At 38.3% G+C, this 144179-nt stretch overlaps 1 protein-coding gene across 3 annotated transcripts; it reads right to left on the bottom strand.

Annotated features, from left to right (window-relative positions):
* Positions 1 to 38539: 38539 nt before the first annotated feature.
* GNAI1 (G protein subunit alpha i1) lies at positions 38540 to 119150 on the bottom strand. Of its 3 annotated transcripts, XM_036327678.1 has the most exons (9): positions 118751 to 119149; positions 117984 to 118085; positions 66184 to 66226; positions 65881 to 66022; positions 55597 to 55754; positions 52509 to 52637; positions 48200 to 48329; positions 46960 to 47113; positions 38540 to 40589 (listed from the first exon to the last, which is right to left on the bottom strand). In XM_036327678.1, exons 3-9 carry the CDS (start codon positions 66186 to 66188, stop codon positions 40399 to 40401), a joined length of 909 nt encoding a protein of 302 aa, XP_036183571.1. In that variant the 5' UTR covers positions 66189 to 66226; positions 117984 to 118085; positions 118751 to 119149; the 3' UTR covers positions 38540 to 40398. The 3 variants fall into 3 exon arrangements, with proteins under 3 accessions (XP_036183571.1, XP_036183570.1, XP_036183572.1); XM_036327677.1 differs by lacking the exon at positions 117984 to 118085 and having other exon boundaries at positions 118751 to 119150; XM_036327679.1 differs by lacking the exons at positions 66184 to 66226; positions 117984 to 118085.
* Positions 119151 to 144179: the final 25029 nt, after the last annotated feature.

Here is a 144179-nt window from a genome sequence, read left to right as displayed (position 1 = left end):
TATATCACTAGAAGTGGAATTGTTAGATCATGTAGTTAACTCTATGTATAATTATTTGAGGAACTGCCAGACTGTTTTTCCAAAGTGGCTGCATCATTTCAGATACCCACAAGCAGTTTTGGAGGGTTATAACTTCTCTACAGCCTTGTTGACACTTACTGTCTTTTTTGTTATAGCTATCCTAATGGGTGTGACCTAGCATCTTTTTGTAATTTTGAATTCGATTTCTCTGATAACTAATGATGTCAAAATTTTTGTGGGTGTTTATTGGCCAATTCTATATCTTCTTTGGAGACATGTCTATTCAGATCCTTTGCCCATTTTTAATTTGTGTAAATTTTTTAGTGTTATTATTTATTTGTAAGAGTTCTTTATATGTTCTAGATAAAAGTTCCTTATCAAATAGATGATTTGCAAAACTTTTCTCCCATTCTGTGGGATGTCTCTTTACTCTCTTGATAGTGTACTTTGAAGCAATTATTTTTTTAAATTTTGGTGAAGTTAATTTTTTGGTTTTTGTTGTTTTTTTTGTGTGTGTGTGTGTTGCTTGTGTCTTTGATGTCATATATAAGAATCCATGACAAACCCAAAGACACAAAGACTTACCCCTACTTTTTTTTTCTAAGAATATTATGCTTTTTCTTTTACATTTAGGTCTTTGATTAAATTTTAATTAATTTTTTGTAATATGAGGTAAGGGTTCAATTTCATTCTTTTGCATGTGGCTAAGTACTTGTCTCAGCACTATATGTTGAAAAGACCATTCATTCTCTCACTGAATGATCTTGGCACTCTTGTTGAGAATCAGTTGACCATAAAGACCTGGGTTTATTTCTGAACTCTCAATTCTATTCCATTGATCTGTATATCTACCTTATACCTGTTCCATACTGTATTACTATTGTTTTGCAATACGTTTTGAACTCAGTGTGAGTCTTCCAACTTTGTTTTGCTTTTTCAAGATTGTTTTGGCTACTTGGGATTCTTTGCCATTCCATATGAATTTTAGAATCAGATTTTCAGTTTTAACAAAGAATCCAGCTGTGTTTCTTACAAGAATTGAGTTGAATTTGTAGATCAATTTAGGGAGTATTGCCATCTTAAAATTTTTAAGTTTTCCACATCTGTCCTCTTTCCAAGCATTATTTTATTGAATTTGAAAGCAGAATTTTATTTTACTCTAAATGTTACATGAAAAGAACAAAATTGGGAGTATTAGTAACATTGGATCAGTAATTTGGACAATGCAAAATAACAAATAAAAGGAAATAGCAACAAGGCAAGTGAATAAATGAAGATTTAGAAAGAAAAATGGGCTTCAATGCCTCAGTTCTCACCCATAAGAAGGGCTTTCTTACTCAATATGTTTCTTAATCTGCATATTAATGAGGAACAAGGGTTAACCCAACTTTTTGTTTATCAACATTGGAAATATAAGAATGGAGTTACCCAGAGTTTAGGCCCTTAACTTTCCATTGAGTGGGATAAAATATGAATTACAAGATCCTTTTTCAAAAGAGTACATTAGAGGAAATTATGTTAAAAACTTGGAGAAAAAAAGTTCTCAGAGGAATAAAGGAGAGATAAGAGAGCAACCTGAGGAAGATGAAAAAAGAAAAATGCATTATGTTTTATCCTTTAATAATTTGTAAATTCTAGACTATAAGCTAAATAGAGAAACAATTCTTAAAAGCTAGCTTGACACTTCACTAAAGCAAAGTGGAGAATAGAGACTAATCCACATTGAATTATTTCAAGGATATAGGCGCTCCCATGAAAACAGTTCACTGAATCATACATAATGTCTGAAATGTTTCTAACAGGGAAAAAAAAGCACTCTTCATTTCATAATCTCTCAGAGGCGAATATTATAATGCACATACCGCTTAGAAAAAGTACATACTGAATAAAATTCATACAACTTATAATCAAGTAATATCAGATCCTTTACTACTTATGGGGGGGACTGTGGTGAAGGACGGACAGGGGATCGCAGCAGAGTATAAGGCCAGAGGAGGAAATGGAGGAAGCACACACCTCATGCGTTTGCTCAGGGCAGGCCCCATATAAATCCTCAAGTTCCACAACATGCCACTCAGGAAGTAAGTCAACAGCTTCTTTCTCTTTTAAGCTCTTATATTTGCAGTGTTTGAAAATAATAGAACAAATGTAAAGCTCAGTCATGGGGATAATGTACGGACGGTCTCACTATGCATCTTTGTATCTTTTCTCTGACTCAGAACACACACCTTGGCCTCTCGTCATGGAACACATCCAACTACCTTAATAGGAAGCTGAAAAGTGAAAAGAATGTAGGAAAGGGAACAGGGTTGGGTTCCTTATTGCCAATAATTTTGTGTCCGGTTTCTTCCTAGAGCCTAGCAGCAGGTGCTGCATTTTATCACTGGCTTCAGGAGGGATACTGCTGAGAAAGGGCCATAATCTATGCTCTTCACCTGGTGACAGCAGTATGTGAGGGGCTGCTGGCTGAGGTACAGGAGGCACGCTTTAAGAGCAATGTTTCCCAACCTTTGTTGTTATTATTACCTTTTTAGATATTTTTCTATAACTACTTCCCCTGAAATGTAAACATCACAGATGTGCTGTGTTTGTTGATGTACTGTATGCATATCTGTGATTTATGCGCAAAAGGTTAGATTATTTTTCTCCCCCCCAAAACAATGTTTGCTCCCATTGAGAACTGTTGTCTCAAAGATGTATCATTGGGTGTGATTATTGCACAATACAACTTACATCCCCTTTCTCCTAATTTGTGCAACTAGAATAGGCCATTAAAATTTGTTTTCATCCTTAAGAAAAAGACTCAACACCATATTTTTGAAACTGCTGTGGAGAAATCGTTCAGATTAAGCAATTAAGGAGAATGAGTCAATTGAAGCTTTTCCGGCACAAAGTCAATTGCCAGTATGCTTTCACATTCTTCCCACTGCTAAAACTTGAAAGAAAATGTCTCATGCCTTTAGGAATACTTGCATATAATTAGTAAGTCATTTGTATTGCAAAAATTCCATACTCGTCATATATCTTGCTTAGAATCAAGAGTTGGAATTTCACAGAACCATAGTAAACCAAAAAGACTACCTCAAGACTGGGGTCATGTGACATTTTTATTTTTAAATGTTCTTCGGAGTTATATTTATTGTACTACACATTTTGAAAGTAATATTAATAAAATACTTTATACAACATTTCATATTGTATTTGCATGCACACACACACACACACACACACACACACAACATACACAGAGAGAAATGTTTCCTCCCCTCACAGTAAATCATTTTATTCTTCTTTGAAATAAGAACCCTTGCTTTCAGTATCATATATGGACTATGCCCCTTACAAGGTAGAGGGACAAGTTGTTACCCACGGTTTTGCTTTAAAACGGAAGAAGTAGGAAGCCGGCAACTTCTTTCCAACACTGCTCGCCCTATTCATTTATGATCTGCCTCTCCCATGTTTCAAGGAGAAAGTGCACAGCTTTATGCCTTCATGGTGTATTTCCTCACATTTTTGAAAAAAACTAGAAGTAAGCTGGGTCTGAAGCATCTATAAAACGTTCAAGTTCCATATCTAAAACTTCAAAGAGAAGAAACCTGGAATGCAAACAAATGATTTCATCAATTTGTCAAACTGCCATCTACTGATAGAATCAAAGCAGGTACTCAACTATGTGTGAGAGCAAGGGATTCAGGCAAGCATGCTTGGAACTTCAGCCCCACTACTCACTAGCTGTGGGACCTTGGAGCAGTTTGCTTAATTTTCCTTGCCTTGATGCTAATTCTATACAACTGGGTTAATAATAACAACAACCTCAAACAGTGTCTTTGAGGATTGCAGGGGAGAAGTGGCCCGGAAAATGTCCAGCACATTGCAAGCATTCAGAAAGGAATTGCCATTGATAACAGTACTATTATCCTATTTCTCCTGGTAAGTCTTTGTTTTCCCCCAACAGCACCTAGCACAGAGCCTTGTACGTTAATACAATGCTAAATTTTAAATACAGCTGTTAATGAATTAATGAATATAATTATGATAAAATGATATAAAGCTCCTTAGAAAGTGTATACCTAAATTAAATATTTTCTTCCCTCTCTCTAATATTCTTTACTGACTGCTCTATATGGTGTTGAAAATCTCAAAGTTTAATAGTAATTATCAAAATGAAAGTGGCCCTAGCTGATTTGGCTCAGTGCCTAGAGCGTCAGCCTGCAGACTGAAGGGTCCCGGGTTTAATTCTGGTCCAGGGCACATGCCTGGGTTGCAAGCTTGATCCCCAATAAGGGGTGTGCAGGAGGCAGCCAAACAATGATTCTCTCATATCATTGATGTTTCTATCTCTCTCTCCCTGTCCCTTCCTCTCTGAAATTATTAAAAATATGTTTTTAAAAAATAAAAATGATTCTGAGCTTAGATGCCAATTCATCTGATCAACTACTTAAAATTTTAGGATGGGACTGGAGAAAATTAGCAAATAACATAGATTTCTCTTATGACATTCTATAATTTAAAATTTTATAAATCTCATAATACAGGAAACTGAAAAAATTAATTGGTTAGTTTTAAATCTTCCTGAAAATAGAGCACAGGATCTAAAATGATGCTTCTCAAACAATAATGGACAGATGCATTACTAGGGGGCCTTTATCTGGATCCTAAAAGGAGCTAAAAGGTAGATCTTAATTTAGCATGTCCGGTATGGGGCCGGAAATTCCTCAGGCCTTCATGCAATGCTGATGCTGTTGTCTGCAAACCACAGTTTGAAAAATGAAAACCTATGATATTGAGATACTCCATATGACTTGAGTTGAGAGATAAATAAAATGGTTTGAGCCACTAAAAAGAGATAAGGGATAATAAAAAGAATGTAATTGTACCATTCATTTGCTCCTTAGGGCAAATTTTTAGTGCTTTGCATATCCATCATTAACTGTAAAAATAAAAAAAGATGCTACACAAATGAAGATTATAACAGATAAGTAGAGACAAGTGACAACTAACTGTAACTGTGGACTTTTTTTAGCTCTCAATAACAAGCCTAGCAAAACCCAAAAAGGTGTATTTGAAAGATTACTCAAATGTCAGTTTTCAGTAAAAGAGCAGGAAAAAAGAGGGAAGAGTTGAATATTTAAAAACATGGCTAAAAGTACAAGGTGAATGAAAAAGTGGGAAATTATTTGCAATGTATATGATGGGCAATAGGTTAGTTTACTTAATATACAAAGAGGTCTTAGATATTGCAAGTTCTTAGATATAAAAAAAATCCAATTTTAGAATGGGTGAATAAATGTACATACATTTTCAAAATATAACCATGCTAGTAATCAAGGGATTACAAATTTAAAATATGATACTATTGACCAACTGTTAAATTGTGAGACTAAAAATGTTCATTTCCAATGTTATCAAAGATACAGTGAAATGAATACTCCTACACAATGTACTTTGATAATGTTTTAAAAACAATCAATAATCTATATCAAAGTCTTTAAAATACTTTTACATTAGGTGTCCACTTATGAGTATAAAATATTTTCCATTCAAAAGTAGCAGCTTTCTCTTCTTACTTCTGCCAAGATAGAGACAAATGCCTAGCCTTAATATTTGATATATTCTTCTACACTCATGTTCTCTTTGATTTTACTGAAAGCAAAATAACATCCCCAAAGACTAGTTCCTTGAACAGGGTCCTGGGGTCAGGTGATTTGCATGCTCTGATTCATGTCCTCTCAGCCCAACTTTTCACGCTGGCCATTGCTACAGCAGCCAGCTGCACGCAGATGTTAACTGACAACACTTTGCTTCCTTGCCACTCTATATGTCTTCTTTTCTGACCTGGAGCTGTAGGATGAATCCATTCAGTCTTTCTGAAAATGAGGAAATTAACATCTCATGCAAATATCCTAGGTCAAGGGGTAACAAAAGTACAAAATTTCCACCAAAACTTCTGCTCTGTCCACTCCAAGTGTGAAATTCCCAATCTGCCAGCGGCAGAAACCAATGCCAAGCCTTGCACATAGCCATGCCCCTAATGGAACCCAGTAATGCACTTTATGGCAGGTTGCTTAAACTGGATCTTTACCCTGGATGATGCAGCAATTTTCTCTTGCCAGAAATGAAATTATTTCTGAATAGGAGTTTTCTTTTTCTATAATCATGTTGCCTCTAGAGGGTGAAAGGTTAACATCGGTAGTGCACAGGATGGCTAAATAGCCATCTCAGATGGGGAATAAGGAAAAATTACATTTATTTAAGGAAAAGGGGATGGGAGATGGGGATATTCAAAGGAAAGGGCTACATAGAACTGAGCCAAAGAGTATTGGGTCCATGATGGCAACAAAATATACTTAGGGCAGTGAAACAAGGAAGGGCATAGAAGAAGCAAGCATAGAAGGGCATAGAAGGGCATAGGTTAGGCTGCTTTGGCTCACTGAGAAGTCAGAGAAAAGGACACCTTGGAGACAGGTTCAGGGGCTCAGCCCTGGAAGAACTGTTGCTGCCCATTGCTTCCTGCCTGTGAGGGAGAGGCGCAGGCGTGCTCCTTGGAGGGAGAGCGAGCACTGGGTCCTTTGTCCTGAGCATATTTGTCTGTTTCTTGCAGGTGGAAATCTTAGGGGATGTCTCCAGGAGGGTCTCAATAGAATATTCAGCAGCTTTCCAGATGTGCTTGTTCAGGGTCATGGTCTCCATTGATTGGTTGGTGCCACGTCAAGGGGTCATAAGTCGATGACCTGAGGCAGCATGGTGCCGTTTGTTTGGTTTTGCTGCTTTACTGGGCCTGGAGCTGAAATACAACTAAAGACTAGATCAGCCGTGGGCAAGGCCCGTTTGAAATGAATAAAACGGAAAAAAAAAAAAAAAAAGACCGTGCCCTTTAATGTAATGATGTTTACTTTGAATTTATATTAGTTCACACAAACACTCCATACATGCTTTTGTTCCGGCCCTCCGGTCCAGTTTAAGAACCCATTGTGGCCCTCGAGTCAAAAAGTTTGCCCACCCCTGGACTAGATGTTATGTCTAGGGAGGAAAAGGTCAGGGGTCCAAACCACATATGGAAGGGGAGGATATGTTACCCTGGAGGTGAGGTTCTTGTTTTCCCAGTTTTGCCCCTTGCTACATATATTCGGAGCTTGTTGCCCTGGTGAGTTTCTACACTTGGCCCATTTGATGCCGGAGTCCAACCCCAGCAGGTCCAGGGGTCCCCAAAGGTGTGGATGGAGTCGGCGAAGAAGGAATGACACAGAGACAGCGTTCAGTTGATCAGCAGCCTAGCCAGGATCTCCAGCCAAGTTCTGGTCTGGATCTCCAGCGAAGTTCTGCTGTTTATTGTCTTGTTACATCCGTATTTATCCCAGTTGATTTTAATCCTGCCAATTTCTATTACAAAGGTTAGGGCGTTTCTTATCTCCATTCCAGGGAGTAAAGATTATGTAGCTTAAGCATGATTGTTTGTAGTGATTAACTGCCCGCCTGGCACTTAGTTAAGGAGTTTCATCCCCTCCCTGACTTCAGGGAAAAATTCCTACCTGGGGAAACAACCTTTCTCGGAGAGGTGACCTTGGTTAAAACACACAGCGCTAAGGGGAGCAAACATATTAAGAACAGTATGCTATATACGCCAGGTCCCTTGAAACATATGCTGTGCAGATGTTTCTTTCCTGCAGCGACTGTGTCAAGCAGCAAGGATGGACCGGCTTCCGGCAATTTTCCTTGCTCCGCTTATGTCTAACAGAGAGCAAAATGGGTACTAAGTGGAAATTATTACTTTTTACTACAAATCCTTTCATATTTTCTGGATCATTTTCCTGGCCTTTATACCATATACATTTCTATCGGCTAATTCCTCATTGCCTACAATATTCATTTCAAATCTTATATTCTCAAGAGTCCTACCTTGACCCCTATATTCAATACAAAACTGGGAACTCCCACTTAAGCACTTTTCACCTGTTTTTATTATACTGTCTGTCTTTGTTTTATCACTCTGATTCTCTCCTACTTTTCTGTTGTTTATTATTTACTGTCAACCTTGTTATAATGCAAACTACATTAAGGCAGAGATTTTTTTTTTCTGTTTCACTGATATCTTCTAAGCATCCAGATTCTAGAACAATGCCTTGCACTTGGGAAATACTCAATAGAACATATTTTTATGAATAAATGCTTACTAAAATATTTTCATAGTAGTAAAATTTACAAACCATTAATATTCATATATGGAATGATAAAATTCAGCATATTCACAAAATATAATATTAAAAAGCAATTAATATGAGTGAACCATATTTATATATATCAATATTGAGAGAACTCAAAAACAAAACATTGTTTTACATTCTACAGTCCTCTATTTCTCAGTACCAAACAAAACATTGAGTGAAAAAAATGAAGTTGAAAACTTATTTGCATTGTCAGATTTCATTTATGTAAAATCATATGCACGAGGCAAACCAATATGATATATGTTTTATGAATGTGAATGTTCATATGTAACCTGGCACATATAAAATTCCTTTCAGATATCAAACTTTGAGATAGCAAACTCAAAATGATATAAGTAATGGGCATTAAAGTTATTGATCAAATGGCGCTTCAGCTTTACCTGTAAAGTTCTTGGTTTTATTTTTAAAGAATGCATGTGCCATTGACCACATAATGTAATTATAAATTAAAATGTATCTAGAAGACAAAAAGACACCTCTGGCTTATGTATGGAAAATAGAATTGAGTGAGACAATGAGATGGGACAAAAGTTAAAGTGATTTCATGAATTTCTCTCTTTTCTGCAGCCTGGAAAATGAGTTGGGGCTACTAAATTCGAGAGGGAGGAGACAGAGAGAGCACTGCCCTTAAAGTGAAAGGTGCCTGTGAGTCACAGCAGGCATGTGGTCAGTCACACATTCATGGATTCTCCAACTTCTCCAACTTCTGCCCACACTCATCACTTCCTCCTCCAAATTACTGAACCTACTGTAGATTTCTTTTCATGTATCCCTACAGTATCTAGTATCTTGTTGAACACATACTAATTTAAAATTCTGTAAAATAAATGCTTATTAAAAAGAGAGACAGAGGGGATGGAAGATGGAATGTGTGGAAGAAAAAGAAGGAAAGAAGAGAAGAAAAAATAAAGAAAGCAATTCAGGCCAACCCATCAGCTATTTTAGTCTTTCTACAATTGTGAAGACCTACTTGTTTTTCTTTAATTAATGAAATACAATCATTTATGTTAAGAGAAAATGTATTTCTTCTGGCAAAGGAGCTCAAACAACTATTGCAATTTAGATTTATCAAAGTAAAGGCATTAGCTTCTTGGCAGGTCTGGGAACATTATTTGTACATCTTAAGTATCCTTCTAACGTCTCTTTCCTCCCATTTGGAATTTGCTTAATATATAACTGACAGGTTGCTCTTCAGAAATATTTCTATCTTTGGGCCACTGCCACTTCCCTGTATAAGGACTTAATTTGTTCCCAAGTGTTTATAGCATTAAGTCTATACTCCTATTCCTGGATTTATGATCTACTCTTTAGTCTAACCACAGCTTAACAATACTCCCAAATAATTTTTTTTTTTATAGCTCCCTTAAACAATATCCACTATGGTCAAAGAGTCTTAACTTTGTCCCTCATTCTGTTTATGTGTAAAGGCTCAGGATAATGCTGCTTTATCTTCACAGAATGCCCACCCCCTCCACTGCTTAAATCTATTACTAGTATACTAGTAACTTTCCCTTCTTAGTGACTACAGGCCCTTGGAGTGGTGGGGGAAAAAAGAGGAGGCAGAGGTAGGTTGGTTTTCAGAATTTCAGTAATTTAATTGATCTCATGATGACTGTCACTATCAAACTTTGTTGCAACGTGTTTGGTCCTATAGCTCAAATACACCCTTATAAGATATATAAGGTTTGTTTTTTTTTCACATTGCATCACAAGTAAGCCCTCTATAATTGCCTCTACCATGTCTCAACTATTACAGAGTCAGCATTAGTCATTCAAAGCAATTTATTCATCAACATATTTTGTGATCTTCAAGTCACAAGGGATTCATTGGTGATCAAGATACACTCCATTCCTGCCCTTTTAGAGCATATATTTAGTGGATAAAAACAGAGAATTAATGCATAAGTAACATAATTTCAAGGGTATTAGTGCTATCGCATAGACAGGGTGATGTGACAGTAAATTGTACAAAAAAAGAGACAATTATAAATTGAGTCATTAGGACAGGTTTTCTGACGGTGCACAATGTGAGCTAAGCCCCGATGAAAACACAACATTTCAAGTGCATTCCAATTAGTGGGATCAACAAGAACATAAATCCTGAGGTTGGAAGGACATTGGTATCTGGGTAACCTGAGGGTTCAGTGTGGTTGCAGTGTAGTGAGGAAGGGAGAAAATGGTGTAAGTTGATGTAGAAAAGAGACAAGGACAAATCATCTAGGACCTTGTAGACCAAGGTATGGATTTTTCATTTTATTGAAAGTAAAATGGGAGGTCACTGGAGGATTTTAATTTTCATGTCAATATTGATCTTTTTCTTCAATGGAGAAGAGAGACTGGCACACCAAATCCACTTGTGCTCTTACTTCAGAGACAGGTTCTGGAAAAACAGTATGCATTTTGGAATAAAGTGGCTTTTAGTATCTGCTAATGATCACTGGCATGCTTCTCAGTAGACCCTTATTCCCTTGACATATTAGCACTAAAGGTATTGCCTGCAGAGTATCCCGCATCCAACATCAGTAGATCAAATGACCATCAAACCTTCCAAAGTTCTGCATAAAAGAAGATAAAGCTGAAGGGAAAATCTTTTAAGACAAGAGTAAGTTCCAGTTACTCCTGGGTGAACCAGCTTATTAGACAAGGAAGTAAAAAGGTTTTAAAAAAAGTAAAAAGCCTAATTGTAAAGGTACTAACCACGGCAACTCTGTCTTTAAGTAGAGAGCACAGCAGAGCTCCCCCAGTTCTGATTTACCCTCTTCCAACTGCATAAATCCCCTTGTGCTTCAAGGTTGAAGTTAGGTCTCACATTCCATAAAAATATTTATCTTATGTTTACAAACACTATCATAGTGGAATATTGTATTATTCTTAAAATGTGTTGCACTACTGCTGATAACTATAGCTATTGCAATAACCCAGGAAGTAAATTGAGAATTTCAGCAATTTATTTTTGGATACTATCTGCTCTTATAATGTACTTCTTCCAAAAATTGATAGTATTCAATAAAATAAGTGAGCAAGATTGCATTCAATCCGTTCAAATATTTTCAGAAAATCACTTAATCCTAAGTACGTCATAAATTGGAACTAATGAATGGCTGTCTTTGGCAAGCTCTGAGCACAAGGAAGGAGAAAGTTCTGATAAGAAAAGGATGTCAGAGATATGTAAATCCTAATGCAAATGGAAGCAGGGGTCAATTAAAAAGAGCTGGGGAAAATATGCTCTACTATCTATTTTTACTAACAGCTGAATGGGATATAGGTCAACCCAATTACCACCCTTGATAGACCTCAGAGTAGATATTTCACATTGTTTTTGTTGTTGCTAGTGTCCAAGTTCCTACTTCCACTACCACCTTATCTCCCTGTTGGCAAAAGCTTCTTTTTTTGCATTTTTTATGGAAGGTAGTGATCAGCCCCATAGATACCAAAGGGGAGGACGTTTCTCACTCCATACCAGCATAGTCAAGAGCACATTTTTTGGGAGTGGCTAGTTAGACTTTGTGGCTCCTTGATGATATCATTCCCTAGTTAGAGTTTATATAGTCTTTGAAGTGGCGGTCTGTACCAGCCTCTAATTGCTGCATGAAATTTTTCAGACATTAACAAGCCTTCTAGAGCTCCCTTTGTCTTTGCTGATTTTCCAAATCAAATCCTCTAGAACAGCGGTTCTCAACCTGTGGTCGCGACCCCTTTGGGGGTCGAACGACCCTTTCACAGGGGTCGCCTAAGACCATTGGGAAACACATAAATAATTACATATTGTTTTTGTGATTAATCACTATGCTTTAATTATGTTCAATTTGTAACACTGAAAATACATCCTACATATCAGATATTTACATTATGATTCATAACAGTAGCAAAATTACAGTTATGAAGTAGCAACGAAAATAATTTTGGTTGGGGGTCACCACAACATGAGGAACTGTATTAAAGGGTTGCGGCATTAGGAAGGTTGAGAACCACTGCTCTAGGCTATCATGAATTTTGTAAGCTTCCAATAATTTTGTGTGTGTGTGTTTGTGTGTGTGTGTGTGTGTGTGTGTGTGTGTGTGTGTGTGTGTTTAGGATGGCCAAAGCTTAGTTCTAATGCTTGAAAGCAATAAATGTGGTTAGTACTGACCCAGGCATTATTTAATCTTTTTTTCCCTCAGTGTCCAAACTCCCTCCAAGCCAACCATGCCCAATCCTATTTTCCCCTTTAGGGGAAGTCTCTTCCATGGTTCCCAGTGTGCACTGCTCCCCCAACCACAGCTCCAAGCACTAAGATGCCTTATGCCTCTTTTTGTTACAATTCAGAACCTACCCTTAGGACACAAAAATTATTAGGAGAAGATTGAAGCCAAAGCTAGAGCAGCTATTCTTAAACTTAGTATCCTTAGAATACAATATGATATATGTTTAGAAGGCCACACTTACTCAAAAGCAAACCATGGGAGAAGCCCAGGAATTTTCATTTTTTTACAAGCCAAGCAGAGTCCTGCTAAACAGGCTCAAGCCACCATTGGCTATGAAGGGAAAGAGCCACATATAGATGGTCCTCTGTCTCATCGTGTATTTCCTATTTCGTTCATATTTGCCTAACAAACTGATTTCTTTATCATTATGTGATTTCTTTGGCAAATCAGCTTACTCTTATATGTCTGTGCTTTCTTGTGAATTTCTTGTTACTATTTATGGCTGATTTATTTATTCTGTGGAAGTGTCTAGCTTCTTATAACCGACTTTAGAGCATTTTTGGAAAGGTCAGTTTCTCTACTGAGACAAATTAAATTCTGCTCCTCAAAGGAATCCTTCCTGTGAGCATGGGGACGGGTAAACACTCAGCATTAGCAAGCACTTGCCAAGGAGTCCTGGAATAAGCTGAAAAATAAATGTTTACTGTTTCAGCATCTCAGAGAACACAGATATTCATGTTTTCTCTTACTCTATAAAAATATTGACTACTGAAAATGAAGCATTTTCACAGCCAATTGAAATTAAATTAAAATTTTTCCTTTTTGAAAATAATAATATATTTACTATTCTGAGTATAATTTCTGTGTAGAAGTTGAAAAAGTCAAAACATTTTTTCTTGAATTCATATAGTTCTCATTATAGCTATATGATAAAAAATAATCCTGGCTTGGGATTGAAAATACAATTTTTAATTCCAAATCTGACTGTTTTTAAATTTTATAACTTTTAGTTTTATATTTTTTATGTATTAAATGGATATAAATTTACCTCACTTGATTATATTATTACAAGACAGTATTAAGTTTGTAAACTATAAAAGTACTCCACAAACAGAAAGTACTTGCAAATAATATTGTCACAGAATAAGGCATTTAATTTAAATAATATTAAGAAATAACAAAATTACAATAGCCAAGTGCCCATCAGTAGATGAGTGAATAAAAGAGCTATAGAACTTTTACACAAAGGAATACTACTTGGCTATAAAAAAGTAGGAACTCTTACCCTTTGAAACGGCATGAATGGACCTGGAGAGTATTATGATAAGCAAAATAAGCCAGTCAGAGAAAGACAAATACCACATGATCTCACTTATATGTGGAATCTAATGAACAAAATAAACTGATGAACAAAATAGAAACAGAGGCATAGATACATAAAACAGACTGAGAGAAGCCAGAGAGGAGGGAGTGGGGGGAACTGGATGAATGAAGGTGAAGAGACTAGGTAAATAACATATATGCATAATCCATGGTCACAGACAATGATGTGGGGAGAGGGAGGAGGAGGACAGAGGTGGGCAAAGGGAAGGAAAATGAGGGACATCTGTAATAATGTCAATAATAAAAATAAATAAATAAATAAATTGCTGGGGGGAAAAGAAATAATAATACTTTATATAGTTTTATGTGTTTAGCACTATTCTAAGTTGTGTGTGTGTGTGTTTGACAGAGAGAGAAAAGGGGGAGGACCTCGTTTAATACACAGAAAACCCTATAGCATTGATATTGTGAGCCATTTCTCAGACGAGAAAGCTGAGGTGACAGAGACGTTAAGTAACATGTCGAAGATCCCATAGATTTTTCACAGGTATTTTACACACATGCATCAAGAATAAACTATTTCTTTTAAATAAAAATACCAATATCCACCAGTATTTTGAAATACTGGCACCCTCATAGGTCCATAGCATACATACACATTTTTCTCCTTATGAAGCTCAACAAAATAAATGCATTTATTTAATTAAGAGGAGCTTGTGCTATTCTCGCTTCCCTTCCAAATCCTGTGACTCAGATGATTGCCTGCCTTTACGCAGATAGCAAAAATAGCCAGCTGGAATGCCATGTAATTGCTGGAATTTTAATTGCCTGGGAAAGAGGAGCATAAAATAGTATTGCAGTCGGAGCCAGGCTAGATTTAAAGTTAGTGACTATTTAAGTTTGTGATTTATGAGGCTCCTCGGCAATGTATGCACCTTCCTCAGAACCCCCAGCAGAGAACCGTAGCCCTACATCTTCGCTTACATAATCTAAAACTCCCACCTCTAGTATCGCTTCTATGTTGTCGTTTTTATCCAATCTACTCTGGTAAGAGACATAAAAGTCATTATGCTCCTTGTGTAGCACCATGAATTATTGATGAATATTAACCAGGAAAGTACAATGCCAATGATTTTGTGCCAAATTAGATATTGCTCGCTAGATGATGACACATGCTTAGCAAAGTTTTCAGAAAAATAGTTAAAAGTATAAAGTTTGATTTATCAGTTTCATTTGCTTCTCAAAATTAGAAGAAAAAAAAGGCTGCCACTATTGGATTAATTCCAAGGATACTCAAGTTCAGTGGGAGAGCTTTTGAGTTCCAAGTACAGATATAGGATATCTGGAATGGGGAAAGAAAAGAGTCCCATTATGTCTCTCTTTATTGAAAAGACACCTACAGTGACCGCTTTACCTATTTTATAAGTTTGTACTCGCAGAAGCATGGAGAATCTGGCCCCAAGATCATGAGATTTAGCAGGCTGGTACAAAAGGGCAACCGACCAGGGAATGAAGGGAGCTGGGCAGTAACTGAAGGGTCAGCTGGGCACCAAAATGAGGATGGGCTGAGGGAAACTGGAAAGGATGAAGATGTACAAATTGGTGGTTGTAAAACAGCCACAGGATGTCAAATACAGCATAGGGAATACAGTCAGTAATATGTAGTATGTCAGATGGGCACGAGTTATCAGGGTGATCACATTAAATTATATAAATGTCTAATCTCTAGGCTGTACACTTAAAAACTAATATTGTATGTCAACTGTAATTGGCTAATTACAGTTGACATACAATATTAAAGTAAACAATCAAAAGTAGTGATTGCCTTAAAAAAAAAAAAAGGCTTCATGTGAGTACATTAAACCTACCTAGATAATTTAGAATAATCTTCCAATCTTAAACTCAACCTATTAGTAACCATAATTACACCTGCAAAGTCCCTTTTGCCATGTAAAGTAACCTATTCATGGGTCTAACACCAGAGAGCAAAAATCATGGGGTCTAATTTCCGCGTGCCACAGTTAGATAATAACATTTCCATTTTTTAAATAAGAAAGTGGCGATTTGGAAAAGATAAATTTGTCATCGGTCACACACAGTAAATGGCAAAGACAGAATGAAAGGCCAAGTGTGTTTGAGTTCAGGCTCAGTGTTTCCGTTGACCCTGAAATTCCTCTGTATCTGCTCACTGTTCACCTTAGTCAAGTGATGCAATTTGTTTCTCATCAAACACAGCTTGTGGGGCACATTTTTCTAGATAACAGGGAAGAGAAAGACACACTCATTGTACTTCACTTCTCTTCCTATCATCTTGATTTTTCTGTTTTAGCTCTGATCTCATAAACTTTCCCCCTTCCTCACAAATGAAAAAAATGGTTAGAAAGAAAATAAGAGAGTGGATTAAAAAAAAAAAAAGGCAAGGAAATACGAGGGACTGAGGTATAACAGAAACGAGAGAGGTAATGTTAGGGTTTCAGGGGAGGGAGAAAGGGAAAAGGCAAAAGAAAATTTTCAGAAAAAGAAAGGGAACAGGCAGAAATGACACTGGCATACTCAAAATTAAATATACTCATTGTAATCAAGAATAAAAGTTTATACACTGAGTGATTAGTTAGAAATTTTACCCATTGATCTGTTTGTATTCCTAACCAACACCTACATATTGCTGACCAGGCCCCAAACAAAACATACAATCTAGCTTTAATATGAAAAACACTTGAAGCCAGAATTGCAGCTTGAGGTCATTTCATCCCTTTTTGTCTCTCATCCTTGTCCTACTTAACAACAGTCCTTAATGCAAATTCCTCTGTCCCTCTCTCTTAGGCTACATTCTTATTGCAGCTGTCCTTGCTCTGTCCTTCTTCCTCCCCTCCCCTCCCCCACAACTTCATTTTCTTATTACATCTTTTCTATTTTGTCTCCTGAAACCAGATTTCACTGGAAATATAACCTCAAACTTAAAAAAAAAAAAAATAGAACATTCTCTTTACGGGCAGATCTCCTGAAATGTTAGTTCCTTTCAATGATTCTATATGGAAGACACTGTTCTAGTGTTGGGAACACAAAAATATGAAAGGTCATGTCACTGTCTTTGCAGATTTTATACCCTGGCCATTCAGTAGGCTAGTAAATGAGTAGATAATATTAGTGTAATACGGTTCAAGGCAATAAGAGATGACGCCCTGATTTTCTTGCCTTCCATTCTTATTTCAGACCATCATGCTTTCACTCTCCAATAAAATATCTTTCTTTAAGATGTTGGCTATACCAGTATATTATTTCTACCCTCAACTCCACCTTGATATAATTTTAAATGCCCTCAATTGACTCATTTCTCTTTTCCTTTCAGAGGATTTTCCATGTTTCACATGTACCTTCATTCTGCACTGTCCACCTCAGTTTTCCAGGTACTTAAACTTCTCCTTCCACATATAAAAATAACTTTAATTTGTATCCTTCCTTCTTTGTTTCCTTCTTTTAGAATGTAAGAAGTGTTTTCCCTTCGGTTCCAGGCTAACTCCTCCTCCTGTTCTTAGATCTGAGTGCTCTTTTGCTCCTCAAAATTCGTGATTCATCTTCCATCTCTGTTTTCCTCTTTGACTACATCAAACACCGGCAAGTCCCACCCACCTTACACACAAAGCTTGCCCTTGACCCAGGTTACTCCTTAGTTAACCTCTTAACTCTTTCCTATATTTTATCAGACACCTTGAAGAAGTAGCATAACTACTATCGTCACTACCTCAGTTCAAATTTCATCTAAAACCCAAGACAATGTAGCCAATACTTCACTGAAAATCTGTAGGTGTGACTCCACACCTAGAGCTACATGGGAAAAAACAACAACAAAACATAACTTATTTTCTTTCAGTTAAATCAAATATACTTCTAAATCTCTAGCCAGCCAGGATGTTGGGAAACCCATTTTTTGCTGTCCAAAGAACCCTCTACTATTCAGGTTCACAGTGGTTTGTGGAGGTTAGTGGGTGCCTTGGAAAACAAGGGTTTACTTGTGAAATCACCTGTTCCCTACCAGCCCCTGGCCTGTCTTCCACCACCTCCCTGTCTGCAGCAGCCTCATCAACTCCTGGTTATAAAACCGTTTACTGCGTCCAAGTCTTCACGCATCCGTCTTCTGCATTGGTATCGCCCTTTGCTCTCTTCCTTGCTTGGATTCCTCCTGTTTATTTTTCAGAATGCAGCTCAAGTTTTTATTCCTTCCTTTCCTGAACACTCCCTAACCCTTCGGAATGATTTAGACATCCTCATATCCTCATCATTGCATTCTGTGTAATCTTGTATAATTATTACTAGATTCTGTGATTAGAACAGAGAGTATATTAGTCTCCCAGGGAATTTGTGATCTAAGGGAGAACGTAAGGGGGAAAAATTGGCGACTGCAAAACTGGATGTGAAGTTTAGTAGGAGTGATTATAGAACTTAATATACAATGTCTGTTACGTAGTTTATGTTTATTAAACCAAAAGGCTTATTATAATATTTGAGTGGAACTAAAGTATATAAAGTAAAAAACTAAGTTCCCCTTTCTCCTTTCCCTGACTCAAACCCAGTTTACCGGTCTAATGTTTATCAAATGTGCCCATTCTACCAGTTTAGCGTATATCTCTCTGTATTTATTTTTACATTTTACAAGACGTGTTTATAAGCATACTTACCATGCTGCATTTTGCTTTATTCATTCAATTATCTATCATAGATACTTTTTCCTTCCAAGAAACATTTTCTATTTACATGAAGAAGATTTTAATTTTAATTATGTTTAGTATCTTTGTGATTTCTTCTTTCTAAACAATTCTAAATGTTTCAATGGAACCTAAAGTGTTTAGATATTGCAGCAATGTGAGACATTTAATTTATTCAAAGCAAATAATATTACTTTTTAATCTCCCCCAAATATAATTTACAGTAAGGATTCACAAGAAAATTAAAAACAACATGGTGTTTGAAAGTCTGGTTCTGTGTTGATGTGATTATCTGATTATCTTGAGCTACCCAAGTCAGTGATAGCTTGAACATCCTTGTTTAGTGTCATTTTGTAAAACTGGATCTTTTCTTTACCAGGGATATTCTGTTTCAGTGCCTGATTTTTAAACGGTGTCTATACATGCAGACCTGGCAGAAGTCAGTCGAGCTAACTACAATCTTAATAACTTGCTTTTTTCTACTCGATGAACTCTAATTTTTAACACGGTGCTTCTTGCCTTAACTCTGCTTTCCCCTGTGGTTATACCTGTAACATTATTTACCTGTCTGAATTGTTTTTCTCATTTTAACTTTCATCATTGGATATTAGTGCATCCCTTTGCCTGGCGATAAGCATGCGACTTATCTCTGGATATTTAGAACAGATTTCAGTCTTCTTGGCTCTCTTGTCTTTTCATATGAAAACACTCTCTATCCAGTGCGAGCCTCTATTTTCCCAGCACAGAGCCGTGGCCCTTCTGGTGATCTGCGCTTTTGCTTTCCAAGCCTGGTCTTTCTATAGGTCGTTTGCACGTGTGAGAATAGTTTTCAGGTGCCCGTGTGGATTCCACGTTTGGGTGCACGGACGTCCTCCGTGGATCGCATTACTTGGGCCTTGCTAAGCCTCTTGCTGCATCTATGTCAGTCACAGTGAGCAGTGTGATCGCAACCGGGTCACCCCAACCTCCAAATTCTTGTCTCTCCTTAACTCTCTTATTTTTTCCTTTCCTAGACCCTCAGATCCTACTAACCCACTCGGATTTTGAATATGGTCAGCGATGAACTGACTTTCACAGTTTGTGACAAATCACTACTAAAACATATGGGCACCCTTGTGCTACCGTTTGTTGGCAATTGGAAAACAACATTGCCTCTTCTAGCTTCCCAGCCTCAGGATCCATCCATCCTCATCCCACCCCACACTGCACCCGCCCATGGTAACAGCAAGAGACCTGGGACTACGTTTGCCAGAATCTCTGCCAGCAGTTTCCAGTTTAGAGTCCACTAATCGGACACACTTGTGTCGGGTTTGGAGGGAATGAAAGCCGAGAAGCCATTTTGCGGTTCTTCAGGCAACAGCGGGCAGACGTGCGGGTTTCTGCGGAGACTTTGCAGCAGCCTCTGAGCATTTTACTGTGAACCAACTGCCTCAGTTTGCACAGCATCATCCAGCCCGTGTGACGGAAACTGGGAACTTGCAACAATGGAAATTCTTGGCCTTGCTCCAGACCTGCGCATTCAGGCGGTAACTGTTTTACTGATTCCCCTCGTTGATTCTATCTACCAAAGCTGAGAAATCCTGATATGTATTTTAATACCGTAAGTCAGGGCCGAGTTTTTAAACTGGGTCGGTTATCAAAATGATCAGGAGTGATTGTGAAAACGGCAGATTCCTGGACCCCAACTCATAGCTCTCCATAAATAAGACTGCCCAGGGAAAGGGCCTGTGAGTCTGGACTCTTACAAGTATCCCCAAGTGATTCTGATTGTTTGTCGAGTGTAGGGAATTACTCAAGTATTGCTCTGTGGTCTCCTTATAGTTGCATAGCAAGGGAAAAACAATGTCATATATTATTAATGAAAAAGCTGCAACTTATTTGGAAAACTGTGCTCACTCAGCATAAAATCCCTTTCTAAAACGTTTACATTCTACAGTCCTCTATTTCTCAGTACTAAACAAGGATGGCTTGCATACCAATCACGATGATTTCATCACAATCACTACTGAAGTTGCATATACCTGGGCCTCATTCAGAGCTACCGAATTGGACCTCTGGGCATGGACTTGTTTAATAAACACACTAGCACACAGAAATTTGAGAGCTACCAAACAGTTTTTCCCTAGTTTATACTATACCTTACTTATCAGAATGTATCACCAGATGTGCTATCTACACTACAAGGACAAATATGATAAAGAGACACCTACAAAGAGTACTCTAGTGTCTTCATGGGAAAATGAGGGTGTAGAAATAGATTATCTCTAATTTCTCTTCCTGTTCTAAAGGGCTATGATTAAATGGTGCATTTATCAACCTGTACACATTGCCACTTCCAAAACCCATAAATAATGTTCTATGCTTTTCCTTGGGCCTCCTGCTTAATATTTATTACATTGGCCAGAGGCAAATATTTCAATTTTATCACCCATGTTGGTACCAAAAAAAAGGGGGGGGGGGGAGAGACAGAAAAGACTACTGTAAATATTTTGTTCATATTTTATTTCTTAGAAAATTATTTTTTCCTTGGAATATTCAAAATGATGATCATATTCTTAGTCAATCTTACAAGACAACTGAATTATATTTTACTTCTGCATGGTTGAGTCTACTGCTGTAACTTTCTAGTGAGGTCTTTACTTCAGATATTGTATTTTCAACTCTAAGATTTCTGTTGCAGTTTTGTTTTTTTGTTTTTTTGATGGTTGCTATTTCCTTATTGAACTTCTCATTGTGTTTATGCGTTGTTTTCTTAATTTTGTTTAGTTGTCTATCTGTACATTATTGTACAGTCATTGCCACATAACAGCATTTTGGTCAACAAAAGACCACATATACAACTGGTATGCCATATAGTCTAGATGGGCAGTAGCTATGCCATCTAGATTTGCGTATGATGTTTACACCAATGATGCATTTCTCAGGATGCATCGCCATTATTACATGGTGCATGACTGTCATTCATTACACATTCTTAAGAGAATTATTCTGAATTTTTTGTCTGACAGTTCACAGATATATATTTTTTTTTTTTAGGGTCATATGGGAGCTTTATCAGTCCCCTTTGTTGGTGTTATAGTTACCTGATTTTTCATGATCCTTAATTCCTTATATTGGTATCTGCATATTTGAGTAATCAGGTTCCAGACTTAACAAGTTCATTTGGCCATGATAGTCTTCACCAGTCAAAACAGTTTGGGTGTCTGGGTGTGTTTGCTGATAATGATGTGGGTCTTGTTATTATTGTCAGTTTGGGGGTAAAGTGACTAAGCTCTGAGGATGGAGGTGGGGAGCAGGTGTGCCGCTGGCTGAGAACCACTGGATAGGACTGCTGGCTTGGTTCCCTACCCAAGTGAGGCTGTAGAGTGGACTCTGCAGTTTCCTGGTTTCTCTGTTCAAGCTCACGAGATGGTTGGCACTGAGTACACTTCAATGGTAGATGGAGCTTCTCTACCCTGGCAGTGTGGCAGAACAGAACCCAGTGTCCTGTACAGCTTATTATTTGGGACACAAACCAGCCCAGAGTGTGTACTGAATTCCCATTGGTTTTGCTCTGCAAATGAGGGAAGTCATGGGCTGTGCTCTGTTCAAGTGCCACTGTACTTAAGCTGTGGAATGGCTGTGCAGCTTCCTGTGTGCCCTGGTTAGGTGCCCTGTCAGATATGCTGTGTTAAGCATTGATGGTTCTACAGATTATATTTACTCCCTGGCCACAGTAAGAGAAGCTGCTCTAAAGCCAGTAAAGTCCTTTGTTGTCATAACTCAAGTCAATATGTACCCCAAAGTCCCTGAACAATCATGGTCATGGCTTTGCTCTGCAAACTATAGGCTCACCCAGCCCACCTCTCAGCTTGAGAGCTTCTGGGATGCACAACTTCCAGAAATTGTCTCCACTCATCCTGGTTAGATCAGGCCTAAAGACGGTCTTCACAGTGGGTGGAGTTATGTCTCAGCACCTAGCCTGGACAGGAAGGGGAGAGGTTGCTCCAGGCTGCTCTCAATTTCCCAAACAGGCTCTCCAATCAAGAGGGTATGGGCCCTGGCCAGCGTGGCTTGGTGGTTTTGTGCACTGAAGCATCTCAGATTTGACTCCTGGTAAAGGTCACATTCCTGGATTGTAGGTTCAATGTATCGGGCTCATGCGGGAGGCCACTAATGGAAGTGTCTTTTTCACATCGATGTCTCTCTCTCTCTCGCCCTCCCTCCCCCTCCCTCCTCTCTCCTCTCTCTCTCCACCCTCCCTCTTTTCCACTCTCTCTAAAAAAATCAATGGAAAAATATTCTCAGGTGAGGATTAACAACAACAACAAAATAATGGTCTGGAAACAACTACTCTCAGCCTTGGCTATGAAATAATTCCCATCTATGACTAACAGAGGAATGCTCCTCGCCCTTAATGGCTTTGCTCTGGGGGTAATCGGTTCTGCCTGTCCATCTCTGGCTCCAGTGCCACTGGGTTGGACCGCTTCCAAGAGTAGTTGCCAGCCTTTCTGTTCAGATAGGGCCTGCAGACACTCTCCACAATGAGCAGAGCTATGATTCATCTCCTTGCTTGGTTGTGGACAAACCTGGCTCTTCTAGGGCCAGCAAAACTCATTTGAGATTTGAATTAGGCAGCTCTGCACCCCACTGAATTCCCTGGTCAGAGTCTCCCCCCAACTATGTTCACAGATGAGCAAAGACACTGGTTGGGATTGCTGCTTGGACATTGCAGGTATGGCCTTCATGTTCCAGGGTCTGGTGTTTGTTGCACACCCCTCCCTTTTCTCTCTTACAGTAGATTCCCAGAGGTGGAGCATACCCTTGGTATGGAATCCTAAGAGTAGGGGGCTCCTTCAAAGCAACCCACAGTGCTGGGAGGAGGTGCTGGTTGTCTCCTCTGGGTTTTTTCTCACTGAAGAAACTGAAGACTCTAGGGAGAACTCTTCCCATGCTGCTATGCTGGCCTGAGTGAGAGCAGTGCAGTCGGCGTGTAGCCCCTTCTAAAGCAATCTGTCTTGGTCTCTGAGGTGGAATGAGTGCTTTGGCCACACCCCCATGTTCTAGGATTCTCTGTGCTGTCTTGTTCTTGAATAGTTGTTAGCTGTGTTTAAAAACCAACAAAAAACAAAAAACTTCAACTAAGTAAATCTGGAGGTTTAATTGGTTTCCTTAAGTGATTCATGAGTCAGAAAGCATCTCACCTAGCAATTGAAGGGTACTCCAGGGGTTGTACAAAATGGGAGATTTTGATAGGAAGAAGGGTGGGGTAAGGGAGCTATAAACAAAAGAAAAAAAACAAAGGATTATTTGGGGGCCAGAACACATTTTCTTTGAAGGAAGAGAGGGGAAGGATTATTCCATCTGTGTTTGGGATAGAGAGGTCCCCTGTGATAAATTTACTTTACTGGTGCTTGAACAGGAAATTCCAGGCTGGTTGATTAGCATTATGTTTCTGGGAGAGGTAGAAACTGCTATTAGACCAGGTATTAAATTTAGGTTTTTGCCTCATGGGTTTTTAGCATGAGTGGTGCTATTTTGTGTCTGTGGTTTTCTGTTTAGCACTTGCTCTTCTTGTGAGGAGGAATGAAGTTAGGAACAATGTATGCTGCCATCTTAGTGGTGTCATCCTTCCAATCTACTGCCTTAAAGTGAAACTATTATTATTGTTGAAAAGCATCTAGCACCATGCTTTGCATTGTATTTAGTAAATGTTTCTTGAGTGGTGATTAAGTATTCCAAAAATTGTTCCTGACACAAATAATTATTTTTAAAATACCTTTTATATGATTTAAATAATGAAAAGTAATTCTTTCTATGGGCTTACAAAGACTTCAAGGGATTTTTGTCTCTAATTTTAATGTATCATTAAAATATTTTCATTGCCCTAAAATGCTGAAATTGCTTTAGATAAAGTTCTTAAGGACGAGGAAGTGAGGACTGTAAGGTTGGAGACACCATATTATTTCTTTGTAATGGAATTTTGGTGCATGCAGGGACCATCTTATTGAAAAAGAGTGTATCAGGAAAATTTGGGGTAAAGTTAAAACCTAGCAACTACCTAAAATTAATTGAGAGTTCTCAAGTTGTTTGGTGAGTTAATCTGGAATGATAAGTAAATTAAAAGTATTAGTTTGGCTCCTCCTGTCAGTTTTTAAGATGCTCCCAAAAGCTAATTTAATAGTCACCTCATTTCTGGACATTCCAGCCAGGTAAAGTATTGTTAGTAAAAGACAAGAAAGGGGCAAAGCTGTGGCTAGTGGTCATGATCCAATAAAGCTAACCTTATTCACCTTCCAGGTTCAGTTCAGGATCCATCCGTTAAGCCAGATTTTTCCTAATTGAGGAGAAGTCAGCCAGTTCCTTAATTTCAAAATAGCATAATTTCATTTTATTTTGATGGTTCTACTTTTATATTTATAATCCTAGTGATGTTCCATCTTGGTATATTTTTAGAAATAAAAGTATAGAGTGATTATTATGTTTTTGGCCTTTGAGTAGATTTCATTTTGTTACTGCTAAAAATAATGCCAGTGAAAACATGCCAAGGTGTGTGTGTTTGTGTGTGTGTGTGTGTGTAAATTATTCAATATAAAAATTGTTTGCTATCTCTATAGGACTTTATTCGCCAGTTGGCATAAGAAGTGTTAATGTGATAAGCAGAAAGAGTAATATTAAAACCTTTGACATTGTGCAACTATTTTTTTAAGAATGAAAATTGTTCTATATTGAAAAACATAAAGAACACAAAGTATCTCTCTGAAGTTATATTTGGTGTGACTGAACCATGCACAGTAAAAATATATTTCATTTTAACAAGAGCTTTGAAAAGATTTGTGTGCATTTGAGAAACACATCAGGCTTGACTATAAAATCAAATTTTCTTGGTAATATTTTGCTTGAAGAAAAAGGGGTCTTGTGTAAACTAATCAAGGTTCCTAGAGAACTAAACGAAGAATAATGCCACATAAAGAATAACGAATTAGCATGGTCAGAGTAAGATGTACTTGATTCTGACTCAGATATGAGATAGCCAGGCAGCCCAGGTCCTGGGGTTTGTCATGGTTGTGGACTTATTTCAGACAGACACATGGGTTGGACAAACCACTGTGATGGTTATGGTGGACAACATTGTCTAAATCTTGAACAGTAGTAAACCTTCAGGTTATTATATGCTCTCCCATTGTATATCCCTTGTTCTAAAAACATGGGTGTCCTTTCTTATTTGAATCAGAATAATATTTCTAAAAAGCAGAAGAATCAGCATAGAAAGCATTTTGAGAATATGCTTCAAGTCTGTATTTACTTCTCACATCTATAATTTTAAAGCATACTGTAGTTTCTTAGTCATTGTTTTCATTTTGGTGGTTTTTCAGTACACAAGATGTAAAACTAAAAGGACTTCATATAGCTAAATTAATAAAAGAATAAAGTCAGAGAAGTTAGTTCCTCCAGAAAAAAGATGTTTTTATTCTCATTTCCAAAATGATTGCCTTAGACATTGATTCTTAAAGTCTGGTCTCTGGACCAGCAGCAGCATCACCTTGGTACTTGTTCTAAATGAAAATTCTCAGGTTTCACTCAGACCTACTGAATCAGAAACTCTGGGAGTGGAGCCTGTCAATCCTAGTTTGACAAGCTCCCCATGCAATTCTAATGCCTAGTAAAGTTTGAGAACTGTCTTAGACTATGGAACATAAATTAACCAAACTAAGGTAGATGGGTCAAGTTGTCACCCATCATGTTATGACTAGTTGTTCTATTAGTCAACCACTTGCTCCATCTTCTGTTGTCTTTGGTCCTGCCTTTCCTGGTGACCCCATTAGCTGAAGCTGCAGAGAGCCAAAGAGAGCACAGATCAGCTGCCAGAGTATCTTATATGAGTTGCTCTAATTTGGGAAACTTTTACATTTAATTTTTAAAAACATCCCTTGGGTTATTACACAGACTCCACTACTGATCTCCTTGCTCTGTCTTATCCCCTTTTAATCCATTCTCTACATTGTAGTCAGCGTTATCTTTCTAAAGTGTATACCTGATCATATCCAAACTCTTAAAAATGGCTTGCAAGGCTCCTAATACCTCCTGCTTCATCTATCCACTTTTTATCTCCCCAAACTCCTTCTATGCCAGTGATTTTCAACCTTTTTCACCTAAAGGCACACATAAACTAATTACTAAAATGCTTCATTAAATGCATATAATATGCAACATGTAAGTATAAGATGTTGATTGTTCTTAACCACATACTCCTGTTGAACTGCGTTGCATAGATATTCTGAATTGTAGACCACAAATGAATAACAGTTCAGAGAAAGAGTGTATCAATGTTGGCTGACATAGGACAAAGAAAAGATAAAATACAGGAGGGACCTGAATGGGTCCTGAGGGACAATGATATGGGACCTTTTTGGAATCTTAGAACTTGGGGTTCAGAATACATTGAATGAGGCACCATTTCCAAAGTTAGACTTTGGGTGTCAGCAGTGGGGTTAGTGGGCACCTCTGCTCCATGTACACATTTGCATTAGGAACCTACTAAGAGAAAAGGAACCAACACCTTAATCACTGTGACTTAAAGCCATAAAAGCCCATCTGATTGGTTTATGAATTATGGAGAGATTGACCTGAGGTTGACAGCAGTCACCTTTTCTACCATTTGGGAAAGCTTGCATGAGAATGAAGCCATCACATAGAGGGAAGCAGAGCCCAGAGGTAGAAAAACTGATCCTGACAACTTTGTTAGAGACCCATTGATCAACATTTGCTCAAAGTCTTCGTCGTACTTAGACTTCACAGTTGGTATGAGTCAATATTGATTTACTTATTTGCTTAATTACTTAAGCCAGCCTCAATTTGTCTTTGACTTCTTTTAGAGAGAGCCTTTACTAATGAATAGACAATCCTTGTTTCACAGAAGAAGACAGGAATGGATGAGGCCGCTGTCAGAAGTTTTCATTAGGATCTTGAGGAACAGGGCCCTGGGGATTCAGGAAGAGGTGATGGATGTTGAGGCGAGCCACACACTTGAAGAGGTGTTAGTGCTTCCAGCAGAGTTGGTAGTGACATTTTATGGCCAGTTGCACCACTGGGAAGAACAGCAATAAATCACTGGCAATGCCACATGGAACATGGCCAGCCGGTGGAAGAAAGGGGTTTGGAAATGGAGTTTGACTTGTACGAGCATTATCTAAGGTATTGCTTCCTTGGAGTCTGACAAATATTTTATAATTCTCTACAAACAAATGTTGGGAATTTCTAGAAAAGGGAAGTCCTTGCAGAACCTGGAATTCCTTCTTGCAAGGTTGGTATAGGTTGTAGCTAATGTGATTTAAAGTGCAGTTTTAAGTGTAATCTCAGATTACATATATTGAGAAAGAAGTGAAGAGAGGTCATTCCGGAGAAAGAGAAATAATTACAATGAAGCCCTCTCATATTCATAAGGCTTTGAGAACACCAGACTGACAAGATAGGATAAAATTTTGGAGAAGATTATAAAAAAAAATAAGATTGGCTAGTTACAACAAACCTGGGTTAGGATGCAGATTGTCAGAGAAGTTTAAGTTAGGTTTAATATGAAATAGGAATCAGGAGGAGGGCTTTTATGGCACCAAATAACATGAATTTGGCATCACTTGTTTAACTTCTAATATAAATACTATCACAGTTCTTATTTTCAGTTACTTGTTTGAGTTTTCAAGTTTTCTTACAGTGCAGTGCATAAGGCCCTCAATTTCCTTTTTAAGATATGCTGCTATCCTCTTGCCCCAATGCCACACTGAATTGTCCCATAACCAAGGGGCTTACTCAAGGAGTACAAGGACGTTAGCTCTGCCTCCAAACACCAGGCAGAAAGAGAGGATTGTAAAGTCAGATTAACCCACGTCCTCCACTGGTTTGGTCAGGGCATCTCACACAGTCAGAGGATGCCTGTCCCTCCTGCAGGACTAGGATGGAGTGGTGAGTATGAGATCTTAGGTAAATATTTATTTTCTAAGACATTATGTCCTGAAATAGGACACTCTACCACAGTGGCTGGGTCTGAACTCAGGCTGACTCACAAGGAAGCAAGAACACAGAGAAGTTCTTAGAGGGTAAACTCAAAATTCCACATGCTCTGCCTCCCAGCAGCTGATCATGGAGTAAACTTTGCTGCCCTGCTGCAAATTGCCTACAAGCTTAACAAAACCAAGTGTTCTTGAGGAAGTGAATAAACTGCAAGCTTTATAAAATGCTGGAGGAGTACAAACAGTTATACCTAGCCTGAGAAACTATTTCACATCAAGATGTGAATATGCTCGTACTCAGTGCTTCTGCTCCCTAAGTATATGCTCAAGATGAGAGTATGCATGGCAGCAATGGCAAAAGAAAGGGAAATGATTGACATGCTCATCAATAGAGAATGACTACATAAATTATGTCATACAATGGATTAAAATTCATCAGTGAAAATAAATGAACAAGAACTACACATGTCAACATGAATAAATCTCATAATATTGAATAACAACAAAGGAAAGTCATAGATAAACACAGTTGAAGCTGTGACAGTAGGTAGGTATATATAAAAAAAGGGAACAAGTGGAATCAGATATTAAGCCTGATTAAGTCAGGAAGCTTCCAGATCCTCCAGGGGATAGCCCCATTGCCCTGCTGAGGGGATTAACATTCCTCCCTCCCCAGAGTAGAGAGCAAGGACTGGCTTTCCAATCTCCCCAGGAAACAACTGGCTCCTTCCCACAGATTACCAGGGGGAGGGGGAACCAATAAAGGGGAAATTCCTTTGCTAGGCACAAGCACAGTAGAAGTCAAGATGGTGCAGGGGGTGGTCCTTCTACTTTTAGGCATAAGCAGTAGGAGCCAAAATGGCAACATAAAGGGGAGGAGTCTAGCCTGGGAAAATGTGGGAAAGAATCAGATAGGATAAGGCACAAAACCCCAGAAGATCTAGGAAATGGATTGGTTTGGGGGAGGGCCCAGCACAAGCCCTTGAAGAATTAGAAGATTGGTTAGTTTAAGAAAGTTTAGCCCTTCCCAAACCTAAGGAGATAAAATCAAAATCTTAAAGGCCTGGGGCTTGTTTGTTTACATGCTTACTCTCCATATCAGCCATGCAGGCCCAAGCACCATTGGGCCTTCAGTAGACATACAAATGGGGAATTGAGATACAGAGAAGTTCTGTATCTCTGGGCGTTGGCCCTCCTGAACCTGACAGGCACAGGTGTGAGTCTAAGGCCCCAGTTGCAGCAAGATGGAGCTGAGCCACCTGCTTGTGGATGAGACATCAGCATGTGGGGGCAGTCTTTTGTTTTTGCTCCAATAAATCTTGCCAGTGTTACATCCTCCTATGTAAATTAACGAAGGATCCTGGTTAGCTCTGGAGGGGAGGAGAGCTATGTGATCAGAGACAGTCAGATGGGGCGAGGGGGATGCCAAATATCTATATATATAAAAACCTAAGCGACTGTTCACCCATTTGCCTGGTAGCGCGCTGATCACCAGAGGGCAGATGTTCAATGCACAGGCATGGAAACATGGAGCAGACTGATGAATCTCAGAGGGAAGGAGGGAGGGTGGGAGGAGATTAACCAAAGATCTTATATACATACTAGAGGCCTGGTGCACAGATTCATGCACCAATGGGGGGGGTCCCTCGGCCTGGCCTGTGAGGATCGGGCCAAAACCTGAGGGGTACCAGATTGCGAAAGGGTGCAAGCCAGGCCAAAGGACCCCATCGGTGCACAAATCTGTGCACTGGGCCTCTAGTATATCAAAGATATATATTATAGAGAAATGTGTTTGTTTTATTCTTTAAACCAGACATGTTTTGTGCATACCCATCTACATTCTCACACACATATATTTTCATGATTAAATTATTAAAGAATCTTTAAGTGGGCTCTGTAGTTATATAAGAGCAAGTCTAGTGAGTAGATCTCAGATGAGGTTGCTCTTATTTACAGGGACCATAGGTCAGTTCTGAAGATGCAATGGGATGACGTTAATAACTAAGCTAGGAAAACAGGTAAACAGCATCTGTGCTAGGATAGGTGGCCACCCTACTTATGTTCCCTCTGCAGTACTAATTTTGTTTTTCTTTTGAATTATAATTAATTCTTCTTCTTTGTCTCCCATAAACTCTTCCTCCTTCTGCCAGAGGTAAGAGAAATTTTTCTCTTTGTCTCTATTCTCCATAATATATTCATCATCATTACCATCAGTCTCATGATTGTTACAATAGTTAAAACTTCCATCTTCCTATGTATTGGGTACGTCGTGCATATTATGTGTAATAACTGATTTAATCCTTGCAACACCTAGAGAGAAATGGCACTAATGTTATAATTTTATAGAGAAATCATTGAAGCATGGAGGCTAAATAACCTGCTCTGGTCCACACAATGGGAGTTGGCAGGACCAGAATGCAGCTTTAGTCAGTCCTGCTTCATTGTCACTGTTGCCTCCCCAAATAGGACTTTGCACAGAGAAGGTGTAATTGGTCATTGGAAAAGTTAAGGACACCTAGGTTCACACACTTGTACCCCTAATTCTAAATACTAATGGGGAAAAAAGCCTTTAGGAAACAAACAATAATCTCAACATAGTAATTTGCATTCTACTTAGACCTTTGTCTATAAGTGGGTTTGGCAGCTCTATTTTCCTTAAGAGGTCAAGTGCTTGCCTTTTATAACTTTATTGTCTTTTATAATAACTAAACAGAAAGGGCATTTTTGTCATAGGCTAAAGGAAAAGAGGGATAACATTTAATTAGAAAAATATGGAACATTCATGTGGCTTATACGATAAACTCTTTTGCCAAATTTGAGATAAGTCTTGTTGAGAAGTAGCCCCGGGTTCGGGCTGCCAGCCAAGTGTCTAAAGTCTTCTGCTGCTTAGTAAACAGAATAACTATTGATTTTGATTATTGGCACACTTATGCCAAGAAAAACCACAGGCCTAAGAGATAAAGTTGGAGTTTAAGAAATTAGGTAGCAAGACTGCTGCTTCTTTATGGAAAATTACTGCTCCACCATGACCCATGATGTAGTTAAGTAAAGGTAAGTGCATTCTACTGATCTAGTGACATGAGGGTTTCAAACAGGTAGAATCACCAGAGTGAAGATGGAACTTGTATTACTATAAGCATGATGATTTCATTTTTTTAAAATTGATCCCTTCAAACATTAGATTAGGTGATATAAAAAATATGGATATAAACTTATGTCAATCTTAATGCCTTTATTGGACACATAGTCATTAAATCAAGTGATAATTAAGTTGGTATAAAACCTAGTCTTTTCTTCTTCATAATTGTCAGAGCAACTAATAATTTAGGCTCTTCCAAACTTAAAAAAAAAATAAATTAGACATATTTCTAAAATGTGTCTTGATAATTTCAACTAATTGTAAATGAAATTATAAACATTTCAATATAGTAAACTTTTATTTGGTGCATATTGTGCCAAGTAGAAAATTGTCATATTTCTCATGGAAAAAAAATATATGTATACTCTCATGAGAAAATAGCTAAAATATGTAGATATAATCCCTTTCTCAGATTGATAATGTTAAACAAATGAACTCAAATCCTAAGGGAAGTTTGAGAATCTAGAAAGTTTAAATTATACAGATAAACAGATGTGATTTTATTGAACCTTAAAGAACAGATGTGATTATATTACTGCTTTCTTTATTGAAAACCAGAACATGAATCTGAGGCTTTGGAATATTTGATACCCTGTGCTGAATTCAGCCCCACAGAATGTGAAATTCCTGCCCTCCTCCACAGTTCCAGGGAGCTGCTCTTCCTGAAAAACTTTGGAAGCTTTTCAATGCCTGACTGTGCTCAGCCAGTCCTGTGGGAGGTATGGAGGAAGAAAGGAATCTGGCTGGGGGAATTATAACATATTAAAAACACAACACAACACAATAACAACATAAAACAGACAAACGACTTTGGCTAAAGAACACTAAAGTGATGGGTTAGTAATTTTGTAGTACCCTCATAGATCTACTCTTACTCTATGCATTGGAACTAAAAATAATGATATAGCTCATTTAAACCTCATTTTTAGAGTATGCATTTTAAAAAGTATATGGTTCTCTTTCATTACAGCTGACATATTTGAAGTGTGAATGAAATCCTTATCCCCACAGTAAAGACTATATTATATCAAATCACAGTACAGCATTTTAGAACTGGGTAGTTTTCAACTATTAACTTTTTATCCATGGTATCTCCTCTAAAACTTGGGAACTTTTCCATTAAATACAAATAGAGTTATGGAAGACAAAAAAAAGGTATTTGATTTTCAAATCGAAAATATCATGCAAGTCATTTGAGTGTTTTATATATTCTAGTATCCAAAATGTAAGAAGACACAGGTGGAATTTAATTTATTCTATTATTTTTCTATCTCCTCACCCGAGGTTATGTTTATTGATTTTAGAGAGAAGAGGGAAGAGAGGGGATGGGGGGGGGGAGAGAGAGAGAGAGAGAGAGAGAGAGAGAGAGAGAGAGAGAGAGAGAGAGAGAGAGAGAGAGACACTGATGTGAGAAACACAATCAGTTGCATCCCATACGCACCCTTTGTTGTTTCATGGGAAAGTAACTGAGGATGGAACCTGCAACCTAGGTATGTGCCCTGACTAGAATTGAACCCACAACCTTTGTTGTACCAGACAATGCTCCAACCTACTGAGCAGCCCGGCCAGGGTGACACAGGTAGAATTTTAAAGTTATATTTAGTGTAACCCAATATATCCAAAATAGTAGTGTACCATGTACCTTCCTTGTTTGTATGTCTTTGAAATCCTGTGTGCATTTCACACTAGCAGTTAATCCTATTTGGACTGACTACATTTCAAGAGCTCCATAGTCACATGTAGGCAGTGGCTGCTGTGTTAGAGCAGTTCTAGTGTGTGTGAGGCTGCAGATGAACACATACAGGCTTCCTGACTACCGGGCTTTTCATAGCCATTGACATGCCACTATACACCAGGCACACTTATCAACACGGGCTTAGGCAATGCCATTCGGGACCTGCTGAGCTACATACACCATGTGGCACTTGGGCAAAACTTGTGTAGCCACTGGATTGTGAAGACAGAGCTAACAAATGACTTACAGCCCTCGATTTCCCTCCCATCTCTGCCACTAGTTGGTAGTAAACATTATTCTAGATCAGGGGTGGGCAAACTTTTTGACTCGAGGGCCATAATGGGTTCTTAAACTGGACCGGAGGGATGGAACAAAAGCATGGATGGAGTGTTTGTGTGAACTAATATAAATTCAAAGTAAACATCATTACATAAAAGGGTACGGTCTTTTTTTTTTTTTAGTTTTATTCAAATGGGCCGGATCTGGCCTGCGGGCCGTAGTTTGCCCACGGCTGTTCTAGATATTTAGTTTCTTAATTTGTCACCTCCTCTGAAAAATAAAACTTCTACTGATGCCTAAATGAGAGCATTATTAAAACACCATGAGGAGGGCCTGCGCACAGTAGGCACTTAATAAGTGTATTACACAGGCATTTTCTCTACATATTTATGATATTAGAAGGGACATTATCTGTAATATATTTGAAAATATATGTGAGTTTATGGTTTTGAATGAAAAATTTTAGTAGAATTTTTCAAAGGTCATATTTCTAAAATGATTCAAGAGCACGTAACTGGGTTGCAGGCTAGATCCCCAGCCCTAGTTGGAACTCATGCAGGAGGTTAACTGATCGATGTGTCTCAGATGTAGGTCTTAAAAGTTGGGGTGTCTGATGTGGGGCTCAAATCTTTTGTTCCTCAGCAGATGCTCAGGGTTTGAGTTCTCTTGGGATTGTAGGTCCCTGGGCTGGGGGTGTGTTACGGTAAGATTGTGTCTCCGTTTCTCCTACCCATGTCTATGTGGGTGCTGTCGTTTTTTTCCCTCATTCACTTGATGCATAGAAGGCACTAAGCTAGTTTTGGGAGTTTTTACAGAAGAAATTGTTCCATATGCACGTGTACATGGGGTGCATGGGAGGAGGTGAGGTCAGGATCTTCCTACATTGCCATCTTGAACTGGAACCCAGCACTATTTACAAAAATAAAGCCAGTGTTGTGGAAGTAACTTTGACTTCACTTGTTTTTTATCTTCAAAAGTAAGAAAAGGGTCAAAGCTGAAATTACTGTTACAGAACAGAAACAATTTATTTCCCTGGCACTTGTGGAGTCAAACGCTAACCACAGGGAATGGCAGTGGAGAAATATTGGCTATGTTCCTATGAATGGCACTGTTCAGGAGAATGGGGAGCGAATGCTCAAAAGCCTGAACTCCCCGGCCAGAATCACAGGGCACTGGGTTAGGGGGCTTGGGGTTGTGCTGGGAGCTGATTGGTCTGAGGTGAGGTCAGACCTTGAGGACAGTTCAGATGTCGGTTCCAGGTCGCTCTGTCATTTCATGGGAAAGTAGCCAGGGGATCATTTATCATAGAACTCAGGAGCTTGAACGTAACTTAGGTGAAGATGTTGTGTTTAGCCTGCTGGAAGTCCAGACCTTGTGATCCTTAGTCAGGTCTGGGCTACTGTCTTCTGTTGGCTCGAGGCTTTCTACTGGATTATCAGTGAGAAAGACTAGGTCTCTGAGGGGTTCAGACAGAGAGAGAGATGATCTCTAGAGGTAGGATTTAAAGCCAAATTTCATTGAAAGCATAAGGACCTTTGGTTTCATTACTGTAAAGTTTTCACAGAAAATAATCAAAATTCAAGTATGCATAACAGAAAATTCCAGGTAATAGCCAATCTTCACAATGGCTTATGTTTCAAGACTAGCTTTACACTGACGTTGTAAAAACATCTGTCAATTTGGTAACAATAAACTGCAAAATTGTAGATCTAAATTAGTTTTTAAAATCCTGGTAAGGTAGAGAATACATATATACAGTGTTTGTGCAGGAATAAAAAGAATTTTAAGAATCCTTTCATGAATGCTGCAGTGCAAAGGAATTTCTTTGGTCTTGATTTTTAAGGTTCTCAAGAGTCCTCCTTCAAGTACTTCCTTTAGATGAATCACTCTGCAATTCAGGAGGAAACAGCACCTTCTTTTACTAAAAGTGGCACTCTATCACCTGCTAAAATAGTAGTGAAAACCTGCTTTGACCTTCTATGCATGCTTTGCCCATCATATTTTTATATCTATTATAATGCACTATTTGTTTAAAGAACTACTTTGCAATGGCAGTGTCCAGTTCACTTTGTTGGTATGGAGACCCAGGAAGACGGCCAGGAAACAAAGAAGCTGGAGACATTTGAACTATTTATGTTGTTTGAGAAGGTTTATCAGATGGTAGGACTGTCCCAAGCCAGACCTCCTCAGCCCTCGTCTGCATGACTGCAGCACATTCATACTTGTGCATATTTGGATGTTTCTGGACTTGTTGAAATGTGTTTCATATCTGTTAAAGTAACTAAAAAATTGAAGTAAATAATGGAAATAACAATAGACACCAAAGCAAGGGGTTATGGGTTAAGAGAAAATCCCTGGGAAATAGGCCAATGGAGTTGTGAAATATAAAACTCTTCATATAAAGGCATTTTTAACTAGGAAGAGAGGGTTTTAAAAAGAAACTACCAGAGAACTTCCAAAACTAACTTGAAAATGACACAAACCTCCCATTCTCAGGTTCTTTATCCATATCCTCAGCACTTATTTCTTTTCGTTTTTATAATAGTCATTCTAACAAGTACGAGGTGATAGTTCATTGTGGTTTCCATTTACATTCCCCTGATGATTAGTGATGTTGAGTGTTGAGTACCTTCTCATGAACCTGTTGGCCTTTAGTATGACTTTGAAAAAAGGTCTATTCAGATCCTCTAACCATTTTAAAAATCTATTGCTATTAAGTTTTATGAGTTCTTTACATATCTTGGATGCTAACCTCTTAGCAGATATATGGTTTGCAAATATTTTTTTCCATTCTGTACGTTGCCTTTTCATTTAGTTGAAGATTGTTTTTTCTGTGCAGCAATCTTTGATGTAGTCCTACTGTTTATTTCTGCTTTTGTTGCCTTTTGGTGTCATTCTAAAAAATCACCACCAAAATTGATGTCAAGGAGCTTATCACCTGTTTTCTTCTAGTTTTATGGTTTCAGGTCTCGTTTAAATCTTTAATTCATCTAAGTAAATTTTAAATCCTTTGAGTTAATTTTTGTGTATGACATAAGATAGTGGTCCAGTTTTTCCAACATTTATTGAAGAGGAATTCCTTTCCCTATTTTACATTGTTGGCTCCTTTGTCATAAATTAATTGACCAAATATGTGTTGGTTTATTTCTGGGTTATCTATTCTGTTCCATTGATATATATGGCTGATTTTATGCCACTATCAGACTGTTTTGATTACTATAGCCTTGCAGTATAGTTTGAAATTAGGGAGTTTGATGCCTCCAGCCTCATTCTATCTTATTTTTACAGTTGACACTAAATAACAAAATGTGGGGGTAGGTGTATTGATCCCCCCACAGTCTGTTCAGTCAAATGTCCACATATACATTTTGATCTCCAAAAAACTTTACTAAAATCCTACTGATGGCCAGAAGTCTTTCTGGTAACATAAACAGGCAACCCATATTTTGTAGGTTATATGTATTTTACTATATTCTTATAAGAAAGTGAATAAAATGTTATTAAGGAAATTATAAAGGAGAGAAAATACAGTTACAGTATTTATTGAACAAAAAATCCATGTATTTAATAGACACATGTAGCTCAAACCCATTGCTTAAAGGTTAACTGTAATCTGAAAAAGTAGTATGGTTCAGGTAAGTTGGGAAGGTGGGAATGGGGATAAACTTATATTTTCTGGGATTAAGGTAGCATTCTTTGGAGTTCTCTGACAGACGTGAAGTCACAAGTCATAGGTTTGAGACTGGATCTGATCCTGCTCCAGTTAATTATCCCCTCTGAGCCTTTTTTGATGTATCTCACAGTTACTGTTGGTTTTCAGGGAGAACATATGCATTTTAGTCAGGACTTTTCAGCAAGAGATTGGACCTAAATAATGACATCAAGCATAAAAGGAGTTTTATAGACCTGTACTGAAATTAAGGCAATTTTTAGAAGCCAGAATAGCTTTAGGAGCCTTAGGAATGGGAATGTGGACTAATATTGGTTCTGTGTGAGTCATTTGCCCAGTGGCAATGGTGTAGAACTGGTGAGGCCTGAGCCAATGGCTAGGAAGATGAGAACTGTGATTGGCAACCTTACCAAAACCATGCAGTTCCCCAAAGGGCAGACGGAAGGACAGATACCAGTGGAATCTAAAGAAGGTATCACAAGCAAAAGTGCTAATAAACGCAAACAATAACATTAATAGCCATGAATGGACACTTCCCCATGTTCTGGGCATTGTGTTAAGCCTATCTCAGGTAGTACTATGTAGGGCGTCTGAAGAAAAGCCCAGGCTATGCACAAAGCACTACTAGGATATAGTGTGGGAGAGGGGTGGGGGTGTAGGCTCCGACGATGAAGAGCCTTGAATGGAGGCTAAGTTAGATTTGATTTTGACAAGTTAGGGCCAGTGCAGAAGATACACAGCCACAGTTCCGTAATAGGATAACTTGGATTAGAGAAGGGAGAAATGAGAGATGAGGAATTTCATTAAGAAGCCATTTCAAGTGAAAGCTAAGCATGGATCTGAACTCAGTAGGTGGTCATGTGGATGGAAAGAAAAAACAAAACAAAAAACCCACTTGTGAGGCAGTGGAAAAGAACTGTAAGAAGTGATGGCTGAATAGATGTGGATTTGAGAGCTAATAAGAGCTCCTAAAGCTAAAATGAATGATGGTACCGAGTAGTTACAATGGCAAAGTAAGGGGGTGAGAACTGGTTTAAAGGGAGAATTTGATTTTGTGCATACTGAGTTGGAGTAGGCAATAAATTCCCAGAAGGAGGTATCAGGCAGTCAATTCCAAATGTGATACCATGTCTTATGAGAAAACTTGGGGCGGGGAAAAGTCAATCTTCTGGGATAGATGAGATGATAAAAAGCTGGCAAAGATGAAGAAGAAATGAACATACTATCAACTGATACTTAAATCCTAATGCAAAAACATGTGTTTGGTCAACAGATTTATAAAATTTTAAAAATTTAAATTTATTAGGATTTATTAATAACAGTTACACAGAATAAAATTCAGAAATTCATCAACTATGATCACCAATATGTGCTTCTTTGTAGCTTTTTAAACTATTTGTCATGATTCAAATTTATTCATTATAGTTGAGATTCATACAGAGCTTCACAATATGGATACTACAGGTCTCCCATCAGTAAAATAAATGAAAACATATCTTTCATGAAAGGCACATAAAGAATCTAAACTAACACACTTAAGGAATTTTGATAATTTTGAATTTCTTTACGTTACAAAGAAGAAAAACAAATCCCCAAGATGAAACAGATATAAATGCAATTTGTGGTTACCCACCCTCACACACACATATTTCAACAAATATACTTCAACAAAATGACAGCACATAACTAAACTTAGAAACTACTTACCCACAAAGCTTACTGAAAGGGTAACTCTTTCAAGATGAGTGAAAAAGACAACTAGGGTGGGGAATGCTGTTCATTTTGCTGAAGCAAGGTCACAAGATACATCATGAGTTAGCCAAAGAAAAACGACTATTGACATTCAACACCTAGCTGATATGTAACACTTATCTGAACAGACATACAATCACTGACTTTATTAAATACTGTTACTCATTTTCTAAGTGTAATTGCCTGTTTCATTCTCAGAAATAATAGTACAATTTAAAAAATAATATAGACTCAAGCAAGTAGAGGAAATTTGAATAATCTAAGGGAAAAAAGTAATTTTAGTAAATTTTGATAATTAAACGTGAAACTAGTTACATATATGAATTAAAAGCTTGCATTATACCAGCAGCAGAATAAAGATCTTTCTTGTTATCTTCCAAACAAGGAGCTATCAATATATGCTAGGTACAAGGGATTTCCCAAAGGAAATACTAGTACACAAATGAATGTCGCAAAATTCATTATGCTGATATATTTTTAACCCAAAAATGCTCTCACCATCCACCTAAACTTAGTTATAAATAAAAAGGTAATTATTTAAAGTGTATAAAAATTAATTTGGCATCATCTTTAAGGCAATGCCTGAATGTCATCCAAATATTAAAATTCAAAGTGAAAACCAACTGAATAAAAATCAAGTACTTATAAGTCTAAGATAGTAAAATATGCAATTTTAGTTCTTCAAACCAAATCTAATGTAGAATAAGATCAGCATGCAATCTTAAAAGAAAAAAATAAAATGCGTACAATGTTTAAATAATTAATCCAAAGGAAGGTATATTCATCCTCTTTAAGAACATTTCAATAAAGCATTAAATTTAAAGAACAAATCATGTTATTAAAATAGTTTGTGCAATGTTTATACACATGACATTTTTAGGATTACAAGATAATGAAGATAAGGGCTGCAATGTTTCCTAATATTAATTGATATACTTAAAATTTACAGGGCATGAACATAAATAAAGCTGTTTAAAACTGGTGAATGTAGCAATAGTCTGGCACTGAGTACAAAGTACTTAATATTTCTGTTAGTTCCAAAGCGATCACACTAGAATTGTAAGTGGCGACTCTTAAACCTAAAAGTAATGTGGAAAACTGAAATTATAAATACATGTATACATACATTTGCATATTTACACTTACACAGAAATCATCAATACACTAGAGCCCAGCTTTAACACCGCCCTTAGGTTCACAATGCGGGACCACCTTTCACATTTTTACTTAGGTTAAAAAACAAAACGGAACAACTTTGGTCAGGTCCGGATGTGTTTGCCGTATACTACATTCTGTGTTGCTGCAAGACTCTAGTCTAGAGAGATCCACATATAAGTACTCATTTGGTTTGAGAATGCATTTTAACCATTCACGGCCAAACTTAGAAGAGACCACAATCTTTTAAATTATTTTTTATGATGACATCTGTTACGGCATCAAAAACAAACTGCACATTCTTAGTATCTGTGGCACATGTGAAGTGGGTGTATATTTCCTTTGTGTCCTTTCTCTTATTGAGGTCTTCAAACTGACATTGAATGTATGCAGCTGCCTCTTCGTATGTGTTCGAGCCTGAGGTGGGAAAGGACAAAACATAGGGGAAAAGTTAAAATGTGTACACAGCTAAGAAAAATGGACCTTAAATACTGAAATCAGTTTCGTACATTTAAAACAGTTCGGCTCCATAACTGTATTTTTTCCTTATAGAATAAGAGAAACTATTTCTGCTAAATGAAAAATACCCCATGTTAACTACCTTTTAATGGCTATGTTACCCTTTAAGAAAAACCCCGAAACAAAAAGCATTCCACATGATTCTCGTTCCTCTGTCAATCTCCAAATACCAGATCCCTCCTTTTTCTTATACTCTATAAATCCCAACACAGAACCACTTAGTTTCATGACGGTGGCATGTATGTCAGTTAAAGCCTAGTGGCTGATCAAGAAATGCTGGCTGAATGCTGATCAATATTTTTATTCCCTTTCCTTATTAAAAAATTGTACAAGGGTCTACAATGTGGTTTACAACTATCAGGTTAAAAAAAGGGAATGACACACTCCACCTTTCAGTAACTGACTGACTAAAGGCTTGTGAGTACAAACACGCCAGAAATTGTTTGGCAGTATCTAAAGATAGTCACATGCATACTTTATTGTGACCCAATAATTCAGTTTCTAGATGTGCCCTTGACATAATTATATACATATGTTCACAAGAAAACATATAAAGACTCTTAATAGCAGAACTTCTAGTTTAAGAAACAACCCAGCTAATTCTGGTATATTCATAAAACAAGTTGCCATACAGTAATGAGAAATGAGAATGAAAGTACTATTGCTACCCACAATAACATGGATGCATTTCATAAACATACTATTGATCAAGTAAGCCAGATACAAAAAGACTATATACTATATGATTCAACTGATGTTTAGAAAACAAAGAAGGTTGATACTTATCAAAATTAATCAATGAGGGTAAGTCATAATAATGGTTACTCTGTGTGTGAGGGGGATGGGGGGGTTGGGAGGAGCATGATGGGGCTTCTGGGACCTGGAAATATTCTACCCCTTGACCTGAGTGGTAAAACATCAGTATTTCCACTTTTAAAAATTCAATGCAGAGAGGACCCAAGATGGCGGCATAAGGTAAACACCTTAGGTGCTGCCTCTCACAACCACATCAAAACTACAACTAAAAGACAAAATGGCTATCATCCAGAATCACGAGAAAGCTGGCTGAGTGGAAGTTCTACAACTAGAAGGAACAAAAAAAGGGCATTGGGTAGGAGGTGTGGAGGCATGGAAGAGTGGAGGTACAGAGGCACACGAAACGGGCTGGCAACTAGGTGTGCTGTTTTGTTTTTTTTCAATGGGAAGGGAGATACAAGCTCCCGACTGCTCTGAACTCTGGTTTCTGACGAGACTCTGGGGACCCAGACTCCTCCGGGGAGAAACTGGACTGTCTGGCATTGGGTCGGAAAGCGAGGGTGGCTTTCTCAAAGAGGTGCTCGCAGGGATCATTGTTACTGTGTGCGGGCACGGGACTTGGAGACAGCTGACTGGCAGCAATGACTGTTTGCTATGCCCTGGTGATTCCCTGGGACCCCGCCCCACCCAATTTACAACCCCACCCAAGCTGTGCGCAGCGGCTTTTGCATATGAATGGCCTGTCCTTTTGCAGCCTAACCTAACAAACTGCAACTGGGTCAGAGAGCTCCAAAACTTCCAAACCCCAAACAAAGAGGAGAAATCTGCTGATCTCGCTGTACCTCCTGCTGGGTGGCCTCAGGCAGTGGCTGACTTTGCAACTCCTTGGAGATCCAGGAGCCAGTGTACCCAGTGGTCAGTGTGAGACGATATCAGATTTCAGTTCCTCACATCCATAAGTGTCATGCTCAAGAGGCAGACTCAGTGAGCACCAAAGCCCCACTGAAGCAAGTCCTACCCCATAAGAGGTCTCCAGCACAGCAGTTCTTCCATTATAGACACAGCAGGCCCTCACAGCCAATTGGCCTGGAGGTCAACTCCTCCCAGTGATACCAACAACTAGCAAGGCTTAACTACAAGACTGTGCACAAAGCCCACAAAGGGGTGCACCAAGAGTGTCCACCTGAGGTGACTGGGGAGGCTGAGCCACTGGGCCCTAAAGGACACCTAGCACACAAGGCCAATCTATCAACACAGGGAAGCAGCCAAAATGCGGAGACAAAGAAACAGGTCACAAATGACAGAAATGGAGGAAAGTAAACTATTGGATATAGAGTTCAAAACCACAGTTATAAGGTTACTCAAGAATCTTCTAGAAACCTCTGAGGAACTTAGTGAGACCTCCGAGGAACTTAGTGAGACCTTCAAGGATCTTAATGAGAATGCCAAAATAATGGAAAAGGACCAGTCAAAAATTAAGCATACACTGTCTGAAATAAAGAATAATATACAGAAATTCAACAGTACACTAGAGGATCCCAAGAATCAAATCAAAGATTTGAAATACAAGGAAGCAAAAAATACCCAACCGGAAAAGCAAAAAGAAAAAAGAATCCAAAAATATGAAGATAGTGTAAGGAGCCTCTGGGACAACTTCAAATGTACCAACATCCGAATTATGGGGGTGCCAGAAGAAGAGAGAGAGCAAAATCTTGAAAACCTATTTGAAGAAATAATGACAGAAAACTTCCCCTACCTGGTGAAAGAAATAGACTTACAAGTCCAGAAAGCACAGAGAACCCCAAACAAGAGGAATCCAAAGAGGACCACACCAAGACACATCATAATTAAAATGCCAAGGGCAAAAGACAAAGAGAGAATCTTAAAAGCAGCAAGAGAAAAACAGTTACCTACAAGGGAGTACCCATATGACTGTCAGCTGATTTCTCAACAGAAACTATGCAGGCCAGAAGAAAGTGGCAAGAAATATTCAAAGTGATGACAAGCAAGAACCTACAACCAAGATTACCCAGCAAAGCTATCATTTAGAATTGAAGGTCAGATAAAGAGCTTCACAGACAAGAAAAAGCTAAAGGAGTTCATCACCGCCAAACCAGTATTATATGAAATGCTTAAGGGTATTCTTTAAGAAGAGGAAGAAGAAGAAAAAGGTAAAAATAAAAATTATGAACAACAAAGTGACAACAAATATATATCTATCAACAAGTGAATCTAAAAATCAAGTCAATAAAAAATCTGATGAACAGAATAAACTGATGAATATAATAGAATCAGGGGCACAGAAAGGGAGTGGACTGACAATTCTTGGGGGGAGGGGTGTGGGAAGAGACTGGACAAAAATCGAACACCTATGGACGACGACAATGAGGGAAGGGGTAAGGGCATGGGGTGGGGTGGGAACCGGGTGGAGGGGGGCTATGGGGGAAAAAAAGAGTAACATCTGTAATAATCTGAATAAAGGTTTATTTATTTATTTATTTTTTTAAATATATTTTATTGATTTTTTACAGAGAGGAAAGGAAGAGAGATAGAGAGCCAGAAACATCGATGAGAGAGAAACATCGATCAGCTGCTTCCCGCACATCTCCCACTGGGGATGTGCCTGCAACCCAGGTACATGCCCTTGACTGGAATCGAACCCGGGACCCTTCAGTCCGCAGGGCGACGCTCTATCCACTGAGCCAAACCGGTTTTGGCAATAAAGGTTTATTTTAAAAAAATACCATGCACTTCACATTAAGTGTTGAGTATTTGTCTATGTATATGTTTTTACATGTACGTAGTTAATACTTCAATCAAATACTCATTTGAAAATAATTATTAAATTCTCTCTCTTGCAGTAATAACATTATCTGCCTGGCTTTCAAGGTCCTTAGTTACCCAGCCTGCCCTCTCCCACATTTAAGGTTCACGTCATGGCATGAGAACGCAATATACAAACACCACCTGTGTTACTGCAGCTTTCACTGAGTGCCTAGCTCAATTTCCTGTATATATTCTGGGTAGCTAGTTATATTACTCAATCTGATATTAGGTCTTAAGAAAAGAATGCAAGTATGGGGGTAGGGGAGAATGTGTTAGTTATTTTCTAACATGTGATAGAAGTGTCCTAAACGAAGCTAAGTATAGATGATAACCTGGTTCAAGAATGGAGAATTAGACCCTAGCTGGTTTGGCGCAGTGGATAGAGTGTTGGCCTGCAGGTGGAAGAGTTCCAGGTTCAATTCCAGTCACAGGCATGTACCTCAGTTGCAGGCTCCTCCCCAGCCTGGGTCCTGGTTGGGATGAGTGCAGGAGGCAACCAATTGATGCTCCTCTCACATCGATATTTCTCTCTGTCTTTCCCTCTCTCTTAAAATCAATGGAAGAAAATATCCTCAGGTGAGGATTAAAAAAAAAAAGAATGAAGAATTGGGAGGTTTATAATTCAAAGGGAGATAGAAATTTGAGAAAAACAAAATACACCGAGTTAAGTTTGAGTTTCAGGTGCGAAAAAACAAGAACGTGCTCAACAAGTAGTTGGAAATGCAAGCCCAAGGCTCTAAAGAGAAATTACAGTTGACAACAGAATTTCACCTGAGAATAAATATGACCATGAAAGGATGGAGTACTAAAGGATTATAGGATGGTAGCTAGAATGTGATGAATTGCCAACATATAGATAAAAAGCAGAGGGGAAGATAGAAGCAGATGGAGATAGACATGAACTGAACAGTTGGAGGCTACATAGGGTTCTTCTATAAAAAGCAATAGCCACAGGAAGTAAGAGTTGAGGCTGAAGCATGAGGCACCCGAGTCAATAATTAGGGCATGCTGTGAAGACTAAATTATATTAACCCTAGGAATGTTCAGAAATTCTGAGATTAGGGATTCTTATTAATTTGACAACCTAAGGGAAATTCTTGTACACACTGTATACCTGGCAAAGAAAGAGCTAACAAGTGTATTTCTTGTTTCTCTGAAATCCCTGTAGGCATGTGATTTCTATCTATGCATTTGGCTACTCTGGTAATAATAGTACAACATGGCTACTTCACAATAGAAAATGACAAAAAATAATCTAAAAAACAGATGAAAGTAAGGGCAAAACTAAGCCACCTTGATTCTGGATAACTTCAATCTTAGAATTAGTACTATAAATAATTTTATTCCTAATAAACACTAAAAGTGTTTTTGTTATAAGGTGACTTAGGATACTATGACTTTCAAAAAGAAAACGAAAGTTTTAAAATAATGAAATGTGTGAAATTATTTTGAATTGAAGTATAACTTTGCAGTATACAAAAAAGAGCTATAATAATTAGTGTGCTTATATGTATTGAAACACCCCCTGTCCCCGACCCCTGGTTCCAATGAGAATTTAATTAATGTTAGTCTGGTGGTTAATGATGCTATAGACTTAGGTCTAGATTTGGACTCGGTTACTTTATTTAAGTCCTGGAAAGTAAGAGTACTGATACCACGGGGTTGTTTTAACATCACCTGTGAAAAGGCAGTGAGTACTTACCATACGATTTCGTCACTACAAGACCAACTAAAGTTTTGTTTATAATCAAACAAATTCTTGAGCCTTATTTTTAAACAGAAAGAATAAAGTGAAGGTAACTTGTATAAATTAGCTAACTTAACCAAACTCTTCAGAAAATTTAGATTTAGAGATCCTATAAACCAGTGATAGTCAAACTGTTTTTAAGGCACAGAATTCTCTTTATTAAAATAAAATACTATTCAGATGAAAGGTAAGTTATTCTGCTTTAATGAGAAATAGTGTGTGTGTGTGGGGGGATCTGTATTGTATTTCCCTTCCTTGCACCCACCTTCAATAGCAGGAATCCAGTTCCCAAAATCAAACTAAACCATAACCAATGCTTTAGCCCACTTCTGATTGTAAAGACGGGGACTGAGACCCAGCTACGTTAACTGCTTTGTTCAAGATCAAAGAGCTAATTAAGGAAAAGCCAGGACTGTCTCTCAGTCGCCTTTTCTCACTGCAGATCATTTTCTTTCATAGTAAAAGCAAAATGCCATTAATTACCTCATTACCAAAGTCTGGGACTGCGTATGAAACCTTCCCTGACTCCTGTGTGTTAACTCACAAATTCCTCCTTCATTTTTACCCCTCACATTTTTTGCTAATGTTCGTGGTAGCATGCTGCACCGCTATTGTTTGTCTATCATATATCTATCTTTGAGATGAGACAGGAAGCAAGACATGTCAACTAGATGAAGAAATCATACTATAAATTTATGAAGAATTGAAGTCATCACAAAAAATTATTTAATAGCTTTTCCATAAAATTAATATGTTAGTTTCAATAATCTAATCCACATCCCAAAAAACTACTTGTGCTTGAATGTAGTATGATAAGTAATTTCTTTTAAAGGCAAGCATTACTAAGCCAAGGGATTAAATCAACAACTGAAATCTTGTCGTAGGGGAACTTTCACTTGGATATATGACTTGACAAGTTATTCACAGAAAGTAAAATACCTGCATATTCTGGGTAGCATATGGTGAGAGGGCTCTTTTTGATTTTTTCTTCAAAGAGATCCTTCTTGTTTAGAAAAAGTATGATGGATGTTTCTGTAAACCATTTGTTGTTACATATGGAATCGAACAACTTCATGCTTTCATGCATTCGATTCTATAGTAAAAGGATGCAATCAGTTTGTCATAATGGCAAGAATTCTGAGAAATACTACTTTTAAAAAATAACAGATATTGTAACAAAATAGAACTTAGCTGTAAAATAGATAACATACTCCAAAAATATATTTCTGGCATTTAAGGACCAGCACCCTTTGATGTGGGGCGAGATGAGTATCTACATCAGTCATTAATTACTTCTGCATTCAACAATACTCGCTGCATACCTACTATCTGTGCCTGGGAACGCCCTGCCGCGGGACCTTGCTATCTAGGAATGGCAAGTGCAAACATTTGAAAAGATCTCATAATTACACAGTTAACTGAAGTTTCCATTAAGAGATAAGTAAAGTCTTTTAAAGATTAGTAAATTAAACTGAATAAGCTGAACCACAATTAGCCCAACACCCTGACTATAAGGTATGCCAGGGGAAGGAAACCTCATTCCTGCAGTTTCAAAAAGGGCACGGATGTGTTTTACAGTGCGGTGGAAAAGAGGGAAAGGCACGTATGAGGTGCAGTGCGCCTACTGCACTATAACTGCATACACCAGATTTTAAAAAATAGAAACCTGACATTTCTATCTTCTTTTTTCCAGTTTGTACTAAACTTAGAACTCTTTCGTTTAAAATTAAGTTTCTACTTGAGTTGATACTTAAAAATATTTTCCCTAGATTAACAATATACTGAAATCCACCTGAAAATTACACGGTAGTGCAAAATATAACATGGATCAAAGATGACTGAGCTAGAACTGGCAGAAGTAATAAGTTAAGGAAAATAAGCCTTGACTATTATGAAACAAAGTTGATTTTCATTCAGTGTGTAAATACTGCCAGAGAGAGGAAATGCAGTTAAGCACGGAGGGTTCAGGCAAGATGAACTCTGTCTTTTCCTTTTTCTCATGGCCCATCTGTGCTTCTTTATTATAGTTCTCATTTAGGATGGAAACAGAAAAGTTAGAGAAAATAACCCAAACTCTCAAATAATTCAGACATTCACAAGAATTTTTCTTAGAAAAATTCCTGCCAACATCTTCAGCTTTTCCTGTTTCATGCTCCATCTTTACAGTGGTTGTACTTGCCATTTCTTCGTCTTCAGCTAGAACCAGGTCGTAGTCGCTCAGCGCCACGCAGAAAATGATGGCGGTCACTCCTTCGAAGCAGTGAATCCATTTCTTCCGCTCAGACCTCTGTCCTCCCACATCAAACATTCTGGAAGAGGAAAGCAATAAGTGAGACATCACATTAAGTACCCAAAAGCTCCGAGTTCTACGGTATCAACAAAAGCTGCAGGGAGAACGTGGGATTGGAAGAAAGGAGGAAAGGACTGTATGGGAGGAAAAGAATGTCAGAAATGAGAAAAAGTCTGATTTTTTAAAATTTTTGAGTAAAGAGAAACGAAACAACTCAAAATAACTTCAAAAACAACACATTTAACATACAAGAACACGTAGAACAGAACATTAAAACAAATGCATATGAATGGGCTGCACTATTTGTAAACACTAAAAATTCACATGAAGCAACGAGGAAATGCAGAGAGAACAGAATATATTCAATTTGCCAAAGTCACAAAAGATTAGAGGCAGGGGACACCGTCCCCTCCTCCCACCACAAAATGCTGTTTTCTCTCAGAGGCAATAAGCAGAACTTTGACGTGGAGAAACCATTCCAGGTAAGAAAAAGCTGAGCAAGCAAGTCATATTTAGAGCGGGGCCAACAGGTTGCCTCAATTAAAAAGTAAAAAATGGGATAAAAGAAAAGGTGAGGCCGAAACCGGTTTGGCTCAGTGGATAGAGCGTCGGCCTGCGGACTGAAAGGTCCCAGGTTTGATTCTGGTCAAGGGCATGTACCTGGGTTGCGGGCACATCCCCAGTAGGAGGTGTGCAGGAGGCAGCTGATCGATGTTTCTCTCTCATCGATGTTTCTAATTCTCTATCTCTCTCCCTTCCTCTCTGTAAAAAAATCAATAAAATATATTTAAAAAAAGAAAAAAAGAAAAAAGAAAAGGTGAGATGCAATCTGTGATAAACGGTGGCCCTAATGAATAGTCCTAAAACTTAGAGTGAAAAAAAATACACAATTTTTACATATTATATGGCAGTACAGGGTAGCAACATAATTAAATAGTATAAAGACAATGATTCTTTCCTCTTTTCCTTGTAAGAGTTTATTAAGCAAAAGTTGAAATGCACATAGGGTATGTTATGCAACATAGCAATGACCACTTATATAATGGAAACACTATGCAAAATGGTACATTTCTAAAGCCTCCATTTATCTAGATGGTGAACTAATTAAAATAGTCCCTATTTAAATCTCAGGCAGCAAAAAGGATTTTCCCTGCAGAGCAGTATTGGCCTATAAACCAAATCTGAGTACATCAACCAGTCTTGTTTCTTTTATCATCATTTAAGGGGCCTGCATTCTATTGGTTTAGCTAATAAATTGTTGAGTTCAAGAATACTATATAAAAATTATTCTATGATAAATGAAAATGAGTAAGATACAAAAAGGACAGCTGGTAATAAAGATCAAACAAGAACAAAATAAAATTAATTAAAATGATTATACATTTGTTAAATTTCCAAGAAACACAATCTGAAAAGAACTTTACCAAAAAGTTAATATATTTTTAAAAACTTCTCTGATCAAATGTCACATATTTCCTGACCACTCAGTACATAATAACAACCACTTATGTAATGGAAACACTATGCAAAATGGTACATTTTCACTATAGTAATTATCATCCCCTGAATATTAAATATTTATATCACCTCCCCTAACAATGTAATTTTGTTTCTTTTAATCACTTTATATCCCCTACATTGAACACAGATAAGTACTTACTTGTTGAATAAATAAGTGAACTGTGTCTACAGAATATTTTTAAACACTTTCAAATAATAATAGACTAGCTTTACCATGTTAAAGATCCAGATCTTCCAGTTATGCTCTGGGGATGTTCAATAAAAAAAAGCTGTAACCTGATAATTAGGACATCTGACAAGAAATATCTTCAGTTTTTTTAAAGTCGAAGTGAATGAGGGTCACTCAGATGCTGGTCATAAACAAAGATCCTTTACTCTAAGCCAGTGCTTCGCAAACTTGAGTGCCCAGAATCGCCAGGTGGATGAAGTCACTGCTGCTGACCCCAGGACCCTGCTTTGAAAGCCACTTGCCTAATTCTCAAGCCAAGGAGAAAAATGACTAAGAACTGATACCGTAAACAACAGGATTGTGCAGGGAGCATTAGTCATTGTTTCACACATACATTAGAATTACCTTCAAATTCTAAACTTCTATTTTTAAAAAATGTATAAAGATGTATAATATGGTCTTCATGTGAAAAGATGAGGCCTCTGACAAGCATCAAATAGGGATGGAATCTGAGTTTTCTTCGGGGTGATTTTAGGAGATGGGGGGAGGGAAGGATCCTGGAGATCCTGAGATGTGCCCGCTGGCCTCCCCTCAGACTCATCTGATAGCATTATGGCCGAGACTGACGGTGCAGAGCTAGTGGACCATACATGGACAGCAACCCTATAAATATGACTGCACTCCAAAACCTATTACACATTCGTATTACTATAAAAAATAAATAGAAATTTGTCATATTATGATGATTTTATAATAGAAGGGATGCTTTAATTCTATATTTAGCAAAAATATAGTAAAATAAACCTGTTGATTCTTTAAAGCAAGCAATCCATGTGTGCCTGCCTAATCACAGAGGTGTGGTAAGATAAATTCTTAAAGAATAATGTCTTATTGCTTCATTTTGAATATAATTCCAATTGTACCACAACATAAGTGAAATTTAAATTTTACAACAGCAGTTAACATCAGACAATGGATTACAACACAAACACACTCAAGAGTTCCCCACACATACCCAGGGCCAGGTATCGAGCCTGCAACCGAGGTATGTGCCGTTGACTGGAATGAAACTTGAGACCCTTCAATCTGTAGGCTGACACTCTATTCACTGAGCCAAACTGGCCAGGGCAGATGCCCTAGATTTTATAAAAACAAACCTTAAAGCCTCATTCTAACAGTGAACTTCCTTATAATTAAAATTACTTCATAATTTTAAGGTAACTATGATAATAGTTCTCAGATATATTAGATTATTTAAAATAATATTTTAATATTCTTGAGTTTGGCCATTTAATATTCTAGAAGTAGTAAGAAGACCAAAAGAAGGCAAATGATTTCAATAAAAGATAATGAGAGCAACAATCTCCACTGACAGCTTAAAAATATGGAAACAGAAAAAAGAAGTTAAAAGCAGATGTCAAACCGTACCATGTGTTAAAGCACCAAGTTACATGATCAGATAAACTAATTAGGATCTGTATCTCTGTTTAGGAAGCAGGGTAATGTTTGTTTTTTTGGAGGGAAGTTGCTATGGAGAGTTGAAATTAAATTTCAGTTTTCTGGAAAACTCAGTTATGTGAACCACCGAATGTGGGATAAATCAGTGACAAATGACAATAACAAATGTATTTAAAACACTGAAGGAGGGACTCAAAGGTATAGCTGCACATATTTAACTGCTTCCACAGCTGCCAACTGTCAGCTTCTTCTGGAGGTGAGCTTATGTTTGTCTGTTTATTTATCTTTGACTTGGAACCCTTTAATAAGATGCTTTCAGAAATTCTGCTTTATCGTCATTACTGTTTCAGATTATTACAGTCACCTGAGGCAAAGTGCAGCAGTTTTTGGCATATTTTGAAAACTGTTACTGGGAAAAGAAAAACATAATTCTGTAAATCTGAATGCAATGTTTACCTGAACTTCCCTGAGCCTGTTTCATTATAAAATGAGAAAACTGGACAAAAAGAATTCCAAAATCCCTCCATTTCTAAAAGCCACTGCAATTCAGTGCTTCCCTGCTCAGACCTCAGTAAGTTAATCATCAGGACACTCTAAATTAAAAACATTTTTCATCATTTCCGTTTGCATGAATAAAAATGTTCATGAAAAACTGTAAAAAGGTACTCTTCTTTTGTAGTATTTCCACAAACATATATCCTACCAATAAAACTCTGCCTCTTCCTACCTAAAACTGGATGGCAGAACTTTCTCAAAATATACAGTATTAGAGAGTATCTTCTATTCAGAAATAAGCACCAAAACTATTTTTATTTAAATCCCCGTGGAAAATATAGGCAAAAGGACAGCTAGTTGTTCTCAAACATATAAATATTCCTAAGAATGTTTCTTGCCCTCTTTCACCCAAATGTTCTTTTGTCCATTAACTGAGAAAATTTTTTATAATTTCCGACTCTAAATTTTTAAAAACTTTTATAATTATACCTTTTTTTCCCTGAACAATGGGTTTTATCTCTTAATTTATAAAGTAGATGCTTTGAAGCTACTCACTTAAAGTGAAGATCTTTGAAAGTAAAATGGGTTTCAACAATTCCTGTAGTTTTCACTCGAGTTCTGAGGACATCTTGTTGAGTTGGAATGTAATTTGGCTGTGCTATTCTGTCCAAGTCATTCAAGTAGCTGAAAACAAACAATAAAACAACATGCGAATAGTTAATATGGCCAATAAAGATGTTTAAGTTTCTATCGCACACAACTCCCACTAAAATCAAGGTGTTTATATTTTCCAGCCACAAAACTCTTCTACCATTTTTTAAATGTTATATACCTTGTTTCTGAAGGACAGTATTTAGTAATTCTTGTTGAGAAAGAAACAGACTAATAATAACTTCTTAAAAATCACCCAGAATAACTGCACACCGTGTGTTTGTTTCTTAAAATTCTTTATTTCACTTTTTTTTTTTTTTTTTGAGGCAGCACTGTTTATGTTCCAGACATTATCCTTTTGTTGAGATTTAGAAAGTTAGTTTTTGAGAAGACAGTGAGGAAACCCTTTGGCCAAAGGCTGAATTCAATGTTGTTCCTTTTCAACCTGCCTTCAGTTACACACAGGAAAACACTACACGTGACACTTTCTCTGAATTTTATTGGCTTTCTAAATCAACTTTCAAATTTTACTTCTTGCTGATTTTAACCACTCATTCAACACTCTGGGTCAATAATGCCAAATACATTGTGATATCAAAATGTGGTGGTGTCACAAAATGCAATTACTTTGTATAATTTGTGTCAAATTATATGGTATAGTCCATGATGTTACAGAAAGTCCATGTGTGCAGAGATTAATGTGAACCTGAGTAGTTAAAGAAGGATTCGAGGATAGTGAGGTGTGTAGCTAGACATCTGGATGATGGGACAGAAAAAAGGAAACGTCGTTCCCATCAGGACAAGCAGTATAACAGCATGGAGGCAGGATCTGGTTTCTCAGACAGTAAGGTTGCTAACGGGCCACGCACAACCTAAATTGAGAATCTGGAATCAATCCTACGGTCAGCTGAATGTGAAGAGTGTCCCTGCAGTGCTTGGCAATAATTAGGGCAGAATGTAAAAGACAATTTAGAAAATAAGTTCAAGTACAGGAGGCACCAACTATTTCAACTTTAATTGATGTTAATCTCTGAAACTGTTCCTTAGCTATTGAGACTGGGTCTTGCAAACAAAAGAACTCAATAAATACTGGACTCATTGCAGAAGAAGCTGGACAACTATCCAAACACCGAATTAGTGACCAAAAATGTTTTAGACATTTAGGTACATGTATCTGGTATTGCCATACAAAAATACACAGAGATACAATAGCTTGAGTTATCTGTATTGTACATACTTAATTTAAAAGAATCTTATTATTTTTTATTGTATTGGTAATAATCCCCGTGTACTTTATCTGTTTTTAATTCCACATATATAATGTTATACCTTATTATTGTAAATAATAATTTGATTTAATAAACAAACCAAACAGGCCATGGCAAGATTTTACTAACTGTCCCTATAAAATACAAAGCTACTTTTATTTAAAATGTGCTCTCATTACTCATAAATACATTTCTTTGCTTAAAACTGCTATAATTCTAATAGTCTAAAAACAATGCACATTTATATTTCAACAAGATAATGATGACAGACTTTGCTGCATTGCCAGTGTAGTGGCAGAGAGAGAAAATAATCAAATACTCTCAATACAAGTAGAAATTAAGTGAATTCAAAATAAATGTAAATCTGTGAGTTCTAGGAAAGAAAATATATCATAATATGAGTACATAAAACAGGGAGGCAAGCACCTACTCAGTGAGTCAAGGAATATTTATTTCCTAGTAGAAGTGACACCAGTGGGAGAGGTGGGATACCTATTCAGTAAGAAATGTCGTGTGTGTGTGTGTGTGTGTGTATACATATATACACATATATACGCTACATATGTGATAATATATATGGTTTACATACTTGTAAAATATTTAAAATATAGTGTTATAAAAATGTTAAGGGTTACACAGTAACATATATCATTTATTCATTCACACTAAATCATTCATGTAACACACACTGAATACTCTGAAGTGCCATAAATGACATGCTATACAGTAAGCCTAGCCATGCTTTTCACTGTGGCAAAATGTATTTACTTAGACCAGCGGTCAGCAACCGGTGGTCTGCAGACCACAGGTGGTCTGTGAGGTCCAAAAGGTTGGCGACCGCTGATCTAGACTCTGGTTAGATTGCCAGTCACCTTCAATCTAACCTCACTTGTGTCCCTCTGATCCCATAGCTCTGTCAAGAAAATGGAACAAACTTGGAAAGTAAAGCGAGTGCACAGCACAGCTTTAAGGCCAATGAATGCTACTTGTATCATATCTGACATTGCTGAGTATGAGTGCCAATTATGGAAACCAATACTTGACTTTTAATTCTCTGTAGATCACCAAGCAGAATGCTCTCCGATTAGTTCCTATCAAAACTTACTTTACAAACTTTCTGGGCCACTATCTGGAAAATCAGGGCAGGCTTTTCTTCAAAAAACTGACTTAGATATCTGTAAACAATGTCTAACGCAACAGGGCACACACAAGGACAATTTTCAAGCTTAGTGCTATTTTACTCAGTGAGAACCTATCTTGGAATCACCACGCGCCCCTTCAAAGGGGTGCATGTCATCCAGCTGCCTGACACTGGACAAGTCACTGTTCTCAGGCACTATGAGTATAAGGGAAAGAACCCAAACAAGTTACCCTTCCCTTTGGCTAGTCTCAGGCAAACTAGAGGTACACCCACATTGAGAGTAAGCTTCGGGAAGTTCCAACTACTTTCTTGGAAATATACTGGAAACCGTCCCATTCTACATTTTCAGTTTGAGTTACATAAGCATGAGTCTCGTGAGATACTTTTAAATACAAAGGAACTAACAACATTGCTATCAACAAACACACACAAAAGACAGAAAGTTTTCAAACATTGTCATTCTGAGAATCCTGAGTTTTACAAGAATGTGTTAGCCAGTTCTGCAGTAAAACTGACTTGGAGGTAGACTTAATTTGCGAGTAATTACTCATGACCGTTTACTTCTGACGTTAGGATTACTTACTATGCTGCAGAGTCATTAAGTTGGTACTCTCGGGATCTGTTGAAACAGGCTTGCACACCACTATCTTTCCACAATCTCTTTATAACTCCGGCAAGTTCTGCAGTCATGAAACCTTCTTCAGCGGCTCCAGCAAGCACAAAGAGTTGGCGTGCATCATCCTGAACATTCAAAGACCATATTTTTTTTTAAAAGTAAAAACACTTTACAGATAAAAAGTACAAAGGAAGCATCATAGATGACTAAAAGTGCAACAGTGAATTTCCTTTCTGTTTTTTTTGTAGGTATCATAACTTTTATTTCTCTAAAGCGCCACTTCAAAAAGTTGGTTCACCCAAAAGAGCATAATCTTGACTCATGTGTCTATGTTTTGTGGGTTTTTGTGTGATAGCTATCAAGGCACGAGGAAGCTGGAAGAAAGACTACACTTACAGCTCCTGAGGGGACATAGTAATCAACCTTCCACTGACAGTCTGTTGTACACTGAAGATTATCCCTTTTGAGAAAACAAAAGAATGTATGCCTTGCCACTCCTTCCCCAAAATGTGTCTAATCTAAGAAACACATGAACACTGGTAGAGATTATTTTAAAATAGAATTTAATTAAATGTTAGCTTTCTGATGTTCTTTATAGAAGCAAATTAAGTTCAAAGAAGAGAGAAATCAATGTGGACGTAAGCAAGACTAATTTCACAGAATGATCTGAGGTTTTCAGAAGATTTTGAAGGTGTATACAGTAGCCCCCTTATCTGCAGTTTTTTCTCTGCAGTTTCATCTACCCATGGTCAACTTCTCCATACACTGACATGGTCATTACTCCATGACCCAGGATCACCTGAAGCAGATGATCCTCATTCTGAAATATCACCAGAAGGTCAGGAGTAGCCTAGCGCTAGATCACGGTGCCTACGTGATGCACTTCCCTGCATCTCAGCACGTAGGCATTTTATCAACTCACACCATCACAAGAAGGCTGAGTACAGTACCATAAGATGTTTGAGAGGTAGAGAGAGACACCACATTCACATAATTTTTATTATAGTATATTGTTATAATTGTTCTGTTTTATTAATTTTTGTGTCAATCACTGTGCCTAAATTATGTTAAACTTCATCTCAGGTATGTGTACAGGAAAAACATAGTATGTAAATATATAAATACATTTAAATGATTCAATACTATTCCTGATTTCAGGTATCCACTGGGGGTCTTGGAACATAACCCCACAGATAAGGGGAGACTACTGCACATTAAAATCAATGGGTCAGGAGGTAGGGGCAGGTGTTTGCTAATGCAGATATAGGAAACAAAATAAGAACAGCTTTGGAATAGAAAAAATCATGATGCATATAGAAGACAACATGCAAAAAATTTAAATAAAGGAATACTATATATAAGGTTAATTAAATTTCCTTAGGTTCTGAGATTATGTGTACAGTTATTCTTTATCCACAGGTAATCAAGCACTGTAGGCCAGTGCGATCAAAAGAAAAAAAATCTAACTTGAGCTGCTCCTAAAATTCTAAATTTTCTAATAGATTTCAAAATGTGATAAAAGGTGAAATTAACTTGACAATATATTTTACTTAACCTATATATAAAATATCACTTCAACATGCTGTCAAGACATTTCAGAGTCTTTTTTTAATATATGTGTAGTCTTCAAAATCTAGTGTTTACTTTATACAGACAGCGCATCTCAATTCAGACTAGACACTTTCCAGATACTCAATAGCCACATGTGGGCAGCAGTTACAGTGCTGGATAGCACAACACTAGTCTTCAGGTTTTCACATAGTTCATCAAAAGTGAGGGAGATGGGAAGCTGCTGTCTCCACAGAGATTCTCCTTAGCCTGAGACTTGTAGCTTGATGTTAGCTGGGGGGGTAATCCCTACTTTTCTCAACGGGCATGTTTTCAAAGTACTGGAGTAGATGTTTATAAAGCGATGGTACACATTATGACAAGGTGGACAGAAGAGAAGCGTTTGGTGACACAGACTAGCAGAGAGTACTAGCTAATTCATTCTGCTGCCAATTTGTGAAGCATTTTCAGATGGAGCCATCATGAAAAATAATTAAGTCTCTCAGCATGGGAACATATTAGTCAGCATATGTTTCCCTTTTTAGTAAATCACAAGAGAAATGCATGCGCGCAAGTAACACATGTACAATATACTTAATACACCCCAACATAACATGGTTATGGCTTCACGTCATTCTTAGCACTAACTCCAGTAAACAATTATTCACTTTTCCTAATAATTACACATATATACATATATATATGTATATATATGTACCTATATACATACATGTACACATATATATGTATATATATGTATGAGAAATTCCTAAATTTGGTCACTTTTATTAAACATCAAACAATGTCCTTCATCCATTTTAGAAAAAGTGCTTTTTACTTAGTGAGTTTTTTAAATGAGTTTTCATTATGACATATTCAATTGCAATAAAATGTCTTGAGAGAAAAGACTAATGTCCTCTAGTATGGGTTATAAAATCACATTCTCTTCACACTTTCTAGGAAGAAGCCTGAAGAAAAGACATGAGAAACTTGGAAGCTATATTTATGAACTGTACCCTCTGTGACATTCAAAAATGTCTCCTCCTCATCAAATGTAAAATAGGCTCTTTCCCTTGAAAAAATAATTGGAATATTCATTTCCATGTCATTAGCAGGGCATTCAGCTATCTGGAGATGAGGTAATAAATTTAAGCAGGAAGGTACTTTAGAAATTAGTCTACATATTTTTTGGTTTTGTATAAAAAGAACTCAAGACATAGAGAGGTTAAACAACTTATTAAAGTTCCACAAATAATTAGTCACCCAATCACACATATTAGTCAACAATGAGTAAATAACCATGGCCTAAGACAGGATAAATTAAAAATAGCAAAATAATGACAAGGATCCTATGTTGCCATTTAATGAGGTTTCTCAAGATTCGGGTAAATTAATGTTACTCAGAAATATTTATAAACAAGAGTAGCGTGTACCCAAACAGTGTGACATAGAGCGGAAAAGGATTGGGACTACTGAAGTAAAGACTGGAATTTAGTCAGAAGGACTACAGGTTGGTAGAGCTTTTTACAGAACTCATTTGTGATGTTAAAAAGAAGTGTTATTTGCCAGGCAACTGTAAGTAGCAAGAAAATTGTTTGGACGTAGCCAAGTTATTGTTTTCAGAACTAAATGAAAATAAGATGGTTTAGGAGCTGTAAGTTCCAGTTCATGTAACTGCATGCTTTGATAACTCAGCAAAATAACTAAAATACTAGTGTGTCAAGTGACATAATATGGCCACATTTCCCACTGGTGGTCAGGGAACACTTGACATGCTGCATTTATTGAGCGACAGCGCATTTTATTTGAAGCTGTCAGCCACTCTGTGAGAACTCAGAAGAGTCTGTCCAGGATGGGGACGAGAGATTTTGAGGGATCATGGTGGCTGTCCTCTGACATATTAAGTAAGGGTCATTAAAGGTAAGAAAGAGCCAATTTTGTATTTGGAAATAGTGCAGAAAAAAGAGAATTCTTAGGGTAGAAGATATCAATTTCAATTCTATAAGAACACTTTTTATAATCAAAGCTATCTAAAACAAAGGAGAGGAATGAGACTGCAATTTTTAAACACGGGCTAAATGATTCTTTACTGGGATAGAGCGGACAGATTTATTAATGAGATTAGAGTATACGTAGAAAATACCAGAAAGCACTCCTACAATCCGAACTAAAAAAAATATGATAGTCTTATAATATACTGATGTCATGATTGATATATCTATGGAAATCTTTAGTTTTAATGGTTGAGCTCAATCATTTCATTAATAACTTTGCCAACAATTCTGGACAGCACATATGAGAACTATTCATATATTTAATCCATCACAACTCTATAACACATAACAACTCCTACAATTTGAAGATGGCTATACTGCTTCCATCAGAGTTAATGTGCCCCTAAGGAAATCCTGAGAACTTGAATGGAGTCACCATCTCATGGTAGCAATCCCAGACTTTAAGGATTTGCTTTGAATAAGAAATACATAAATGTAAAACATTTTTCTCTAAAAATGCAAGTGTAATCAAAGTGAAAATGACAGGCAAGGAAATTATTTTTCTTTTTTTCCTAGAGCACTGCTTAAAAGGGGTGAAAAGACTAAAATTAAAAGAATCTAAGTTAATTTTAACTAAACAGCAATGGCAAAAATTCTTACTCATGAGCTTCATTGTGTCAGAAAGGGAGATTACAATAAATGTGTTACTCAAATACAACTTTTATGCATCTTATAAATGTATATTTTTATTTTCAAGTTAATAAAATAAAAAATGTTGAAGGGTTCTTTATATGGACAATAGAACCTTTTGCTAAAAGAGATACAGAAATATGATAATCGTTCCAAGAATTGGGGGAAATAGAAAAATAGTGTGCTGGAGGCACATACTACATTTCCAATGAAGGTTAATATCCCTTTGCTATACACATCAATCAATATTTCTCAGAATCGAAAACAATATAATCCTATATAATTTTAGTTGTCAAACATAAGCCAGAATACAAAACCAAACACTCCCTTGGAAAAACAACAAGTAGAAATAACTAGGAACATTTTGAAAAATACTGGGGAGAGTGGGCTAAAATGATCAGATATGAAAAGCCTGCAATGTATATAACAATGGTGTTAATGTAGATCAATAGGAAAAAGAATCCTAAATCTGAACTTATATGATAGTTGGCAAGGTAAATTAGTAGGAAAGAATATGACTGTTAAAAAAAATTAATAATTAAGATAGCCATCTGAAGAAAGTAGTAATGTCGATCCTTACTCCATACCAGGGGTCCTCAAACTTTTTAAACAGGGGGCCAGTTCACTGTCCCTCAGACCGTTGGAGGACCGGACTATAGTTTAAAAAAAACTATGAACAAATTCCTATGCACACTGCACATATCTTATTTTGAAGTAAAAAACCAAAACGGGAACAAATACAATATTTGTATTTGCATGTGGCCTGCAGGCCGTAGTTTGAGGACCCCTGCTCCATACATATAACAAAATGAGTTTGAGGCATTAAAGAACAAACACAAGAAGCAAAGCTAAATTTTACTCCCCTAAAATACTTTTGAAATAGCATGAATATTTGGTAAATCTTTGGTTTAAAGATGTTTCTAAATTTAAAAATAATGGAAGAAATAATAAGGGGAGATTAAATAAATGAAAACCATAGATTAAGGCAAGCAAAATGTGAGAGAACATATATATCAGCGGTTCTTAACCTGTGGGTTGCGACCCCTTTGGCAGTCGAACGACCCTTTCACAGGGGTCGCCTAAGACCATCCTGCATATCAGATATTTACATTACGATTCATAACAGTAGCAACATTACAGTTATGAAGTAGCAACGAAAATAATTTTATGGTTGGATCACAATATGAGGAACTGTATTTTAAAGGCCAGAAGGTTGAGAACCACTGATATATATTGGTGGGCAAAGGATTAATACATATGTACATACAAACAAGCAAATAGATAACTGAAACACCAAGACTCCCAATAGGTAAATGAAGAAGGGATAAAATAGACCACTAACAGAGAAACAAATCAGTAATACTTTCAACAATAAGGATTTTTAAAAAATTAAATGCTTTAAGCCCTTAAAAAATAGTCATTAAAGATAACAAAACTATAAAATTGTACTAAAAATTGAAAATGTAAATGAAATTGAAAGACAATTTAATAAATTACTCAGTAGTTTTTCAATGTAACACTCATAAATTTTGCTGCTTAGAGTGCTAAGAAAAGGTCTTGTCCTAAGCTACTGCTAGGAAGGCAAATTGGTACAACCTTTCTTAAAAGCAATCTGCAAAACCTGGCAGGCAGACATAAGCTAACTAAAGAAATTAATTACAAATTAGAGGAACAGAGAAGTGACCACTGTGCAGGAGCCAGCTGAGGCATTAGGGAGAATGAGAGCTTGTATAAGTCAACTCAGGGCAAGGTTTTCTGCTCCTTATCGCCCGAAGTTATTCCAAGTTAAGTACTTGCCAAACTATCTGTGATGAAGGCCGGTCTGTGTTTTGATTTCTTTTTGTTTCCAAACTATTTCAGAACACTATTAGAAAAATAAAATTTAAATGACAAAGTACGATATAAACCCATTTTCTTAAACTATCAGAGTTAATATATAAATGAGTTACTCTACCAATGCTTAGAAATCTATCTGAATTAGTGGTTCTCAACCTGTGGGTCACGACCCCATTGGGGGTCAAACGACCCTTTCACAGGGGTCGCCCTCAGACCGTCGGAAAACACATACTTTCGATGGTCTTAGGAACCGAGACACCGCTCCTCTATCCACCTCCAGGCGGGTCCGCCCACATGCAGATGCCCCCACATACGAGTACCCGGCGTACTAAAGGGTCTCGGCCTTAGGAAGGTCGAGAACCACTGGAATGCTGACTCTTAATTCTGTACTCATCCTGTGCTTATGGACAGAAATTGGTCCATGGGCCGCTTAGAGCCACACTGTTTTAAGCAATGCAGTGTCTTGGACATGCGGATATGCCCACACATAATGCTTCCCTAGCTTCACACCGCTAGGAGGATCTAATTTATCAATACATCACCATCCAGAGACTGAATACACGAATTCTGAGAGAGTTTTGAAAGGATATTAGGTACAAAATTTCAATGCTCTAAGTCATCCTTAAAAACAATTTTGTTTCCTCTCATTTTAAATAACTAATGTGTAACATGCTTTGCAAATCTAGTAGTTGCCAATTATGAAGCAAACCACAGCAAATAAGTCAGCATCTCTTAAAATGTTCATTCTTTTTAGGCAATTGTCACCCAATTAACCTACATATTAAGATGTAATTCTAAACAAGATACCAACAGGCTTTTTGTTTGTTTTGTCTCAACAGGGATGTGAGGAAACTGATTCTCAAGTTCAGAGACACATAATAACCTTGGTATTTTGGTAAGAGAACAACAGTAAGATGCATCTCTTACCCTACCAAATACCAAATCCTATGAAGCAACAGAGACTAAAATAATGTGATTTTGACAAGAATAATAATAGAGGTAAAATAATTATAAATAATCACAATAGCAGCAGCAAACATCTATTGAGCATCTATTATGACCAAAGCATGTGGTAAACACCTGATGTTCATTATGTCATTACTGTTCACTACCTTCCAAAGTAGATGTTATTATTATTTCCATCTTATTATAATGAAACTAGAAGCCTGATGCACAGAAATTCGTGCAAGGGGCTCAGCCCTTGTCGCCCCAGCTGCCGCCTAGGCCCTCGCAGCAGCCCCAGCTGTCCCATGGGCCCCAGCTGCCTTGCGGCCCCACCCCCCACCCACTGGTGGAAGGTTGTCCAGGAAGGTCATTCTGCCATCCAGTCTAATTAGCATATTAGCTCTTTATTATATAGGATAATCTTATAGAGGTTAAAGATTTAATAAGTGACTGACCTAGGAAAGAAAACAATATATCAGTGGGGAAAAAGAATGCAGCCCAGAAACACAGACAATGTAATGCTAATGGTCACATTTTCAAGTCACTGAGAAATGGAGTATTTAATAAATGGTTGTAAGGCAAGAGATGATCAGATTATAACATACATTTAGATTATACAATCACACATTTCCAGGTGGGTGAAGATATAAATTTAAAGAAATAAAACTGAACATTCTAGAAAAATAAGAGTAGTTTTCAAGTAATTTTAAGTTGAATATCTAACAAGACACAACATAGAAGTCAGAATCAATTGCAAAAGCAAAATTAAGAGTTCTGTAATAAGAAAAATACTATTTAAAAAAGGGAAAGAAATATATTGAGAAAAAATTGCAAAGTATAAAAAGGGTTAATATCCTTGATATTTCAAGAGACACAATGTGAGTAGGACAAGTAATTTAACAGAAATGAGTGAAGAACATTAAGAGGAGTGCATGAAAGAAAAAAAGATTTCTCACCTCACTAAAAATCGGGAAAACAAAAACTAAAAAAGAAAAAGAGAAATACTTTTCACTCATGAGATATTAAAAATTAAAATGCTGATAATATCTAAATTGGCCAGAGTGTGGTAGACACTGATGCACAATTTCTAGAAAAGACTATCCACGTTGCTTTTCTTCTAAAAGCAAATCTGCGGTACTTATCAAAATTAAAAATCTAGTTATCCTTCAACTCAAGATAATACTTCCAGGAATTAATTATTTAGAAATAGAAATATATTCACCCTTTGAATATATTGTTTCTTATTTTATAGAATGCACTTTCCCTATTTTTGTCTAGGAAATTTTCACACGTTTCATTACCAAGCTTCAAGGTCCCTTCCTCATGCCCAGGCCATGTTTAATTCATCCCTATTTCTTTGCACACTTCCAAGAGCCTTGAAGTTATGTGTAAGCTTATGCAGAAGCAAGTCAACAGAAGACAGAGTGAACTGATCAAAACAAAGCGGAAGCATGAACACATTTGCCTGAAGTGGTTAACAATAGCTATTATAAAACAGAGCAGGCTGAGGGTGAACAGTGGCTAGGGTACAACTAGAGTCCAAAAGGAGTGGTGAGAGCAGTTACTCTCAGTCCTGAAACAAAGTCCAAGTTACATTGTTTTTTCTTCTAAAAAGGCAGAAAATGGCAACATTCTTTGAGAGAAAAATAAGAAATAAAAAGACTTCATAAACAACTGCTTGCATTGAGCCTTCATTACTTCTTGGAGGCCACAAAAGCTTGCTCTCTAATCACATGTAAGATATGAATGCAGAATACTGTATATGAGAATTTGATAAAAAGTTCAAATTACCATAATCAGAATTAGTGTAAAGTACAATTTATATAAATTCTTGACTTTTATCTAAGGGTGGTTCCCTTCTGTGTAAGACTAAGAGCTCAAAAAGCATTTGATAAAAGTTACAGACTGAATGGACAGTAGATAAAGCAAAAAATGTCTGGATATGATCAAATCTTGTTTCAGAAATGACAATTTAGAAGAAAGTTATGAATTATTATTGAAAACAATCTTAAAATCTACTTGAAAATATTAATTCATTACACTAAGCTTTTAAATCTTTGTTTAAAAGGAGATGGTTAGAAAATTAATATGGCCTAGTAACCTATAAATAAATGTTAGGGTAACAAAAAAAAACACACAGATTTCATGGATTTATCTAATGCAGTGATGGCGAACCTATGACACGCGTGTCAGAGGTGACACGTGAGCTCATTTTTTTGGTTGATTTTTCTTTGTTAAATGGCATTTAAATAGAAAAACAAATATCCAAAATATAAGTCTTTGTTTTACGATGGTTGCAAATATCAAAAAATTTTTATAGGTGACACGGCACCAGAGTTAAGTTAGGGTTTTTCAAAATGCTGGCACGCCGAGCTCAAAAGGTTCGCCATCACTGACCTAATGTGTATTTTCTAAGGTTGCCTTCATTCATTTTTCTTCCCTATTAAGTATAAATAGCCTCTATACAAAAAATCTTCATACTATTAGTCGGGAGGTGGCATACACACATTTGAATACATAAAAATACAAAGGAATTATAAAAATGTAGTCATTGCAATAATACATCTACCTTATACAAAAAAATTAAAAATTAAGCTGAAGATTCGGTTAACGTTTTCTAGGAAGGTCAAGTTTTATACCAGTTATTAAAAAAAATATATCAGTGAAGAAAAAACTATACACAAAAAATGAAACTTGTCTCCTAGGGCCTTGTCTTTAGCTCTGACATTCTGGTATGTGTTTCCTCACAGCCAGTTATTTTCCTATTCTAAAGACATGCAAGCTTTTATCCTGTTTTCATTATAAGAGAGTAGATTGCTTTTTAGTCTGGGCACGAATACAAATAATTAGATCATTTCAGCATTCCAAATTATAAAAACAAATTTAGAAGAATGCCAGTGTAGGCAGTTTACTAAACTCAGCAGTAATGACTAAAATTTGTTATGGAGATAGGGAGGAACCCAGTATCACATGATATATAGAAAACATGGCAGCAGTTATTAAATTGTCCAAATCTTCTGATGGATAAGGAGAATATTCTAGCTATAAAGGGGAGATTACACACTCCGTGTATTCTTATTTCATTCACTTCTAAAGCTTCTGACTTCACTCACCATCCTTTGATTCCTTTTATAAAATGGTACTGAGATACCTGATAAATCTGTTTTGTGGTATGGTATTGTGCCAGTTATTATTCTTTATACTCATCAGGCCTGCTCCGAAGAATTTAATAACTTACCGCCCGAGCTGAGTCACCGAAGTCTATCTTCAACCTCCCCATGGCTCTAATGATAGCAATAATTGACTGAATGGTGTTACTGTAGACCACTGCTTTGTACTGTTTACATTCTTCTTCCGAATAGCCAGCCTCATGGATAATTCTAATGAGACAAAGGGAAAAAGAAAACACTTACTTCCTCTGATGGAAGGGTACATTTTCACATAAGAATACAAATTTAATGTTTTAAATCTACTTACTTCCTTTGATGGAAGGGTACATTTTCACATAAAAATACAAATTTAATGTTTTAAATCTACTTACTTCATTTGCTTCACAATTGTACTTTTCCCAGATTCACCAGCACCTAAAAAAGGTAAAATTGTATAGAATAAGGCATTTCTAACTTCATCAGATGTATATCCAACTTTGTTTTTCTTTCTCCTTCTGTCTCTTAAGGTGGAATTTTATTTTATATCAAAACTATCTTCGTTGTTTTCCAAACACATAGACAAGTTCCCAAAAATAAGTCCCATCTGTTTATTACTTCATAATACTTAAATAAATAAAACTCAACTGAAAAAAAAAAACCCTTTTATTGTTGTCCACATATATTCTTCAAAGAATTAAAAATTTTAATCTATAAATTAAAGCACTATAAATAAGTTTTATTCAAGATTTTCAGCTTCCCATTAAAACATGTTTTAACTGCCTGGCCAATAATCATAATTTAACCTTTGACTTTTGGGGTGTAGATGGCAGTGATGCCAAGAAGTCACATAAAAGTAATTTTAACATATTATAAATTAAAATAGCCACGTCTCATGCAATGTATGTTCTACCACCATTGTTATCACCAACATGATTTGCTGCACCAGGAGGCAATGGCTTATGCAAGGCAAAAAGGTCTCCCCCTGTTTTTCTATCTTCCTTGTCATCCAAGTGACAAGGGCTCCTTAGCCCATTCCAAACCTCTCCTTCACTCTCTACTAATGTAGGGTCTCCACACAATGTGAGTCCCTGCCAGTATGCCATTGTAATATAAAAATGTTACTAATGAGCCGAAACCGGTTTGGCTCAGTGGATAGAGCGTCAGCCTGCGGACTGAGAGGTCCCGGGTTCGATTCCGGTCAAGGGCATGTACCTGGGTTGCGGGCACATCCCCGGTGGGGGATGTGCAGGAGGCAGCTGATCGATGTTTCTCTCTCATCGATGTTTCTAACTCTCTCTGTCTCTCTCCCTTCCTCTCTGTGAAAAATCAATAAAATATATTTGAAAAAAAAATGTTATTAATGAAATGGCCTTTATAAAGTAGTGCTCTCTTATCCTTCACACTTAACAGTAGCTACTATCTTTACATAAATTAGATCAATTATTTGTCAGGCTTATCCTGATTGGTAGATACTGAGAACATCTGTGTATAGAATATAAATAAGATACTACAATTCTATTGTTTAGCTCTGTGATTTTAAACTGGTGTGCCCCAGCACACTGGTAAGCTGCAAGAATTTTTAAAACATGCAATACCTTACTATTTAGTCAGGGGCCCGGATCTCTTTCTCCTTAAATTGTCAAAAAAAAAAAAAAAGACAATAGCTAACACAACAACAGCTGTCCAGTATGAATGAATCAAAATTATACCCATTTTTTGTCAGATTGGCAAAAATATGTATTTTTTGTTGTGCCGCAGGATTTTAGAAATTAGTTTATGTACCATGAGATGAAAAGGGTTGAAAATCGCTGGTTTAGCTGCACATTGTCTTTGGCCACAGCTACATATCATGAACATATTTATTGCCATTTGGGAGACAGGGCTCAGGATTTTCATTATCTGGGCTCTATTCCCATCTCTCCTAGCCACTCCTCCAGTGCTTTATGCCCCCAGCACTGCTGAACACAACCGATAGTCCCAGGAACACCCACTGCTGATCATGCCACACTCCTTCAGTTTCCCGTAACAACATGTGATTTGCTCTACTTCCTCTCGCCACCCTGGTGATCCTCTATCAACCATCACACTTATCTCCACCAACCTTTCCTGACCCGCTCCCCATGTGATCCCTGTTGCCTCTGACTTTGCACTTATTTCTATTTGAATTCTCAGCAGCTATCTTGTGTTAGACACACAATCGACCAGAAATGTAGTTGAATTTATTTAAGCTATTTATGACTGATACAATTAGATGGCACATTTCTGGGCTTCCTTCTCTTTACCCCTCTCCCCCTCCAGCTACACACACACACACACACACACACACACTAAATTATCAGAGGAATTTGAGAACAGGCCATAGTTAAATGTCCTATTTGAAATTCTTTGGAGGAAATATTGCTTAAATTTTACTTGTGATTTGATATTCAAATTATTTTCCCAAGATATCAGTACACTGAGTAGAAAAGCAGGAGCTGAATAAAGAATGAGGGCATTCTTCATTTCCAGATAGCTTTGAACCTTTCTGGGAGTCTGCCAATAAAAATAATTCCAAGATAAACAACCCATTATTTATTAATTAACAACAGTGTACTTGGTTCTGTGAAAAAGCACAATTGTAAGCATATGGCTCACACATTTCTCTAATTCGAGAGGTCCACCCAAGTATCGAACCCAGGCAGTTCCCAGCAGGGCTATCTTCAAGAAGGACTTGTGGGTTCCTAGGGCACTGTAAACTGAGTCAGCAGGAGCCATGCTATAATGGAACCATCTAGATCCCAGTATCCATACACAAAGGGGATTCCATAGGCACAGTGAGTTTCACTGAACAACCAGCCACCCATTCTGTCAGTGAAACGCAACAATTCAAATGGCTAGAGAAGGGCTTACTACCTGAGATAGGCTAGTAGGGTCTGAGAGCCACTCAAGGAGAAACATCAGAAATAGTAAAGAACATAATCATTACCAGTCAAACTACATATAACACTGGTAAAAATTTTTAAATCTTCATGAGAAAAAAAAATTTCCTGGTGTTAGACATTATCTTAAATTCTAATTCACTGCACATCTCTTAAAATAACTGGTGGCATGAGATACTTAGTTTACTTTGCAAGAGCATCTTCTAGTCAAAAGCTTGTGGCTCAAAAAAAAATCCTGCTACCTGTTTAACATTAAAGTAGGGGGATGGCTTTCTTGTTAATTGAATTTCTACTTAATTTCTTGCTAGTAGCAAGTACTCTTTGTGGAATATGTGTCCTACAGGCAGAAGTGCCAAAAAAAAAAAAAAATATCTTTCAAAGCTTAGCAATTTATGTAACTAGATTTCAATTCTCACTTCTATGCAGAGCCCTAGTAGGAAAATTACAAATGCTGCACAGTTATGGTTCCAACATTCTAAATACTGGCATTCTTTCAACCTAGCATAGAGGGAGAGTTAGTTAAAGGTTGTTCTCAAGTCCACACACTCATGTTTGAGAAACTGGCAGAAAGCAGTATGTAAAAACAAAAATAACCCCTCAAAGTTAGTGGAGGGGCAAGAAAGAAAAGGGTAAATTTTCCTAACAATACTCAGCTAGGCGGCTATTGCTTTTCACCTAAATACAGGTGGGTTTAAAAGGTTGGGAGCACCCTTCTTTTAAGAAGAAACAAGGACTATATAACATGTATTAGTCAGGAAAGATCGAAGTGTGTGACCACTGCATTCACTAGGTCAGGCTGGTCAAGGTAACCATGTGGCCTGTAAAGGAACTGTCAACAAGGTGGTTGGTCACTGAACTGAGAGAGACTTTAGACGAGTAGGAAGGGAGACTGTAACTCCCAAGGAGCCAAGAATGTATGCACTGTGGCTGGTCATGCTTGGCCAGTACATATAAAGACAAAGGTGAGATCACTAAGGTGGTCCCTCAGGCTTCTCTCTAAAGAGGAAGTGACTGATGGAAAACTGCACCTCTGAGAGCAAATATTGAGCACAGCAGGTGCAGGAAGTGGAGCTCAGCACTGATGCTAAGGCACCACAGCGATGGTGAAAGGACAAAGGAGCATCCCTCAGTAACACAGACGGAACTCCTCTGCATTTAGGGGGGCGTGAGGCAGCTATTAAAATGCTAATCTACTTTTTAAGAAATCCTTTTTGATGTAGAAGGAACAAATTAAAATTTTTACATTTAATTTAAACTAAATTGCAATTACATCCAAATTACAAATGCATTTGAAGTCACTTCTATTTATCACAGTGCTACTATAGGATTAATAAAATCAAGGTCCTAATATTTAAGATAGAAGCAAAGAAAGTGAGAGTAAGGGCAAATATAAATTAAAAACAAGAGGCTTAATTATCCCTATTTAAAGAAAAAGATTTCCCTCCCCTCCTTTTTCTTAGAGCATTTATTTTAGAAACATTATAAGTACTTTCTCCTCTTTCAAATGTGTGGTGTGTGAGAATAAATATACATATACATATATGCCCATATATGTATGGATACTTTTGAAAACTAAGTAGGCCTTTCTTAAAATCAGATTTACGATCTAGAATGTCTTCCTCTAGGACCTGGGAGCCATTTCTTTGAAATGTAAACATTAAGAGAGGAGATGGTGCCCCACCTTCCCCTTTATGTGGGAAGGTAGGATCCTAATTTGGGTGGGTACCTCCTCCAAGCTGCAAAACTGTCATAAAATTATGAAAAGTTTGTTTCTCCTCTAGATAAGGCCAATTATCTGACACAGATGGTCTTCCCAGTTAACAGGTCAAGTTAGGATGAACTATAAGGTGTGGCAAAAGGTGTTGTCCAGCCTCTTATTTAAGGACCTGTTCCCGTTTATTTGGAAAACATGTATGCAATCGGTTGCATCACCTTGGCTATATACGGGGATGAGATTCTTTTGTCCCGGCAATCTTTAGTGACTACCTGAGATGCACACCACACTCGGGGTCAATGCTTATTCAATGATGAAAGTGTTTTCTTTCTCTACTACTTTTGTGAAAAGAATTCTTGGGTTGGGAGATTTTGCTTCTAGTTCTAATTCCTTAACAGGGGTAAGAATCTAAATGATTAAATTTAAGTATGAAAAGCTCTGAACTTATAGTTAAATGAATATACAGGGTGGGGCAAAAACAGGTTTATAGTTGTGAGTAGGTGAAACACAGCTTATTCTTGTATTATTTATTATTGTATTTTCCATATAAGCAACTGTAAACCTACTTTTGCCCCATCCTCTATTAATTATTTACTAGTCAAAAATCATAGCAAAAGACATGAGAACAAATAAACTTGAGTTTTAGACAAAGTAATGTATGGTTCCTTAAGGAAGGAGAACATTCTCCGCCTGAAATTATTTTCATAAATTCATGTTACTATCATCGGGAGCAAAATTCCTCATGTTTATAAGATCTACGTAAACTATACAACAAAACATTTTTCTAAATTTACATGTACATATTTTTAAGACATTTCTGACATTCTGGAATGTAACAATAAGCTGATGACTGTAAATATCAGAATCTGTATCGTCCAAATTCCCCACTCTCTCCAATATTAATTTCTCATAAAATAGCTACCGCCTGATCATTTATGCCTGAGATAGGTATCATGCTATCAGACATAGCAAAAATAGATGGACACTCAAGGCTACTCTAGAAAGACAGGACAAAACAATGAACTGTGGGCCCTTTCCTGGCAGCCCAAAGAGACCACGCACATCAGCTAACTGAACTGAGAAATCAGTGTGTCTACAAGTCAAGTCTGCAGATTCACAAGGTGAGGGTGAGGAAGGGTGAAGGACTGAATGCCACAAGCCTATTATTGGAGGTCTACAAGTTTTCTGCAAGAATTAATTCATTGTTTTAATTTGTATAATGATAAATAATTTATGAAATTCTGAGTCACTTAAATGAATCTATATGGCTGAACAGAGCCATATAATTTCAGGGTCTGAAACTGAACAGAGCCATACAATTTCAGGCTCTATATTTGAATTTGTATTTATAGGTGCCTAAGACACAAAGCACTAGATATTGTACCTTGCTTAGGGCCTCATCCATCCACCACTATATCTGGTTTGGGTGTCAATCACTAAACCCCTAACCACCAAGGAAGGGGCCATCTGTTTGTTTCTAGCTGGCCAATCAGAGTTTGTATGTCATAGAGACTAAAATTCTTCATGCTTATAGATGTTATATAAAGCAACATTTTTCATATTTATATATCTATAATAATAAAAGCATAATATGCAAATTGACCAAGTGACCGAACAACGGAACGACCTTCTGGACAACCACGCTATGACACACACTGGCGCCAGGCCAGCCAAGTTGGGTGCGATCCAATTGGTCAGGGGGCCCTGCCATTGCCCCATGATCGCCCCACAGAGGGAGGCCCAGGCCATCCTCTACAGGGTGATCGAGGGGAAGGGGGGGGGCTCCTTGATCGATTGCCCCACAGAGGGAGTCCCAGGTCACCGGCCGGAGGGGCAATCCATCGGGGATGGGGAGGGCTCTGCAGTTGTCCCAAAGAGGGAAGCCCAGGCCACCCGGCTGATGGCTCTGTGGCAGGTGTGTGGGGCCAACGAACGATCACCCCACAGAGGGTGGCACAGGCCAGCCAAGCGATCACACCCCACACCTGTCACCCACAGTGGGAGGCGACCGGTGGTGGGCTAGGGGGGGCAGCGCCGCACAGATTGCAAGCAGTGGCAGCGGCAGGATGGGGCCAGCTGCCGGCAGCCAGGGGAAGGAAAGCCTGATAGGCCCTGATCACCAGCCAGGCCTAGGTACCCTACCCCAAGGGTCCTGGATTGCAAGAGGGCACAAGCCGGGCTGAGGAACACCTCTCCACCTCCCGTGCATGAATTTTGTGCACCAGGCCTCTAGTATATGTATAAAACTTACAAAATAATCACTTTGGATACAGTGATTTCCCACCCTCACCCACCTCACCCAAAAAATAAGATCTAGGCACCAATCAGGTACCTTTCCTGGCCTTTTGTGTGAAAGGTATCGAGAAAAATCCCAGCACTAAAAGGATGATGTATAATGTAGGCTGTAGAAGCCATTTTCCATGATCACATCACAGAATACACCGTTTAAGGAAGGAGCCCAAACAGGGAAGCAGCACTGAGAAAGAGAGGACCCTAGGATGAGAGCAGCCTGACCACACACCTGAACCTTTAGAGGAAGTCATACCTAGGGAAAGCATTACAGCTTACCACCCAGAATGGAACACTCTGGAGCGTTGGAGGGGGCACAAGCATACACCAGGACTGACTTGGGCAAAGCAGGAAATGTGTCTCACTCTTCATAACTGAAGACAATGTCACCCTGATTTCCAAGCTAGGAGAGCCAGTTATAAGTTTGCTTTCTGTGACACAGATCCAAAAAGTTTGGCCTAACCTTGTGCCAAGTAATATTACTTTAATTATCTTGAGCTAATGAGGGAAAAACAAAAGTTAATGATGCATTTGAGCCAAGTGATGGTCAAATGATAATCACTGTAGGCTTTACAAAAGAAAGTTATAGACGTGTAGATAGAGAAAAAATGTGGAAAATTACTCATTACACTGTAAAAGAGATATGCTAAATCCAAAAAATCATATTGCAAATATAATTTATTATAGTTAATGTATCACTATCATATTATATTAACTTTACTTTTAAATTGATATATTTATATATATATATATTTGTATATATTTACATATACATGGTGGGGAAAAAGTAGATTTACAGTTGTTTCTATGGAAAATAATACAATAATCAAGGAATATATTAATGAATAACAATACAAGAATAAACTGTTTCCCATACTCACAAGTGTAAATCTACTTTTGCCCCACCCTGTAAATTCATAAACTTGTTTTGTTTTATAGTTTACACAGATCCTATAAACATGAGGAATTTTTCTCCCAGTGACAGTTACATGCGTTTATGAAAATAACTTGGAGCCACACAGGCAGAGAATGTTCTCCTTCACTAGGGAACCATATATTGCTTTGTCTAAGACTCAAGTTTATTCTCATGCCTTTTGTTCAGTTATAATGTATGACCAAGTAAGTCATTAATATATATGCAAACTTTTTCAACTTTTCCTATGTCAACTTACCATTTTCCCTGGGTCTCTCTCACGCTTCTGAACACGTGTGGGCAGAGGCACTGCCTTTTGTTCCCATCATCTTTTCAAGGATGTTTCAATAGAGAACAAACAGTCCTGGAAGACAATGTCTCCCCTCGCTCTGGAGCACAGGGCAGGTCTGTTTACTGTCCAGTATATAAAGATAATGTGTCCTCTGGGACAAAGGTCAGGCGGGCTTACTGCACATTATGAAAAAATACATTGGGGAATCCCTAAGTTCAGGGTTCCTCTACTGCAACATTACCCGCTGCTTGTATAGCCATCACCTGGCTCTCTTTCTCTTGTCCTTCGGGAATTGGGCTTGGGAAATCACCATAATAAATGCTAATTTCTAGCAACTGCAATTGTTGTAATAAAATCCCTTTTGTCTCTGAACCAGAAGTCTCTTGTCCTCTGTTAGCAACCATGAAACTGTTATAGGCTAACTTGTTAGCTTGTAAGTAGGGTAAAGCCTCAGACACTGAACATGCTGTTCTGCTCAATTTATACTTAATTCCCAAACTTCTGGTGACTAAGGGCACTTCCAGCCATTGTCTCTATACCTGTACCCAATCTTTTTGTTGTTGTTAATCCGCACGCGAGGATATTTTTTCCATTGATTTTTAGAGAAGAGTGGAAAGGAGGGTGAAGGAGGAAAGGGTAGAGGACGAGAAGGAGGAAAAGAAGAGAGAGAGAGGAGAAAGAGAGAGAGAGAGAGAGAGAGAGAGAGAGAGAGAGAGAGAGAGAGAGAGAGAGAGGAGAGAGGAGAGAGGGAGAGGAGGAGGAGAGAGAGCGAGAGAGGAGAGAGGAGAGAGGAGAGGAGAGAGGAGAGAGGAGAGAGGAGAGGAGAGAGGAGAGGAGAGAGGAGGAGAGGAGGAGAGAGAGAGAGAGAGAGGAGAGAGGAGAGAGGAGAGAGGAGAGAGGAGAGAGAGAGAGGAGAGAGAGGAGAGAGGAGAGAGAGAGGAGAGAGAGAGAGAAACATTGATAAGAGAGAGACACATCAATTGGTTGTCCCCTGCATGTGCCCGACCGGGGGGCGGGAATCAAACCTGCAACCCAGGTACATACCCTTGTCCTGGAATCAAACCTGCAATCCTTCGGTCTACCAGTTGACACTGAGTCTAACCACTAAGTAAAACCACCAGTGCTGTACCCAATCTTTTTATTTCTTCCCACAAATGTCAACTCAAATAGGTTTGTCCAATAAATCCTAAGAAAAAGAACAGTGGTTCTCAAAGTATGATCTAAGGACCAACTGTATCAGCAACACTTAAGAAATGTACATTATCAGGCCCCACCCAGAATTCACTGAGTAAGAAACACTGGGAGTGGGCCCAGCAATCTGTGCTTTAACAATCCCTCCACTAGGGTGGGGGGGGGGGGGAATGGACACATATGTAATACCCTTTGTATTACTTTAAGCAATAAAAACAAAACAAAACAAAAAACAACAACAATCCCTCCAGGTGATTCTGATGCAAGCCAGAGAATGAGAACCACTGAGGTAGAAGAAAACTCAAATAATCATAGTCACTTAGCTGTTGATTAGCTATAAAAACAATATATTACTTTTATAAAATAAATTTCCTCTTCTCTCAAAAAAAGTGAGACAGGTAACATTGTTTTCCATTACTACAAATAGTTTATTAAAAGGCAGCTGGATTTTCATATCTACTTCCCCATTTAATATGGTGCAATATATTACTTTGGCTGAAGTATATAAAGAAAATCCATTTTCATATAATTTTGTAGTTAGGATAAGAAGAACCATATCATTAGCATTTACAGATAACTGTGGATAGCCTACACCAAAATTTGAATAGGAGAGTTTAAAGTTTGGTTATAATGCATTTCTATGAAGTTTTCATACTTTGACATTTTAAAATTCATTGGTCTATTCTGTACTTGGAATGGATCTTGGTTGGACCCATGTAGATATGGAAATTAGTTTACTGAGTCATGCAGAATTGAATGTTAATGTAATTTCAATATACCAAAACAAACAAACAAACAAACAAGCAAAAAACACAAAAAAACCCCTACCTTTTAATATTACCCATAATTTCACCAGGAAAGGCCTTAGGTCTTGGGAGATGTCAAGCTCCCAGTGGTAGGGACAAGTTTTTTAAACTTTATTTATTCAATTTTTTGTGTGCAAAAGCTCACATTTTATTATTGGCAACAAATACTGTTAGCTGTTTTCCTTGACATGACAGACTAACTCTGCCAAATTCACAAGTTCAACTAACCATAATGTATCTATCAGTCATTCTTTCAAGTAAATATGGTATTCCAGGAAAAGGGCAACCAGTTCAATTCACAACGCAATCACACATAGCTTTGTCTCAGATTAAGCAGCATACTTCAACATACAGAGGTACTTCGGATGTGCTTCTCATTTGGTCACACGGAATATTAAAGAGTTGTATACCTAATGATCCAGATTTAATGAAAATAATGACTTTTAGAACTTCATCATTTTTTTTTAAATCACAAGTGCATAGTAGCAAAGAATACCATGAGTACTAGAACAATTGGGTGCTACTGACTTGACCCAGTAGTACTTTGGTACCATTAGAGGGAATAGCAACATGATAGAAAAGCCAAACATCTTTCTATTAAGAACATGGTCTCAGGGCCTCCAGGGCCTATGGGTCACACCCAGAACAACTGATGTCACATCTTCCTCACCCACTGGACTACAAGCTATGAGAGAAGAGAGCTCTTGATTTTTATCACCATGATTTCCCCAAAGCTTACTCCTGGCACCTAGCAGGAGAGCGAGCAATAAACATTTATTCACTGGCTGGAAGACAGAAAGGGAGGAAGGGAGGAACAGAGGGTCATGAAGAAAGTAAAAGAAAATGTAAGTGAATATTTATATGAACTGTTAGAAGACCATGAGAAATAAGAAAAAGTGTGGTGAAATCTTGTGACTGCCCATAAAACTGGTTCTCTCCTTCTATTGTAATACGAGCAGTGCCTGGGAACATGGTAACTAGTGACTATATTTCTTACCCTCCCTTGCTGCTAAGTGTAAGGCACATCACATTTCTCATCAAGCCGCGTGTGTGTAAAAAGGAAAAGCAGCCTTGGATTCTCTCTCTCCTGATCTTCGTATGAACTGGAAAACTGGTGTGCCTGAGGTCCTGTTCCAACAGCGCCCGGGGGCGGGGGACACTGAGAAGGCAGAATGGCCCCGCGAGGCACAGCACCTAGCACTATTTCGCCGGAGACGTGTTACATGGGAGAAATAAGCAGCTGTCTTCTTTAGGCCATGGTCAGGTTCGGTTTCTTTGACACAGAGCTTGGCTTTATGCTGACATTTTTAAATGTCGTCTAGGTTTAAATATACAAATATATAAATATATAGATATATAAAGAAAACAAACAAAAACCGCCAAAACCTACATATGTTTTTTAAAATCACCATAAATAAAGTGGAAAGGCAAACTACAGAAGAGGGAAAAATATTAGTAATTAATGAGTATCAAAGTGTAGATTTCCTTAACTCATCATGAATTAACATTAATTGACAAGAAAAATACCAGTATTCTAAACGGCAAGACACAAAGGTAATTTACAGTGAAAAGGTAAACATATGTAGTATTTTTAAACTGCGTATGTAAATACAGTTGCTCCGTATCCACGAAGGATTGGTTCCAGGACCCCACCTCAGACACCAAAATCCAAGCCTCCTATATAAAATGCTCAAGACTCCTATATAAAATGGCACAGTATTTCCATCTGGCCTATATTTGCACACAGCTGCAGCAGGCGGTGCCTACACATCCCTTCACTCACATGGATTCAGCACATTGCTCAGGGCATACATGGCAAATCCAAGTGTTGCTCTCTAGAACTTTCTGGAATTTTTTAAATTTTCAAATATATGATCCACAGTTGGCTGAATTCATGAATGTGAAACCTGCAGATATTAAGGGCTATATACATATATGCAAAAAAAAGGAAATATGAAATATATTGGGGGGAAAAAGTGTTTATATGTGAGTAATGCCATTTTTTCACAAACAGTTCTGTAATTTCCAACTTTTTAAATTCTACATAAGTTTTATTCAAAATTATACAATTTATTTAGAAACCTTTGGTCAGATCTCTCCCAGGATTAAAGTGAAATAAAATCATCTTCTTTACTCTTGTTTGCTTCAACACATGTTCCCATCTCATTACTCATGCACATAAATGTCATATTCTACTCACAGCTAATTTCTTTTACTTCCCAAAATCTCATGATCATTCTTGCCTAATTCCTTCTCCTTAGTTTCTCCCAAGTGAAGCCCGTTATCAACATGGGCACTAAAAAGGATCATGGCATGTTTAGGCAGGAGAGCTTATGGGGTTCAGCTTTCCTAACCAAGGCACCTCCAGTTTTCAGTATAGAAACTGATTTGGCAAACACTGGGTCTGCTACCTGGCCCAATATAGCAAGTGGGACAACCACCAAAGCCATAAGCTTACAGAGACCTGGGTAGTAAGAGATTCCGAGATCTGCACTTAGAAGCAGCTCAAGCAGGCTAGCTCTAAGCAAGTCGTGAGTTGTAGAACCACAGACATCAACTGTGATGCCAGGAGCACCCCGGTGAGAACCATCACCTCCGGACCTGAGAAGGCAGGGCACATCAAATCTAAGGCTCTAGACCAGGGGTCCTCAAACTACTGCCCGCGGGCCACATGCAAATACAAATATTGTATTTGTTCCCGTTTTGTTTTTTTACTTCAAAATAAGATATGTGCAGTATGCATAGGAATTTGTTCATAGTTTTTTTTTTTAAACTATAGTCCGGCCCTCCAACGGTCTGAAGGACAGTGAACTGGCCTCCTGTTTAAAAAGTTTGAGGACCCCTGCTCTAGACTTTGTCATGGCTACAATGAGTTCAAGTTAAGTCATTCTCCCCTCCCTTCTACTATCCCCCTGTCTACTGCACCAATTAGGGAGAACAGCAGTAGGAAAGGATGGCAAATGAAACATATTTCTCTGAATACTACATGAATGGACTGTTTACATGGTGATGCTGGACGAAGGCTTTAGCAATATTTTTTAAATTTAGAACATTTTGTAATTTTCCCTACTCAGCAGGTAGGGGCTCAGCGGGAGGTAGGTTAATTTTAGGCTAAGCTAAAATAAAAATAGTGTGAATTAACTCGTAATCCTCACGGTTAATACATAAGCAATGGTTTATCAGCATATCTTGAAAGAGACATGGATATTATACTTTCCCTCTCAGGCATCCCAAATTTTACTTACTATTTCCATCGCCTGCTCTGAGGAATTATTAAACCAGACTTGGATGACTATGTGTTTCAGATGCGATGTCAGCTAATGTTACTCTCTCACCACTTTCAATATTTCCCTTCAGTAAGTAATCCAATGCACATACAGGAAATCTCACTTTAACATCAACAACTGGTTCTGTGACTTTAAATGAAAGGATGTATAATGAAACCAATTTGGCCACTGGCTGATCGATATATACATAAACAAGAGTTAAGTTCCTCTGGCATCTCATCAATGTCATAACAAATGACTCTGAAGGGAATGACGCTATTCGAGGACCTGCTGTACTACCACCTCCTTTGTCTACTTTCACCAATTCGTATTAAATCAATTCTGTGTGATGCCTTGCTTTTGGCATGCACACACGTACCTTAAAGTTAGGATTCTGGTTCAGGCAACAGAAGTGATTTAAACAAGAGAGAATAAATGCCATCTCTCTCACACAGCAGTCCAAGTGTGAGCAGTTCAGGGCTCAGGGTCAGCGTGATAACAACAGACCTTTTCTCCAAGCCCCTTTTATCTTGCTGCTCTGCCATCTTCATGACAAGGCTTCCAACTCCGGTGTAGATATCTATTCATGATCCCACCTGTATGTGAACCTTGCATCAGTGGGAAAAGGAATAAGTTGGGAAGTGGAGGAATGTGCCGTCCCTTCAAGGGTACACCCCAAAAGTTGTAACCATCATTTCCACTCATATCCCCATGACCAGAATCTAGCCTCCTGGCCCCACTTGGCTACCAGTAAAGCTCAGAAATACAGTCACCAGCTGTGTGGCTACGTGTCCAGAAAATAGATGTCAAGAGACACTGGACACTGGGGTATAACCAGAAGTCTCTGCCTATTCTTTTCTTTCCCTTGCTGTCAATTCCACCTTTAAATTTTTTAAAATAAAATACTATGCCAGTCAACAGAGACAAAATAAGAGTTGGCTTTATGTTTTGTTATTTACTTATTTTCTTTCTTTCTTTCTCCCCAAAACTATGTTGGATGCCTTGGAGAAACTCAATAAAGCAATCTGCTAAAAAAAAAAAAAAAAAAAAAAAAGCTATGGAATTAGGTGTGAGACATTGTTTAGAGAGGGGGAAATTTTTAACATTTGGAAGAATCCTTCATTCATAATTCATTTATAGGTTTCTTTAAATTTTCTCTTGAAAAAAAGAGAAACTGGAAACAAAGGGCCCATTTTGAACATGCAAAAAAGGGCAACTATGAACTAGTGAATCAAACTAAAAAAAATAAAAGGCCATAATCCTGTACCAAAAGAATGCTGAATAAAAGTATACTTATATATGACAGGCAAATTCTGATCCCATCAGTAGAGAGGAAACTTCCCCCTCCACATGAGCATCTTTAAAACATATTCAATCTCCCAATTTTTATACTCCTTCCAAAACTATTTTCCAAAATGCTTAAATGTGTCAACTCTTTATTGCAAACTTTTTAGCATGGCATTCCAAGGATTCTAGGATTTGGACCCAAATGCCTTTTATCTCAACCCTTTTACATACCTTCAACCACTCTCTAGCCATATAAGTCTTCAAAATTTTCTATCAAACCCATACAGCCGGAATTCTAGCATTTTTGTGTCAACAATTATGTTAGGCAATCAGGTCAAAGTTAAGTGCGGCATGGGTCCTGATTCTGGGAAGCAGTAGCCAAAAATATGAGGAGACAGTCAAGGAAATGAACAATCACAGCATTTTTTTTCTTGCATACAAAAAAAAAAATATGAAGTAGCCACTGTATGGAAAGCACAACACTACACATTGAGGATAAGTGAATGGGAGTAAGAGCTGTGCTTCCTGGTCTCATGAGGGGGAGGAATAGGTGGCAGGAAACACTTCAGATTGGGTGGTAAGAAAGTAATGAATACATGCAACATCTGCTACTTAAAATAGCAACACCTGCTACCTCTGTATCTTAAAAAATGTTCAAGAACTACAGCCCTGTTATACTTTCAATTGGTCCACTAACTAACGTCTGAAATCCCTCTTGAATCACTCTTCTAGGAAGGACACCGATCAATGGGATTATGTCCAGAAAGGTGGCATCGAGGACTATTAACTACCATCCTTCATTTGAAGAAAGGCTGAGGAAGGGAGGAGTGTTAGTTAAAGAAAAGACCAAGAGGAAAAAGGATGCCTAATAAGTAGCTGAAGAGCCCTCACATGGGAAGATAGGTTATCCTGTGTCACACTCAAGGTTGAATTAAGATCAATAACAATTTCACAGAAGCAAATGTGGCTCAATAAGAGGAAAAATCGGTTAATAATACGATGCCAACATCTATAAAACATTATCATCTGTCAATAGGATGTTATTTCCCCAGTCCTCAATTGTAGCAGGCATATAGTTTCGCTAGATGTCATTTTACAACATATATTAGTTAAAAAGAAATGGGGCAAATCCCCATTTCCCATAGTTAACAATATTTTACATACAATTAACATTTTGTTAAGATTAGGTCTCAGGTGTTCTGACAAATAATAAATGGCGGGGGGGGCGGGGTTGAAGGAGGGGAGGGAAAAAGGAAGGGAGGAAGGAAATGGAGCAATTACAGAACTCTGGATTATGCTACTAAAAATCATTAACTTATTTGTACTATCCTGATGCATGCAGTTGTGTTAAACAATTATTAAAAAAAAAACAACTACATTGAATTCATACATTCTGCCCATAGGCAGTTTCTGCACAGGGTCAAAGTCCCATGGAGATCAATGCAAGACAGGCCTTCACTGTTTTTTTCATCAGCTCTGTTCATCAAAGACGAGTGAGTCCAAAAATGATAAATAATGGGGCAGCTTTATCTAATACAGAAGTCCAAAGAGTTTACACCTAGCGGATAGGTGGTGTTATGAGACAGTAATATATTTCTACTATAGTGGGATGCTAGTACCAGCAAAATATTCCCTCAGAAGAAACTGAGAGCCTGTAGGTCTTTAGACTTACAAAAGCTAAAAGCTCCTCAGCCATTTTAGACTTCATAAAAGAGCAAAGAGAGTGACTGCTGTGGCAGGTGGATGGAAAAAGCCATCCCAAGTGCCAGATACAGGACGTGGTATCTTCCTAACACTGTCATCTCTCCAGTCATGATTCTTGCTCCCTATTTTAAATCCAGGATATTTTTCAAGAGAAAAAAATGTTATTTTTAAATTCTGACAAATAGTGAAAATAAAAATTTTAAAAATCAGGCAAAGAACTATGAAAAGAAGATAATGAGAAAACTATTATTTAAAATATTTAAATTAGGTAAGATGAAACCAACAAACTACAGATAAGATAGAACAGCAAGAATAAAGAAACAAAAATAGAGCACAAGAACTGGCAATAGAGGAGATACACAACCCTGTAAACATAAAAAAAAAAAAATAGTAAACATAAAAAAAAAAAATAGTAAATCTCACTATCTTTTAAGAAAAGTAATAAAATTGTTTCAGACAAACCAGTATGGTAAATTGTAATAATGGTGTGGGGGTGTGAGTGCACTGGCATACTGCTACTGAGAGTAGAACTGTTCCAGCCTCTCAGAGGGCAACAGAAAATATACGTCAAAAGCCTTGAACAATACTTTAAATCCAAAAGCTATGATTTTTAAAGATATCTGTCCTGAAACATTTATGCATTTAACCATACAAAAACAAATTATGATATGGCCATATGAATATACTTTAAATGAACATTAAAACTGTGATGGCTCTGTATGAATTGACATAGAAAATGCACAGCATACATTATGTGAAAAAAAAAGCAGGCTAGAAAAGCGTATGGTCAGATTACGTATGAATATACACATATACAATCAACCAGTATCTGGAAGGATATACAACAAATTGTTACTATTCCATGAAGTTTGGATTATGAGTGTTTTTAATTTTCAAATTATATATGTTTTTGGTAAATTATTTTTATAACTAGAGGCCCAATGCACGAAGATTCATGCAAGAATGGGCCTTCCTTCCCCTGGCTTCTGGCACCACCTTCGCTCCAGCCAGAGCCTCCTTTCTGCCTTCGCTCTGGCTTGGAGCTGCCTTTCTGCCTTCTCATGCTGCCCAGAGGCCCCGAGCAGCTGGGGCAGTGCTAACGCCTGCGTCCTGCCCCCCCCCTCCCCAGCCCCCCCGCACCTGTGTATGCAAAATAACCCGCCATCTTTGTTGGGTTAATTTGCATGATCACTCCTGATTGGCTGGTGGGCATCGTGAAGGTACAGTCAATTTGGATCTTTCTCTTGTATTTATTTTTATAATAATCAAATATTGTATAATAAAAATAATCTTACAATGGAAACCAAGTAAATAAAATGTCAAGGGGGCAAGTGCAAAAAGAGATCAGCTATATGATGATTAAAAAATAAGAAAGATTTAAAAGAGGAAAAGGCTAAAATAATTGCAAAAAATCATTAAAAAAATAAAATGTACACATATTTAAGAATGCTGTAAAAGACAAATTAGAAAATAAATATTTTTAAAAGAAAATACTAGCAAATTAGATACCCACATGCAAAACAAAGACGCGGGGCTCTTTCCTTATACCGTATATAGAAATTAACTCAAAATGCATCAAAGGCCTAAACATACGGGATAAAGCCATGAAACCCTTAGAAGAAAACACAGGGCGGAAGCACTTAGCGGCAGGCTGCAGCCTAGCTGGAGGCTACGGGTCCTTGCTCCTAGCCAGGGAACGGATTAACAGCTGAACTATAGTGCAATCAACTTGGAAAACCAAGTGAAGGGTATCTGATTGGAAATGCTATATCTGGGGAGCACTGAAGCAGCCCCGGGAGGCTGGTGAGTGGAGCGGAGTAGAGGAAAGGGAGAACGCCCCTGGAGCAGGTAAGGCCACTTACAGGCCTGAGGGATATCACAGTCCAGAGCTCTCCCCCTCTGGGAGTGTGGGTCCTCAACCCCACGCAGGGATCCCAAACCCGGAGCAGCAGAGACAGGAAGAAGAACCCAGGTGGCATCCGGCAGAGAGAACCAGTGGGATTCTGTCTGCCTGGGAAGTTCATTTTGGTCTCCAACTGCTGGAGAGGCTGTGCTGCTGTGTTTGGGTCCAGCAGAGGAGTCTGCGGGCTGCACCCAGCAGTGACTTTGAGGGACCCTCTATTTTCTTGAAAGATACTGTGCAGAGCCCCAGTCAGCGACTAAACTGTTTGGCTTGAGGAAAGAGGAAAGGCTGCACCTACACTGAGTGCAGTGTTGGAACTCCTCTCCCACCTGTGGAGCCGCCTGGCCTGCCTCTTCCTGCAGGGTTGGCAGCATGGGGGAGTGGCGCAGGTCTGGGATTTCTGGCTCCCAATGCAGAGTTTGGAGCTCCAGTGGAGCTGGGAATTTTGGCCCCCACTTTGCTGAGACCCCCTGCATGGAGAGATCAGAGTCCTGAGCAGGGCTGACTTTCTACCCCTGATGCCATGCACAGCTGGCATTTTTAACTGAATCCCCAAGGAGGCCTCTGTTGGGGAAACAAGCAGGCGAGTGCTGAGCTCTGTGACTGCACTGTGGGAGGCTAATCTGAGCTTCCTGCGAATTTCACCAGGCAGCCCCAGGCAGGAGGAGTAGAGCCCTTTCCCCGCTCCTGAAGGCTGCAGGCACCCCACTCCCCTAACAAGAGTCCATTTGGATCATTCTTGTAAAGTCCCAGATTACCCTGCTGGGTACAGTTCTGTGGAGGATGATAAAGCAGCTCAGAGCGGGACATTCAAAGTGTGAGGCCCTCAGAGGCTATTGTCTGGGACTGGGAAGAAGTACTTAGCCAGCTGCTGCAAACAACATCCTCAACTGGAGACTTTTGCTCTATCCTCCTGAGCCCAGGGCGACTGAACCTGCTCCAGCAGAGGAGACTGCGGGCTGTACCCAACCTGAACCTGCAGCAAGCCCCCAAAAGAGGAGACAAAGAAACAGGCCCCCAATGAAAGAACAGGAGGAATCTCCATAAAAAGAGCTAAATGAAATGGAGAAAGGCAATTTATCAGATAGAGTTCAAAGTAATGGTTATAAGGATGCTCAAGGAACTTAGAAGAGCAACAGCATGAAGAAGGTTATAGAAACCATGAAAAATAATCAGTCCGAAATGAAGAATGCTATATCTGAAGAACAGAATACACTGGAAGGAACAGCCCATAGGCCTGACAAAGCAAAGGATTGAATCAGTAAATTGGAAGACAAGATAGAAAAAAAAATCACTCAGAGCAGCAAAAAGAAAATAATAACTAAAAAGCAGGAGGACTGTTTAAGGGGACTCTGGGACAACATAAATCATAACAACATTGGCATCATAGGGGTTCCAAAAAGAGAAGAAAGTGAGCAAGGGATAGAGAACCTGTTTCAAGAAATAATGACAGAAAACTTCCCTAGCCTGGTGAAGGAAAATGTCAAATGAGTTCAGGAAGCACAGAAAGTTCCACACAAAGACACATCATAATTAAAATGGCCAAGATTAAAGACAAAGAGAGAATCTTAAAGGCAGCAAGAGAGAAATAGTTAGTTATCTGCAAAGGAGTTCCCATAAGGCTGTCAGATGATTTCTCAACAGAAAGACTTGATGCCGGAAAGGATTGGCATGAAGTATTCAAAGTACAAAAAAGCAAGCACCTGCATACAAAACTGCTCTATTGTGCAAGGGTTTCATGTCATAGCAAAGAGCTTCCCAGACAAAAGAAGACTAAAGGAGTTCATTACCATCAAACCAGCATTGCAAGAAATGCTAAAGGGATTGCTTTAAGAAGAAAAAGGGAGAGAGAGGAACATAAGCATAAAGAAAAAAGGCAATAAACAAGTACCTATCAATAATCATCTTAAATGTAAACGGATTAAATGCTCCAATCAAAAGTCATAGGCTAGCCCAGGGGTGGGCAAACTTTTTGACTCGAGGGCCACAATGGGTTCTTAAACTGGACCAGAGGGCTGGAACAAAAGCATGGATGGAGTGTTTGTGTGAACTAATATAAATTCAAAGTAAACATCATTACATAAAAGGGTATGGTCTTTTATTTTTTTTTAGTTTTATTCATTTCAAACGGGCCGGATCCGGCCCGCAGGCCGTAGTTTGCCCACGGCTGGGCTAGCCAAATGGATAAGAAAATACGACCTATATATATGCTGTCTACCCAGAGATGCACCTCAGAACAAAATATACACACAGGCTGAAAGTGAAGGAATGGAAGGAAAATATTCCATGCAAATGGAAACTAAAAACAAGCTGGGATAGCAATACTTATATCTGACAAAAAAGACTTCAAAATAAAGGCCATAACAGACAAAGAGGGTCACTACAGAGGAATTGATCCAACAAGAGGACACATGCACCCAACATAGGAGCAACCAAATACATTTAAAAAACTTGTGGTGGACTTTAAGGGAGATATTGACAGCAATACAGTCACAGTAGGGGACTTTAACATCCCACTATCATCAATGGATAGATCTTCCAGACAAAAAAATTAACAAGGAAATAGCAACCTTAAATGACACACTAGACCAGATGGATTTAACTGGTATTTACAGAAGATTTCACCCCAAAGCAGCAGAATATACATTCTTCTCAAGTGCACATGGAACATTCTCAAAGACCACATGTTAGGATACAAAATAAGCCTTAACAAATTCAAGATGATTGATGGATGTGAGGGCGATCTGGCTGCGACATCTGTCACCCCATTGATCGCCAGGGTTGATTCGGCTGATCTGGCTGGCTAGGCGGGTGTCCCCCTCCTCCCTCACCGATCCATGTGCGTCCCTCCCGAAGCTGCGCGCTTGGTCGAAGAGGACGACCTTCCCCCCCGAGGAGAGGACCGGTCTTCGGTCAAGGGTATACGAGTAGCTGCGCTCCCCTGCTAGAACCTCCAAACAAGCTCTCAAATTCAAGATGATTGAAATAATATCACACATCTTTTCAGATCACAATGACATGAAACTAAAAATCAAACATGACAAAAAAGCTCAAAAATATTCAAGCACATGGAAGCTAAAAAGCATGTTATTAAACAATAAACTGGTTACCAAGGAAATCAAGGAAGAAATCAAAAGTTACCCAGAAACAAATGAAAATGAACACACAACCCAAAATCTATGGGACGCAGGGGAAGCTGTCCTGAGAGGGAAGTTCATAAGAGCATTACAGACCTACCTCAAGAAGAAAGAATAGCCCTAACCAGTTTGGCTCAGTGGATAGAGCATCATCCTGCGGGCTTAAGGGTCCCAGGATTGATTCCGGTCAAGGGCATGTACCTTGGTTGTGGGCACATCCCCAGTAGGGGGTGTGCAGGAGGCAGCTGATCGATGTTTTGCTCTCATCGATGTTTCTAACTCTCTATCCCTTCCCCTTCCTCTCTGTAAAAAAAAATCAATAAAATATATTTTTTAAAAAAGAAGCAAGAATAATCTCTAGTAAACAATCTAACCCTACAACCACAAGAATTAGAAAGAGTACAAGAAAAGTCCAGAGTAAGCAGAAGGAAGAAAATAATAAATATCAGAGTGGAAATAAATGACATAGAGCCTAAAAAAATAATACAAAAGATCAATGAGACCAAGAGTTGGTTCTTTGAAAAGATGAAAAGGTTTGACGAACCTTCAGCTACACTCACCAAGAAACAAAGAGAAAGGACCAATATAAATAAAATCAGAAATGAAAGAGGCAAAGTAACAACTGATATCACAGAAATGCAAAGGATAAGAAAATACTATGAACAACTATATGCCAACAAATTGAACAACCTGGGAAAAATAGACAAATTAATCTTCCAAAAGTGTATCAGGAAGAAGCAAAACACCTTAATAGACCAAGAAAAATGAATGAAATAGCAGCAGTAATAAAAAACACGTCCAGCAAACAAAAGTCATGGACCAATGGCTTCACAGGAGAATTTTTCCAAACATTCAAGGAAGAACTAACACCTATCCTCCTTAAACTATTCCAAAAAATTCAAGAGAAGGGAAGATTCCAAGCTCTTTTTACGAGACCAGCATTATCCTAATACCAAAACCAGATAAAGACACAATAAAGAAAGTTATAGGCCATTCCCCCTGATGAACATAGATGTTAAAATCCTAAAGAAGATATTAGCAAACAGGAGCCAGCAAAATATTTTTTAAATGATACACAATGATCAAGTGGGATTTATTCTGGGGATGCAAGGTTGGTAAAATATTTGTAAATCAATAAATGTGAACCATCACATAAACAAAAGAAAAATCGCATGATCATATGGATAGATGAAGAAAGCATTCAATCTAGCACCCATTGATGATAAAAACTCTCAGCGAAGAGGGAATAAAAGGATCATACCTCAACATAATAAAGGCCATATATGAAAAACCTACAGCCAACATCATGCCTAATGGTGTTTGCCTTAAGATCAGGCACAAGACAGGGATGTCCCACTTTCAGCACTCTTAGCCAACCTAGTACTAGAGTCCTAGCCACAGCAATCAGACAAAAAGAAGAAATAAAAGGCATCCAAATTGGAAAGAAGTAAAACTGTCATTATTTGTAAATGACATGATACTTTATAGAGAGAACCCTATAAGACTCCACCAAAAATTTTACTAGATCTAATAAATGAATTCCACAAAGCTGCAGGATACAAAATCAATATTCAGAAATCAATGGCATTTTCTATACCAATAATGAACTATCAGAAAGAGAAACTAAGAAAACAACCCCATTTACCACTGCAACAAAAACAAAATAAGATACCTAGGAATCAATTTAACTAAGGAGATAAAAGACCTGGACTCAGAAAATGAGAGGACATTGAAAAAAGAAATGAAGGAGCATATACAGTGTTCATTGATAGGGAAGAATTAACATTATTAAAATGTCCATATTACCAAAAGCAATCTATAGATTCAACAAAATGCCCATTAAAATACCAATGGTATATTTCACAGATCTAGAACAAATACTCCAAAACTTTATATGGAACCAAACAAACACCCCAAATAGCCTCAACAATCTTGAGAAAAATAGAACAAAGTTGAAGGGATCACAATACCGAATATCAAATTATATTTCAAGGCCATTATAATCAAAACAGCCTGATAGTGCATAAGAACAGGCATATAGACCAATGGAACAGAACAGAGAGCCCAGAATACAACCCACGCTTTTATGAACCATCAGTATTTGACAAAGGAGGCAAGAGCATATAATGGAGTACAGATAGTCCCTTCAATAAATGGTGCTGGGAAAATTGAACAGATGTACATGCAAAAAGAAAATGAAACTAGACCATCAATGTACACCATACATAAGAATAAACTCAAAATGGATAAAAGATTTAAATGTAAGTCATGAAATCATAAAAATTCTGCAAGAAAACATAAGCAGGAAAATCTCCGACATCTCTTGCAGAAATATTTTTGTCTATATGTCTCTAAGAGCAAGGGAAACTCAGGAAAAGATAAACAAATGGGACTACAGCAAGCTATAAAGCTGCAGCACAGCAAAAGAAACTATCCTCAAAATGAAAAGAGAACCCACTGTATGGGAGAAGATACTTGCCAATGATATATCCAATAGGAGTTAATTTCAAATTATATAAAGAACTTATACAACTCAATCTCAGGAAGACAAACAATCCTATTAAAAATTGGCAAAGGACTTGAATAGACACTTCTTCAAAGAGGACATACAGATGGCCAATAGACATGAAAAAATACTCAAGATCACTAATCCGAGAAACACAAATTAAAACTATTCTGAGGTATCGCTTTATACCTGTCAGAATGGCTACTATTAAAAAAAAAAAAACACAAGTGCTAGTGAGGATGTGAAGAAAAGAAAACCCTAGTGCACTGCTGGTGGGAATGCAGACTGAGACTGGTGCAGCTACCACTGTGGAAATAGTATGGAGTTTCCTCAAAAATTAAAAATGGACCTGCCTTTTGACCCAGCGATATCACTTCTGAGACTATATCCCAAGAATCCTGAAACACCAATCAGAAAGAATATATGCACCCCTATAGTCACAGCAGAGTTATTTACAATATCCAAGATCTGGAGGCCGCCCAAGTGCCCATCAGCGGATGAGTGGATAACAAAGCTGTGGTACAGTTACAGCAGGGAATACTACATGGCTGGAAAAAAGGAGCTCTTACCCTCTGCACCATCCTGGATGGACCTGGAGATTTTTACGGTAAGTGAAATACGCCAGACAGACAAAGACAAATACCATATGATCTCACTAATATGGGGAATCTAATGAACAAAATAAACTGACCAAGAAAATGGAACCAGAAGCATAGAACCAAGGCACAGACTGATGGGTGCTGGAAGGGAGCAGGGTGGGGTGACTAGATAAAGAAGGTGAAGGGAATAGGGGAAGAACATATATGCATATCCCATGGACACAGACCATAGTGTGGTGAAGGACAAGGGAGGGGTGAGTAGGGGTGAGTGGAGGTTGGCAAAGGGGGAGGAAATAGGGGACACCTGCAATACTGTCAACATTTAAAAAAATTTAATTAAAAAGAGAAAAGCTTTGTGGCATTGGACCTGGCAATGATTTCTTGTGTATGACACTAAAAGCAGAAGCAACAACAAAAAAGCTTCATTGGACTTCATCAAAATTTAAAATTTGTGTATCAAAAGACATGAAAAAGGAAATGAAAGACAACCCATAGAATGGAGAAGTATTTTACAATTATGTACCTGATAAGACATTAATATCCAGACTGTATGTAGAATCCCTATAATAACAGACAAATGACATTGGACAAATGACGTGAATAGACATTTCTCAAAGAATATATACAAATGACCAATAAGCACCTGAAAACATGTTGAACATCAGTAATTATTAGTGAAATGCAAATCAAAACTTCCATGAGTTACCACCTCTCACCCTTTAAGATGGCTACTATGAACACACACACACACACACACACACACACACACACAATAACAATTGTTGGGAAAGGTGTGGAAAAATTGATACTCAGTGCACTGTTACAGGAATGTGAAATGGTACAGCCACTATGGAAGACAGTACAGCAGTTTAAAATGTTAAAAAATAGAATTTTTTATTCTAAAAAACTAAATTAAAAAATAGAATTACTATATGATCCAGCAATTCCACTTCTGGGTATATACCCAAAGGGTTCATTTCAAAAATATATTTTGTGGAACGTGCAAACAGCTGACCAAAGGAACTGAAAGCAAAGTCTCAAAGAGATATTTATACACCCATGTTCAAAGCAGCATTATTAACAGTAGCCAAAAGAGGGAAACAACTGAAAGGTGTATCAATGGATGAATGGATAAACAAACTGTGGTATATACATACAATGGAGTATTATTTAGCTTTAAAAAGCAAGGAAACTCTGATACATGCAATAATATGAATGAATCTTGATGAACTAATGAACAAAATGGAACCAGAAGCATGCTAAGCAAAATAAGCCAGACCCAAAGGACAAATATTGTATCATTCCACTTATATGGGGTATACAGAATAGTCAAGTGCATACAGACAGAAAGTAGAATGGTGGCTGTAGGGGCTGGAAATAAGGGGTTATTGTTTAATGGTACAGAGTTACAGTTTGGGAGGATATGAAAGTACCAATGACAGATAGCGGTGATGGTAGAACAACAATGTGAATGTACTTAATGCCACTGAATCTTACACTTAAAATTGGTTAAAATGGTGAATTCTATGTTATGTATATTTTACCACCAGTCAAAGGGAATAACACTGTTCAAATGGTAAAGAAACTGTTATGGAGATATTTTACATATTTAATTTAATAGTTTGATTATACCAACGATTTATTTTATTTCCAAGTCAGAAAAAAAAATAGGTATGAAATTCTCAAATAGCATTTGTTCTTTCGGGATAGAAAATATGACCTGCTTAACAGTGCTCTAGGTTTCAAAAAGTACTATCGTGAAAAATACCTACAGTTATAGAATAATTTAGCTAAAAGAACTAACTAGTAATGAAATATTTGAAAGAGAAAGTAAAAATAAATACATGGCATATTCAATTTCACAATAAACAGTAAAAAAAAACTTTGCCAAAACAAAGTAAACTAAAAAAATGACTGTCATTAAGAATAATTTATCAAGTATCTCCTGCCATTAAAATTACTGAAATATTATATGAAGAATTTATGTTTTAAATAGACAGAGTTTTATTTTTATACAGACTAGCACACTAAATTGCAAAGTCACTTTTCCATTAGCAGATTCATGATGTTAACAGCACTCTAAATGAAGAAGAGAGAAATAATAAGAGTGGCTCTAATGCAACAGATCTGTGGATGTGAGGTGAGATTTGTGAAAAGACCGAAGCACTCAGCAAGAAAGGACTTCTACAAGTCATCTAGCACCTCTGTTAGCCTATGGGAGCACTAAAACTACACACATCATTGCTGACAGATGAAAATCTGTTATTTTTAGATTTTAGAGGGGAGGAAAAAAAATCCAACTTCCTTTAAAAAGTCATTTCAGAGACAAACAATATTTAGAATCATAAAATTCCTATTTATACTCAATACAAACCCTCAAATAGTCCAGCTTAAATCTGCTTCCTCTTGTTTGGTCTTTGTGGAATGTGCTAAACAGCTGACCACTACAATACAGCCTCACGTATAAAGTCTTCAGCTTTATCTTTTGGGGTGACAAATATGCCACCTTTAGCTTTTCTCATAGGCTTTATTTTCTACCCATTATAAATCCTTTTATCTGATGCACCTCTATTACTGTTATAAGGCCAAGGGAAGAAGTGGGTGGTATTCTCATGCTCTGAACTGTCAACCAGCTAGCACTGTCTTTATTCTTGCTTCTCCAAGTGCTGGTATCTTTGTAAAGCCATCCAATGAAAGCTGAGAAATCATGGAGAAGGTTAGAAGGAGAGATGGCCAAGGAAGAGGGGAAAATCACCTTCTGACAATTCTGAATACAGCTCATTAAAAGGTAAATTGTGAGCATTCAGAAAAGAAATCACTGGCATGAGGAAGTAGCATAGGTTCACTAAAAAAGGTCAGCCTGGTTTTGAAAACACTATTAGAGAAAAAGGCATGGCTATATCTGAGACCTAGAGTAGCTTAATTTCAGCAAGCCTTTAAAAATATGTCCAATATATTCCATTCTCAATATGAGAATACAATGCTAGACTCTAGTTCATTTAGATGGGTATGTATCTGGAATCTATTTAAAGAATGTTGATAAATGAATTACTATCAATGTGTGAATAATATGCTACCAAATACATATTTTAATCATGAAGTGGGCAAAACAACTACCTCTAAATAGCTCAAAATTCAGTAATAATGGGCAAGAACAAATTATCTTTACATAAGTTAAAATGGATATAAAAAAAGTAACACATCTTTGAGATACATATGTATTGGTTTGCACTAAGTAGTTATACAACGAATTCCAGTGAAACAGAATTAAAGTGCCAACAGTGAAGCGTTTGCTAAACACAAAACTGAGTGATGGAGAATCTACCTTAAACAGACCTAATACTGGAGGACGTGTAGAGTTCAATCAAGGCCTAAGAACTGGCTCATGTAGAGTTCAGTCAAGGTCTAAGTACTGGCTACTCTGAAAATATATCTGGGTTTTGGAAATAGGTACTGGCCCACCCACAGAAGGGCTACTAGGACACGAAGTTATATGGGGGTAATGTGATAAAGTTGATTACAGAACTAAAATTATTTAGCTTAAATAAGAGAGAGAGATTCTAGGATAGTGACTATTCTTTACTTTAAATATCTAAAACCCTTTCAGATGCTCTCTAAAAGAGAACTGATACATACACAGCCTGGAGGGAAATGACTATGGGGACCACAGAGACAAACACAACCAAGTGTCAGCCTCCCTTGGGTGGTCCCAGCAAGTCAGCTCTGAGTCTCCCTTGAAGCCAAGTCAGTACTCTGTCATGATCTCTAAAATAAATCCAGCTTCACAAATTATCTTTTTACGGTTTAATATTTTGTGGGAAGACAAGGAGTAAGTTTTACATCACACTATGCAGACTAGAAACCAACAAGATTACCCACACACATCCATTCTTCTTTCCCTGAATGCCATCCCAACTCTCTTCCATTCTCCTCCCACATGGGGTCTCAAAAACCACCAGCCATGCTCAGCCACACTAAACCCTAGGATGGAGCTGAATGAGGGCCATTTATTATTTCTCCCAGGTATCTTAAACATTCCTCCCACAACCTCTGGGAGCTGTTCAAGTATCCCTTCAACCCAAGAAGGGTTTCTTTCTAGTCGGAGAGATTCCCCACTGCTAGCTCCAAGAGGAACACCTCTTTGAAAACATGAAATTGAAGAGAATTCTGCTGATTTTGCATCGCCAACTCTGGAAGATATCACCTCATTCTTTTCCTGCTGTTATACTGCATTAACCTGAGCATTCAGGTGTGTACGCTGGGTTTGAGTCCTGTAAGAAAAGTATCTGTTTCCTCATGTATAACACGAGTATAATAATACAGAAGCTTCCTCAGCAAGTTGCTGTAGGATTTAATAAAATACCTTACGGAGCCAGCCAAACTACCTGGCACATTCGTTTATATTGCAGAGCCATAATGTACTTCTAAAAACATATGACATTTTAAAGAAATTCATTCTCGTTGGCACAAACGTAATTAAGGAGCAGAAAATTTCACGAGCATGCCCAGTGGTAAATAGTTGACATTCTTATACTCTCATTCTCTAAATCAATGTCTTCTAACAGATTTCTCTTTTATCACCAGCGCTGTACTCAATTAACTTCTCAAATACTTCTCAAAACATACTGTCGCTGGTTTAAGATCTAATTTCCTTCTCAACATAAACTAATCTCCAACTAGGTAATAAACATGTGCCTTCATAATATAGCCAGTGTCTCCCAACACTCTTGTATCTGACCAGTAAAACAAAGCCTAACTAGGTGGTAAGAATCAAATAAAGTAATAATGCAATAGTACTTTCTAAACTGCAATGCACTACATATGAATGAAAATCTTTGAAGGCCACAACCAAAAGGAGCTGGGAGTTGTCTGATCAATTTCCAAACTCTGACTTGTACTGAGTTTCTCCTGGACACATACTTATTCCATGATGGGGATACCAGAATAAATCCTACTTATATGCAAACCACCTGTCTAAAATACTAAGCTGAGCACAGTAGATCTTGTCTTATAAAATATGACTTTTTTAACCTGAAAAGTTCTTAAAAGATCATCTAGTTCATTCCTCTCATTTTTCTTAATAATCAAATTGAGGTCCAGAGGACTACAGAGAGGTTGGGCTCTGTGCACTGTTGTGTTTTCATCTACACCCTGATGACTGTCACATGCGTACATCATGTGCCAACAGCTCTGCCCCCCGAACCCCCACATTTTAAGAAAAATTGTCCACAGTCAGCTAATCTAAAAGAGGGGCTACCTATTATTTGTAAAAGTCACTTGTGAGGTGTTGGTGGAATCATTTAACAGAGAAGCAATCATCTCCCAGAGAGGCTGCAGGGAAATGACTGCCTCTAAGCACAGATCCATGAAGAGACTCATTTATTTACTCAGGGTTAATGAGTGATCCAACCAACTCGGGGAGGTCAACATCAGCTATCACATAAGGAGCATCTAGCATGTGCCCAGCACTTGACACATATCTAACCTCACAACAATCCCTATGAGACAGAGGTTGTCTGCCAATTTCACAGATGAGGAGTTTCGGTTCCCCAGAAATTTGGAAATGTGCCATGGTCATCCCACCAGTTAAAGTGCTGAAGTGAGAATCAAACTGAATTCTGCCTGCTGGAAGACCAAAGTCTTTCAGCATAGAGAAGTGAACCAGAGAAAAATCTACCCTGAGGCAACCGCAACTAAAGATCCCTGGCCATCCAAATAGGCAACCAAGCATATTTCAAAATGTTAGCAGTTAACTGAAAAAGAAGACAGTAAGTAGCAATGTCTCAAGTGTCTGCTATGGACCATACACTGAGTGTTACTGCTTGAACTTGAGCTGTGGTCACCTAGAACTTAGGTTTTTCTTTTTTAAATATATTTTATTGACTTTTTACAGAGAGGAAGGGAGACGGATAGAGAGTTAGAAATATTGATGAGAGAGAAACATTGATCAGCTGCCTCCTGCACACCCCCTACTGGGGATGTGCCCGCAACCAAGGTACATGCCCTTGACCGGAATCAAACCTGGGAACTTTCAGTCCGCAGGCCGATGCTCTATCTACCGAGCCAAACCGGTTAGGGCAGAACTTAGGTTTTTCTAGACATTAGAAGACAACATTTCAAAAGAAACAGGGAGATGAGGAGGAGTCAATCCACATAGCCTGGCTCAAAAACAAAGGACCAGCCACAGAGCTATGGTTCTTAGCATGGTGTCACTCAGGCAAGCCCATCTGGACTTGTGCCGAAATAGGGCACAAGGGCACTGCAATAAGCAAGCAAATAAAACCTAAAAAGAACTGTTTCTCAAAAGTCTCTGTGGACTGTGAGAGCACAAGGCACAGGAAACTTGGCGAGGCCATGAGACAGAACGCAACAAATGCAGATATGTGCACTGGCAGTCCCAGCGTATCCGCGGTGCTCAGTGAAAAGTGGCAGAAGCTAGGCCACCTGACTTCAACGGCCCTGGATGACACCACCCCTGTGAGCCACAGCAAGAGTGGAGGGTAATGATGGAGCCCATGTGGAAGCCAAGAGCAAAGACAGCTGAGAGGTTCTTCCTGACAAATCCCAGGATGGACTGGGAAAAAAACGGAAAGAGATGGGTTTCCTGAGGCTGGCAAGAGTAGGTTGATGCACACACTGAGAAAATATGCTTTCACCATTTGCCATGTGACTTCATGTAAAGGTCACATTCTTTGGTAAAGAAAAAATGTAATTATCTAGAAACAGTCTTAAATGTGAGCATACTGATTTAGTATACAAACACTTCACTAAAAATTTTAGAAATAGAAAAAATATGATTTCACTTCAGTACTTCAAAAGCCCTCCTTCAAAGTAAGTGCACTTATATATTTTGGAGGTGTGTTTCCCCTTATAGAAGGGTATCTTACATCTTGTCACCACTAGATCTGGGGTACAAGAACCTTCCCTTTCCTTGTTTTCTTTCACTTCTCCCAACATGTATCTTACAAGATGCATGGTACATGATAAGCATACAGTAAGTGCTTACTGAATACAATACATTTATTTAAGACAGGGGAAAGTGTTTGGGAGAATTATGAAAATGAACATGACATCCTCCACCACAAATGCCTGCTCCCACAACTCTTTCCTTTTTATGTCACCAGGAAGACAGGCATACTTGCCTGCTCGTATGTACATTAGCTTTCTAATAGTCTGATCAGTGACACATTAAATTTTTTCCTTAAACATCTACCTGCATAGCTCTGTTATCATTCTTTACGGAATGCCATCGCTACTTAAAATTTCAAAACCTCAATTATAGTCACTGATCAGCCTACTCACTGACTTTGACACCTTAATGACTAAGAGAGCAAAGTCTTTAAAACTAGACTACATAAAACATAAAGAAGGTAAGCACATAGGAGTTTTTGTTTAAGCATGATGAAATTGTTTGATTTCAGAATAAAATCAACACCCCTAGAACCAAATTCTGAAATCACTAAAGCCTTACAGACCGGGCACACATCCCAAAAAATCATTTCTATGTTTTATACATGTATTGTCTGATAGAAATACGGAATTAGAAATGCTCTGAGATGGATAATACTATCAAATAAAATTCTGTTTCCTTTTAAAAAACAATCATAGTTAAAATATCCAAAAAAAACCCCAAATAATTCATGTGTTTGGTTAATATCAACTCTAAATGGTTTGTCCTTATTCATGTAAGGAGACTATTAATAAAATCATTAAACTTTTCCTTTTACCAAGAACAGCTCAATAATTTTAAGAGTTGCATAATCCTACTTAGAGAGACAATAATTTTGAAAATTCTCTGCACTTTAGTTTGAAATACAACCTTTATAGACAATCCTCTTAAAAATGAATTCAAGGCAAAAATGGAAGAATAACTAATGTATTATTTCATTTTTCCATAACATGCAAAAGGAATTTTTGCTGCAGTGATAGTTCTCATTAAAGACAAAACTCTATTTTATAAAAAATAACCTACTTAAAAATTTTATCTGTAACCTAGTAAACTGCAAATGCAACTCTGTCATAATTGGACCCCACATATAATTATGGAGCACAGCCCAGAAAGCTATTCCTGAGGCCAAAAGCTCTAGTTACAATCATCAAAATCTTTCTCAGTCCTTGCAACTTGGAGAAAATACCATTTTCAAGAGATATTTATAGTTTTCTCTTAATGTAAATATGACCATCATTTGCTTGAACTATAAAGAAAGCAAACCTAAAAGTGATCTAATAATTGAGCTGTGTGACATGTCAACCATGAACCTAAATAAAGTTACTCCAGTAAAGAACATAAATTACAGTAAAAGCTTGCCTATCTAATTATCCAAATAGAAAACAAAAGCCCAACATAATTCCAGTCTGGAATGAATGTATACACAAGAGTTCACAGCATCGAGTTCTGTAATCCTATCCCTGCCATTCTTCCCAGGGCCAACGCCCAAAGGTTTGGGGAAGATTCGGACTGTCTTTCAAAGTCCCTGGACACCGAGTTCAATCCTAGCTTATCATAACTGTACCAAATACAAAACTCACTATATTTGCACAGAGGATTAAAAACACACCCTTAACAAAACATTAGCAGCCCAGAACCCAAACACAAGACATTATAGTTATAAAGATAACAAAATAAAGGTGTGACCTCTACTTTTTTTCCAAAAAAAAAACACAAAAACCACATCCGTCTAGTGAGTATAGAAAAATGATTTCTATAAAGACTTGCATAAGTTGCTTACCTGAAACATTTCTAGAAATTATACTAAAGGAAATAAAACAAAATAGAAGTCACAAAAGATTAAGAAAGCTATACAATCTTCTAAATGCAAGAAAGAAACGTATTACTTTCAGTTCACTAATTCTTTTTTCCCTCTCCTTCTTGGTCATGGCATAAAGGATGTATCTTTTTTAGATGCTCCTGAGTAAAATACCTAGGGCCCTATTTCAGAATGGTTAAGAGTATTTACTAATATGAACCCTCAAAAAACATGACCAGAAACATTTCTTTGGATAGTCTCAGTATTTCAGCATCTTAGATGGAACAAGCAAGCACCCTATCGCAGGCACCCAGGCACCTCTGACTTGTTTATAAACCATCTCGCTGTTTTTCTCGTACAGTCTCAGGGCAAAATGACCCCCAAAATATTTCTAATTATCCTGTAGAAATGGAAATGGTTTCAATTCCAATTCAGTAACTAGACATCAGTGTTCAAATATATGTATATAAAGTTATTTAAAAATAGAAGCATTAACTACAGCTTACCAATTTTTAAGATATACATTTTATAACCAAAACTTTAATCCACAGTTGTAAAACCATGCTTTCTACCCATACGAAAAGTAAATTCTACATTAAAATGAAAACTGTTATTTTTCTTGAAGAGCACATTGGACATGACAGGCTTGACTAATCTGCCCTCGCTATCGTGTCAGGCCAGCTGGCTATCATCATGCAGGGCCAGCTTGTCAGTGACAGGGACATTTTTACATGGTGGCATATTCTTAAAAATGTATTATTTTAATTACCTTGGCTAATGAGAAAGTCATCGATGCAGACTAAAGTCTCTCTAAAATATAACAGTCTACATTTTTTTCTTTGGTAAATATAGTCTAGCAAGTATAATGAAGTCTTTCTTCAAAGATTCAGGGAATTTAATTACATCAGTTTTTTATTTAAATCATGAATTCCATTTTTCATTTGATATACTTCATCCCCAGATATCAAAGATCTGAGATGAGAATGAATATAGTAATACTAAGCCCACATTATATATATATATATATATATATATATATATATATATATATATCCTGAAGTTGGTTTCTCCTACTCATTTTTAAAAAACAAAACACTATTTTAATGTATATGTATGATTTTGTCTCCGTTTAAAAAAATCTAGTTAAAATACTTGATTATGTATATCAGGTAACATTGGTGTTTTAAGTTATAGTTATGAATTCTTTCAACATAAGACATATTTATTAATTTAGTCAACTAATACTTACTGAATGTCCACTGCTTATCTGGCCCTGTCACCTTAATAGGGGAACATACCCTTTAATTTCACAAATGCAAAAGCCACATGAAATAACACAAGGATAGATTTTAGATCCAAGCATAAGAAAGTACTGGCAGGCAGTATACCGCAGGGGTTACCAACCTGGAATTAGGAGAGGAGATATCAAAAATCCAGCCTGGCCACTTACTAGTTGTATATCCTTGGGCAAATTACTTAGTATTTCCTAGTTTGTAACATAAGATTAATATTGTCTATCTTAGTTCTAGAAAATTTATGGAAATAGGGCCCCTGAAAAAGAAATGGGAAAGGTAATGAAAGGAGAAAGGACATCATAAATGAAAAAGTAGAGAAATCAACTCAAACAGATCGATCTAATAATATTCTTGCTTGTGCTCATGTGTAGGCCACAGGGCTGAACAGTTAACAGCTCTGAATTGGAAACGGCCTCCCTGTGTAAATTCAAATTCCACCTCCAGCATTTATCCTTTCCGTAAAAGACGTTTCCTTTTGTGTTATTTTGTCACTAAACTTCCTGAGGGCAGGATCCATGGTGATGTATGTTGGATCCACACACTTGACACAGCCCATAGCAGACAGTAGCTAATTTAATGGGCACTGAATGATATCTGCATTTAGGTCCACAAATATTTTTCCTACATATAAAATCAGGCTACTTGGTGGAAAATTATTGAGCCTTATGATTCATGATATCACAGATGATGCCTCAATGACACATTTACTCCAATGAAGGTGGGAACACAACAGGAATGAGGGTTTTGCAATAATTCAATTAGAGAAAAGGGAGGAGAGAATTGAGACATCTATGGCATTTGGTAGTATAGGCATGCCAAATGCAGAAGCAGTCTATATCTGATTCATATTATAATCAGCAGAGAACAAGTAATGTTAATGAGAACTGCATAGTTTGTAATATTTTGGGCTTTGTGGTTGCTTAGGAGTAAGAAATGTGATTTCTATACCTAAGTATCTGTTTGCCTAATTGTATACATTTAAGTGATATTGTAATATATTTAAATCAGTAGCAGGAACCTATAAAACATGTTTCCACTTTATTAAGGATCCATATATTACTCAATTTGGTAAAAATTCTCCCATGGGCAGAACTGGAAATAAATGAGAAGGGAAGGGTATTCCTGCAGAGAGAAACAACAGCAAGGGTATCAAGATGGAAAAGCAGGGAAGTACTCAGAGGCACAAGGGTCAGCCAAGAAAACGAGGGAAGGAAGGGCGAAAGCCAAGCCACAGAGGCTCTTGAATATACCATGCTAACCAACAGTGTGATAACTGTAAATAATGGGAACTACAAAGATCTCTGAGCTGTTATTGATAAGATCAAAGCTGTCATTCAAAGGATTAATTGAGAATGAAGAGCACCAAGCCTGTAGGTGGGAAGACTAGGGAGGAGGGCATTACATAACAGATTGACTATGTGAAAACTGAAGAAAGAGGATGATGGACAGGCTAGGGAAATGAGAGTAAACAAGGCTTGGAAATAACTGGATGTGAAAGCACAGCAAAAGAAGATCCCAAATTGACATGAATTAGCCTACAGTAACAGTCATAAAAAAATATCCGGAAAATAAGAGAATAAACATCTGTTTGTCTAGCACCCTGGTTAAGAATGAAAAAATTAAGTACCCTGGTACCCCTCCCCCTCATCCACTTCTCTCCCCCTTCTCAGAAATAACCAGCACTTTAACTTTGATGTTTATCCTCTTCATGCATTTCTTTCTATTTTGCTATGTATGTGTGTACCTATAAACATCTGGTATAGTTTTGAAGATTTTGTAATTTTATATGGCTGTGTCATAGAGCATATCATTCTGCAGAATGAAAATTTAACATTGTTAGTGAGATTTAGCATGCATTCACCTTCTCTATACAATACTTCACTTCTAGAGTTGTATATAGCATTTCATTTTTAATATGTAATCTCATTTATTTATTCGTTTCTGTTCACTTATTTATTAACGACTGATGATTAATGACTTAGGTATTTCCAAATTTTGCTATTTAGCAATATTGCAGGAAACATTTTTCTTGGTATGAGTGCAACACTTTCTCTGGAGTTGGCACCGATGAGTGGGATTATGGGGTCCAAGGGACGTGTATCTTTACTAGATATGGACAAAATGCTATCCAAAATGGTTCCACCAACTGATACTCCCACCAGTATTGTATTAAAGTTGTCCAAGTCAAAATTTCAACTGTCTAATTCTGATATGTGAGAAATTATAACTCATTTTAATTTGCACTTCCATGATAATAGGTGGTATGTGGTGCAGCGGCAATGTTAACATGAATAAATTAATCTTGTCTATTATAGTTTGCATTTTGTTTGTTTGTTTGTTTCTGGTTTAAGAAAGTGTCAACTTCTGATGAAAAAGTTCTTAGGTTGTATATCCTTAAGGCAAATAAAGTAAGTCAATATAAAATCATCCTTTGTTAAAATCACTGAAAGCATAGTTATAAGGCTAACAATTTAAACAATTCTAAATATTCTTATTTAACTTGAAGTAAAGCAAGTGATCTTTGTCAAAAAGTAGTAAGACCAAGAAACACACAGTGGAGAAAATACATACATGTACGCAAAGTATTACAGGACAGGTTCTATAATGGACCAGACTAACTATTTTTAGAAGAGTCTTTATATTACCCCTTAAATCCAAGATGGCAGATTAGAGTAACAATGTGAAGTCATTTTCAACCATAAATAAATTTAGTACGTATAATTACAAAAACTCTCAATGCTAATGAGGGTGAGGTGAAACAGCAGCCTCACATACCACCTGTCTCAGTGGAAAACGTGCATTTGGGGAAAGCGATCTACCTGTACATGTCATAAGCCTTAAAACATCTCAAACCTTTTAACCCAGTAATTTCAGGAAATAATGGAATACAGGCAGTGATAAATGCATAAAATATGACCATCACAGCATTATTTCAGATTATAAAACTGGAAGATCTCAATCTTCTTTCTTTTTTAAAAATATTTTTATTCATTTCAGAGAGGAAAGAGAGGGAGATAGATAAAACCTCAACGATGAGAAAGAATCATTGATTGGCTGCCTCCTGCACACGCCCTACTGGGGATCGAGTCTGCAATCTGGGGATGTGCCCTTGACTGGAATAGAACCAGGGACCCTTCCGTCAGCAGGCCGATGCTCTATCCACTGAGCCAAACCGGCTAGGGCTCAATTTTCAACATCAGTGTGATTAAATAAATTGCGACAGATCTATAAAATGGATTATTATGTAGCCACTAAACAAGATTTACTGAAAATGTTTAATAATAGATAAACATTTAAGCCAAAAAGGATGCTGTAACAGGCATAGACAGTATCATGTTAACTATTCAAAATGCAGAAAAAAAGAAACTTACTCAAAGATTTATTCTTCCAAATGTGCAAAGTGTACACCTATACTTTATAACTAGAGAATTAACATTCAAAAATAATGAAATACTAGAACAAATAGAGCAATGCCTATATTTTATTCCTATAACAAAATAATGCTGCATATAACTGAGGATTTTCAAGTCACACTGAGACATTAATAATATCGTGTCAGACTCGAGACTGAACAACACAAAATATATGAGACAATGTACATATATGTATATGTCATCACTGATGGAATAGTTTCATAAAACGCTACTTCTTTGTTGTTTAAAAGTCAATAAAACTATTTTCTGATACTGTATATATAAAGGATTCGGAAGTAGCATTATATATTTTTTCTTTTCTTTTTTTTTTAAACTGTCTCACAGCCTTTTCCCGGCTTTTCTGAGGAGCAAGTTCAGTGACACTGAATCAGAGAGGAGTACTTGATCAAAAGGTAGCCCAACCCTTCATTTGCCAAAGGCCCAGGCCTCCACAGCGTGAGATGGGAAGATCAGATTTATCTAATTCTGCAAAACTAAGTATTTGAGGCAGTGAGAGGTGTGACCTGAGCTTAAATCTCATGAAGCGAGGACACCAGGAAGCCAGAAGGAAATCGCTGCAGCCCCGGAGCCAAAGACAGCACACGGGGTTCTGGACCCACTGCTTCACGGAGAGTGTCCGCCTCAGGTTTCCTCCGAACCTTCTCGGTAACACTGCCCTTGGATAACTAGCTTGAGGAGTAGCTCTTCCTCGTAGGGAAAGAGCCCTCCCTAAAAACAGAAGTGTTCTTCACACACTGAACATTATTTACGTATCTATCAGCTCAGATGACAATTCATTTTTTATAAGAGAATGATATATAAAAAATTAAATGTGAAAGTAGAGAAACAGATACCTAGAATGGAAGAAAAAATAGTTTGTATTTTATGCCCAAGAAAGTTGCAAAAAAAAGGTGTTATTTATAAAGTTTCCATTGTGAAGTTGTAACAGTAGACTGATTTAGATGTTGAAACAATCCTGGCTCTCTATTACATAATCCATTATTAGAAGGAATGTATTCGGAAGATTACTATAAAAACCTAAATGTTCTGACTGAATGCTTCAACTTAGGGCACATACATATCAAGTTTTGGAAACTTAATTATAGTAACTAAACCTTGAAAATGCAACAAATGTAAATGATATATAACATTAGTAAAAACTACCCTTTTCTTGCCTGGCCAGCTTGGCTCAGTGATTGAGCATCGACCTATGATCCAGGAGGTCATGGTTTGATTCCCAGTTAGGGCACATGCCCAAGTTGTGGGCTCGATCCCCAGTGCAGGGCGTGTAGGAGGCAGCCGATCAATGATTCTCTCTCCTCATTGATGCTTCTATCTCTCTCTCCCTTTCCCTTCCTCTCTGAAATCAATAAAAATACATTAAAAAAAAAAAAAAAACTAACCTTTCCTCAATCACAGATTATTATATGGGGAAAATGACAAGTAAGTTACACCTCTATATTTTTACTTAAAATGTTCTATCAAATAAGATGATGGTCTTGGCTGCATACTTGCCCACATAATATTTATTGATTAAACCTATCATAAATCTAAATAGTTAATGTTAACTTCCAGAAATCTGGACACACCATTATGACAAATAAATTCTATACTATTACATAATTCTAAAAATATTGAAGTTCAACTCTAAACTTATTCCCCCATTGGATCCTTTGTAGAAGTTGCTTATCTGACCCATTCTAATGCTTGAATTTTCTAACATTTTTATTTTTTTAAATATATTTTATTGATTTTTTACAGAGAGGAAGGGAGAGAGATAGAGAGTTAGAAACATCGATGAGAGAGAATCATCGACCAGCTGCCTCCTGCACATCTCCCACTGGGGATATGCCCGCAACCCAGGTACATGCCCCTGACCGGAATCGAACCTGGGACCTCTCAGTCCGCAGGCCGACGCTCTATCCACTGAGCCAAACCGGTTTCGGCACATGTTTTTTTTATTTAAATAATATTTGCTCACTGATGAACAAAAACATCCAGACACATAAATATATAATTCAAAATCTACACAATTCTATGAATTATAAAAGCATCAGTCTTGCTGACTGAGTCTCCAAAGGTGGTCACTATTAAAAGTCCGCTAAAAGTTTTATATTTTTCAGAATCACTGTTTTTATACTAGTTACTGTTATATTAGAGCTTAAGTTACTTCAGATGTGACTGCTAAAACTACAATGGACCACATTTTTTGGTTAAGTTTTCAGGATATTAGTTCTGAACTATTAGGCATCACATCACCATGTGCACAGTATAAATTACTGTGCAGCTCATTACTTATTCTTTGCTCTGAAAGTTTTTGAATAGCTTTTGGCAAAAAGCAATAAAATTCAACCTGATGTACAAAATGCAATCATCCAAAACAAAGTTAAAATGATATACTACAAAGGCATACTAAGACAAATGGGAGAGAGGAGAAACCCAGAACCCATTATTTTTATACTTAAACTTACAACTAAACAAGCCAAAATAACCATATTGTTTTTATCTAATGCTTATATTCTTAAAGAACATTTTTTTCTACTTTAATTAACATCAGCTTCCCAAAGGTTATTCCATTCCCAGACACCTAGATAATGCAGACCATAGGAATGGCATTCTACAAATATTTGTTGAATGAATTTACGCATGTTTCATAAGAACCAGATGTTATAACTACCTTAAAGTAAACCCAAGCAGCAAATGATACTACAATAAAAGCAAAAGTTACAGAACATTTATGCTATATTTAATCACAAAATATTTTGTATTTTGTGGGTACTTGTCAGTAAATATTATTGTGAAGGACAGCTTTCTAAGATGAAAATTCCCTTTAAAGGCAATGGAAAGTCTGTTGTATGTGCATACAGACTAGGAGAACTGAAATTATACAGAAATAGCATGATCAATTATTTCAAGTCCAATGACTATAAACTTTCTCAGAATTTGAAGTCACTTTTTTATTTACTTCTCACAAAGGAATTTCATCATGAACATTATCAGATGAAAATGTTCATAAAGTCATTATTATAAGGTCACATTCAACCTAACCTGAATAATCATGTCATCAAAAGAAGAAATTCACTTTAAAAATTCTTGCTTAAATACACAGAAGATTCATTATCACTAATTACAGTTTTTGATCACTCTCCAGGAAGCACATGTTTCCATGCAAGATAATATCAAATAGTTTTTCTCAAAATGCACTCTAAAACAAGGCTCCCGATTAACATTGGAAGTTTAACTCTATAATAAGTTTAACAGGCATTATATATGTGTGTGTACATAAATGTGAATGTATGAAACATAATGAGTGCTTACTTTGTGCAAGACACCGTTTTAAACAGTTGATTGATAAGCTCAGGGGAGGCTTCATGATGTAGCAAAGAAGGGATAAGTCTTGAAAAATGCTCCTGAGAGGGATACATGGAAAAGATCCAGAAAGATCTCTAGGACCCCAGGGCTTGGCGTCTCGAAGTATGGACTGGACTGTGGGTCATCAGCAAAGGCCTCCCCTGAGAGCTTGTGAGAAATGCAGAACCTCGGGCCCCGCCCCAGGCCTCCTGAATGAGAACCTGCATTTTATAAGACTCTGACTTATTTCTATGCATATTAAAGTTTCAGAAGAGCTGCTTTATGAAAGTAAGATGAGCACACATGAAGCATCAAGAATATACAAAAAGGATAATTGTGACAAAAACCTAACTTCAGAGCAAGAATGTAGACAACAGAGAATGTGATGCAAGGAATACTTTGAAAATTATTAATGTGCTTTTTATCTTTTACATAAACATGAAAAACAGGAGAAGAGGCAGACAGGGTGAATTAGTGCCGTCCAGATAGAAATGGATAAGTACAAGTGGCTTACTTCCCACCAGGTATCCCAAGGTAGAGACCATAAACCTGGCAGCCACAGGGTAATTGGTTACCTACTAGAAACTGCAGAAAGAGATGAGGATAAGGGGGCAGGGAGTCACCACTATCTTCTCCTCTTTGTGCCAACGTTTCAGAGGTGAACGGTACGTCAGAGAAGATGAAGAGATGGCTAAAAGCAGAGAGGCCTGGTAGAGAAGTGTGGGTAAGCAGAGGGAACACTGAGCCCCTCTCTCCCCTGCACCTGGGCACCACTGCAGAACAGAGGCAACATATAATTTTCCTCATGCTTGAGGCAACAGGAAAAGGCAGAACACTCAAGATAGCTAAGAGCTTAGCTACACGTACTGGTTCTGTAGCAAAGGGTTGCCCAGGAAAGAAAGAGATTGGGAGGTGCACAGCATCCATGAGAGACAAGGGAGAGTAGAGATAGTAAGAGAGATGACTCTGACGGTGACTAAAATGAGATACAATGGACCAAGAAGGATATTCACACTTAAGTGGTAGGTGCCAGCAGACAAGAAACAAGCTGGCTACCAGGGACCAGGGCACAGGGCACAATGGCAGTCCTGGGAGACCCCCCCCACACACACACCCCCTTCACACACCTCTCACTCACCTCTCATCCTAAGCAGAGACCATATTTAAGGAGGGTATGAGCAGTTTTGCTTGGGTTTTATTAGGTTGGTTTGTTTGTTTGTTTCACTGCACAGCAGGTTTTTTAATTTAAATAGCAAGTTTGGGATTAAAAGAAAAAGCAAGTCATTATTGGGACTAGTTGCGGTGAGGGTTCAGATATCCAGGCATACCTGCATTCTTATATAAGTGGTTACAGTGGAAAGTGAATTTCTTACATTTTTAACTGGAAGATCATCGACAGAGAGTAAAAGGCACACATCTTAGGTGTACAGGTTAAGTAATTTTTCCACATGTTTACATCTGGGTAAGCACCCCCCCATAGCAAGACCTATAACACTGGCTGTGTCATAGAAGGGTCCCCTGTGCTCTCGCTCAGTCCATGAGCACCTGGAAGGCCACCACTGCTCTGATTTCTCTAGCCCGTCCTAGGCCCTCCTGTAAATGGAACTATAGAGCATGTACTGGGTTTTATTAGTTTTAATGCTGGGCATGAGGTGAGAATGTTTATGAAGCAGGACACAGGAGTCTTTAAAGAAGGGCGAAGACGGCAGAGAGAATCGGGATAGATGGGAAGGGCCAGGAGGCAAGAGAGATGAATGAGTGAGCAAGTGCAGGGTGCAGGCCTTGAGGTAGGGGAGCACCACTTCATCAGTGCTGACAACTTGACTGACCAGCATTAGGACTTTTTACAAACACAACAAATCTCTTACATGCATTTCCTGATCTGGCTGCTGGTGACATTGATGTGCTCAGTGTGTGAAAACTCAGATCAATTTTAAATTGAATATAAATAAATGTAATTATTGAAATTAGATCACCTTAGAAATACCAGTACGAAGGCAGTTTTCTTCTAACTCCTGTTACAGTATATTGATTTTAAGAGCAGTTTAAATACTTGGCTCTTAAATACCAAGAAAGGCTGTCCAATAAAAGGCATGTACCCAACCAAGAAAAAATATGTACCTTAGATAAGTAAAATCTGAACTGTTTCCTTAGAAAGGCAAGGTACACAGAAGGAATTCTAGGTAATTCAAGGCTAAGTCTTAGGGACTCCTTTGAAAAGTCATTAAAAGTCATAAATACTATCACAGATTCAGCCTTTCCTTGTTTGTATATCAAGGTTACTGCCACTTTTCAAGAGATATTGTTACTCTTGTACAAATAAATTCATGGTAATTCTGGAGTTTTATTAGGAATCTCTGTGAGTCATCAGTACAGGGAATTTCAAAAAGGTTTTAAAATTTGTAGAAAGTAATCATAAACTCCCCAGAGAAATTCACATTCATTTCAATCAACTCAAATAATGTTTCATAATTTACACCAACAGCTTTGTTTTATTTTCAAGGAAAAAAAAGTCTGTAGAAAATTATTGCATTTGTTTTGAAATTGGTCATAAAACATAGAGAAAGCTACTTTTAAATGTGCAGTTACTTAAGAGTCACTCCCTATAGAATTCTTGACATAGCACAGATATTTACCTGGTCTATTCCCAGTGGGCATTCTGCTAACAGAAATCCAAGTCCCCTGAGGAAGTTTTGGTGGGATCAGAAACTAGGGATTAAGACCGATTTTATATTTATTGAAGCCTCTGGTATGTAACACAGTCTTTGCTAAGAGCCAACAAAAGAATGTCTATGACCATAAATGGATCAAACTGCAAGGAGGCAGAAAAGGAGGGCTGACCCCAAAGAGTCTCTGAAGTATTTAAAACAGCTGGTATTTATAAGAACTTATGTGCCATGCCCTTCCTGTTTCTAAGTACATTAGAAGGATTAGCTTACTTTTCCCCCAGCACTATGAGATAGGCACACTGCCTGACATTTATAGAAAAGAAAACTGAGGCTTAAAGAACTGCGGTAACTTGCCCAAAGTCTCAAGGAAAACATTTTACTGCCAGAGTTCTGGGTTAACCGCCTTTCCCTATCTAGAGAGTCTCCTTACAGAGCTAAATAAATTTTGGAAGGATAATGTGCTTATACATAGAGAGTGTAAGAAAGCTAGATTCAAAGATGACACGTATAACTCCTAAACTGTAAATGACCACACAATACAGAACCTAAGGCCCATCAGGATCAAAAAATAAGCTCAGAAATACATGAAGGAAATGGACAGATTTATAACCGTAGTAATTTCTGAAAGGCATGCTACCTATACCTTCATTCCACAAGATCAACAACTAAGACCTCAATCTTAAAGCTCAACTCTCTCGTCTCTGTTGTAATACCATCCCTTTCCTATTTGCCATTTTGAGGAATTGTTTTTATGTATATACTAGAGGCCCGGTGCATGAATTTGTGCATGGGTGGGGTCTGGCCAGCCCTCCCCGATGGGGGCCATCAGGGCCCAGCCCGCAGAGGGGAGGGGATGCAGGAGGTTGGCCTTCCAGCCCCGCCCCCAATTGGGGGGGGTGGTTCCTATCGGGGCTGGGCTGCAGGGTGGGGGACTGCAGGTCAGCTGGCCCTGCCCCTGATGGGGGGAGTGATTGGGATCGGGGCCAGCTGGGGGAAAGGGCCCTGTCCCCAATTGTGGGGGTGTTCATGGGCGGGGCAAGCCAGGGGGAGGGGCCGTGGGCGGTTGGCCAGCCGGCCCCACCCCTGATTGGGGTGAGGAGGGACCGATCAGAGCCCTGATCAGGCTGGTTGGCTGCCGCAGTGCGTGTCATAGGGACCGGTTGTCCCGGTCATTCCATCATTCCGATAGCTTGGCTTTTATATATATAGATTTTATTTCCCTAAGTAGATTATAAATTCTCTTAAGGATGTGGTAAACTAAGACATAACTTGACACCAAGGACACAGAACAACCTTTACAAATGCCACCAATGGTAACTCTTACCACCTAAGGACAAGCAAGACATAAAGAATAGACTGTGGTAAGCTTGTGAGCACCACATCATCCCATGTGACAGAAATGACTGTGAGAATATATTTAATGCCTCATTGCATGCATTTTAAGAAAGCAGTGGAGACCTGGCTGGTGTTGGAACATTGTCCCATATACCAAAAGGTGGCAGGTTCAATCCCAATCAGGGAACATACCCAGGTTACAGGCAACTGATCTTCTATGTTTCCCTTTCACATCCATGCTTCTCTCTCTCATCAATTAAAAATATTTACAATTTAAAAAAAGAAAGCAATCAAATAACATGTGAAGTAGCAATGCAACAATCTTGTTGAAAACAAAATGTCCCGAATATTCAAATATGAAATCACATTTCACTTTACCTTTTAAGAATCACAATATTTTTCTGATTATGCAATAAGAATTTGGTCCTCCCAATTAATTTCATTTCTTAGAACTGTGTTAGGAATGATGCTGTAAGCTTTCATTCCACCATCCAGCAAAATATAAAAGAGATACTGTGGATAAACTGGGTCAAAATTCACTAAAATTACCCAAGGCACTTTAAAGAACTACTAGTCAAAATTAATATTCGATCACTGAACTAGTCACTCACTTAGTCAACATTTATGAAAGGACTATGTACCACTCCATTAGGTGATAAACAAGTTGGACAGATTCACGCTCTGATGGTGCCAACCCCACAGACATCACAGACAATAAAGATGTAAATGCACAAGGGGATTTCAAAATGGTGTAATTATGAAGGGAGAGGTAGGAAGACTGATTTAGACTGGACAGTCAGGAAAAACTTCATCGAAGAGGAAGCAAATAAAGAAAAGTCTTATTCTTTCACACTATGTCTCAAGTGGAATAGCATTTGAAGCACCAGAAACTGGTAGTTCTGCTCTTACTGTGACTGTCACACACACTACAAAGGAATGAAGAGTCTAAAATTACAGTCATTATGCATTCCCTGAAGTTACACATGAGACATCAGTAAGGATATCTGGAAGTGCAGTGCTTCAGCAACAAAGAGAAAAATGTGAAAATGGCTTTGGAATGAGGCAGTAGACAGAGGCCGCTGAGGAGCACAACAGGACAAGCCTGGCGTGCCTCGCCACACTCAGAGACACAGACATTCGCATCACCCCCAGTGAGGGCTCAGAAGGAAGTGAGGACCATGGGAGAGAAAACATATTTGCTCCTAGAAAGCACCCACGTTGTCACGAACAGACCCACTGTGGATGGATTCATAAACTGTAAATGTGCTACTGGTGAGAACTTGGATGGAAAGGAGGAACATGTGATTAGAGACTAGAGCAGTGATGGCGAACCGGTGACACGCGTGTCAGAGGTGACACGCGAACTCATTTTTTTGGTTGATTTTCCTTTGTTAAATGGCATTTAAGTATATAAAATAAATATCAAAAATATGTCTTTATTTTACTATGGTTGCAAATATCAAAAAATTTATATATCTGACACAGCACCTAGGTTAAGTTAGGGTTTTTCAAAATGCTGACACGCCGAGCTCAAAAGGTTCGCCATCACTGGACTAGAGGAAAGAGGGTCCTTGTATTCAGTGGCAGCAATCTTAAGTGAATTATGTCCTGCAGTTTTGTGGAGAACTTCTACGCTACGGACTTGGATATTTAAATGAGATTTCCAGGAACCTTGTAGAAGGTGCAACCTGTTGTTGTTTTTCTCTTGCTGGTTATAGAATAGGAAGGAAAAAGATCAATTAAGAGAGAACAAAACAAAAAAATGCTGTCAGATCACCATAATTCTACGGGCAAGAAACAGGCCGACAAAATGACTCAGCTGCAAACACGTGCTTTCTTTAAAAAGAAAGAATGACTCCCAGGGCGGAGTCCAGGGCCCAGAAAGCTGAGCAGAGTCACGGAGGATTATCCTGAGGCCTGGAAACCTAAGGTACTTTGGAAAGTGCGTGGGACTGATGACTCCTTTTTTAATTCCCACCTTCTCCTCTTTTGAACAGGAATGCCTACGACGGGTGTCCTCTTCCTGTCCCACCATTACATTCGAGAAGCAGATATTGCGTTTTCTAGTTTCAGAGGGTCACGGATATAAAGGAATTTTGTCCCAGTGTGGATTATACCCAGAATCTCACTCATACCTGAGTGCAATCATGAGATCTGGATGAGATATTGGACGCTGACAGGATGCTGTAATGGGTTGAGATTTACGGAGAGGCTGAGACAAGGTAAATAATTTTGCATGCAGGATAGACATGAATCTTGGGGAACCAGAAGGGCAGGCTGTGGTAGGCAGAGTAACAGCCCTCAAAGATGCCCAGGTAACAACCCCTGGAACCTGTCACCCTAATGGCAAAGGGAACTTTGCAGATGTGATCAGACACAAGGATCCTGAGATGAGACCATGATCTGGGATTATCTGGGTGGCCCCAATGTTGTCTCAGGGTCCTTCTAAGTGAATGAGGAAGACTCCACCAGCCATTGTTGGCTTTGACATGGAGAAAGGTGCCATGAGCCAATGAAACCTGGTAGCCTCAGAGGCTGGAAAAGGCCAAAGAATGGATTCTCCTCTGGGAACACCAGATGAAAGAAACCCTGCTGACATCCTGATTTTGACCCTGTGAAACCTATTTTGGACTTCTGGCCCCCAGAAATGTAAAATTAATACATGTGGCATTATTTTAAGCCACAAAGTCTATGGTAATGAACATTCATTTTAAAATTACTTTTGCCCTATTTCTGTTAAGGTTCTTAATTAGTATTTAATAAGTTATGACAGAAAGCAGCCTAACCGCTACAAAATTAGGTACAATTGACGTTATTTCATATGGCTCAAATGCCATCTGGGATCTGAGCTTCACCAACATCACACTCTGGGAAGTCACACATTGGGTAACTGCATTCCAGAACATGTGACCAAGAAATATGTGACCTGGAAATGTAACAGATTCATCCAGGCCCCCCCATGTGAATCTGTGGTATCTTGAATTTTCCAACGCAGAGATATGTATAATAAAGTAAAAATTAAGACTGTGATTGAAAATTCAATTTTTCTTTTAAAAATTTATAGCAATCTTTTTCAGGTTTAAATGATATCTCCCACTAAATCCTATGACCAGCATTATATCCTAATATCCTAAGATACGAATCCTAATATCTTCCACTAAAACCTCTAACATAGGCATTATATTTCCCATCATTGATAAATTTTGCAAGACTCATGCCCTTTATTATGTTTAAAAGAAGCCAAAACACAGAGATTAGAAGATGATATTTATCATAACAAAAAATGTTTGTAAAGACTAACACTCCAAGTGCAACAAAGTAGACCTTCCACCAAACACCAAACACCATTGTTGTTTTCTTTAATTTATCAAATAATGTCATGACTGTTAAAGGTCTTATAAATATGGGTAAAAATTCTTAAACCAAACAATTTGCTTTTAGATAACATGCATTATTTTGTTCTTCAAATACTATTACTACTCCTTTTTTGTTTACATTGTTTGTCTGGGTAGTTATTTATTCCCATGGACACTGAAAATGGAAAAGTATAAAGTTGATAATCTAGGTAAATCCTAATCCCACACAAGATATCAACTTAAAACAATTAAAAAAATAATTATGCACAGGATGACTTACTAAGATTCTGCTCCTAAAGTGCTCACATTAGTGAGAGAAGCAGGCAGGGCACAAGGCTAACCAACACTAGAAACCAGAGTGCCAATATGCTTTACCATATGCCAACTGTCTCTGATTGGAGGGGGAGAGTGCTCTGAAGAAAAGAGTATAAGGACAGAAAGAAGCCAGGTATAGAAGAAGGTTTTTATTCTGCAGGCAACAAAGATTTCTGAGCAAGGAGTCTGCATGGTAACTACAGTCGGAAGAAGAGCTAGAAGCAAAGACTAGAAGCAGGGAAGCCAACTTGGAATTAATGAGGCTGCCAGAGGCAGAGGAGAACTTGAATTAAAAATGTGAGAATGAAAAACAGAAGATACAGAAAAATCAACCCTTTTAAAACACACTTTAATACCACCTGTAGCTCCTGTCGAAGTCATTGCTCATTGCTCACACAAGGCAGGTGAGTGAGCAAGAAGCACATAACCCATGTTGAAACACCAGGCCCATTTATTCAAGGATATGCTTTCTGACATCTAAGATCCTGAGCCAATTCTAAGGAAATAGCTAAAGCAATGAAAAATCCAAAAGTTCTGCAATACCAGAATTTCTCAACTAAGGAAGCCATAGGGCAAGTTTAAAGGGAGCAGAACGGATTAATGATGTAGCTTTTCAAACAGCTGGTTGACGGTAGCAATGGGAAAACATTCACCAAGCAGAAGGAATCTAACCCCTCCTCTCGTTTTTACTCCGCCTATAATATTTAAACCAAGCCAAAAGAAAAGGAGGTAAGGGTGGATTTTTATTTGGGTTTCTGAATAAAAACTCAGAGCTTTAAAGTGAAATAACTTGTGAAGAATTAACTCATGCACACTTTACTCTTATATAATCTAATTCCTTATAGCTTTAAAAACCATAAACTAATATTCAGTAAGTATCGATATGTGCAATACAGCTTCACTGAAACAACAGTCTTGGCCTAGTGATACTGCCCTTGGATGCAAAACAAGTTATCCTCAAAGATATAATAATAAAAACAAAGTTTTCCCTGAGACAATGAGCCACATATAATGGAAGGAAAACTCTCCTTATTTTAAATAAATTTATCTATTTAGTAGTGCTATTCTAATACTAAAATTTGAAAACTAAACCTAGAGACGGGAAACACCAAACCCTGACTTAATTTCCTTTAGGTCAATTGGTTAGACTGGTCCTCTCGTTTTAAATGCCTCATTCATTGCTCCTAACAAGGATAGTGAAATACCTCTGATTTAAAAAAATATATAGTACACACTCAGTACCAAAATCTTTTTACTAATATTGTGCATCTCATACCTGAAACTCTCAACCCAGATGTCTGAAAACATAATGCATGTCTTAAAAAAAAAAAGCAATATAATGAACTATGTCATACACTTATTATTTTTTAATACACTGCTTTAAATGTACTTTGGAGGCTTTCTGCTTTAAATTAAAAAAATCATTTGATGAGAAAAACAAAATAATTGAAGAGGAAGAAGACCTAATGCAAGTGGAACTGACATTGGTTATAGGTTCCCTAGGAACCATTTTATATTTTTAGTTGATTCAGTTGCTGTGCTTTACAGGGAGTGATTTCACTGAGCTGCTCACACGCTTTAAACATCCCAGAACCAAAGGTCAACACTTCACTGTTAAAGTCAAATTAGGGGGAAAAATCGTTTCAAAGATTTCCAAGAATTAATATTTATGAAATAAGTAAGCCAGCATTCTGTTTACAGGAACCAGGGTGCTGGAATTCTGGGCAAAAAAAAAAAAAAAAGATGGTAGAGTGGGAGTAAGATAAGGAAGGAAGGAGGAGCACTGGGCCAACGAGACAATTTCTACAGAGAGATGTAGGGAAAAGCAAGAGATCAAAGCTAGAAAAGACAGCTAAAGGAATTCAGTTACTAAAGATTTTGAAAAATCATTTGGGTATCTTTCTAACATTACTGGTATGAAGAAAATAAATTCCATGATTTCCTCTGAAAATTGCGACTCGGCCCCACCTCACTCATAATTCTCACTGTAGTTGGCTGTAGAGATGCAACTTTTGGTTCCACACTACACATTCAACTATATTTAACTGTTAATCTAGAACAGCAGATCTCTGCCAGAGGTTAATTTTTGCCCAGAGGGGACATTTGGAGATATCTGGGGACACTGGCGAGGGTCACAGGTTGAGGGGGCTAACGCTGGCATCTAATGGGGCAGAGGCCAAAGATGCTGCTAAACAAACTACAATTCACAAGACAGCTTGCAAAACAACGACCCCGCACAAAACGCCAATCGTGCTAAGGTGGAGAATCACTGATCTCTTCTGAACGCAAGCAAAAACCAACTCCCTGGACCTTTAACCTAGGCATCTTTCTCTAACAGACATCGAACTAAAGCATGAAGCAACACCAGGGGACTCATTTTTCAATTGCTTTAAACATGGGGGATGGCAGGCTCCAACTAAGAGTCACACTACAATGTACGGAAACAATGTGATCGAAGCAGGAGTGCAGACATGCAGGGAAAGAACTTTTTAAAATCCTTTTGTTTCACTTTTCAGTCAAGCGCATTTAATTCATAAAAGAAGAACCTACACGTTTCCATATCAAGGTGTTTCTCTTCTTGCTCAATTCACTAAAAAATCGCTGACGTTGGCAAATTTCAGTATTTCTCATAAATGTAAAAACTTTGGTAAACAGTATTAACTGAGATTTATGTTGGGGGGGCGAGTGTCAAGAAAGACACCCAGGTCTTTAAAATGCAAAGTTATTTCACAGTTTGCTTGCAAAATGACTCAGATAGTTATTACTTTTAGTCATACCAAGTTTACTGCTTCTAAGACTACAAGTAATGGAGAGAGGAAAAAAAAAACCACCATTTTTTCCTGCAGTCATTAAACCAATGAAATAGAAGCTTGCTGAAAACAGGCTTGTGCAGTATTTCTTTTTTATATATATTATAACAAAAAAATAAAAGCCATCTCTGGGAGTACAAATGATTCTGAGAAATCTATCAGCCGCCTAAAAACTATTGGCTATGGGGGGCCAACAAGAAAACCCGAACACACAGACACCTACACATCTTATGCTGTGAATATGTTCCTAACGTAGCCCTCAGTCAAAACCCTCGCTGACTCTTTTCATGTTATCTCCCTCGAAACAACCGGAAAAGACCTCCACACGGCGTTTCCCCAGGAGAACACAGAGCAAATACAAGCCTTGGCGTTGTACCTGGCAAATCTCATTCATCCGAAACCCTGGCAGCGGAGACAGAACCCAGGTGTCCAGCGAGACCCTCTGGTACCTTCACATCGGTTTTCATCGCTCGAGTATCTTATTGGAGCAAATGTTACCCAACTTTGGTGGTTTCCATGTCCTCCCCCCTTCCCCCCAGTTATAAAAATGGAGCATCCAGCGCAGCCCACACTTCCTTACGCAAATACGATCAGGTAAATATAATCAGTGCCCCTTTAACATTTACTGGGGCGCCAGGGGAAGTTAAAAGGAAAGGTACATTTCAATCCCACGGAGGCCCCCCAAATGGTGCCCTCAGTTCACAAAACGTGGCGCCCTGGACGTGGGAAAATCACAGCCGCGACACCGACACCTTGGAAGAAGGGTTTCGGGGTGGAGGGTGTCAGGGCTTTCATGTTCTTGTCGCCCATGAATTCCCTTTCATCTGGATGAAGCTGAGCTAACTTCAAAGAAAGGGGGCTGCTCCCCGCGGGGTCCACACCGAGGCACGCGAGGGGAGGGGAGCTCGCGCCCGCCCGCCGGCGTGTGGTCACCCGCAGGAGGAGGGAGGGCGAGGACCGCGAGCGGGGCACCCGCCCAGGCTCCGCGAGGCACCCGACCGGCTCGGGAACCCTCCCGGGCGCGCCCTCCGCCGCTCGGCCCGTCCCCTTCGGGGCCCCGCGCGGCCACCGCGCCCAGGACAGCGGCCCGACCCCCGGCTCCCGGGGGGCCCCGCCCGCGCCCGGCCCGGCCCGGCCCCTCACCGAGCAGCAGCAGCTTGACCTCGCGCGCCGCCTTCTCGCCATCCTCGCGGAGGTTCCGGTCGATCATCTTACTCCGCTCCACCGCCGCCTTGTCCTCGGCGCTCAGCGTGCAGCCCATTGTGCCCGGCGCGAGAGCTCGCCGCTCCCTCCAAGTCCCACGCGCTGGCTCGACACACAGGTGAACCGGCTGCGGAAGGCAGAGTAACCACAACCCAGCCCCACGCCACCCCCACGCGCCTCCGGCACGGCAAGAGGGAGGCCAAGAAGCCAGCAGCCGCGCGCGGCTCTTCCCCACGGCCCAGCTCCGCTCCCGCGCGCCCGAGCGCCCGCAAGTCCTGGGTTTCGAGGCTCCGATTCGGCGACTGCCGCCCTCCCGCCGGGGCCGCGCCGCAGCCTCGAGAAGCCCGGCGTCCGCGCCGCCGCGGCCCCGCCTCTGCCCGCCTCTGCCCGCCCCGCCCGCCCGCCGCGGGACCACGCCCAGGCGCGCGCCCGCGCACGTGCCCTCGGACAGCTCCCCTCGGGCGCGCGCCCCGCGCTGCCGCGGACCCCGGAGCCGAGCCTCCGGCGAGGCCCCCCCAGCTCGGCAGCGCCCCCGGAACCCCGAACTGCCCTGCGATCTCCCCGCCCTTGCTCCCTCGGTGGGAGTGGGGTGATGTCCCCGCGGTTACTCGCACCCAGGGATGTGTGCGGACCTGCCCGCCGGGTGCGGGTGGGAGAGGAGCCAAAGTTGGAAGCCTAAAGAGCCAGTTCTGGGCGTTTGAACTTGCCCGTTTCCGGGAGCCTCCCAAAGGTTTGGGAAATGTAAAAACCCCTGTCCGCTGGCCTTTAGGACTGCAGGAAATAGAGGGAGCTGGGAAAGAAATGGAGCCTTGTCAAAAGCAGAGGATTTGTGGGGAACAGAAAAGTCTGGAGGGGGTATAGGAAGTCAACTTCCTTCCTTCCTTCCTTCCTTCCTTCCTTCCTTCCTTCCTTCCTTCCATCCATCCATCCATCCTGCCCTTCTTCCATCTTCGCATTTCTTTTCACAAGCAGAGAACATTTGGAGGGATTTTCTCATAGCCCAAGAAAATGTGAGACAAAGAATCAGAGATATTTTAACATGACAAGAGGAATAAAACACACCCACACAAACAAATCTACTCCACGCCATAACCTCCCTCCTCTGTAAGCTTCCAAGCCCAGTTTTGAACCAATATTTATGACCATGTTAGTAAATCATAAGCCACTGAGCATGACATGCCTTTTTGCAGGCCTTAGCTTCCGTGCCCATAAAATGAGATGGAGTTCATCCACACTATCCTCCATCCTTCTAGCTGTAACTGACCTGGGGGAGATAAGCTCCTGGGTCTGCAGACTACTTCACCCAAGGGCAAATGAGTAAGCACAAGTTTAAGGTCTAGTCTCTGCCTGTCAGGTGCTCATGCCTTCTCCTTGGAGTCATCGCAGGAAATGATTGTTGAAGATGGGGCTGAGAGTAAAGAAACACATTTTCTTTGATTTATTAAAAATTAGCAAATTGCTCTTTGGTTTACACGTCTTATTTTCTAAAATCTATAAAAACTGTGCTTGAGTTTTCCATGAAGGTAAATAAGGCTGAGCTGATGCTGCAGGCAGAGTAGCGGGAGAATGGGTCACATAAACCAGGCTTGTGGGCCAGCAGAGATTGTAAGTTTCCTCCTTACTGGCTATTTCCTTTCCTGTTCTCCTACATTAGCCGAACCTGCTGGGCTCTAGAGATGCAATTTCAAGACTTACCACAACTTTTTCTGTGCAATTTTGTATTATAACAACAGAAAAGAGCAAGCCTTAAATAGTATGCAATCACCTTGGGCTTGGACTTGTGATTTTGGTTGGAAACACCAACATTCAGTCCATAGCAGGGTATATTTTATTTGTTTAAGAGGAAAAACCAGCTACAAGAGTTAATATTCACAGTACATAATGGAGAAAGCAATTTTTTTTTTATAACTGAAACAAACCTAGTTTGCTGTGAAGAATGACAGAAAGTGTAGGACAAAGTTGGAAGACAGCTTTAAATATTAAGGGGGAGAGTTGGACTTTATACAATATGTACTAAATGTTCCTTGCATTCTCCTGAGTAGGATTTAAAAAGGCAAATCTCTTACCCAACAAAACAAATGAGTTGCTAGTGGATTATGTTAGCAGCCCAGATATGAGGGAGTAAGAGTCACTTGAATTAATAATTTACATAATTACGATGTTGTAAAATGTGATTCAACAGCCCTGTCAAGAAGGTGGAGCAGATATTATTCACTCATTTATTTTGTAGAGAGTGAAATTGAAATACAGAGGTTAAAAACATCTACTTCAGATTATTGTTTGATTTCCTTCTGGACATCATATTTTTTAAACAACTATATTGAGATGAAATTCACATACCATATAATTTATTTCTTTAAAGTGTACAATTCAATCGCTTTTAGTATATTTACAGAGTTGTGCAACCATCATGACAATCAATTCTAGAACATTTTCATCATCCCCAAAAGAAAACCTCATAGCCATTATCCCTCAATCTTTCCACCCCCTCACCCCTTGAGTTCTAGGCAACCACTAATCCAACTTTTCATCTGTGTAGATATACTCATTCTAGACATTCTATAGTATGTGGTCTTTTGTAACTGACTTCTTTCACTTAGCATATGTTTTCAAGGTTCATTCATGTGCACACGTATCAGTATTTAATTTCCTTTTATTGCTCAATAATACTGAGCATCATAATGAAGCAGGATAGTAAGAAGCTAGGAGAATTCCCAGGCAAGTGGAATGGGGAAACTGAGACAAGATAATTAAACAAGGCCAAACAATTTGAACAACTTACAGACAGCTAGTGAATTGCCAGACCTTATCTTCCCTAACAAAGGACACTTGAGAGCAAATGGTTTATACCCCCACCCCTAACCAGAGAAGATACAGCTTAAATCAGGTTGGTCTGAGAGATAGAGAACAGAGACCCAATTAATACCATTTGTTTCAGCTAAACCCAAGGATGAGTGCAGTCACTCATCCTTTTTTAAAAATATATATATTTTATTGATTTTTTTACAGAGAGGAAGGGAGAGGGATAGAGTTAGAAACATCGATGAGAGAGAAACATTGATCAGCTGCCTCCTGCACACCCCCTATTGGGGATGTGCCCGAAACCTAGGTACATGCCCTTAACCGGAATCGAACCTTGGACCCTTAAGTCTGCAGGCCAATGCTCTATCCACTGAGCCAAACCGGTTAGGGACATTCATCCTTTTGTCAGGGAAACAAATAACAAAAACCTGATTAGAGCCAGACAGCCCCAAGATAAAAGTAAAATAGTAGCACAGTAATCCCAAACTCTCCTATGTGCTCATTTTGATGCATCAGCATATTTAAAATGTATGCCTATAAAAGCTGATGAATATTCTGCTGAAAACCTTTCCTAAGATTTTCACCCCTAGAAGAGAGATAAAACCCTCAAGACAAAGGATATCACTGTGGATTTGCTTTAGAGCGTACCCATACCCCTTCTCAGATGTGAACTTTTTACTTCCTCCTAAACTCTAAGAGTCCCCAGGAGACTTACAACCAGGGGAGCAGCAGGCAGCAACAGCTCCTCCCAGGCTTACCCTCTGGTCCTGTCTCTAAGGCCTCTTTTTTCTCTGACTTTCCAGCGAGCTGACAGCAGCCCCACCTTAGCTCACTTCTTTCACTGTGACTGTTACTTTCCAGTGAGCTGACAACAGCCCCATCTTGGCTCACTTTTTCCCTATAATGTTTCTAGGGAGCATCACCCAGGCTCCCTCCTGTTGCTTCTTCTACCCCAAAAGTCCTTCTTTTGTCTCACTGTCCCCAGCATTAATAAATGTACTCTTAAAATCACCTGGACCCAGCCCCTGTCTGGTAACAATAAGTCAGAGAGTTCGGGACATATGTTAAAAGATAAATTGGGACACATTCAGCTGAGAGTATCTAAGTCTTAAAGTAACTCCAGTGTCATAAGGAATAACTGAACATATGGGGTTATTTCATGGAGGATTAAGAGAAGATACAGAGTGACATGACACCTATTTCCAAATGACTGAAGATAAATCATAAATCAGAGGGAATATACAGTTCCCGTCTGGATTCAAGGTGGTAGATTCAGAAGTATTGGAAGAAACCTAGTGCAAACAAATTTTACCTCTGTGAGGAAAAATAATGTGCAACTCCCCCCAAAGAGAATGGGAAATCTCAGAAATGCATTCATTCTTGGCTCAGATATAAAAATATAGACTTGGATGATCACATATTGGGGGAAAAATGCAGAGATAGATGAACTTTTAGAATCTCTTTCAACCTTGAGATTCTATATCATTCAGAAGTCAGTGGGATTAGTGTCAGAACTAAGATTAAAATTCAGAAATTCATCTGGCTTTCAAATGTATCCCTACTCATCCTTCATCAGACAAACAAAGCAAATAAGCATAAGTGGGAAAGGAGAGTTTATCTGAGGTGTGTTGGCTTAGTGTGTGATGGATTAGTGTGACAATCAGGAGGAACCACGGAAGAAGATAAAATCGGGACAAACACACACACACACACACACACACACACACACACACACACACACACTATCAGAAGGATAGGGTGTATATTGGGCTGGATAAGTTAGAGGCAGATGCGGCAGGAATATGGACACCTCTCCATGGTCTACAATGAGGTTTTTGCATTCTAAATAAGAAGGAGAGGGTTTGGTTTGGGGAGAGGCTACGAATAATTAGGAGAACAGAGGGCCTCAAATGGCATCTGTACCATTCTGTATTTACAGATATAAGGGCCCACACCAGAACCATTTTGTGAGATTCTGGAAAAAGATTGAAAACCCCAAATACATTGAATTATCACTGAGAGACTTTATAAAACAAGCAGCACTCTGAGTGGGCAGCACTCTTTGAGTGGGACAGAGATAATGCAGAGGCCATCTTCTCTGCATGGAACGTACCACCACTCAGGGACCAAAGCACTGATGGACTGAACGCATCCAGAGACAGAACTTTGGGTATGGACATCTGTATCTTCCTGATGGGCATTGAACCATTGGCAATAGGCTCCTTCAAGTAGCTTCATAGACTGTGTCCATGACAACAGGGAACTGGATAAAAAGAAGAAAAACATAGAGGATATTAGGCAGTGACTTCAACCAATGGACTGGTTTGTGAGCACCTGTGAATGTGATGGCATGTTGATGGGCCCTCAGAAGCATTTGGAGAACGCTTTTTGTTTGTTTTGTTTTTAATATATATTTTTATTTATTTCAGAGAAGAAGAGAGAAGAATAAAGAGATAAAAACATCAATGATGAGAATCATTAATCAGCTGCCTCCTGCATCCCCCACCCTCCCCCCCACCACACACACACAGGGGACCAAGCCCACAACCCCCAGCACGTGCCCTTGCCTGGAACTGAACCAGGGACTCTTCAGTCCACAGGCCGACGCTCTATCCTCTGAGCCAAACCAGCTAGGGCGAAGCAGGTAGTTCTTAAAGTCATTGTGGATGAGGCCAGAGAGCATTGAGGAATATAACAGTGTGCTCCCCTCATTGCAAATCTCCTGGGACCCTTAGAGTTTGGGAGAAAGGAAGTAGAAAGTTCAGGCCTGAGAAGGCACATGGATGTACTCTAGATGAAGCCCATACCAAGTCTTTGTCTTGAGGGTTTTATTTCTCTTCTGCAGGTAAGACTCTGGGGGGGGGGGGGGCGGGTCGAGGGGGTTCCAGCAGAATATTTATCAGCTTTCCAAGTATGTTTTTAATATGCTAATGAATCATAATGAGTGCATAAGGGAGTTTGGGATTTTGCTTTGGTCTGTGTTACTGTCACTTTTATCTTGGGTCTGTCTGGCTCTAATCAGGTTTTTGTTATTCCCCTGACTTCATTCACCCTTGGGCTGAGCTGGCACAAAGAGCATTCACTGGGTCTATGTTCTCTATCTCCCTAACCAGGGTGATTTAAGCCAAGTAATCTCTGGTTAGGGGGGAGACGTATAGACCATTTGCTCTCAAGTGTCCTTGGACTAATGGACTGCAACTCCCCTGATGCTGTACTGGGCCTGACTCCTACATGGAAAGGAATTTCTGGATACTGGCTTTGCTTCTAACTTTACGGAAACCCCAGTTACACATCTGTGACTGGCCTAAGGGAAATGAATCTTTACAAACACAGGGATTTAATTCCACACAAATAAAAATCACTGGTTCTCCCATGCGAGTCTCAGAAAATTCTTTTTTTTCAGGATATCGTAAGAACTCCACTCCTGGAGGTACCCAGTGGGGAAGAGGACCCTGCATTTTCTCCAGTAACAGTAGGAGACGAGAGAGATGAGGGCTGCAAGTAGTCATGAGCTAGATCCCATAGAGCTTGCAGGTCATGCGATGGTAATCAAAATTTATTCTAAATTGGAATGTGCAAGCTTCCGTTTCTTCCTGAAAACCGGATAGATCAGTAGAAGGGTTATGATAATTAAATAACATTATGCATAACCCAGTGCCTGGCATCTCGTGTGCTCATAATATATTTTTGTGACTTCTTGTCTTTTCATGGTTCTCAAACTTCCTACTTTTCTTTTGGAGAATAAGCCGAAGAAGGAGGTCATACTTTTCGTTTCCTCTCCCGTTTTTGTTAGACTACCCACATTCCAAAAATGCTGTTGGAATAAATGATCAAGCAGACCTGGGGCCAAGCCTCAAGTGTAGGCTAGCTTCTCAAGGAAAGAACTCCCTGGCGTTATTTAGTGTCTATGTGTGGTTGTTGTTTTTCCCTTTTACTACACTGGATTAAAAAATAGCTATATTGGCACCTCCCCCTCAGTGTGTGCTTCCTGCTGGCTCAGCTGGTTGTCTTTCACTGTAGCTCTCTGTTTAAGCTGTGAAACTGACATTTGTGTCTCTTGTTCAGCTCAGCAGGCTCTGCAGCAGCAGGCTTGATTGATCCAGGACTGGGGTGGCAGCCAGGCCAGAGGGACTCGGAGAAGCACTGAGTGCTTTCCTGTGTTAATTACAGTTATTGGCAATAGTATTCGAAATAATGATAGTAATGAGTTTAGCAAGCATGTGTTGACTATCAAGACTTTATTAGGCTATGTATGGATTAGGGGCTAAAGGGGGCAGCATACGCTTTATATGAAGTTCTTAAGAACTCTTTGTAAGAGTTCAAGGTTAGCAAATGGGAAAAACGTCACATATGAGGAGCTTTAAGACATGAAATGACCTGGATTTTCCATATACCCAACCACAGCAGCACACAAAATGGAGAGTCAAGTGCTGCAGATCAGATCCTTAATGTCCTGTGAGGAAAGTGACTGGGACAAAATGTATGCACTGGCAGAAAAATCTTTGGTCACCTTCCCTCGTGCCTGGCCTGTCCCTGCCGCCTTATTCCAAGCTTATTGGTACTCTCCCCCTAAGACACAGAGAGATACATTAAATAATTCATAGGCCAGAGACCCAGACACGAAATGGGTTCCAGTGCATTGATTTCCTCTTCAAGGCAGGCTCCCGAGTCCATGATCTCCTTACATATCCTGCTTCTAATCTTGGTGGGATAGGCAGCTGCAGGCAGGGACTCTGTAGTTTCTCTCTACCATTTGCTGCACCAGGGTGGGTAAATGGGCTGCAGGCCGCCTAAGGCAGGCACACTGTTTTCGCCAGCAAGTCTGAGCATGTTGGCCCACCAATTTTTAATATGTGCTCACTGAGAGGTGTTGCTTAACCCTCACGCTTCAGCCACAAGTTCATTCTCATCCTTTTATCATGATAGACTGGGATGTGGGGATGCATAGCTACTGGCAGAAGGGCGCTTTGATTCACAAAGTACTCCTGTCTCTTTCTAAACAGGTCTGTGGGAACTCCTGGATGAGAAAGAGTGCTTCGATTGGCAGGACAGTTTCCAAGCATTTCTTGGTCCTAGAAAGTAAAATTTAAAATAATTATCAAAGCTTTGTCTTTATCTTCTAACATTTCTCAAAGCAGAGATGGGCAATTGATCTATACAACCAAGTTGAGCCGTTAACAATTGCTTTTTCAGCAACGACAAAAAGTTTATCCTGAGAAAAGTAGCTGAACAGTCCAGCTTCAATAAGATTATTGAGACCCCTTTGTATCATAAAGTGGCTGACTCAAGGACATTCGGATAGCCCAGGAAAACACTGAAAGGGAAAATGCAGCAATGGAAGAACTGTGGTTGCAATGTGGTCAGTGTTCATTTTGATGGTGATTTCATTGTCCTGAATTTATACACAAGTATTAGTGTAATTGGGTAGGATTTTTAAAATGGGGATATAATTCATGTGTAAAATTCACCATTTTAAAGTGTACAACTCAATGCTTTTTAATACAATTGCAAGATTGTACAACCATTACCACCAATTCCTGGACATCTTTATGACTCTAAAAAAGAAACCTCATACCCGTGAGCAGTCTTTCCCATTTCCCCACTCACCCCAGCCTTTGGTGACTCCTAATCTACTTTCTGTCTTTATGGACTTGCCTTTTCCAGACATTTCGTATAAATGGGAAAATACAATGTATGGCCTTTTGTGTCTGCCTTCTTTAATTTAACCTTATGTTTTCAAGTTTCATCCATGTTGTAGCCTTTACCAGTAATTTTTAAATTGCCGAATAACATTATCCCATTGTATGTGTATGCCAAACCGTGTCTTTCCATTCATCAGTTGGTGGACATTTGGATTGTTTCCAATTTGGGACTATATGAATAGTGCTGATATGAACATTCATATGCAAGCATTTGTATAAATAACTGTTTTTATTTATCTTGGGTGGGGCATATACCTAGGAATACAATTGCTGGGTCCAATGGTAACTCTATGTGTAACTTTTTTTAAAAAATATATTTTATTTATTTTTTACAGAGAGGAAGGGAGAGGGATAGAGAGTTAGAAACATCGATAAGAGAGAAACATTGATCAGCTGCTTCCTGCACACCCGCTACTGGGGATATGCCCGCAACCAAGGTACATGCCCTTGACCGGAATCGAACCTGGGACCCTTGAGTCCGCAAGCTGACGCTCTATCCACTGAGCCAAACCGTTATGGCTATGTGTAACTTTTTTGAGGAACCACCAAGCTGTTTGCAAAAGAGGCTGCTGCCGCATTACATTCCCACCAGTGTCTGAGGGTTGATGGGGTTAGTTCTAGATTCTTAACTACTCAGTTCCACTGCTGAAACCAGATCAGGCTTGTGTGACATTGCAATTTCAAAGGGTACAGGGAAAAAAAATCAAGAACACTGTGACCTGCATGGTCCTCCATTACAATTTAGTCTTTTCCTCTCACAATTTTAAGACTTACTTTGATGAAACGATTCTTACTCATGAGCAAAGGGCTGTTACCTATCATACCGTCAGTCAGAATGTAGGAACTCAACTACTACAAAGGTGGGCAAAAGTGGGTTTATAGTTGTGAATATGCAAAACACAGAGTTTATTCTTTTTAAAAAATATATATTTTATTGACTTTTTTACAGAGAGGAAGGGAGAGGGATAGAGAGAAACATCGATGAGAGAGAAACATCTATCAGCTGCCTCCTGCACACCTCCTACTGGGGATGTGCCCACAACCAAGGTGCATGCCCTTGACTGGAATCGAACCCGGGACCCTTCAGTCTGCAGGCCAACGCTCTATCCACCAAGCCAAACCGGTTAAGGCCAGAGTTTATTCTTGTATTATTATTTATTTATTATTTTTCCACATGAACAACTGTAAGCGTACTTTTGCCCACCCCTGTCTATATCAAATGAATGGATACATGAATAAAAGGTAATCTTAATGATTTCAGTAAAGGCATTTTATTAACGGAAATGTTTTGGTTCTTGCCACAAGCTATGCTACCACTGTTCTGCTATTAACAGTTGAAGGAAATAAAGTAAATTCAATGCAGGAACATGAGCCCAGGAGGGAGGAGACATACAGGCTTTCATTCTGCTCTGAGACTAATTTGCCGTAAGACCTTGGGTAGATGATTGTCTTCACTTTCCTCATCTGTCAAACGGTAATGATATCTGTTTTAATTACATGACAAGCTGTTGGGCGGCTCACAGGAAATAATGCGTTTATAACTGAGTCAGCTGCTACCTCCCTGCTCTTGCTGTCCTGGGTGGCGTATGCTTTGCCTCTGCTACTGCTTTCATACACAGTTCCTTTGTTCTGTACTAAATCAGTCCAGACATACTCAATTCTCTCTCTCTCTCTCTCTCTCTCTCTCTCTCTCTCTCTCTCTCTCTCTCTCCCTCCCTCCCTCTGTCTCTCTCTGTCCACAGAGTGGACTTATAACCCAAATTACTCAGAAACAACTAAAAATCACACACTGGTTATTTTATTTTTCTTCTTAAAGTTTTTTGTGTTTCTCTGAGTGGGAGAAGGCTCTGGGGGGTATCCTACCACCAGGGAGATTTTTACAAGTTCTTTGCTCCGTGCCGCTATGATGCACAGCATTTCTTGGTCTCTGCCTTCCAGTCTCCTTTCTTTCTTTTTCCTCTCCAGTCCTCTTAGGAGCAAAACCCAATGCCTTTCATGTCCTGAATCAGAGCACCCTGAAGCTCTCTCCTGTTTGTGGCCCCCACAGCCTCAAGATCTCACTTCTCTTTCAAACAGCTTGTCAAGGTGTTTTCTCCCCTCAGTTACAACAGTTCCATCCCTCAGAGACATTCTGTTTCTACCTGTTAAGATAATACTTTATTTTTTAAATTATATTCATGTGTGAAAGTGCTTTGGAAAGTTAAGGAGAGTAATGGATATATAAGGGATTTTATATTCAACAATCCCTTTTCTTGGGAAGAAAAAAAATGGTATCTCTTTTCATCTATTGAGAATAGCAGTATTCACCAAACAGCCTTTTTGTTGATCTTATCCTTGATCATTCATCACAATACAGGACTATGGGGCGGCACATAATTCAACATAACCAGATTCCCTGTGGATTAGTAGTTGGAAATGAAAGAGAGATCAGTGTTTTTAGGTGGCTGGATCTGTAAAATATATGCTCTAGATCCATGGGGTAGCCACATTTTCATTTAAGAAGCAGAAGAAATTGATCTCTAGATATTTTTTTAAATGCTTCAGACAGAGAACAAATGGAAGAAATAGACGAGAATTACTGGTTGTAGCCTTTTCTGACACCTTGATAGGCTTCTGGTTTATATTCTTATAATGCAATCCTGTCTTCACCTCCCCCCCCCGCCCCCCCCCCCCCGCACCAAACTACTTTGAGTTTATTTCTACTGCTAATAAAAAAAAATATTTACATAATGAGGGCTTGTTATTGGTTTTACCATTAAAATTTTTCTCTAAGTTTTCAGAAATATCTTCTTGTTTTCAAAATGTATTTATGGTTTAGTTAATGTGATTCTCACGACAACCCTGTGACGTAGGTAGTATAAGATTTATTGTTCCTATATCACATATGAGGAAATTGACTTTCAGAGAGATTAATTGACATACCCTCAGTAAAATACCCAGGAACTGGCTGAGCCAGACAGAGACACAGAGCTTCTAGAGCTGCTTATATGCTTCTGCAGAAATGATGTAGGGAGGAGTGGCTTCTAACTGAATTTCCAACATACAGGTATAAATGGTGTAACTGTTAGAAATTTAACAATGCTTAGATCTACTGATTATCCACTTAAATTGTTTGAAATTGCAATAAAACTTTAATGTGGAACAAAGGAGGCAAAACCCGTGGTGATGAAATGAACAAGCAAAGGGAAAAGACTCAACTGGATTGCTCTTAACTAAGAAAATCATACAATTTTATTTGTAAAGTAGCACAACTCATTCAAATTTTAAAAGGCTTTTTTCCTAGCAATACTATATATGGTATTTATGTTTTATTTTTATGTGATACCATAAAATGTTTCCTCTTCTGTATTTGTCATTTCCTCCATATTAAACTTGATTCGTTGGCTGTCTAGAAACTTAACAGTGGCCTGAGAACACTGGAATGTGGAATTCACCCAATACTGAAACACTGAGCATATCATGTACCCAAAACACTTGGAAAAGCCAGGTAGTCTTACTCTGTTCATTTCACCTAATCTTGGGTGTATTGTGAATTTTCTGGAGACAACATTGTTATAGATCCTGGTCACCTGGAGCAGATCTAACAGGTTGTAGCACAGAGGGTAAAGGCCTTCTTGAACTGTTCCAGGAACAATTTCATCTCACATTCCTTTGCAAATGCCTGGGGCTGGCCTAGATGGATAAATATCGGAACAGAGATGACACACATTTCCGCAGGAGGGCTGGGCCTGGTTACCTGTCCATATAATAGGCTCTTAGTCTTCTGACAGTGTACTCAGGGCATCTTCTCAGAGACAGGCAAAAATGACAGATATAGGCTGGAGCTTTAAGCCCTTATACCCTCGACCTTGTATTCTTTTTTAAATAGCAGAATTTCATTTATAAAATTATAAAGTGTTCTCAGAGAAGTGAAATCATCATATAACATGTTGTTTTTCAGAAAATTAGAACTGCCCTAAATATAATTTTTTAAAAAAATTTAGTTGATGATATAATCTTTATAATCTAATGTTATTTACTTTCTCTCTTAATTAACAGGAAGTAGGTAACATCATATCTCTTGTTTATTTTCCTGTAAACATTGTTCCTTTACAACATTATGTGTGGAAGTTGGATCAGATTATTTGGACCAAATGTCTTTAGACATGGCGATGTCCCTGATTTTTAGCTACTTATGTTCATCACTGCTCCCATTGTCACTGAAAACTCAACTTTCCACTACTGTGACCGACTCTCCATCCAATTACTTTACACACAATAATCCACTATTGCTTTTGCTTTCCATTATTCTTATTACTTTAATTATTTTCTAAAAATTTCCTTAAACCTTCTCTAATTCTTTTAAAATTCAGCCTAGAATTGCCTTTATACATATCCTTTGTGAATAAAAATATCCCTTAATGTGTTTCCCCTAGCATTTCATGTAAAAGAGAAACTTTAGAAACCATCTACATGTTCAGTAATAAAGAATATATGTAATATTCCTCACAGTAAAATACTGATCATCTTTTAGATAAATTCAAGAAATATTTTAAAACTAGACCACAAGACTTGGTAATCAGTTGGATGTTAGGGATTATGGAGTGGAACCATCATCCCTAAAAAGTTGAGTATGGTTTTTGGTTGTTTTTTAGTTTGTGTGGTTTTTTTTTTTCATTTGTTTGTTTTGCTTTTTTGAGTAACAGGTAGAGCCATTGCATGAGATAGGAAAACAGGGAGAGAAGTGGGTTAGTGGAAAGAATCATCAGCTATCTTTTGGACATTTCCACTCAGATAGGCAGGTGAATGAATATGAGTTTGAATTCGAGAGTTAGAATTCAGACAATTCGAGAGTTAGAATTCAGACAGGAAATAGGTCTGACATAGAGAAACAGATTTGGGATGTGAGAGCACAGGAATGGTACCTAAAGCTATCAGAAAGAAAAGATAACCTAGGCCCTAACTGGTTTGGCTCAGTGGATAGAACGTCGGCCTGCAGACTGAAAGGTCCCAGGTTCGATTCCGGTCAAGGGCATATACCTTGGTTGCAGGCACACTCCCAGGAGGATGTGCAGCTGATCGATGTTTCTCTCTCATGGATGTTTCTAACTCTCTATCCCTCTCCCATCCTCTCTGTAAAAAAATCAATAGGATATATTTTTTTAAAAAGAAAAGATAACCTAGGAAGTTGTGGATTGTAAAGAGGAGGAGACAAACAAACCTTGGGACAGAAGTAGCAGAATGAACTAAATCAAAGATGAGTCTGAGGAGATAGCGAAGTAGGAGGAAAAGCCCAAAATTCTTAGGTCAAGGAATCCAGGTGGGAAGATTTCCAGAAGACCAGCATCGTCAGTGTGTTGAACACTGTCAAGAGGCCAAGTTGATTAAACAGAAAATTCCTATTGTAATTGGCAACTCTGAGGTAGCTGGTAATCTTGGAAAGGACAGTCAGTGGAAAAGAAAATGAAGTCCATAGGTGTCATTTGATGGATGAATTGGAGAAATGAAATTGGAAAGAGTAAATAAAGCAAGTAAATAAAGAACATTTGCTAGGAAGAGGAGCAGAAAAATAGGATAGTAACTATGGAAAGGATTTAAAAATGGAAATACTATAGTAAAGAATATCTGTATGCTGATAGAATTATTCCAGTAGAGAGGAAGAGACTGATGATGAAGAGATGAGGACATTGAGGAAGTAGGAGAGAGGAGGCATGACTGAGGAAATGAAGTCCTTGAAAAGGCAAGAGGGGATGTAATCCAGTGCATGTAAGAATAGATTTGATAGGACAGTTAATTCCTTTGAACAAGTAGGACTGCAGAGAAAAGAAATAGATTTGCTGCTGGGAGTGTGAGGGAATTCTGCTGTAGTCACTTTTCTCTGTGAGCAATGAGCTGGGGTGTGTGTAGGCTGAGCATTGAACACTGGGGGAGATGGAGACAAGTGCAAAGCAAAAGAACAAGGTGGGCCACAGTTAACGTGGCTGGAATGGGGAAGTGGACCTGCTAAACAGAAACAGAATGGGATGTCTTCATTGTATTTTAATGTTGTACCAAATGGGCTACTTTTCAACACATGAAAATAAGTGCTTCAAGTAAAAAGACTGACATTTTTAAAGGTTCATGAAAATAAGGCCCCATGTAAATTTTAGAATTAGCTTTCTAATGATGGTTAGAATCTAACTCATTTTGTTTTCATTTATTTTCTGTTAAATTTTTAGTGATCTGCCAGTCCTTGAAGTGGCTGTGAAAAGGCACACAAACACTTTAGAGCAGTTGGCTCCTAATTGAGTTGACCCTCCCTCAATCAGTCCTTCCTTCCATTTCAAGCATTTCTCCAAAAGAAAGAAAAGAAGAAAAGGAAGAGTCAGAACAGCAAATAGCAATAATATGCCTCTTGTACTGATCAGATAAAAATTTGCTCTGGCCCTGGCCAGGTAGCTCAGTTAGTTGGAGTGTACTCCCTCTACACCAAGGTTGTGGGTTCGATCCCCAGTCAGGGTGCATACAGAGTCAACCAATGAATGCATAAATAAGTGCCACAGCAAATCTCTCTCATTTCTTTTTTTTCTCTCTCTTTCTCTTCCTTCCTTTGTCTCTAAAAATCAATAAATTGTTATTTTTTTAATTTTCTCTGAACCCAGAAAATCACATATCTATTCTGTGGGTTTAGTATATTCTTATGGTAAAAAGCTATGTATTAGTTTTTCAGGCTTGATAGCAGCAGCCATTAGAGTCACCCATCTAATGTCTGTAGCTCACAATAGCTTTCTGATTATAATATTGCTTCCCACAAATATTTGCCTCAAGAAGAGAATGTGCTCATCAGCAAAAAGGAGTATCCTTTCTTTTTGATAATATAATTTTTATTTTAAAATAAAAATTGCCTTTCTTGTTCCATATACAGTCAAACAAAAACATGTTGTATCTTCCTTTTGTATATTGCTCTATATACAGGGTGTTTCCCCCTGAAAAAAATGTATGCACACTTTGAATAATTATAAAGGCAGTGTTTATTAAAATACATTTCATTTTCAAGATGTAATAGAATCAGCTGTTAAAGTGTGTATTCACTTTGGGGACATCCTGTATTTTTCTGTTACAGTCTGTTCTAGAGAGAACAGTCTTTGTCTCTACTTTAGCCTCAATTCATTCATTCAACAAATCTTTGTAGTGGACTCAATACACAAAGGGAGGAAACCTAGCAATACAATTGGTCATTTGTCAAAATAGAACCAGGTCCTGTGTACATTTTACGCTATTATAGGGTTTTTTTTTATTTTGAAATCAGTTCAGGTCATGCAAAGAAAGTGAATAGCATGCTCAACCACCCTAATACTTAAAGATTTTTACATGTTGTTCAGTGACATATTGAATATTACTGAAATTATGATTTTAAATGATAAAGAAATTAACCAGAAAAATATATCACTAATAGTCACTTGATAGATTTTTGTATTTTCTCTTATATTTTCAGAGTATTATGCAAATACAATTTCTTATTTCCACCTAACTCAGGACTATGCATATTTGTTTAAAATGATTCACCCCGCCTGTCCGGCGTGGTTCAGTGGTTGAGGGTCAACCTATGAACAGGAGGTCATGGTTTGATTCCCAATCAGGGCACATGCCAGGGTGTGGGCTCAATCCCCAGTGTGGGGTGTGCAAGAGGCAGCCAATCAATGATTCTCTCTCATCATTGATGTTTCTCTCTCTCCCTCTCCCTTCCTCTCTGAAATAAATAAAAATATATTTAAAAAAACCAAATGGCTCACTCAATAGCCAATTGTAACATATTGATTCTAAAAGAAAACTCAAGATATGAAAAAGTAAAGTTGAATATAATCTATATAATTTTGGAATTTATTTTTCTTTCCACACTACCTAGGACTTTTAAAGCTTCCAGCATACTAAGATGAAAAACCTTGAGTATTTTTGCTCAAATTCTAATATGGATACCAATCACATGAGGATCTTGTTAAATGAAATCATGATTCAGCAAGTCTGAGGTTGTGGTTGAGATTCTCCATTTCTGACAAACTTCCTGGTGATGTGAACACTGCTGATACAGGGGCTACGTTTGAGTAACAAGACCCTATACATCAGCCCAAGATACTAATAACCTGTAATGTTTTATAAAGAGAATTCTTACAAATAAAAATATGAAAATTATGATAAATTATCTTGATACTATAGGTTAATGTGTCCTTAAGATCTAAGCAGTGGGCCAAACATTGCCCGGGAGGCAGACCATGGAGATTGTTTTTTTGGTGTAAAAACTGAGTGTAGCTCAAACTGGTAAGTTAATCATGCTATATATTATAAGAAATGTAGGTATGTACAACTGTGCTAATCAGTATAAGTGATACAATTACAACTTATCTAGGTTTCCTAGCTGTGTACACAAAACTCAGTTTTCCTACTATGCTTGTGGAAATTTTTCTTGAACATGAAAAATAGTCAAGGTTCTAGAAAAATAGCATTATTAATCTCTTATGTGTGTGCTCTTGTTCTATTACAAACTATTTAACACATTACTATAATACTGATTATTTTTCCCCTTCGTTCAACTATTATATTTTTAAAAGAAAATTTCTATCGTGCATCATAAATGCTTAAAATGGTTTCCTGTTTTTAAAGAAAAATAAAAAATCTAGTGTAAAAGTACAAAATATAAAATATCATGAATATAATGTTTTTATTATCATTTAATTATGTTGAGTAAAGTATGTAAGATCTATCACACCACAGACTGCTTCTACCTCTCAATAAACCTTGAAATGTCTTGGTAGTGCCTTGCTGTATTAAGAAGAGGGGCATTTTTAAAAAATGCTGTTATTCTATTTCTATGGTAATCAGAAACCTCAATTTCTATCAGAGTTTTGAGTTAAAGCAGTCTTATTTACATGCTCACAATAAACATTTTTAACTGTAGATGGAATCATTTCCATAATTATTTATTATCTTCCTTAGTCATCTAACCTGATGTTGTGCTATAATTTGTAAACTGAAAATTCATTCAAAAATAAAAATTCTCGGTAGAAAATGTAAAGACCAAAAAGACAGGCACCATGTTTAACGTAGTTTTGCTCTTTCATTGTTAACCCAATCATAAGGGCAGGAATGATTGATCTGCTATAAATAGACATTGTTTGTATTCAGGTTCAGATTGGCTCATACCAAGGACTGTGGGATTTCACTGGAAATGGAACCAGCTCTGAACCTGAGCCGACTATAGAAATTGCACCTGTACCATCACTCTCCCTTTTAGCCTAGAATACTCCTATAAACATAATGATAAAAGCAGAGAGAAATGTCATAAATACTAACAGCATTACTAAAACACAATATTTTCGTATTTCCCTCTTGAATTTATGTGCTTCACAAATGTCTCTATGTAATTTTTTTTCCCCAAACAAGAGTCGTATTCTGTGTCTCTTGGCATTCTAGCAATCGTTGGTGTCATGCTCAATTATGAATGTGTTCACTTAATTGAGAGGGTGGAATAAATTATATGCTGAGCTGAGGAAAGCACTGTCTTTTCCAAATAAACAGATTGACATAAGTCACTTCATTAAGTCACTTATCTATATTTTACCGATTTTGACATTTGTATCAGGAACTTGCAGCTTATGTATAGTAGCTACATACTTAACTACTTATCAGGTTCCCCCCCTAAAATAAGGCACTGTTACCAGATGAAGTACAATAAAATTTCCATGCAGCTTTTCCTCACACCCTGAAAAGCAAGCACTTAGGCAGAGAAAGTGAAAATGGCCTCATAAAGCCACATCCTCAGTGGATGTCTCTTAGAGGAAGCACTTTTTTTTTTTTTTAATCGAAACAGGATACTTAGAGCCTTCGGAGATAAAATTGAACCTACCAGTCTCTTAGGATCTGAAACCACAGTCTGTACCTGTCATTTATTGTTTTGTAAAGAACTAAAAATAAAAGATTGATGAGCTGTGTGAAATCCATAATTTCTGTTAATGGCCTACTAAGAAGCATGTGTTTAGGACACTTGATGTTACTCAATGATTTTCTCTCCAGGTTGTTTCAAAAAGAGCTCTTAGGGCACTTGTTCATTTGGTCCCCCCCCCCCCCTCGCAACCCCCTCTTGTTTTGATTTTGAAGTAACATAATTTTAGCTTATAAAATTTAGTTTCTTTCTATAAATACACTCAGCACATGATTTTGCTTTCTAACTTCACACACAAAAAAATAAAAATGAAGAGTTCTCAATTTTCTGTGCCTCCCCATTTAACTTACTGAAAACAAAGCTTCATCTACGTCAGTTACTTTTCTTTTCTAGTTTCAGGGACTGTGTTTATGTTTAACACTAATATATATTGTTGTCTGAATATTAGTGCCCCCTCCTGCTCAAGAAAATACCTTCACTAATTATCTTCCTTCTTTCTTTCTACCTACCCTATCTATCTATCTATCTATCTATCTATCTATCTATCTATCTATCTATCATTTCCCTATCTGTAACTCTCCATAGATGTCTATCTCATCTCTATCTTCCCCTCTTACCTGCTCTTTCCTTTCAGACTCTTTTCTTTCTGAATATAAACACTTCTAACCTTTTGTTCTAAAAATAACATCCTATAACTGCCATCTCTTTCCTTAGTTTCAAAACCAAGCTTCTTGATAGAGCAGAGCACTCTCCACTCTATTTCCTCACCTCTCATTCATTCATGAGCTACCGCAGTTTGCTTTCTGCTCACAGAACTCCTTGAGGTACTAACGATGTTAAGAACTCCCTCCACACAAAACAGTTTCCAGCCAGTATTTTACTCGGAGTCTGTGGCATTTGATATAGTTCACTCTTCCCTTGTTGAACACATTTCTTTCTTGATTTACCTTTTTTGTTTCTACATTTCCTTCTATCTCTCCCTAGTCTTAAATCAAATATATATATATGTATATATATATTTAATATATTTTTATTGACTTCAGAGAGGAAGGGAGAGGGAGAAAGAGATAGAAATATCAATGATGAGAGAGAATCATTGATTGGCCACCTCTTGCACGTCCCCTACCGGGGACTGAGCATGTGCCCTTGGCTGAAATCAAACCTGGGATCCTTCAGTCTGCAGGCCAACACTCTATCCACTGAGCCAAACTGGCTAGGGCAAACCAAAAATATTTAAATAAAGTCATATGCAGAGTTGAACAAATTCTTAGATATAAAAGAAAATGAATGCCAATCTGATTGTACAGAAAAAAGGCATCAAATTGCCCAGACCCCAAAATTATATATGAAAAGTAGTTATTCTCTACAGTTCTAATTAGCTAAATATATAAAACTATAATTGTATATTCAGTTATCAGCTTAGGAGATACTGTTTTTTTCTCTGCACTTATCATTGGTGATGGAACGACCTGGCCCAGAAAAACCACTGAGTAGGAAGGGACAACCATGCCTTAGTCAACATTGTGTGACTACAGGGAATAAATTCTGCACTGTCTGGGTTTTCTGTTTCTCAAAAAGGTTTAAAGGATACTAATCTGAGACAAGCCTTTAAAACACTAAACTTTGCTTCTGCTAAATTCTACATTCATCCTAATGGGGAAAGATGTATTAATTTCCTAGGGCTGCTGTAACCATGTACCAAAACGTGTGACTTAAAAGAACACATTTATTCTTTCACAGTTCTGAAGGGTAGATATTTGAAATCAGGGGGTCAGCAGGGTACAGTCCCTGGGAAGACTCCAGGGAAGAATTCTTCCTATCTCTTCTAGCTTCTGGTAGTTGCCAGCCATCTTTGGTAGTCCTGGCTCTTCCACATAGGGCTCCAATTTCTGTCCCTTCTTTCTGGGTATGAGACTCTGAGAAAAAAAATTTCCTCTTCTTATAAGACACCAGCCATATTAGATTTAGGGCCCACCCTAATCCAGTACGACCTCACCTGAAATTGATTGCATCAGCAAAGACCCTATTTCCAAATCAGGCCACATTCACAGATTCTAAAAGGACATAAAATGACTAAGTTGTTTGTGGGTGTGTTTTCAAAAACCACCCTTGATATTGCTAAGTGTGATTTAAAAAATAATAATTGTATTCTGTGGCTTCTTGTGTTTTTTGTTTCTTTTCAAAGCTGACATTGTCAGCTTACCAGTCAAAGTAAAATAAGTTTGCCTTTCAGGATCTTTACCTGTAGTGAATACTACCAAGATTTTTTTCCTAATTGTTCCTAAGAAGGGGAGATAATTTCAGGAGAGCCAGGGAAGGAAGGTGGACATCTGTTAGTCCTTGAAATGACTGTGAAAAGACACAAAGGCTCTACCTTCTTCCAAAAAGAATGGTAGCCCTGCCCTAGCTGGTCTGGCTCAGTGGATAGAGTGTGGGCATGAGGACTGAAGGGTCCTGGGTTCGATTCCAGTCAAGGGCACATACCTCGGTTGCAAGCTTGATCCCCTGCGGTATCTCACATCATTTGTTTCTCCCTCTGTCTCTACCCCTCCCTTCTACTCTCTCTCTAATAAATCAACAGAAAAATATCCTAGGGTTAGGATTAACAACAGCAACAACAACAAAAAAGGATGGTAGCCCTCTTTGCATGGTTGTTTGTATGCGTTTCGTGTGTATCATTACATCTGGTCGGAACCTGGTTGGACTTTGCTAACTTTGGGTACAAATTTGCTGTAACTAGTTTAGACAAAGGAGGCAAGGACAGTGCTATTCTTTCTCACCCTTGCCCAATTTAGTTCCTGTAACATTTATAACTACCCAGAGACATTTACAACCTCCAGTAGGTAGGGTCAAATATTATCCCTTCCAGCTTTCCCTAGTTTTGTGAGGTCATAAAAAATCCATATTCATATTGTGTGGTAGAGGAGCTGCTGGGATAACCAGATGTTTATATAGGAAGATATACTTTGTAACTATAGCAACTATCAAACAAACAAAAGTCATAGAGGATGTTTTCAAAAGAATGTTAAAGGTCCTTTATAAGAAAGAGAGGTAAATGTATGTGTGGTCAAATTGGTCCTCAAGTTTGCATGTTTAGTCATTCCACAGAGTTATTGTGTATCTGTTATATGACAAAGTCATAACTGTATCAGTTTCCTTAGAGATTATTAAGACTTGGGAAATTATTTCATATGAATCACCAGAAATAAAGAAAATACAATGTGAAAGTTTTAATTTGCCCTTTCTGGAAATATCATCTCCTTCAATCCAGGTCACAGCTTGAGGAGGCAATACCCAAAGGTTGCAACAGTCCAATCAGTGGAACTAATTATGGGAAAATAGATAATGCAGCCAGATATCCCTCACATTCTAGTTTAAGATATAAAGCTGTTCAATGCTCAACTTAAGAGGGCTCATTGGGAATTTTCATGCTATTCAGATAAAATACAAAAACTTAGATAGCACTGCAATGGACCATCACTTTGCCAAGATTTTATTGTTTGAATGTATGCAATATATAGAGTCATGGTAAAGAGTGACCAGCGATTTCAGGAAACAATGTCATCAAATTAATATATCCTAATTCAGCTATTTATTTCTGTTAGTCATGGAACCTGTGTGGGTAGTATGAAGATACAATGACAGAATCAACTCACTGTTGTTGTTTTTTTAATATATATTTTATTGGTTTCAGAGAGGGAAGGAGAGGAAGAGAAAGAGAGAGAGAGAGAGAGAGAGAGAGAGAGAGAGAGAGAGAGAGAGAGAGAGAGAGAGAAACATCAATGATGAGAGAGAATCATTGACTGACTGCCTCCTGTACACCCTACACTGGGGATCAAACTCGCAACCTGTGCATATGCCCCGACCGGGATCATAGGTCCATGTTCAACCACTGAGCCATGCTGGCTGGCTCACTGTTTCTTTTTTATAGACTCCATGAAATTAGTACCCTTATGCTAGGACATTATTAGGATATTTAAAAATTAAATTGTCAAATAATCATATGACAGCTTCATAGTCAATATCAGTTTTGGAACAGATGACAGCTTCATTAGTCACTTTAAGAGATACTTGATAGATATCTTCGATTTTGGTGTCAGTTGATGCCATAGGCAGCTTTCAAGGTGACTGCCAGTGATCTCTACCTCCTGGTATTTGTGCCACTGTGCAGCTGCCTCCCCTTGATTGTGGGCTGGACTTAATGACACACATCTAGTGATTAAAATATGAAAGAAATAATGATATCTTGTTTCTGTGACTTGGTTATAAACAGACTGTGACGTCTTCTTTGGGTGCCCAATCTCTCTCATATTACTCACTCTCAGGGCAGCAAGTTACCGTATTCTGAGCAATACTAGGGGGAGGCCTATGTCCTGAGAAACGGAAGTCTCTGGCCAACAGACAGAAAGAAATTGCAGCCTGTAAACAACATGTAAATGAACATGGACATGAACCCTTCTTTCCCAGTTGAGTCTAGAGATGACTGCAGCACTGGATGACAGATTAACTAGCTCCTGTGAGAGAACCTGTGCCAGGACCACTAGCTACGCTGCTGGATTCCTCAGAAACAGAGGCAGTAGTAAATATTTGTTATTTTTAACCTGCGAAATTTTGTGGTAATATGTTGTTAGCAATAGATAAATAAAGAGTACCTTGTGATGTGACATTATCTTGAATATTTAAAAAAGTATTTAGATGTCAGCTTATTGGACAGTAGTTTAACAAATTATAGCTTATTAGTCAACATTAGGTGCTGTAACGACCTTGTTAGATATGGAAAACCCTTAGTCTGCTTAAAGGAATACTATGTTAAAAGGGTCTTCTATGTCTGGGTATCAGTGGGTTGGTAAGTTCTGAAGTGAATCTCATCTTCTTTAGTTTTGATGCTGGTCCATTTATACCCAAGTTTGGGTCAATACCATTGATAGATTAAAGTGAGTGTTTTAAACACATTTTCTTACATTAATTTTCTTAACTCTGGACTTCAGAGTTATTTGGAAAATATCAAACTCATCTATTTACAACTTTCCACTGAACTTTCATAGGTATTGAAATACTATGTTAGGAACGTTGGGGTACAAATAGCCCTTAGAACTCAGAATAAGAAAAGGGTCTTCCATGTCTGGATATCAGTGGGTTGGTAAGTTCTGAAGTGAATCTCATCCTCTTTAGTTCCTGAACTTTCATAGGTATTGAAATACTATGTTAGGAACGTTGGGGTACAAATAGCCCTTAGAACTCAGAATAAGAAAAGGGTCTTCCATGTCTGGATATCAGTGGGTTGGTAAGTTCTGAAGTGAATCTCATCCTCTTTAGTTTTGATGCTGGTCCATTTATATCCAAGTTTGGGTCAATGCCATTGATAGATTAAAGTGAGTGCTTTAAACAAATTTTCTTACATTAATTTATATGTGATCTCATTCCTAACTTTCTGTAAGCAATCATGCTGGAAAAGAAAGTACTTTTGAACCAAGCCATATGCCACAGTATAAATATACTTGTGCAACTTACTACATGTATTACAATTAAGTTTCCAGTTCATAAGTCCCCTGATTATTGATCAATGATGGTTCAGTTCTAATAGCCAAAAGAAGGAACACAAATTTAAATTTAAGGAAATCGTGCTTAATCCTACTGGTAAGCAAAATATTGCGAAGTAAACTATGAGTTTCCCTTTGTTGACAAACAAAAATAACCCAACTTTGGGAGGCAAGTTAGTCTAACTTTCCTGAGGGGCTGTTGGGCAATACGCATGGTAATGAAATTTCCAAATGCAAATTTACATTGATTCAGATATTTAATTTCTAGGAATTTTAAAAAATATATAAATATACACATAGATGTGAATAAATACCTAGATGTGAACAAATATTTAGCAATGAGATCTTAGCTATTGTATGCTATTTATATTACCAAAACTATTATAATTAGAATGTGACTTTTAATGTTAATAACGATGGTTATTAATACTAATAAATGATTGCTGATTTGTAGTGCTAATACATTAATGGATCTAGGCATTGATTGGCAATGGCTGCTAGCATCAGAAAAAGACAGACAATCCAATATTACGTACACCTGAGGACTGCACAGCTATCCTAGCTATGAAATATTATGGCCAAAGCATGGAAACTGAATCTGAGCAAAATTCTAGCTCTAAGAAATGATTTCTAGGAAATACAGTTTATAGAGGAACATCTTAAGCGGCACCATCATGACACAATCAGCAAAATGCAGGACGTGAGAAATACTGTAGATTCACTGACCTGTTTTTTTTTCATTTTATTTTTCCAACAATTAAATGCAAGGGTATAAAAAGAGAGATGCAGAGGAATCTATTGCGTAAAGAAGACATTTTGTCCATTTGCAGTGTATGGATTTGCAGTATTTGGATGCTGAGTTAAACAATTTGGAGAGAGACAGAGGAAAACAGAGAGATAGAGAGAATATTAAAAATTTTTAAGTATGACTTGGGTATTTGGCATTTTATGTTCAGACATAATTATTTTAATTTTTTGAGGTGTGATAATGGTATTGTGGTTGTGTTTTAAAGAGTGGTTATCTTTCAAAGGTAGAGTGTGGAATGGGTAAGGGTAGAGATGAAGTAAGACTGACCATGATACTTGTTAAAATTTGGGTCATGGGTGATTCATTATACCAATCTTTCTTAAAAACAACAACAACCCTTAATGTTTAACAATTTGCTTAAATAATTAATGATATAGCTATGAGATAAAACAATATTCAGCCATTAAAATGTTCTTTATATTATATATTATGTAGAATGTTTAAAAATACTCAGGCATTCAAAATGTTCATAAAATATTAATAAATGTAGAAAGGTTACAAAGCAGCATGCACAGAATTATCCCATTTAAATTAATAGAATGAAAAATAAAGACTCCCAAATTAGCATTAATTAACTCTGGGGGTAGGAGGGGGGAAATGCTTGATTGTGAAAGGAAAGTCA

The sequence above is a fragment of the Myotis myotis genome, unplaced genomic scaffold (assembly GCF_014108235.1).
Source record: "Myotis myotis isolate mMyoMyo1 unplaced genomic scaffold, mMyoMyo1.p scaffold_m19_p_11, whole genome shotgun sequence".
Lineage (NCBI taxonomy): Eukaryota > Metazoa > Chordata > Mammalia > Chiroptera > Vespertilionidae > Myotis > Myotis myotis.
This window is presented reverse-complemented; position numbering and strand designations above follow the sequence as displayed.

What these genes read in the sequence shown, in the direction of transcription:
- GNAI1 (XM_036327677.1), bottom strand. Translation starts at nt 118,868, where the DNA reads ATGGGCTGCACGCTGAGCGCCGAGGACAAGGCGGCGGTGGAGCGGAGT. An exon ending in CTTAATGACTCTGCAGCATA is followed by an intron (nt 52,638 to 55,596) that starts GTAAGTAATCCT and finishes GTTTGTTTTCAG; the next exon opens with CTACTTGAATGACTTGGACA. An exon ending in ATGCTACCCAGAATATGCAG is followed by an intron (nt 40,590 to 46,959) that starts GTATTTTACTTT and finishes TTCCCACCTCAG; the next exon opens with GCTCGAACACATACGAAGAG.